General features: G+C 40.0%; 4 protein-coding genes across 8 annotated transcripts; 3 read left to right on the forward strand and 1 right to left on the reverse strand.

Moving 5' to 3' along the window:
- The first annotated feature begins 12,553 nt into the window (after positions 1–12,553).
- On the forward strand, positions 12,554–30,058 carry CCNC (cyclin C). The gene is made up of 12 exons (XM_085056277.1): positions 12,554–12,659; positions 13,573–13,679; positions 17,169–17,253; positions 17,499–17,568; positions 19,044–19,095; positions 21,637–21,692; positions 22,979–23,014; positions 24,430–24,521; positions 25,242–25,309; positions 25,590–25,669; positions 27,550–27,668; positions 28,315–30,058. The coding sequence occupies exons 1-12, from the start codon at positions 12,628–12,630 to the stop codon at positions 28,367–28,369; spliced, it is 852 nt and encodes a 283-aa protein (XP_084912403.1). The 5' UTR covers positions 12,554–12,627; the 3' UTR covers positions 28,370–30,058.
- Positions 30,059–32,022: 1,964 nt separating this feature from the next.
- Positions 32,023–36,691, reverse strand: TSTD1 (thiosulfate sulfurtransferase like domain containing 1). 3 transcript variants are annotated; one of them, XM_085056289.1, is made up of 5 exons: positions 34,118–35,005; positions 33,799–33,954; positions 33,413–33,572; positions 32,634–32,721; positions 32,023–32,435 (listed from the first exon to the last, which is right to left on the reverse strand). In XM_085056289.1, the coding sequence occupies exons 1-4, from the start codon at positions 34,428–34,430 to the stop codon at positions 32,640–32,642; spliced, it is 711 nt and encodes a 236-aa protein (XP_084912415.1). In that variant the 5' UTR covers positions 34,431–35,005; the 3' UTR covers positions 32,023–32,435; positions 32,634–32,639. The 3 variants fall into 3 exon arrangements, with proteins under 3 accessions (XP_084912415.1, XP_084912414.1, XP_084912416.1); XM_085056288.1 differs by lacking the exons at positions 32,634–32,721; positions 34,118–35,005 and adding an exon at positions 36,277–36,691; XM_085056290.1 differs by lacking the exon at positions 32,634–32,721 and having other exon boundaries at positions 34,118–34,336.
- Positions 36,419–86,179, forward strand: USP45 (ubiquitin specific peptidase 45). 3 transcript variants are annotated; one of them, XM_085056281.1, is made up of 19 exons: positions 38,365–39,438; positions 42,111–42,168; positions 44,784–44,893; positions 47,007–47,176; positions 48,665–48,768; positions 49,153–49,253; positions 57,842–57,990; positions 59,207–59,302; positions 61,403–61,533; positions 70,575–70,662; positions 74,215–74,296; positions 75,280–75,371; positions 77,355–77,411; positions 78,741–78,884; positions 80,138–80,804; positions 82,499–82,596; positions 82,976–83,062; positions 83,515–83,668; positions 85,011–86,179. In XM_085056281.1, the coding sequence occupies exons 3-19, from the start codon at positions 44,794–44,796 to the stop codon at positions 85,142–85,144; spliced, it is 2,454 nt and encodes an 817-aa protein (XP_084912407.1). In that variant the 5' UTR covers positions 38,365–39,438; positions 42,111–42,168; positions 44,784–44,793; the 3' UTR covers positions 85,145–86,179. The 3 variants fall into 3 exon arrangements, with proteins under 3 accessions (XP_084912406.1, XP_084912407.1, XP_084912408.1); XM_085056280.1 differs by lacking the exons at positions 38,365–39,438; positions 42,111–42,168 and adding an exon at positions 36,419–36,531; XM_085056282.1 differs by lacking the exons at positions 38,365–39,438; positions 42,111–42,168; positions 44,784–44,893 and adding an exon at positions 45,238–45,402.
- A 6,361-nt stretch (positions 86,180–92,540) lies between these two features.
- Positions 92,541–118,608, forward strand: PNISR (PNN interacting serine and arginine rich protein). Its single transcript, XM_085056279.1, has 12 exons — positions 92,541–92,676; positions 105,555–105,673; positions 106,892–107,077; positions 108,864–109,087; positions 110,767–110,953; positions 111,215–111,405; positions 111,994–112,131; positions 113,147–113,246; positions 113,947–114,000; positions 115,278–115,448; positions 116,922–118,023; positions 118,263–118,608. The coding sequence occupies exons 2-12, from the start codon at positions 105,586–105,588 to the stop codon at positions 118,291–118,293; spliced, it is 2,472 nt and encodes an 823-aa protein (XP_084912405.1). The 5' UTR covers positions 92,541–92,676; positions 105,555–105,585; the 3' UTR covers positions 118,294–118,608.
- The last annotated feature ends 2,481 nt before the right edge of the window (positions 118,609–121,089 follow it).

The raw sequence follows: 121,089 nt of genomic DNA on the forward strand, positions 1-121,089 counted from the left end.
GTTTGGTGAAGCTGAGCGGGGTGTCCCCTCCGTGCGGGAAATGCCCTGGCACTACCTGTAGGCTTGGCCGGGGCGGAGGGTAGGGTCCTGCCCCCGACACCTGATCACGCAGTTCACTTATGCGGGCAGCTTCCCACACCCCATGGGTCTGGCCGGGTGGCGATAGGATATGGGGAGTGTCCCGGGAGTGTACCGCGAATGTACCGGGCATGGTGCCCCATTTCCAGCGTTGAACAGGACTCGGTATGCGACATGCGAGGCTCCGTTGGCCTGGAAAGCAGCGCTATGACTCTTAGCAGCAGATACTGCTGAAGTCTCAGATCAAGGACTGAAGTCCGTTCTCTGGATTGAGTTTGCCCCAGCACACAGCCTCTGCTAAGTGGAAGATCTGGTTGAGAGGAGATTGACAGAGCCCTCTTCTCCCAGTGTGCCCGACGTTAGTATTTCTGCAAGACAAAGAGCGGCGGGCACAGTCGTGCGTGGCGCTGTGCTGGGGACGAGGCACAGCGGTCGCGCCAGGTGGTCACCGCTGAGCCTGGGAGAAGCCCCTAACATAATTTCGCAGCAAATGCTGCTGACTACGGGCCGGAGGAAAAGGCAAAAACCCAGCCCTTACATGCCTCCGCCCCGAGACGGCTGCGAAATTTAAATAAAAAAGGAAAGGGTATCCCCGAGCCAGTCGGCAGAGCTGTCCCACCTTTCGGAGGGGGGACGGGGCGGGTATGCCAGCATAGCCCGAGCCCGCCCGGGGCGCCCCGTGTTTGCCCCTCCCGAGCCAAACCTTGGTCCCTGCCTGAGGAGAAAAACGCCAGGGCCAGGGGGAGGCAACAGGCGCTCGGCCTCCGGCTGCCCGCTACTCTCAGGTGCCCGCGGAAGGGATGTCCAGGAGGCCCCACGGCCCGGGGGGTGCTCCTCCGGTCAGAGGCAAAGCTGTGCCCAGCTGCCTACAGCTACAGCTTCCGTAAGTGTCACAGGCACCTCAGAGGCAGCAGGGATGCGGGTTTGCCTGTGAGTCCGTACACACGCACCCGAGTATGTTTATGTGTAAACACACAGAGATTTATTTATAAATTGATATGCCGAAGTCACTGTGATCCTTTTTTTTCCCATGGTTTTCATGATAGAAGCGCAGGGATGAAGGCACTTCCTCTCCTTCCTGACCGTCCCTGAGAGACAGGGTTGTGATTGATTGAAAAGCATGTGGGAAAGCCAAAGGTTACCGAACGTATACGGGACCAATGCCTTAGGAAATATCTGCAAAAGTCTGCGTGGCGCCCAGTTGGTCCTGCTCTCCGGGGAGCAGCAGCGTGAGGAAACAGAGGGTACTTCCCTCCCTCGCCGTCCTCCAGCATCAAATATCCCCCGGAATGCAATTCATGGAGCTATATTCTGATCTGAGCTCTCTGAGTCGGGCTTTGTAAAGACAGCGGTTGTAACACTTAAATCAGTTTCACTCCACCTCCAGGCAGGCAAGCTAGCATTGACTTTTTATTTCAGCCTAGCCTTTAATTGTTTGGGGTTTTTAAATATACAGTGGGAGTACCCTTCTCTGAGCATTTCCACAGACTGTCTCTATCCGTTCTGACAGCTTGATAGATTCCAGCCAGACCCTGAATTTCTTCCAGGGATGAAATTGTGCAGCGACAGGGGAAGCCAAAGCACGCAGGCAGAGAGCCCATCCCGCAGAGCTGCCCTCCTCATCCTCAGAGGACTTTTCTGCCGTGCTCAGCTCGGCTCAAGGCGAAAAAACAATTATGCAGAGTGTAAATTTGTTGCATTTTCCTGACGAACTTACTGGGGGGGAGGGGGGTTCATCTCTTTTAAAATCAGCTTTGTGTTTACAGAAGAATTGCAGCTGTAAAACAGGGCACTTAATTTCTGTAAATCTTCTCCTCGAGGGGCAGAGTTATAGTACGGTAACAGCAACGACATAGCTGGAGCTTGTTTCGTAGGTGGATGCCAAAGACCTCGGGAGAAGCAAGTGCCATGAGTGGCGGGACAGGAGCGGGGAGCCGGGCGCGGCGGAGAAGAGGCGCCATGCCCGCTCCCGCGGCGGATGCCCTCGCCTCGGGAGCCGGGAGGTGCAAACGGTGGTGGTTTCGCCTGTTGGGCTCCCGCCGAATCCAGCGCTTGATCTGAGGAGAGGCAGGGGAAATAAATCATTGGCACGGAAGAGAGAAAGGGATGAAAAAATGGTAGCTGCTGGAAGGAAGATCTCTCAGTGCAGTGGCACCAGGGAGCAGGGCAGAGCTTGCTGGCTGGCTGGTAACAGTGTAAATGGAGAAAGAGATCGGTTTTGCCAGCGAGCAGGAGAAAGGGCTATAGGAGAACTGACTTCCTAATGAGCGCATATAATGTTGTTAAGGGTTTCAGCGTTTTATGCTGAAGATACGACTTTTCAAGATACGACTATCAGCAAGAAGAAAAAAATAGAACTTTAGCAAAAATGCAGCCATCGGAAACTGTTCATTACACTCTGGTAAACATTCCCTCATGGTAAAATTGTTGGTGGGGGCGAGAAGCAGAGCAAGAAAACGTATCTTCTAGTATGTGCAGCTCTCTAATTAATGAATTTGACAAACTGAAAGGTCTTTCTCTGGTCCCTGTGACTTGACTTTTTCCTTTTTTTCCTTTTTTTCCTTTCTTTCCTTTTTTTCCTTTTTTCCTTTTTTTCTTTTTCTTTCTTTCTTTCTTTCTTTCTTTCTTTCTTTCTTTCTTTCTTTCTTTCTTTTTTTTTTTAACCCGATAAAGAGATACGATACAAGAAAGTATTTGATTTACAGATGCTGAACAACGCAGGTTAAGCCCCCATTATCGAGGGCTTATCAAGTACATCACGAAGAGCAGCTTTTTTCTTCTGTTTATTTTGCCATTGTGTATTCCGACGCTGAAATATGCATCATTTTTGACAGATTTGGAGTTATAAGACCAAAGAAACTTGTAGGTGTCATCTGTCAAAAACAATTTTTCATTACAGCCTGCGGATGTAATGTTGTTCTTTCTATTCATTGTTCGTGCTATTAAAATAAAATCTAAATAAAATTATTCAGTATTTTTTGCCCAATAGCCTGTGGACCGCTGCCCTCAGCTTCCCCAGTGTCATCATCTTTCAGACTAAATATTCAAATATGCATTTACAAGAAGAAGACAGATTAACCTCCAAGTTTCTGTCTCACTCTGCATCTCTCCCACAGAAAAACAAGGGCACACTTCGGGCACACACATACAGAAGGGTTAGCTCTTCCACAGCTTAGAGGGAAAAATCTTATTTATCTTTGAATATTTTTATCACAGCTTGGTATTTGGCGTGGGGGTCTTTTTAATAAATTGATTTCCTTAAATTATTTGTGGAATGAACCCTTAAAATTGGACTTGAATCAAGCTTTGCTCAGCTCAAAATATCAGAGTCGAACTAACCCCTTCTTTTGTGACATTGTTTTTAAAGTTAAATTATGATGCCCAACGTATAGGTATTCTGCCTGAGAAAGGACTTGCCACTATTGTTTCTAAGCCCGTGTCCCAAGGTATTTGACAATTAAAAAACCCAAAAATCTACTGTGCACATTCAGTTATTGCTGAGAAATGTTTTTCAACAGCTCGTGTCAGCCAGAGCAGCCCCCCCCACCCCCGGACGGACTTTAGGGCTCACCCCCAGGTACAGAAACTGCCTTCGGATGAGTGTGGGATTGGACGTTCTGCAAATGCAAGCTCCCATAGTAGGAATATTTGACTTCCACTCATCCCTTTATGAGCCTTCCAGGCAGCCCCCAGGTACCGGGCTGCCAGCGCTACACCAAGCCGTCCGCACCCGCTGGCACTGCGGCTTGAGGGCTAAGGCTGCTGCCCTGCCCGACCCGTGGAAAATACCGCAACTCTGGACAGCTTTTAACTGAGAAAGGACAGTCCCTTCCCTTCTACAGTCTGGGCATCCCGTAACCGGTGTGCTGAGATTTTCCAGAACTTAACCTTGCAAAGAAAAAGAGATTTTTTTCGAATTTGGGGGAATCAGAAATACGCTTGGTCCCTGGGATGAGCTCCCAGGACGGGAAATATCTGGATTTTCATCACGGCCCACCTGAAGCTGTCACCTCGCCCCGTTGTGCCAGTGGTCAAAGCGAGCCCTGCTCTCCACGTCTCTCAGTTCCTATAAATATCAACCTTATCGGCGCTCCCCGAGGAGAAGCCGGCCCGGAGGTGGGGGATCTGCAGCACAGCCACGCATAGTGCGCTGAGAGACTGAGGGATGCTCTTGGGGGGCAGACTGCAGTATCCCTGTCCCGCGGCTCCCCCGGGCTGGCCCCCGACGCAGCTTGTGCTGGAATTCCTTTGAACCTGTGGTGAGAAGAGGATAATTTCTCAAACTTCCTTTAGGAGCCCAAAAAACCGGGTAGAAATGATGTGCATAAGATACATATGTGTATTTCTCATATCTGAAATGTGTCCGGGGCAATAGAGACATGGAATTATATAACAGGGCAGGGATGTATTTTCTCTCTTCGGCTATACAGTTTTTCCTTACTTATACAGATTCAGAAATCCCCTCTGAGTTTCTGGCTTGGAGAGAAATCCTTCGTTACCAGATAGAGCAAGGCAGCGAAGCCTGCCCTTGTAAAAACGTCTCTCAAGCGTGATCCAGCGAAGATGCAACTAATTAACTCGCTTCTCTGTTTTCCGCTCATTTCTCTCCTGTAATGTCAGAGGCTCGTTGGGAAAGGGGGGATTTCTCCTCGGGCCAGGCTCTGTGCTCACCAGGAGCTGCAACCCCCTCCTGCCTGCCGGGTTGCTTCAAGGTTACCCAATACCTTCGCGAAGTCGTGCAGAAAATCCAGCTCCCGAGGTCCCATGGGACCGAGCCAAGCAAGAAAATAAGTGTTCCTCATTTTATCTGTGTTAATAAAAGTGACACAACTGCTGCAATGGTGGAAGGCTCAGGCTGAAGGCAGAGGAGCTGCTTTCCGGGGGGAACACAGGTTTTTCAGTGAAAACTTGGAGGAATAGTGTGAAAGGAAGGAGAAGTCCTGCAGAAGTGGGGAAAGCCCCTGTGCAAGCCTGGGGTGGCAAAGGAGCATCCCTGGTGTTTTGCAGGGGGATGGGCTGCAAGCCACTTCCATTTTACACCAGCATCCTTTCTTCTGGAAAGACCAGGAGCTCAGTGTAAAAATCTACACCCTCGGAGCAGACTCACTTTCTCCTTCTATTCTCGACAAGCCATTCTCCGTCATTTATTACCACTCCTGGCTAAATGGCGAGCTCCCAGACACCTGAAGGTTGGCCCTTGTGATGCCCATCAAGTACACAAGTAGGATCTGGGGAACTACAGGCCTGTCAGCCTGGCCTCGGTGCTGGGGAAGGTTATGAAACAAATTATCTTGAGTGCCATCACATGGCATGTACAGGACAACCAAGGGATCAGGGCCAGTCAGGATGGGTTTAGGAAAGGCAGGACCTGCTTGACCAACCTGATCTCCTGCTATGACCAGGTGACCCATCTATTGGATGATGGAAAGGCTGTGGATGTTGTCTACCTGGACTTCAGTAAAGATTTCAATACTCTATCCCACAGCATTTTCCTGGAGAAGCTGGCAGCCTACAGTTTAAACAGGTGCACTCTTTGATGGATTGAAATCTGGCTAGTTGGCTGGGCCCAGAGAGTAGTGGTGAATGGTGCTGCATCCAGCGTGTGGCCAGTCATTAGTGGGGTTCCCCAAGGCTCAGTTTTGGGGCCAGTCCTGTTTAATATTTTTATCAGTGATTTGTACAAGGGGAACAAGTGTACCCTCAGTAAGTTTGTGGATGAGACTAAGCTGGGTGAGAGTGTTGATCTCCTGGAGAATAGGAAGACTCTGCAGAAAGATCTGGATAGGCTGGATTGATGGGTCAAGGCCAGCTCCATGGAGTTATATGAGGCAAAGTGCTGGGCCCTGTGCTTGGGTCACAACAATCCCAAGCAGAGCTACAGCCTGGAGGCACAGCGGCTGGAAAGCTGCCCAGTGAAAAAGGAACTGGGAGTCCTGGTCAACAGGTGGGTGAACATGAGCCAGCATGTGCCTAGGTGGCCAAGAAGGTCAATGGCATCCTGGCCTGTATCAGCAGTAGTGTGGCCAGCAGGACCAGGGCAATGATTGTCCCGCTGTACTCAGCACCGGTGTGGCCACGCCTCAAGTCCTTGTTCAGTTCTGGGCCCCCCATTAGAAGAAGGACATTGAGGTGTCAGAGTGTGCCCAGAGAAGGGCAACAGAGCTGGTGAAGGGTCTAGAGAGTAAATCATATGAGGTGAGGTTGATGTTCAGACTGGAGAAAAAGGAGGCTCAGGAGAGACCTTATTGATCTCTACAACTGCCTGAAAGGTGGTAGAAGCCAGGTGGGGGTTGGTCTCTTCTCCCAGGCAACTAATGACAGGATAAAGGAAAATGGCTTCAAGCTGTTCTAGGAGAGGTTCAGGTTGGATATCAACAAGAACTTTTTTCATTGAAAGGGTGATTAAGCATTGGAACAGACCACCCAGGGGAGTGGTGGAGTCATCATCCCTGGAATTGTTCAAGAAACAACTGGATGTGGCAGTTTGTGCTACGGTTTTGTTGACATGGTGGTGTTCGGTCAAAGGTTGGACTCAATGATCTTGGAGGTCTTTTCCAACCTTAATGATTCTATGATTCCATAAAAAGTTGGTAAGGGTGCAGAGAGGTACCCCAAGACACCCAGGGATGCAGGTAGGGTAGAGAGGTCTCCTGTCCTGGCTGGGCAGCAGCTGTGGTTAGCCTCCTGACTTCTCAAGAAGCCTTTCATTGCCCATAACTGCTTAATGTTTGTTTAACTGAATGTTTGGGAAGAGGTGAGAGAGAGAGACAAACTCTCCCTGTGAGCTGCAGGCTACCTAAGAGACCCTCAATCCACTATTCATGTCCCAGCAGAGGTCCCCAGTGGAGTGACCCTGGCAACTTGGTCTTCCTTGGAGGCAAAGCCCTCCCTGATAGGACACATGTCCCATGTGAATGGGTGTCTGGCCTGCAGGTTGATCTGTGTGGCTCCTATGGTTTGAAGGACAGCCTGAACACTCATCTCAGCCTGGGCAGGGTGTGCTGCTTGGGATCCAGACCCAGAGGCTGTGCCCTGCACAGAAAGCCTGAGCCATCAGAATGGAGGATGCATTTCAAGCTGACCAGAGGAGGGAAAAAAAAAATCAAACCAACATAACATTGATATGATACTCCATCCTGCATATGTTCCTGCTGCGTGTTTTACTGAGAGGAGGTGGGGTTAAATGCCAGAGTGTCTGTGACCCAGAAAGGAAAACCCTTGGAAATAACTGGCTACTGTGTGGGAATGCTGATGATTTAAGAAAATTATTTTAAGCAAAGGTCAGTAGGAGGTAGCTGAACCATCTATCCTCATTAAGAGGTTCTCACAACAAAGCTGACGGTTTTAATAACACCTCTGTTTCTTGTTTTTTATCTTCTTGTTGTAAACCAGACCATCATTATTTTAAAGTCTTTCCCTCATCTAATGAAATGATCCTGAATATGTTCTACATGGAATATTAAATGGTTGCTTCTGCAGGATTCTGCTTTGTGTGTGTGTGGTGGGAGGGGAAGTGTGTGTGATGGTGCTTCAAAAAAAAATTCTCCAATATAAATCCTTTGCCTCTGAAATTGTCATTCAAGAACAACAGGATCCCTATGTTCAGATACATGCATTACTGAGTGACTGAATTTTTATTTCATATGTATAAACATTATTTGTGGCTACTTCCTGCTGGTTTGACACAGGGTCACATCCAGAGTCACCACTCCTCCAATCCACCTCCTTTGTTGCAAAATATAGCCTAAAAGACCACCATTATTGGGAAAAATATCAGACAACTGTCACATTACCTAACTTAGTGAAATCATAACAAAGGCTTCCATTAGAAGTGACATAACATAAGCTGGAAGGGGTTTTCAATTCCACTTACACTTCTTTTCCCTGTTCCTTCCCTGAAATGTCTCACATTCTCAGCATGTTTTGTGGAAGCTTGATTAAAGTCAGGAAATCTGGTTTTATACCACTCATTCATTTCCCGAGGGGATATTAAATAGCAGAGGGCAAACAAGAATGCTTATTGTCAGATCTGTGAAAAGATACATACTGTTTTCAGTTATTAGATGAATATGTAAACACATGAAAAACCTGGGAGTATCAGTAAAGACTGTTTTTGTGTGCAACTAAGGGAAAGAGATAAAGAAAATATTGTATTTCCATTTGTGGAGGAGGACCCATGAACAAAAAACTGACCATGTATCATCCTATTTATCACGCTATTTATAAGATGTGGATTGGAAGAAGCATTTATTTTAGGGGAAAAAAATCTATCCAACTATCCTGTGTATATTTATATCTAGCAATGGACTATTAAGTATATTCAATATGCTTGTGACGGTTTCTATCAGGGGGGCAGAGGGGGAAGAGATCAGCAAGAGCTGACAGATAATTTCATCTCACAAATACGACAAAGTATAATTTTACCTGCAGGTTCTTGGCTGCAATTTTTTCATTCTATATCTGGATGTCCCTCAGAGCAGCAGCCAGGTCTGAGGCCGAGCAGGAGACATCAGCACACACAGTAAGCACTGAACATCTGTTTCATGGAATCTTCGTTTGCTTGTTTTGACACAAACACACAGAGAGGACAGGGTAAATAAAGGGATCCTCCACACAGCTCTTGGAAAAGAAAGGCTCAAAAGCAATGTCAAGGGGAAAAAGCTCTGCCCTGCCTGCCCCCGCCATGCCCTTGTCCAAGAAAGCATCTCCCAGCTGGGCCTCCAGGGAGATGGAGTCACAGTGGCATCCACACATGGCAATCAGCCCCCCTGCACTGTGGCTCCAAACCAGCCACAGGACTCCTGGCCTGGCAATGGGCATCCCCAGCATGCCCCAGTCTAGAGTAGCCTTTGCCTTTTTGCTCAAGGGATGCTGCAGGGTTGAGAAAGACCCCCCAAAGCACTGGGAGTCCCCTAGGTGCCATTCTGCAAGGAGGATCTCCAGCATGGCAGGATATCCCTTTGTAGGGCACCAGGATGGTGGCTGAGCAGGGCAATTTTTACCCCAAGGAGTCTGTTTCTCTCTGTTGTTGGGTCTGTGGAGCAGGGAGAGTTTCCTTCTCCATAGCTCTGATACCAGTGTGGTCTGCTGCCATGCTATGAAATGGGGTCATGCAATATGAGGTCTGTCCTGCTGGGAAAAAGTCTGGCAGTGGAGCTGTCAAGAATCTGTGGTGCCAAGTGCTCCCATTCCAGTAGTGTTAGACAGCCCCTGTGGTGCCAGATACAGGGCAAGCAGAGCTGTTTCCCATGCCCAGTGTGCAGTGGAGCAATGGTATTTATCATGGCTATGGTAAGTCTCCTGCCCAGTCCCTACTAATTATTTCCTACCGTGCTGCAGTGTAGAATCATTGAATCGTTTAGGTTGGAAAAGACCTTTGAGATCATGAAGTTAACCCAGCACACCAAGTCCACCACTAAACCATGTCCCCAGGTGCCACATGGATATTGACTCCACCACTTCCCTGGGAAGCCCATTCCAACACTTGACAACCAATTTGGTAAAGAAAGTTTTCTTAATATTCAATCTAAAACTCCCCTGCTACAACTTGAGGCCATTTCCTCTTGTCCTACCTCTTGTTTGTTGGGAGAAGAAGCTGACATCACCTGGCTACAACCTCCTTTCAGGGAAGCTGTAGAGAGTTATAAGGTTTCCCCTGAGCTTCCTTTTGTCCAGGCTAATCAACTCCTGCTCCCTCATCTGCTCCTCATAAGACTTGTGCTCTAGACTCTTCACCAGCTCCATTGTTCTTTTTGGACAAGTTGCAGCACCTCAGTGCCCCAGAACTGAACACAGCACTCAAGGTGCAGCCTCTCCCGTGCCAAGTACAGGGGGATGATCACTGCCCTGGTCCTGCTGGCCACACTATTGCTGATACAGGCCAGGATGCCATTGGCTCCTGTTCATCCAGCTGTTGATTGTGCAGAAGCCCAATTCACCATGAGGTAACAAAACACAAGAACTAAATCAGAGCAGCAAAAAGGCTGGGATCGGGTAGAGAAATATGGTGAAAAAAGAGAGATGCTCACTTGATGCGATAACCAGAAGCATGTTTGCTGCTATTTTGGTTGCTCTAGTATGTTCAGTGAGGCAATGACAGGCTTCTCTGTTATACAGCAACCCCTCTCTGCTGACTCCTTGGTGCTGTGATATACTGTGTGTGATGCAGTTGTGGGTGGCTGTGATCCAGCATTTGTTGGCAATCTGGTTCACCTCTTGGTAACATTGACACAGCAGAGTAAGTTCCTTCTCCTACACCCTGAAAAGTCTGGATGGCTTTTTGGAGAAAGGTGTCAGGTCAGAGAGCCTCCACAGACTCCCCACGAAACCCAGCCTCTGGTTTCCTCCTTGCACTGAAAAGGGAAAAGGGTATGCAATATATGTTTTTTCCTACCTCCCTTCCCCACATTCTTCTTATAAACACGGTCTCAAACCTAGAGTCTCTCTGGCATGTCAGAATGGTGTCTCATTGCACCAGCAAAGGCATTTAGAAACACCACTGTCTCCATCTGTCCTGGTTCTGGCCAGGACAGGGTTGTTTTTTGCTGTAGCCGGCATGGCCAGGACCTATAGCTTATTCTATCCCACCTCATGTCATTTTCTGGGGGAAAAGGCACTCTTGCAGGCCAGGATAGCATTGCAAAGGGAGCAGTTGTGCATTGCTGGGGGATTCCACAGGGTGAGCAGTAATTTTTCTTTCCTTGTATACTCTGTCATTAGTATTGTTGCTGTTATTATTCATTTTCTTATCTCATGGCTATTTCCAGTAAATTGTTCTTCTCTCAATCCACGACCTTTACCTTTTGTGCCTCCAATACTGCTCTCCAGCCACCCACAGGGATGGGACAAGGGGATGGGGAAATGTGTGAGTTGTGTGGGTCTGGAGTGGTTTCACTGTGAACATGACATTTGAGAATATAATTTCTAAACCATGACACCATTTTAACCTCTGCATCTTCCCTCTCTGTTTCATAGTTCCTAGTGAAACTCCAGTATCTTAGTTACAATGATCAGCAACAGATCATTGCAGAGTCCTGTGGGACTGTGTTTCAAGAACCTGGAGTTTCACCTTTATAACAGTCTTGGTTAATTAGCAAATTAGGAAACTGCTCTGGAAAGTTGAGGGAATAAAGTGCAAAGATTTAGATAGCAGCTTTAAAGCAAATGAACTTGGATGATAAATTGACTCACATAGAAACAAAAAGGTCCCTTTTCCGGCATCCATATTGGCACACCATACACCAGCTCTATGTGCCAAGGCCCTGAGAGCACATCCAGCCCTGGCTGTCCCTTCCCACCCCCATGGGCTCCCCTAACCCTGCCCAGAACCCCTTCTCAGGCCCCCCAGAGCTGTCAGGCACTGCTGCATGCTGCCAAATGGCATTAATGAACCCCTACCTCCAAAGTGGAGTGGGGTGTTAGTCAGCACATGGACCAGGAGTGCAGACACTTGACCTCCAACCACATCAGTCCCAGCAGCCTTGCCCAGGTCCCTTGGCCATGCACTCCCAGCCATACCAAATGCCAGGCAGGCTTGCTCAGCTGGGAGGTGACGACGAGTTCTTATTTTATGAATCTTGCTGCAAAACTCAGGCGTACTTGCCCTAGTGACATTGCTGCTTGAAGAAATGAATCCCTGTCCCTGCTCACCCCTCCAGGAGTGCTGCACCCCACAGCAGTGCAGGTACAGGCACCCTCAGCTCCTGCCTTGATTCAACCTGCCCATGGCCTGATACATCTCACATGATTGATATATCTTAGTGCACCGTATTGATACATCTCAGGTACCACTCAGAAGCTGAAAGCCAACACAGGATGGAAAGAAAGCTGGAAAGGATTTAGGCACATGTTCTGCCTGTTAATATTTTAAATCTATAATTGTTCCATAATTATTAAGAAAATATCTTTAGAGGCTCTCTGCAATGAGGAAGATTCCAGCATGGAGCAAGCTGAGCCGTGGAAACTGGTAACAGGTAAGTTAAAGGGAAATTTAGGTGCAGTGAACACAGCACAAGACAAGTAATCCCTGGATCTTCCTGGATACTTACAATCGGGACCTTGCTGGGAGAGGGCAGGTTTAGACTGGATAGAGGGAAGCAATCCATTCCATGTGAGGGTGGTGAGGCACTGAAACAAGCTGCCCAGAGAACCTGTGGCTGCCCCATCCCTGGCAGTGTTCAAGGCCCTGCTGTGTTGGACTAGGTGGACTAAGCAACCTGGTCTAGAGGCAGATGTTCCTGCGCATGGCGCGGGGTTGGACTGGGTGGTTTCGGAAAGCCCATCCCGGCCCATCCCGGCCCATCCCGGCCCGTGTCCCTGGCCAGGCAGCCAGCCGCGCTGCGGGGGCCGGCGGGGCGGGCGGAACCCGCGCGCGGGGGAACGGTTCGCAGTGCCGCGTGTTGCCGGCCGGCGCGGCGGCGGCCGCCTCCTCCTTCCTGCTGCCGGCGCGGGGGCGGCGGCGCTGTGGCGGCGGGGCCGGCGGCGCTGTGGCGGCGGGGCCGGGGCATCGCGGGCCCGGGCGCCTCCTCCCCGCTCCGCTCCGCTCCTTCCATGGCCGGCAACTTCTGGCAGAGCTCTCACTAGTGGGTGCCGCGGCCGCGGGGCGCGGGGCGCGGGTGCTGCGGGCCGCCGCGGCGCTCTGTCCATTCATTGCCGGGCCGGGCGGCGGGCACGGCGCTGAAGGGAGGCCCGGGGCGGCCGGGAGCGCCGGGCGGGCGGCGGGGCCTGCTCGCCGCGGGACCCCGGCGGGAGGCGGGCCGGGTGCGGGAGCAGCCCGGGCGGGCCTCGCTCAGCCGCCGCTCGGGAGGCGTTCGGGCGCTCCGGGAGAAGGGTCGCGCCCCGGTGTCGGTGGCCGTGCCACCCCGGGCTCCAGCGGCGCAGTGAGCGCGCTTGGGTCCCTGACGCGCTTGTCCCCAGCGGTGGGGCAGCCGGGGCTCACCTGGGTTGGACATTAGGAAGTGTGATTGGAAATGGAACGGACTGCCCAGGGAGTCACCGTCCCTGGAAGCGTTCAGGGAAGGACTGGACGTGGCACTCTGTGCCAGGGTCAGTTGACAGGGTTGTGTTCGGTCATGGGTTGGACTCGATGATCTCAGAGGTCTTTTCCAACCTAATGAATTCTGTGATTCTGCCCTAAAACATGCTGAGCACGTCAAGGTTTGAATGGTGCCTGTAATGTAATGACCGCAAGATAAACCTTGTTGGTGACTGTCAGGGTCTGAGATCTGTACAGCCAGCTCAGTTTGCTACTGGGAGAGGCTCATCTCAGTCCCTGGTAGTTTTTTGTTGTTTGGGTTTGGGATTTTTTGGGTTTGTTTTTCAGTTGTCTGACTTTTGAAAACCCTGAAGAACAGTTGCCTGAGAAGATAGATTGTGGCTTTGTTAAAGGCAGCGAGCCCTTTAGCCCCGAGCCTCAATCCATAGTGTGTGTTTGTACAGGAGACACTCAGTATAATGTTGATAAAAAGTTGCTGAAATTATTTTCCATTCCTTTAGCTTACAATGGATTTTGGATAAACAAGATCTATTGAAAGAACGCCAGAAAGACTTGAAATTTCTGACTGAAGAAGAATATTGGAAGCTACAGATATTTTTTACTAATGGTAAAAGTTCTTTTTATTTCTGCCATAAAATCCATTTGCCATGTCTAAGTGCAGGTTTGAATTTGCTTAGAGAATATAATGTTTTAATTGTGGTGTTACATATACTTTCACAGCCTGTTTTAACAAAGACTTGGAATATAAATAACATCATCATTTGTTAGTTATATTAACACAATTCCTGGAGAACTTGTGGGCTAATTAGCTGCTTATATAACATTTTAACCTGTGATAAGATAAAACAGTAAATTTTCTTATTTTCAAGAGGTTCTTACCAAAAACATAAAAGGAGGAAAAGCAAGCAGAAACTGCTAAGCTAGTGCATTAAAGGCTCAATATCAAGCATTAGTACTCAGCCTGGGCTTTTGGTGAGTTCTTAGGTTGGCGTAAGTACTTTAGGTGATCTGTGCTGTCTTGTTAAACGGCAGAGTTTGGAAACTTATTTTTGCTCATTTAGATTCTCTAAAACCTGCAACACGGCCTGTGTTTTGCCTTCTGACTGATTTCCCAGCACCAGGTGGCTCTCAAATTGTCCACAAATTTCTGAGAGCTGTTGGCAGGCAGCCTGTTCTATCAGAGAATTTGGGACTTGTATGTGAAGTTGTCTAAGATTTACTTAGGCCTTAACCATCCATTTGAGTGGCCACACCTGAGTATATCAGATTGCAAAGGCACTTAAATTTTCTCTATGCATTTGTTCAATATTTTAAAAAATCTCCTTAAGCAAAGGATATTGCTAACCAGTTACTTGTTTGCAAGCAGCTTTTAAAATATTTTTGCAGCAGTCCTTTAAAGTGCAGAATGCTTATTTTTTCAGCTATGTGGCCAGACTTGAGACAGAGAAGTGACTTTCCCAGGGCCACTGGAAGATATTATGTCAGTGCTGAAATTATATCTGTGAACGATACTTACCTCAGCTTCTCTCTCAGCTTAGTTATTTTTGTAAGAATTGCATGTGCTGTAAACACAATCACTGTGGATACATCTGTGTTCTTGCTTATAGGGCACCAGGAAATCAAGCTAGTAATGATTTACCTATTTGATCCATTCCTGAAATACCTTAAGGTTAAAACCAAGTGTCATAGGTTCATAATACAAAAACAGGCAAAAGGAGAGTTATGGATATTTCTAAAACTATTTTTATGCTAATGTTCATTAGTATTGATTTGAACTGTGAAATATGCTTTTTAAATGTTTCACTTTATTGTTTTTCTTGAGTAATCAAAGCCTCACAAGGTAAACAAGTTAGTTTGGTAGTTTTAGTTTCTGGTTCCCAGGGTCCTTTTCCTTGGTCTCCATGCCTCAGCTGAAGGTATGGTGAGTGACTGAGGCAGCTGGAAAACAGCTCTGCCAGCATCTCCCCTGTGCACATATGAACACAGCCTACCTTGGAGGAGACAGTGGTGCTGGGCTTTCTCCCCTTCTCTAGCAAAGAGGGCAGGACAGTCAGGGACTGCTCTGTGCTCAGGCAGAGCTCGCCGTGTTCAAGCCCTGGATGTATTGTATCACTGCCTGCCTCTGAACAGGGACCCTGCTTTGGGTCGCCCCTTGTGTCCCATCTGCCCTACCTGAGAGCAGATGAGTCTTGGCCACAGCATGTCACATTCAGTGTGTGTCAGCCCAGGAGATGGTTGTTCCCTAAAGCAATTAAAATCTGCATGGAGAGGGGCAATTTCCTGCTGCTTCCTCATTGGAAAACAAGTGCAGTAGATCACTAAGTGATTGTGTGGCTCCCTGCAGCTATGAAGAGAAGGAAAAAGATCATCTGCTAAAGTAGTTTGAAAAAGGAAGCTGATGTTGATTTCTCAGTTGGATCACCAAGTCTTAACTGTTTCTGGTTGGGAAGTGTATTAGTTGTTTTCCGTTTTTGGTTTTGGGCAGAAGCTGTAATACTTGTGTTAGAGGCTACTCAAAATACTCAGATTTAAAACAATCTTTATTAAAGAAACAGAAACACTGAAATCACTTACTTTGTAAACATACAGCAATAAGTAATCCTATAGTTTCTTTTCAAATATTAAAACAGTGATTGCAAGTATTGGACTTTTTCTCAGCATATACAAGCTTCCATTTCATTAAGTCTCTCTAGGCTCTTGTCCATTTTTTTTCCTAAACCACACTTTATTTTTCTCTGACAGCAGATGGCCTAACCATTCCTGAAAATCCCGTGGGAGTAGGAAACATATTTGGAGAATTCTGTTTAGCCTAATACTTGAATTTTTTTGATGCCCTAGTAGTAGGACAGCTTTTTAGCCCCATGGTCAAATTAAAAGGGAAAAATTCTTTCAAATCTCCCAAGATATGCTGATAAAATCTTTAATATTTGCACAGACATTGCACACTGGTTTAACACCCCTTTTGTAAATATTGCTTGTCCTACTGTCACTGTCAAATTAATCCAAATTTGGCATTCTTCTCCTTAGAAAAAGAATGGTATGACACAGACAGGGATTTAATATTGCTTTGGGCATTGCCAGTGGGTGACAAATGTGTACCCTGACTATTCCCAGGGAAAATGTGATAAGAGCATGGGGAAAAAATTCTACTTGAGTGTTTAAGTAGAGACTAAGAATTTAGTGATGACCAGTAACAGAATTGTTTGCTTTTCCCACCAGTGGTCACTGTCTTGGTCTTGCCGTACATATTTTAAATATGTACTTAAGTGTATTTGAAAATACTGGTTTTGACATTTCTCATGAGGGAGGAAAAAAAGAAGAGAGAATCTTCACACAGCCGAGCTGTGCTCAGAATAATGGCGGCGAAGAAGTATGGGAAAAATAACAAGTAACAACCTTATATTTCACTGTGCCATTCTTTATATCCAACCCCTGCTCTTAATCCCAGCTTGATGCATCTCATTTGCTTGGCACCTTTCCTTTGCCTGGGAGGCCAAACAAGAGCTACCTGCACAGATGACACCAGGGTTGTTTCTTGGCCAACTGGCAGAGGACCACCGTGATGGAGCAGCTGACTGCATCCTCTGGTCTCCCACCCCCTCTCCCTAGACTAAATATGTCATTTTTTTAACACCTGCTGCCTCTGCCAAATTTAATGACCGTGTTTGTGTTGGCAGCTTTACTTGTTTGAAAAAAAACCCATCCATTTTGTGTGGCACTGAAGAGCCGTAAATTTATATTTCCTGTGTCTGAACTTGTTTTGCTCTAAAATGGAATACCTGAGCTTTACCCTTCTGAGATTTGTGTTGTCATCTTCTTAAAGGTCATACTCACTTTGTACACGATAAAGTCAAGGTACCTTTCCCTTTTTGAAGGTGTCCCCAAGCTTCAGGAAGCAGCGGTTCTTCACCTGGAGGTCTGTAGGTTTTCAGCAGCGAGTTGTCTCACTAGAGCAACGTGTCTGAACTGAGGGAGAAGACTGTGGTGCTGCTCCTTACAATCCCCAGCACTAGCCATGTTTTGAGACCCTTTGCTATTTGGTGTCAAATTGTTTTAAAAACAACTCAACTCAAGCTTTTGTTCATTTTTTTTTAAGTTATCCAGGCTTTAGGTGAACATCTTAAATTAAGACAACAAGTTATTGCCACTGCTACAGTCTACTTCAAGAGATTCTATGCCAGGTAGGACTGTTTACTATGATGGTACAAGAATAAAACATTTGCTAGGCACATTTTGGTAGCCCTTTAAAAATGCAGTTCTGTATTAAAAACAGTGCCACTTTTGTTTTCTGGATGGTGTAAAGCTTTTATGCTTTAATAAAGTTAACTTAAGCTTTGCTTTTTCAAAAGGAAGTGTGGTGCTCTTAATAGATTAATCGTTCTACATGTATGAAACAACATATTATAATTCTGTTGTAACATTTCAGATATTCCCTAAAAAGTATAGATCCAGTATTAATGGCTCCTACGTGTGTGTTTTTGGCATCCAAAGTAGAGGTATGAAGTATTACAATTTTTTAATGTAAAATTATGTGATGTATGAGAGAAAGAAAACGTTTAGGACTTTTAAATTTTTTGTCTTTCTTCATGCTTTGGGGGTTGAAACCTTCTCTTTTTTGCATAGATTTCTGTAACATTTAAGAAAAGGAGACAGAGAAGGCCTTCAAATGTTATCTTTCACCATTTTGTCTGAATTACTAACCCTGAAGTGCCTCTGAAAATGGAAAAATATATTTTAAATGGCTGTTTCACTGTGACACAGCATCTGTATATTTACGTACACTATATCTTAAATTATGCAGTGTCTCCTTTGTGGTGTGTTTTTCCTTATTTATGAATACTCAAAATTTAAAACTTAATTGGAATTTTTTTCCTAAATATCTTGTTCTATTTCATATAGCAAGGGATACTCAGAGTTTACCACACTTTCATTACTTGAATTAAAAGTATGTTGTAGCTCATGGGCTGTGCTTGAGAAATTATCATGAGGAACTGACCCATCAGGGATAGTGGTGAGAGGGCTCCATGCCTACACCATTGGAACTCCACTTTGAATGTGGCCAAGAGTTAGCATCAGCTGGTGCTGCTTTTAGTCCTCTGTAATGCAGCAAGTTTTGCAGCTGTTTGAGAAGTGTCTGCCTAATGGAAAAAAGGCAAATTGGCCAACTTGTGATAGGTCAGCATGAAGGAATTTTGCAGAGAGAACTCAAATAATAAATGGATGGTAGAAACAGTCCTACTAAACCAGTGTTGACACGTGAAACTGTAGTCTGTACATGTACTGTGACACTTTGCAGTGTTTGGAAGACATGAAGGAAAAGAGAGAGAGTGTTGGAGGGTACTTTTTTATCAACCTGTTAAATAAGCCTTTAAGAAGGTACAGACGTAGAGTGTAGATACACAGAGTGTACATACATAGATGTACCTTAAATTAGAAGTCTGTGTAGCCTTCCTTACACTAAAGCTTCTGCAGCCTTAGAGGGCAGTGGTAGCACTATTAATTCAGCTATGGACTTCTCTGAAAGAACACTGTATACAGAACATTTTCAGGTTGCTGACTGTCTCGGCGTAGGAGCTAAGACTTCATGAAAATGTAATTTGAAAAGGTAGTTCATGACGGGATTCTAAAGACAGTTTTCTCTCTAAATGGGATAAGGAAAAAAAAATACCTTCTTGAAGCCCTCTTTCATATAAAGAGTGTTAGCCAGCTGAGCTTTTGTGCCTTTAGTACCTTTCATAAATCTTTACTATTCCTCGCAAACAACCAAGATACTAATCAATGAAATAGCTCTTTAGCTAAGAGAACCTGTTCACCTTAAGGGGAAAAAAAAAGGGGTGGGGGAAAAAACCCAAATACTACAATGCTGTATAAAGAAGCCCAGTTTAGTAAGAAGCCATAATTTTAATTTGATAACAGTGTGAATGTATGGTGTTTCAGGTGGTTCACCTCATTTACCATTCTTTTTCTTCAGGAATTTGGTGTTGTTTCAAATACAAGGTTGATTTCTGCTGCTACTTCTGTATGTAAGTATCAGTAATTTTTATTATACTCTAGTTAGGTATCTCTGTAGGGAGATCAGTTGGTTTCTTTGCTTGTTTTTAAAAGGTAGCTTTTTATCAAATCATGGAGGACTGTAAGAGCCAGCTAAAACTATTTGCAATAAATAGCTTCTGTTTCCAAATACAGAGACAGAACGGTTCTTTCTGTATTAGTTTTGGTTGATTATGGTTGGAAATTATGCCAGGCATAAGTGAAAACAATAAAGTAAAACTATGGAAATCTATAAATTACTTGGAGTAATAAATAGAATTCTGAACTACTCAAAGATAGAATTGGAAATTTATCTTTTTAATAAGAGGTATGACTTTATGGAAGTACCTGTTTTGAGAATTGTTGGTAGGCTATATACCTTCAATTTTTTAAAATCGTTTTCCTCCATCATAAAATTAGTCTTGGCACATGATATTAATTTCTAAGAATACATTTTGTAACCTATCTATGGTTCACATTGAATTCAATAAAATTACACTGTAGTTACTTAATTCTCTATCTTCCCACTTGCTTTGTATTTCCCAGTTCATGTAACTTACACCTCATCCATCAAAGTCTTAAAGTGATGTCTTCCTTAGCTAAATGCTTTATCTGACCCAGAAGGTCCAGCTGCTCTCAATAGCCAATTCCTGGCTGTGCTCTTGCAAATGTAGGTCAGCGCTTTCAAAATCCCTTGTAGCCATTGAGGGGACAGGTGACTGGCTGCATCTGTAGTCTCCACATTCAGAGAGTGTGTCAGTCCATGGGGCTGGCTGTGTGACAGTTCTGCCACCAGGAGCTGACACACATCTTCAGTGCCAGCATGACCAGGACCGGTAGTGGATTTAGCACTGAGAGTTGCTATTTTTACATCAGAAGCATCATTGTATGGAAGTTTTGATGCATCAGTGAGAAAATTAGATGGGTTTCAGTAAATATGCAGCAGCTGATTTTACTTGGACATCTAGTTCTTTGCTGTGCTGTTTCTCAAAATTCCAGTCTCAGGATCCTGTAGAAGATTTTCCCCACAGCTTTTCCTTCAGACCTAGAAGTCCTGTCAGCCCTGGTAAATACTGTGCATTTCATGGAAGTGGGGGCAAAATGCAACAGGCTTTCTCCAGGCATTCATTAATTTATTCTACCTGGTCTTTGCCAGAATTGTTTTAGTAGCACACAGTGGTTTTTGGGAGGTCTTAATAAAAAAGACAAAAAAAAGATGAGGCAAGACAAGCAAAAGCAAGCTAACAAAAGGGATGACTTATATTATAGTTGGTGGTTTAAGAGGTTTGCTTGCTTTTAGCTAGGTAAAAACGTTAAATTAGTAACACTTGCTTCCTTTGTAAGGAAGATAATCTCAGGCTGGTTTCCAACAACCTCTTCAAAAGGTTTTTGCTCTGTTTCCACATCTCACTAAAAGGACAGCTCCATATGGTGATTGTCTGCAGCTTGCTTTGTGGGAAAAATGCTTTGTCTCCCTATCTTCTTTCTCAAAGTGGTATTTTTTTTACCATGTACTTCTTCAGTTTGCATATGTTTTGAGAAACTCTTTTTATTAATTCTTCTCTTTGTTGAAATAATTAAAATTTCCAACCAGTAGCCCAGTCTTGGTGTCCTACAGCAAATTTTCTAGCGAAGTCCACCATAGGTTTAAATGGTGAAGTCTTTGGTCCGGAGGACTCATGCTTTCCCTTCTTTGACGTGAATGTCATACTGATTTTCTGGAAGTAGTATTGATAGTATAATTTAATAGTATACTGTCTGTCATTAATATAAGGATATTGTCCACTTCCAGGATGTTAAATGTTACCTGTTTTCCTTGGAGGACAAGGACTTGAAATAGATTTTTAAGTGTTTCACTTGTACAAATCTCAAATCCACATCTTCAAATGTTCTTGTTTTTCTTTGTTCAGCATTCTAACATGAAATCCCTCTGGTCTTACATACTAACATGCTTCTTACCAGTACACTAACTGTACTTGTTCTCCTTGTAAAATACACAAAGATTAATTAGATATCTCAGTTGGAGATCATCATTACATCATGGCCCTGCAAGAAGTCTGGCTGTGTTCCCTCACCCTGCCCTTGGGCTTGCTTTTCCAAGACTTTGATAGTTCATTTTAAATTTTGCACGTCGACGGATCAAACCTATGTCATAGGTGAAAATTCCATTTGGATTTAGTGTTGGAACTGAGATCCTGAACATCGGTAGCTGGATAGCTCTCCGAATGATAACTTGTGGGAAGTTAGGTGTCCCTGAACTAGTTGGTGGTTAACCAGAAAGTTTAAAAGTGTCCAAAGCAGTAGTCAAATGTCTGGCTGAGTACCTGTGCAAATCTGGGTTTCAGGTGTATTTCATCTTCAGGATCTTAAATCTTGTAACTTGTCTTTTCTCTTTGAAATACAGACCTTTTGTACTGAAAGCAGTTCTGCTGCCAGATTATTGAAGGGCTATATACAGATGAATTAATAGAAAGGGAAAGAAGTAAAAGTATTAATTACATATTTTTAAACATACTTTTTTCTGTTTACTGTAGTGAAAACTAGGTTTTCATATGCCTTTCCAAAGGAGTTTCCATATAGGATGAACCATGTAAGTATGCTATTTGAAATACAACTTAATCAAATAAATTAATAATTGTTAGCAGGAAATTCTGTCTTTTAAATTATAAAAAATAGAAATTTTCATACTCATATGTCAGAGTTGTTTATGATTAATTTTATATTGAGCAATGAGAACAATGAGAAAGCTGCTTTAAAAAAATTAAAAATCTTGCATAACCTCCTTTCCTTAAATTGTTGACAGGAAAGACAAGGGATGTCATAGGGTGACTGAAATGGTAGCTTTTCTATAGCATGATGATAAAACTGATTTAGGGTTTTTTGAATATTCTTGGTTACAAATACATTGCTGCAGGGGAAGTAAATGGCCTTTGCACCTGGAGTGCTTCCAAGCTTGCACACGTGAGCAGTCGGCTTACAGAAAGCAGTTTTATTTTTGCCTGTAAAAGTTAATGGCTCTTGAAAAACAGTTTTTATTTATTACTTAAAATTTAAATTTACCAGTAGTTTTCAAGGCATTTTCAGTCACAATACTAAGAAGTTTTGTAGTTTTTCTTGAAACCAATTTTGAGCTGTGCTGTAGAATTTTGAAAGTTAAACATCTAATTCGTTTCAGATTGACTGTAACAAATACTATTTTTTTTGTTGGTTTGCTTTTCACTCAATCTAGAAAGCCAGATAATACATCAGAATATAAAATACCTAAGACCTTACAATAAAAATGCACTGCTATTTTACAGATAAAGGCAAATGGAAATACATTTTGGAGTACTGCTTTCATATAGCCAAAGTAGTCCAGTCTTTTCCTTGATGTCGCTAATACATCACCTTCTCTATTGAGAGTGAGAGCTGATTTAATGGATGCAATTGGACAGAATATTTAATATAAAATTAAATCTGAAAATGCTTTGAAAGGCTATTTGGCATGTTAATGGCTTGATGAAGAAGCTCTAATTATACAAATGAATTTCTTTATTGCTGTGAAGCTTTTATGCACTGGGAACAATTTGCTGCTACCAAGTGCTGAAACAAATCAGACAAGTGCTGCCAATGAAGCAGTCTTTCATAGCAAATTTGATGCTAAATATTTAAATTCATTGTTATTTTGACTGGAGTTCAGTTATAATGGTGATAAAGCAATAGCCAATAACAGTTTTATTTTGGTTTGGTTTTATAGTTTCAGATAAAATGCATTTAGGACTGTTGGAAATAGTGTTGAGAATTCCTGTGCATTTGTATTGTTAAACTGTATGTCAGTTAATTCTTTCTGCTGCCTGAAACATGCTGCTTATTAACTGTGATTTTGCTTCTTTACAGATATTAGAATGTGAATTCTATCTCTTAGAATTAATGGTAGGTTGGGTTTTTTGGTGAAACTGCTTCTGGTTTTGGGAGAGAGGTAACTGTATCTGTCCTGTTGCAGAGACTGGGATGTCATTGTCCTTGTTTCCCTAGATGGAATGGACAATCATGACCATAAAGAGTTGTGTTCTTTCTATGCCCTCCTCTTCTTGCCTGGAAGAACCTGGGGCTACACATACATGTTCTAGCAGAAGGTGTGGGTACCATCCCATTCAGGCTAGTCTATAACAACCTAAAAATTCAAATAATCTTGTAGGAAGTGAGATATGAGGTTTGAATCCTGTGAGGAAGAAACCAAAGTCAGGCCTCCCATTTTCTGAGATGGTGCTGTAACTATTCGGCTGTTGGATGAAAGGAGCACAATATGACATTTTCTTCCAGACCCTTTTAAAGAAAGGAGCCATACCTGCTTTTTGTAAACATTGCTATCCCATTGCTGTGTTTGCTTGGGTAGCTGAAAGGGTGCAACCCAGGTTTCTTAGGGAGCTTGGGTAAAGTGGTGCCTGATTTCTGCATATGGCTTGGGCTTGGCTGGGTTAAGCACTGAACTCTAGTACTGGAGTAGTTCTGCTCAACTGCAGAGTAAAAGAGAGAGAAACCAGGAAGCAGCTTAGTGAGTTAGTCAGCAGATGAGAGAATATATTTTGGGAACTGAACACAGAGGAGGTCAGATCAAATTTTTTGTTTGTACCTACAATAACTTGTTTAATACAGTTTTTAGATTCCTGTTTAGATTTAGTCCTCGATACCTCTACTATACATGGCAGTAATTCTTGAGTTTTGTATACAGGAGTTTTTGCACAAGCAACTGCATTTACAAGAAGTTATGTTTTGGGGATTTACTTATTTTTCCACTATGCTATGCAATATATAGTGTGTGCAGTAACAGTGTTTCACTTAAGTAATTTCAGCACATGTAACTTAATGAGGCTTTTCCCTGTAGTATCCATACAGTTGGCTGCTTTCAGCAAGAGAATTATTCCTTCTTGTTTACCTGGACCCAAAATGGGGGGATTTGAGAGCAGTGGAGTTTTTCTTTTCTTTCTTTCCAAACCAGCGTCAGTTATTTTGGCATGCTTTCCATGTGTGGTATGTAGTAACAGACTGTTTTCTGGCAGCGTTTTGTATTTCCAAGTGGGAATTACGGGTTTGTAAGCAAATGAGGTTTCAGTGTGCTGCAGATGTGGCTCTCTGGGTCTCTTAGGGGAAGGACATTGACAGACTGGCAACTGTGCTATGTAATGGTATTCTAGAGAGAGCACTGCCCTCATTAGAGCAGGGATAGGTGTCAGAATGCTACTTAAAAAAATAATCAGTAATTGACTTGTAAACTAAATGTTTTAATATGAAATGACAACATGCTCTGCATTGTAATCCAACTTCTATCCCACTGACATTTTTCCTAGGACTGCTGTTTGATAGTATATCATCCTTATAGACCTTTGCTCCAATATGTGCAAGATATGGGCCAAGAAGACATGCTGCTACCTCTCGCATGGTAATGAAGACAATGGATATAGTTCCTCTTTCATCAGGAAAGCAAGTGTTTAACAGTTATGCTTCAAAGGTGGTTAAGCTTTTGCTGAACCAAGCAGGCTTAGCCATATTTGAATACAAGTGCTCTAGTTAACCTGTGCAGGTATATGTCCCTGACTTAGCTTGTTCTGTGTTTAACCCTGTAATGATTTTACTTTGCAGTGGTCTAATTTTTACTTTTTAGACTAGCTCTAGTAGCATAATTTTAGCATTACTGAATGGAGACAATGAGTAGAGGAAATCTCTTTTCTATCAGCATTGTCTTTCTGTTGTAACTTATCATGGGAGGTAGGAACAATATATAGGGTTTTTATATGTGTTAGCAGAATGCTGTAACTATTTCAAGTACAGAAAGAGAGTAGAAATTCTACTTTTATGTTGTTACTTATTTGTGAAAGAGATATTATTTTATGGTATACATCAACATCCGCTGCAGAAAGACATTTATGGTACTAAAAGAGTGTTAACAAATGGACTTCTGCTGTGACTGCAAGGGAAGAAAGGAAAGGCTTTAAGAGATTTTTACAAGGGAAAATATCTCTTTCCTTGATGTTCCACCCTGCAGCCTCACTGCTTTGACCATCTGGAAAACTGACAAAATATTTGTAAACTAACAGCAGTTTTTGAAGGAATATAGTCTAAAGGTGAATAGGAAGATACTTACAAGTTCTTTTTTGCACAGGAGGATAGTGAATGACACATATAGAACTGATCTTTGTCTGCTGTACCCTCCTTTCATGATAGCTCTAGGTAAGTAACAGGTAATGTCTCCTGTCATGTTTAACTGGCTATGTTCCGTGCACTGTCCCATCACAGGTATTCCTCAGAGTGCCCTCATAAGGTTCTTCAGGTTGTATTTCATACAGCACTGACACTGTAGCCTTGCAAATTAAAAAGTCTGAAAGAAAAGTCAGATAATTAATCCCAAGTTTGCTCCATTGAACTGTATAGGGTTTATAAAAAATGGAATGTTTCTAACTGTATTGGGAGTGTATCTTTGTTCAATATCCATGTCACCTGGTCTTTGCAGCTTGCCTACATGTGGCCTGTGTTGTCCAGCAGAAGGATGCAAGGCAATGGTTCGCTGAGCTGTCTGTTGATATGGAAAAGGTACTCTGTTTTTATTCCCACCATTTGTTACAGACTGACCAGAAATGTTAGTCATGGTTGTCTTACACATCTGTGAAACTGATTTGAACTTAATTCAGTGATCTTGTGAGACACGGTTGTAGTTAGGCAGATCTCTTTGGAAGGGAGACAGTGTCAGGTTATTTGGTTATCACCCTGCTCTGAAAGGCAAGACAAAACTGTTACATAACTGAAGAGCATTGCCAGTGTTACAATTTTCCAGACAGAAATACAAACCCAGTATCTTTTATGTTATTTGCCAGAAAAAGAATTCCCAGCATCTTTCCATCATACAAGATTGTCAGTACAAGTTTGACTTTTAAGTTCAAGTGATTTTCTGATTCACCTTTCAGTATCATGCCAACATACTATTCTCATTTTCTCCCATGTGTGTGCAGAGTGTAGCACAGTGCAGAACATTTTTGACACTTTTAGGATGTCTAGCACCGCAGCTTCAATCAGTGCTAAACAGGGAGACACCAAGATCATTCAGCTGGGTTCCCTGCTAATGCAAAGGCCATGTCAAATAATCCCCTTCATTAATTTATTAGGTTTCTGGGTACAGTTGTCCTTATACTGAAGATGTTCTTCATCTTCATTAGTTTCTTTTACTTTTTAGGTTGACTTCTTTAATGTGTGTTTAGTTCCAGCATGCAAATCAAAGTAGTACTCATATTCCTTATCACACTGTTTCACTTAGCACGTATTTTTTTCAGTCTTTTTTTGAAACTGAGAATCTGGAATTAAATAGCCTGTTATGGATGAGATGTATCATTTCCCTCTGTGCCCTTGGTATTGCCCTTTATCCCACTGATGTTATCATAGCATTGTGTTTGTATTCCAGGATTTGTCTTGAAATTTAAACACAATATGTATGCTATGCCTCATTGAGAGCTCTGAGAATTATGCTGTCATGCATTTAAAAGCAGGGTGATAATAAACTGGCAGCAGAGGAGAACCAACGTATATTTAATAGATAAAATTACCTTAAGCTTGATACTGAACATATTTGAATGTTTACATGTATTGATTCTTATGTCAGTGATACAGCCTAAGCTTGGCTTTTTCCACATGAACACCATGGACTTCTTCACCAACTATGACTTTTGTTTCAAGGACTTAATCAAAGTTCTTAATCAAAAAGAAGAAAGAAGTCTACTTTATTTATTTAGAGAATGATGAAACATATTATGAACGAAACATTCTCCAGCTTTTACGTAGAATATTGCACTAGAAATTTAATAGGAAATTAAGGTAGATAGGAAGTGTCCAAACTGGTATGGAATGCTTTTACTTCCAGTAGTGGAATATGAAGTGTCAACAATTCTCATTATATGTACATAAGACTATAAGAAGTATTGAAAAACTCCTTGGCTCTGTTTCTTGGAAGGAAAGAATTCAGATTAATGTTTGGTGGTTTTGAGCTTTTGTTTTCCCACATTGTGTCCCTAATACATATAGAACATTGATAATGATCAATTACTGTATTGATAATCCATGGTCATATAGCTGCAGTCATGCTGCCGGTGTCTGTCTTTTCCCAGGAGCTTAGTTATGTGACAGTAGTTGCAAATAAATAAATTTTAAAAAAGGTATTTCGATTGCAGGGGAAGAGAAACAGTAAATACAGTTGAAAGGGAAAGTATTCTGTTCAAGCTTCAGTTCACAATTAAATCAAAAAACTATCTAAATGCTTTGGTGCGACCAGGTTGAGTGTGAGAAAGCTCTGTTTATGGTATGAAAATTGTGTTGTTTAGTATCAGTTTGGGGCATGTTTAGTTAATTGCACACTTAAACTGGCTGTGACAAAGACAAAATCACTATCGTGCCTGACCTTAGGATCTCTTTTCTTTCTAACACAGATTTTAGAAATAATCAGGGTTATTCTGAAACTGTATGAGCAGTGGAAGAACTTTGATGAGAGGAAAGAGATGGCTACTATTCTTAGTAAAATGCCTAAACCAAAACCACCTCCAAACAGGTACTGTACTTCCATCCTGTATTACATCTTTCATATGCAAAAACTAGATTACTATCTTAAGAATGTGTAAATGTTTAATTCAAGGTATAGCGTATGTTTTTACAGTGCAGATATTTCTGATACAAAACCAGCCTGATTGTTCAGGAGCTAGTGAGAAGCATAACATTCATTGTCTTATGGAGAGTGTTAATGTGATTAGAATGTGATCAATACAGCTCAGCAAATGTAAGGAACCCCAGTGTGAGTGTCAGGCCAGATTCAATGGAACTGGGCCTGCTTGATGTCGTATTTAATTACTGTGATTAAATATCACTGTTGGGAATCTGCACATGCAAATTCCTGTGCACATGCTTATGTAATGTGAACTTTGCAATGTTGACTTCAGAAGTAGGCAGCTTCATGGGCATATATGGAAATTATTATTCACATAAATATGGTGAAGTTATTTATGCATACTGAGAATAACCTTTGCATTTTTTAATGAAACTGAGCAGAATATTTTGACCTGTTTGTGTATATGTTGAAGTATTTTCTTTCAAAAGGTTTTTATTACTTTCAGAATATTGTATTTTTTAATTAAAAAAAAGGATAAAAATGTAATATGATGCTTCTTACTTAAGAGACATGTTTTTGTTTTATTCAACAGTGAAGGAGAACAGGGTCCAAATGGTAGCCAGAACTCTAGTTATAGCCAATCTTAAGGCATTCCAAAGAATTTCTTTATGGACCACTTTGACTCAAGACATCCTGGGATCTTTCCTGTGTTCATGAAATGGACAGAAGGTTTTCATAACATCTTTGACAAAGAACTCGAAGAATAAATAGCTTGTTTGTGTCAAGCATTTTGAAAGCTTTTTCTCTAAAACTACATCATTTTCTCTGACGCTGGAGCAAATGTGCTAGGATTTTTCAGTGTAAGGAATCAAATTTTAAACCAAGCTGCAAAAGATTAACATTTTTCACTCAAAATAAATAGTTCATTATTGGTTTTATTTGCATTGAAGTTAACTATTTTTAGAGCGACAGTAACCCGAGGCCTAAGCGTAACTGTATTAATGACTTGTGTTGTCTTCGTTTTGTTTGTGACTGAAGGAAGGTAGTGCACTGTATGTTGAACCTATCCATTACCTTCAGTTTTATTGATTTTAAAAAAGTAAATACAGATTCTGCAACAAGTAACACACAGTCCTTCAGAAACAAATGTCTAGAAGAGCCTGTAAAGAATATTGTTACATTTTTAGTGAAAGCTGCAGGAAAAAAATCAGTTTTCTATTTTTGGATTTAAAAAAGCTGTATTCCTCAATATATCTACTTGGTGGTTTTTGCCATGATACATTGCAGCCCAGCTTACCAGAGAAGTGCAATATGTATAGTGATTCTGCAGTTTTCTGAAACATTTCAAGTGTTAGGAATTAAGAAAATCCAACATACTTTGGTTTTGCTTTTTTTCTTCAAATAAATGTACTGTATGGTACAATCGGAATATTTCACAATCGAGCACAAATCTGGATATAATTGCTATTTTTTATGGTGGATTTTTTTGTTGAAAATATATACACTGTTAGTCTGCCTTCACTGTTAGTGTGAATTTGTGTGGTTCATTAGAGAGTTTATTTAAGAGGATCAAGTGTTTGGTGAGCTTCATACTGGCTAATTTTAATTGGGATGTTAGGAGCAACTCTAGAATAACTGAAATGGGATTCCTTGGTTAACTTTGTGCTGGAGAAGATGAGATTCCTTCAAACAGAAGGCCATATCCTGCGTTCCTTACTCAGGCAGATATCCCACTAAAGACAGGAATTGGCCTAAATTGATTTATTGATTTTTTTTGGTTTTTTTTTTTTTAAGATAACTTTGTTTGCAATTAAGTTCTGTATGGTTTTATTTTGAATGATAATGCCAACTTGCCCAAGTATAGAAGTTGAATGATAAAGCTCAGTAACTTTTTTTTCCTGAAATAACACATTTCAGTGGTCTGAAATATTGGAGGGAGATTCTTGAAAACGTGTGCTCTGTGATGTGTCTTGGTTCAAAAAGCTGGTCCATTTAAAAAAACCCACCTGTTTTTGCAAATACCTGTCTTTGTAATTGGCTGGTCATTCAGTGAAATATAACTGAAGTGGTTTTGCATGTAGCCCATTAGGCTGCTAGCATTTATTTCTTTCAGGTTATTTCCATAAACCATTAGGTGAACCAGCCCCAAACACTTTGGTGAGATGGGAAATATACACATTTTGGTCTTTGCTACTTGGTTGCCATTTGATCCATACCTTTTATAGACACTTGATTGATGAAGTGGAATTTGGCTATTTTGCTTTCATTTTTTCAAGTCTAAAATGTGCTATTTGTAATGTGGACTTGGGGAGTAGAAATAAATCAAAGCAACTTGACCTCTGTTGTGTGGAGTTCTTAAACAGGAACTATTCTTCAGTAAGCATCAGTCTTCTCAGATATACCACAGTACCTGCCAAGAAAGTTCATGTTTTGGAGCTGGGAAATTAATGAATTCTGGCTAGAGTGAATAAATTTTTTCTTGTTGCTTGAGAGCCTTTGCAGACTTTACTTCACACGTAAATTACAATGGGACCTAAACCTTAGAGCTAAAATGTCAGGCATTTCTTGATGGTACCTAGAAATTTCTTAAGGCATTTCTCTGCTGGAAAGATGAGACTAATTTTACCAGCTGTGATTCCAGCAAAAAGAGTGAAAGGCAGTAAAGTGCAGTCAAACAAGCTGGATTCAGTGATGGCAGTTTTAAAAAGAAAGATGTAAATTTGAACAACAGGAAATGGAACATAGTGTGAATTCAACATTTTTGCTACCATGCAGACAGGAAAAACAAAAATCACCCTTCTTGTGCTTCACTTCAAATGAGAAGTGCATAAAAATGTGTATTATTGAAAGAGAGGTAGCTGAAAGTTTTCACATATGGCAACAGGTGACTAAGAAGTGCCAAAGCAAACACAAGCCATCTATGCTAAAAGAGTTAAGCAAAAATCCCAAAGGAAACAAACTGGATCAGACAAGTTATTTAACTCGAGCCCCATCATTTGAAAAGCACATTAGGAAGGATCATGTAATTTGACAAGATACAGTTTGTGAAACATCTTGCAAAAAAATAAAAAAGGAAAATAAAAAAGAGGTGTACTCCTTCGTTCAGAAAAGACAGCGGGGGGGGGGCGGGGGGTGAAGGGCGGGGTTGGTCTGGAAAAATCGTGGATGTTGTGAAGACTGACGAGGTGACAACTGCTCACTAACAGAAGCCAGAGCAGCTGATGAATACATGCAAGTTGGGAAGCAACAAAAGGAAAGATTTCTCACCACTGCTGTGTCTGCTGGGAGTTTGTTGAAAATTTACAAATACCCAAATATACTAAGACATGCAAAGCCTGAAAGAAGTATTGAAGCACTCTGAGTTGTAAATGAGAGTAATCTGGAGGTTATATCCCTAAGTACTAAGCCTCTTTTATGGTCTTCCTCAGATATTTATTACCAGTTGCTGCCAAACAGAAAATAATGGGCTAGATAGATCTTGGTGTGACACAGTATAACTTGTTTATTTTCTGTGGTTATGTAGTTTTAAGTGCTCCCAACAAACTTTAACGTAGCTACAAAAGGAAGTACTGGCTGCTCAGTGCAATACCAGAAATTTCATACCTTTTTCCAGACATCTTACACAGTCCTGAACTTCAGTGCTAGGACTTAAGCTTTCTAGAGGTCAAAGCAATTCGCCTGTGCAAGTTTCCCTGAGCTGCTGACAGCATTAAATAAATTAAAACAAACAAACCCAAACTTGAAGTTATGACTTTGCAAATTTTTAGGTGGGGATGGGTTGGTATGTTTTTTAAAGATAAGACATGAAAGCTACTGTACGTAAAAGAAGGAAAGGAGTTTAGTAACTAGCTTGGACACCTCCAATTTTCCAGCCTAAAACTATTACCTCTCTGTAACAGTAACTTCAACGACAGGCATGTTCTCACTTGATATGGAGTTGCTGAGAGAACAGAAGTTTTTAACTGAGTCTTACAGCATTCTGGGCTCAGAAGCAGATCTGCGTATAAAAGTGGATATACTTTTAAAATAAGGAATCATACAGCATTTTCAACAGTGAGTCTTCTAGAATCAGGATAGGTACCCTTTTGTATTTTCTGACCAGTAATGATGTTTTGGCCTTACAATCGCATATTACAAACCTGATAATTTGTACTCTACTTGTGCTCTTTGATGACACAGCTACTATTTAAAAATTTCATCTACATGTGAAATATAATAAATCTGTACTTAGGGCAGTCACCCCAATACCACTGGAATATTTGCAGTTTGACTATTCTAAACAAACTAGCTGACACAGGTATTTGAAAAATAATAATTTTATTTGTCCTATCATTATTAGTTTAAACAGTCATAAACTAAATCATACAAAAAAGTAAACATAATCCGTACTTAGGTTCTCTTCATATGCATTCACCAAAACCATAACCCAATGGAAAGGTTGAAAGGTTGAGCAAATTCAATGTCCTCTGTTCGTGTTGCAGTCTTTAGGTGTAATTTAAAGCAAGCAGTTGATATGCATGACTATTTGAAGGTGAATGTCCATTTACACAAGAAGCCAGTAGTGAGCTTTATTATGGAAGTGGAATGCATATGGCTTGCTAAAACATACAAACTATCCTGAAGTCTTGATGGGGTAAGGGTTGGGGCAGTCATTTCTTTTCTGGAGGTTCATGTTTTACCCAGTCGTCAAATCCACCAGCATACTGCTGCACTCTGAAAATATGCAAAGATACCTTTCTCAAGAAGAGTCCTTAATAGTGTCTCTTAAGAGGACACAGCAAAAAAACCCCCAAACCCAAAAGTTAAAAAAAATACCAAACAAACCAGCCAACAACTAAAACCTCACAAACAAAACCCTACAAAAAAGAAAGAGAAAACAGAGAAATTCTCTGCAACCATATACACTTGTACCTAGCTTCAATGAGCCAGATGGACATTCTCTAATACTGCCTGCTTCCATGCAGTGTGTTCTGTAACTCTTTTCTTCCAAGTGATAGTGCTGGAGTTCAAACATCAAGCAAGAAATAGCAGCTGCATCAATGAAGCAGTTGCCACTTCTTCTTTTTAAAAAGTGAGAACAGACTCATAGCAGTGCAAGATTACATGTTATTATGTCTAATGACTAGTGACTTCAGATGTCACCAAATAAACCGAGCACACTGATCTTCCTTGCAAACCTACATGCTCTATAAGACTGGCATAAACCTGCGCAAAACTAAGCTCTGGAAAACAAAAATCCACCATGCTAAACAACACTCCTTGATACCTGTTTTTCATGCTAATTGAATTGACTCCTTCAATTAGCATGAAAAACAGGTAATGGAGGATATTTTGCACTTTGAAACAAGAACATGATTCCATGCTTTTGACTAGAGTTAATTGAAATATTCCAGTTCATGGCTGCAGTTCAGTGAAAACATGAGCAAACAACCAATGTCTTTTATCTGCACTCTTCAAGACAGCAAGACACTTTCCAAAGATGGGTGTAACAGAGGGTGGTTACACTGTGCTGGAACACCCAATGGCATCTTTCAAGGTTCAGTGGAGATAAGAGAAGGTGTCTAAATCAAATACCCATTATTTTGTTCATATTCCACATGTAAATTTTTACCCTTGCCCACAATGTGAGTACGTGTTCTGCTTCATGGAGAGAAGCAGCATTAATCCCATCCTTACACATGAAGTCATACCTGCTGAAACCCAAGGATATGGCACAACCAAGTGCTAGTTTACTTCTTGTTCCTGCCACACAGGAAAAAACCACAGGGTCTGACTTGGATGGCATCTTTTGATTATACAGCTCCTTGAACTCCGTTGGGTCCATTTGTAAAGCTTCCATTAATTCACCCACTGGGAAATAAAGAAAACAAGGTATTGTTTATTCCCCACCCGCAGACAGGTTTACATTGCAAGACTTCTAAGTCCCCTGGAGGAACAAGTCAGCCTCCTTACATGCCAGCAGCTTTCTAGCACCGTTCCTCTTTGCTCAGTCACCACTTGACCGCAGCCTTGACCATTACAGCCAAGAGCAACGCGGAGCACCCGACGCCTGCATTTAGCGGCGTCCACAACTTACGCGGTATGTTGACAGACTCTGGGATTTTTCCAAACCTGTCGATCTCCCACCTCTCCCGCACGTCAATGTGGAGGACATTGGCCTTCTTCAAGTCTTTGAGCTGCTGGTAGGAGAGGTCCGACGCCGCGGCGGCGCAGAGGCTGCGGCAGGTGAGCCCTGGCGGGGAGGCACAGCCGGTCAGCCCGGCACAGGCACCGGCTCGGGGCGAGGCAGCGCCGCCAAACGCGGCCACGCGGGGCTGTCCCCGGGCGCCGGACAAGCTGTCCCCCGCCCGCTCCCGGAGAGCCCATCCGCCGCTCCGTCCCCGCTCCCCGCTCACCAGGCGCTGCCGCCCGGCTCCAGCCGCCGCCCGCTGCCCACAGGGCCCGGGTCATCCGCCACCAGCCGCCGAGCCCCATCCCTGCCCCCCCGGCGATGGCTGCCGCCCGCCCAGGCCCGGCCCGGCCCTGCAGCCCGCCCTCACAGGCGGGGAGGAGACACCGCCTTCTGCTCAGGGGCGGAGGCTCGGCGCCTTGCTCGCCGCCGGGCTGCCCACGCGTGGCACCTGCCGGCACCGGAGGCAGCCGGGTCACACACGCCGCCTTCGGTGTCGGTACACCCAGCAACTGCTGCCTTGCCTGGCCAGGGGACATTCTCCCAGCCAACCCAAACTGTTGAGACGCCTGGAAGTACCAAAGGCTGGGAGATTAAACAGAATTGAAAATTTTTGATGTCAAATCTAATTAAACTACCCCCCCTCCAAGCCTCTCAGAGTTATGCCGAGGAGAAAAGGTGATTTTAGCATTGGCCTGCACCACTTTCACAACTGCCACTGTCCCCTTACAGCCACAGATGTGGTCCAGGCGCTGATCTTTCTGAGATGATGCAAGGGAATGGCATGAAGCTGCATCACAGGAGGTGTAGGTTAGCTATTAGGAAAACCTTCACTCGGAGGTGGTCAGGCACTGAAACAGCCTCCTCAAGGAAGTGGTCATGGCACCAGACTCACCAGACTTCAAGAAGTGTTTGGACAAGACTCAGAGGCACATGGTATGATTCTTGTGGCTGTCCTGTGCAGGGCCAGGAGTTGGACTCGAACTTTGTATGTCCCTTCCAACTCAGTATATTCTATGATTCTATGATCCCTGGTTTCAGTTTTGAACGTTCCAGTTTTGAACCAAACCCCTAATTTTAGTTTTGAAAGCTGTTGGTCTTCCAGCCACATGGACTAATGGCCAACACATACATGAGTGGAGAAATGAGGATCCTTCTGCTCCCCACATTTTGAATCAGTATTCAATATTTACTGCATTCCTTTGTAGATACAGTACATCCTAGCAATTCTAGTCTTTAAAGCAGGCATGTTGTATCTTTTCATAACAGATTTGGGGATTTTGGGGAGTATGTTGTTGAATCTTTACTAATGAGAGTTTTCCTTCTCAAAATGAGAACAAAATATTTATTGGTACTGTAAAGTGTGACAAATTGAACTTGGCACATATAACTGGTTCACTAGCTGCCCTTCTGCCAGCCTGTCCATATGGCCTCCTTGACAGGCACTTGCAAATTGTCTGTCTGAAACAGTATATTTATATATGAATTGAGTTTTTATGCATTTTCAATTTTCCACAAGGTTTGGATAGAATATAGTACTTCTAGAAATGATCTTTTGAAGTATAATTTACTGTATATTTTATCTGTAGTAAAATAATGACAACAGTTAATCTCCACTTATTGCATGTATCACCATAAGGACAATAAAGTGTTCAACAGGAAGCACCAGAACACTTGTCATATGAAATGCATATTCACAGGAAGATGCATTTTTATGGTTTTAATTTGATCCTGGATCATACTATGTACAAAAAGAGAGAACACACTGGCTTGTTTGCTGAAATAGGAAGCATTCACTAGCCATCTTGTGAAAGACTGAGAGTTTGAGGTCAGAACAGATCAAGCTTGGCAAACTCCCGCAGCTTGGTGAAAGAGTGGGAAGCAGCACATTCAATTCTACTTTTGCTTTCATGGCTGCACTCACTCAACCCCTCTTCGGCAGCTTTCTTCATTTCACGTCTTGGGACTCTCTCCATGTCACCTTTTCTTCACTTGACTCTCCAGCTGTACACAGCTTCCCACACTCAAGCCCAGTGGCACCCAACCCACTTTCCACTAGCTCCTCCTTCGAGCGCTGGACACCCTTTGCTCTGCCTGTCCCTCGGCGGGGATATACACCTTTGATGCTGTTCTCCTTCCAGTCCCTCCCCTGGCGGCTGCCTCGAAAACCCACGCAGGGCTCAGATCCTGCTGCATGACCTCTGGGCACGACTGTCCACAGCCCTGCGCGCTGGCAAACCTCCTCTCAGCGCGCTCCCCACGGGCACAAACCCAGCGCAGCATCTCCAAGTCTTTCAGCAAAATTCAGACGTGAAGGTCACCCCGCCCTTTGCATCCCCTTTGCCCAGAGCTCCCCGGGTGCCCCACTGGCAGACCTGTCGCTACCTGTTGACTCTCGGCGGGCCCCGGTGCGCTCCCGGGCGGCTCCGCTTCCCCAGCGCCCTTCCCGGCCGGGAGACGCGTCGTGCCCTGGAACAGCACCAGCCCCGCTGCCCCTGGCGCGGCCGTCCCGGGTTCCGCGGGAGCCGCCCGGGCTGCGGCTGGGGCGGGGAGCGGCGCGGCGAGGCCGGGGGCGGAGCGGACCGGAGCGGAGCTTCCTCCGCCGCTTCCTGCCGCCGCCGTGCCCGCCGCCGCCGCTCCGTGAGTGCGGGGCGCGGGGAGTGGGGCGGTCGGCACAGCGCGGGGGGCTCCGGGGCCGGGTCGGGCCCGTCCTGCGCAGCCGGGAGGGGGTCGCGGAGCGTCGGCTGCGGCCGGAGGGTCGAGCCTGGCCGATCGGCCGCGCCATGGCGGCGGCCGGGCCCGCGGCCTGCGGAGCCGCGTCCCGGGGGGGGCCGGGCGGGCGCGGGGCGCGGGCCGGGGGCGGTCGGAGGGGGCTTTGCCCCGCCGTGGCCCCGCGCCCGCCGGGCCGCCCCTGCCCGGTGCCGGCGGCTCCCGCGGCAGCGCTGCCCGGCGCTTCTCCCGCCGGGCCGGTGGCCAAGCGCGGCTCCTGCTGGGTCGCCGGCACCGAGCTGCCGGTGGCGACCGCCCGCTGTCGGTCTGGAGCGGGTTAACCCTGCCGAGACGTGAGGACGGCAGCGCCGGGCCGCCTCCGTGACCCGCAGCGCGTCTGTCGGTGTGTTAAATCGAGCGCGGTCGGTAGCAGCGCCTGCGGCCGGGTTGAACACGCGCCGCGGTCACTGGGCGGAGGGCACGGGGCTGCGCTGCGCTCCCGGCTCCGCGCTGCGCGCCTGCCGCTGCCCTCGCTGCCTGTGCGGCCTGCAGCCGCCGCGGCCTCCGCTCCGGTGTTCACGGAGCGCTCCGTGCCCGGGGATTAGATGACAGCCCGGTGCCGGTCCTCTCGGTTCGTGTGAGACGTGGTATTCTAGGCCCAGAGCTGCAACTCTCCGCGTTTTGACTTATTATTGGGATTCTCTGATTTGATTCCTGGCTTTTTTTTTTTTTTTCATTCCTTCCTTCCTTTCGCTGTCATGCCCTTTACTTTAGGACTTTATGCTGCCCTTGCTATAGCTATGTTGCTACTTGCACTGTTAAACAGGGTATGCATGACAGCATATTAAACATAGGTGCAGTAGAATGAAGACATCAAGAGCATAGAAGCAGATGGCAATAGCTGCAGGTGTAGCACTGTATTCTAGTTGCATGCCATCTTTAACTACAAGTACTTCCCAATTCTATTAAATAATCCTCTCATACAAGCATGTAGAGCAGAGTTGTATTTAAAGGATCTTTCTGCTTTAGTTTTCTAGCTTTTTGAACAGAAGCATGTGCAAGATTGGAGCAGAATATGCCTGTGTGAAATTGTTCTGGTGTTTACTACATTAGTAAATATTTTGTCAGATATCTTCATGAAATATTGAAGAACAGGTGCTCTGTAGTTTTATTTCTGTGAGATTCACAGAACTGCAGCTAGTGTCTCAGGGGTTCTGCGCTGAGCATCAGTTGTAGATCGAGGACAAGTTGTTCCACCTCAGACATGTCATCAAAGCAAACTGGGGCAGTCTGTGTGGAGGAAGAAAATGGAATAAAATTTTTTGTTCTTGATGGCAAGACTTAGACTATCAAAGAGCTCAAGCTAGTAGTAATTTACTGTTTTATCTGTTCTACCCTCAATGATTAACCAACTCCCACAACACCCTTCCAGAGTAGATGGCAAGTTATATGCAGCCGTTGTCTTCCTTTATCTGCTCCAGCTCAGCCGTTTAGGCAGAGGTACAGCAGGAGTCTTAGCTTCAAGTATTGTTTTGTGTGGGTTTCAGCCTTCTGTCTCACACACATGCTGTGCAACCACAGTTCCTTTTTTATTTTTTTGAATTCACAGAATTAGCATTTCTCTAAAGTTCATCCTTTGCTCATATTGCCCTTTATTTTCTGTTACGACATCTTGGACTTGCTTTTCCCCCAGTTTTTGGCCACATGGTTGTCCTGGCAAGGTACTGTGAGTTCACTGGTTACTCTCCAGCTGTTTCAGTTCTTATGCCCTCAGATTTTGTGGTGATAGCACAGTAATGTTGGTGTTTGTATCATGGGAGTGCACAGTCTGTGATCTGACTGCCTTTTCACATACAAAGTTGTCACTTGCAAGCCAACATCATTAGTTATAAGCTCTTTTTATGGTACTTAGGTGTTTTGCTTTTCAAAGGATAAATTTTCTAGAAAGACATATGTTGGACCTGGAATGCATCTACCCAGATGCTTTTCCCTCTTGGTATGTTACAAAAAAACCCCAAACATTTAATGTGGGATAGAGAACATAAACAAAAGATGCAATTTGCTTTATGGGGCTGGATATTGACAGGTATATCTGAAATTTTCCATAAGACCTTTGCTATAAGATACTAGCTTATCAAAAATATGTCATCAAAATGCTCTTCTTTTTACCCACTCAATGCTTTAATATACTCTAGTCATAAAACCATTTACAGAGTCTTTTTATTCTTGTTTCTGGACATGTCTGGCTTCTGTTTATCCTTAGAGAAAATTTTTCTGTGGCAAATAATTTCAGAATGAAATCTAAGGGGGATTGTGCAGGATACAAACTTGAAAGTTGATAGAACGTGTTTAGCATGGGCAGCTGGATAAAGTGGATTAATGAAAGTGAGAGATGCTATGAGATTTTTACTGTCACTTGGAAAGTTGTATTTAACCAAAGCCACTGTCTTCACTCCTTGCTCAAAAAGTGCATCAGTGTCTGACCCTTTTAGGACTGTAATGTAACGTCAGGATTGGCGTTTGAGCTCCAGTGATGGTGTAGGATGTGTGATGTGCCTTTGGGCTAGGAAATGTTGGAAATGATGCTTTTAGAATTTCAGATGACATTTTCCAGGGGAAGAAGCTTTGCTGCCACTACCAGTCAGCAGTTCTGGTCCTTTTACTGCTCTCGCAGGCAGCAGGGGCTTGTTTTCTGCAAAGGTTTTGGTGGCTGTCAGAGCGCTGAGCCTCCTGGCCTGCTGATGGGTGACACTGCCCGGCTGCTGACCGTGATGGACGTGGTGCCTGTTTTGATTGGGTGACACTTGGTCTAGTGGCAAGCAAGCCAAAATGCCACAGGTAATGCTTGGAACAGATGTCCAAAATATATCAACTTGCAGCTTTCATCAAAACATGTAGCAGTTCTGTGGAGGATCTGGCATTACTGATCATGCTAGGCATTTCTTTCTGCTTTCAGTTATGTGGATGTCCATCAGGACCTTTCACAGATGTGTTTTGAAGCATTTTTGGACTTTATCTGCACATCTATACTGTTCTTTAACCCCTCTGGTACAAGGCTGCTGTTGACAGCTGGACAGTTCTGTTAAGTCACTCGAAAGTGCTAATTTTTCCCAGTATTCAGTGTGTGCTCTGCCCTTTCGGTGTGACACAGATTTTTTTCTTTGCATTAGCAACATAAAATGATACAATTTTGACTTGAAAGTTTGACAAGTGGTGAGACAGCTGAAATTTAGGATACTTCAGCTGAATTGAGGGATTGAGGTAAATGTATTTGCCCCAGCTACTTTGAATTCAGGTGCTCACTGACGAAATAATTAACAATACTGGTTTCACAGTTAATGGACAGTCCTACAGGGAGAGCATTACCCATATCCAAAATAGTACCTGGAGATTATCTGTAGATTCATTTGGCTACATTTCATAGGGTAATTATGCTTAGATAAGCTGGTGGGTTTTGCATAATTTTTGTCTTGTTTGCATTCTAGTAATGCAACTGTAATCCTCCTAGTTAATCAAGAATCAGAAAAATACTGTAATAGCTATTACACAAGTAAGAACAGAACTGTGGCACTTGTCTGAAAGAGCTCACACCCTAATTATAAGAGAAGGGGGAAAGTTGACCTAGGCAGATGGAAGCAGTGATATGGTATTAATCAGTGCAGCAGGTTATTTCTCTAACATACTGGTGGTCTGGTTTGTGTTTCTTATAAACATCTTATAAACGATAGTTTATCATTTATAAACATAAACACTGTGTTTCTTATAAACATTGTGAAGGTACTGCATGGGAAGACTCACTAATAAGGTGACACACTTCAGCATTTAGTAAGTGAACTGTAGACATTCTTGGAGGAGGGACTCAGCTTCCAAGTAAGACGTGCAAGATGGTAAGATGGGAAAAGGTTTTGGGAAGTGGAGATAGTTGAAGAAGCAAACTGTCTTCACTCTCTTATGTAAAGATGTTGTGAAGAGGAATGACCGGGTTGGTTGGTTTGGTTTGGTTTCCCAAGGAAAAGTGGTTTTTAGTTCATACTAGCCTTGTAACTTTTACTGGTCTCAGCTCTACTGCATTACTGTAAAATGTAAAATTTTTTAAAAATAGCATTTGCTTATTTTAGGAACTACATTAAACTCTTGTAAGTATCTAAATATATGCTTTATGAAGAGGGTAAATTTCTAAATATAGGAATATTAATGCTGTTAAATATAGACTATTTCAAGCATATCTTACATTTAAAATAGTCTAGGCATACCGTAGATTTAATTTAACAAATTCAGCACATTCATTTTTGGCACTCTGTCAAATCTGAAGCTTTTAAAATTAGATAGGCAGATCATTCTGCTGCTTTTGAAGTAGTTTGTTCTTTCTAGAATGGTGGAAATGAGCAGTTGAGTGAGGAGGTTTTGATCTTAATCAGCTTTTTGCAGGAAGACTGGAATAAGTAGTCTTTTAAGAAGTAAAAAGTCAACTGAGAATAGTTAGTGATGGTGATGATTACACTTCAAACTTTTTTATACTGAGCTCAAAGAATCTGAGCATGTTTGGCAAGGACTAGTTCTTAGTTTTGTATGAATTTTTTTTTAAAGGTAAAGCTTTAGGTTTTTCTAATCAAACTTTTTGTATTTTTTGATTTTTCCCAACGAAACTGCATAATTTCTACTTAAGATGTTTACTGTGTGCCAGGTAGAGGTGGGGGTAGAATTAACATTCCCTCTGAGCTCAGCTTTTTCTATTACAAAAATCATTGTCCTTTTATTTGTCAGGTTCATTAGTGAAATATCATGTACACCATGACTTGATTTTATGTGTACAAAATGAAAAACGTGACCATATTTGTTCTTCCATCACAAAAGGAAATTTCAAGCAAGGATTCATGGTGACTTTTTTCTGCATAGGGAAAGGCAAGTCTGTCCACTTTAGGATACTCCATAGCTGGTGGCTGTAGACACAAAATACTTATTGGACGTATTAAAACAATATGAGAATTGGTTGGAAAGAGGCAAATCATGGGAATATTACCATGGTTTTTAATCTTCAGTGTGTCAAGTTCATTTTGTCTAAATTATTCTTTTCTGTTTTGCTTGTTCTGAATGGCTCATACTTGTGACCAACAATAAGCTATAGAGCATCTCTTTTGTTTTTTTCTTAGCTGTATTTTATACATTCTTGAGTGTATGTTTGTTAAGGATTTTCATTCCAATAAAATCTCAAATTTTTTATTTCCTACAAACTGAAGTATTTCTGAGAAGTTATTTCTGAAGCACCTTCAGTTTCTTCCTTGTTTAGCTCAATTAAATATAATAATAAAACTCCTGGCATAAACATTTTGATTTTGAAATTATGTTGATCATGTTTTTGTTAAATGGGATCTTTAATTTGTAATGTTTTCTGTCCCTAAATGTACTGGGAAAGGGCAGGCAGTGCTCCATGTATACTGTGCTACTTGCATCATGTGGAATAGCTCACTGCTCTTACCCTTCCATCACACTTCTGTGCTTTTCAAAATCAGGCACAAACCCTGGCTGTCGAAGTCCTTGATATGCTCTGGTTTTTCCAAGAGCTCACAGGTCAGTAAACATTGTCTGATGGATGTCCATCTATGTGTGTGTCCATGAAAAGTAATTAACCTAATGGTCCGTGTTGTCTTTTCCTCCGCCTGCTCTCAGTGAAAGGAGACTGAAAAGTGTCTGGGCTGTGCAGTGTGAGTGCAGCTTCTTATGCCAGTGTTCATTTCTAATGCCATGTTGATTATGTTGGGCTTGAAGTGCCATGTTTTCAGTCATTGTGGGTATCAGCTGACACTGTTTTTTCCCTGTGTCCTGGGGGACCCTAGGATGTGGGTCCAGCAGTGGGCTTCTGTGCCCTCGTGCAGGCTGTATCACCTGTGCTGTGGGCCACAGGATTTCACTGGCGGTAAAGAGTTGCTTGTATTTCATCTGGTTGGGCCCACAATTATTTATTTGAGCTCTCTAAATGTAGTGATACAAACATGACTTTCATTGGGGTGAAGTCTGTAGTTTGGACAGTCTTACATAATCTGTCCAAAGAGATCAAAATTGTTATGCTGAAATGAACTCATAGATTGTTTATGTCAATGTTGAATCACCTAAATACAACCATGTTCCTTTAGGGAGGACATATTTGCTGTCTTTGCAATTGAGTCTTTACATAATTTAGTGTAAAATGTTGGGTTTTCTCAAGGCAGCTGTATTGGCCTTACTGTTTGATAAATGTCTCGATGAATCTTGTGCTCACTTAAGTGGCAGTGCGACAAGTGGTGATGGGTAGTTTCACATAAAACTTGGGTATATATGATAAGCTGTCAAGGCAGAAAGACACAGTTGAAGCTGTTTGAACCTCCTCATGTTCTAGGGATGCCAGGTTGCATGGCTGTTGATGGACATTAGGCATGCTAACATTTATTGAAAATATATAGTCAAGAGCTGGAATATTTAGGTCTTTCTTACTGTATACACAGGAATTGTGAACCTATGAAATGAGCAAAGCTGAATTCAGTGGCACTGTTCACTTGCATGTTTCAGTTCTATAACCATAAGTATAGGAAAATTTGAAATCTGTAATTTAAGAACATCATGGTATTTAATATAATAAAGGCTAATTTCTATGTAAATTAAGCCTTTTGCAAAAAAATGCTTTGTATTTTGAAGGGTTGAGGAAACATGAAGCCATTGATGCAAGGGAGCAGAGAGTAAAGATTTCTTTCATGCTCTACGAAAATTTGACTTGTCCAAAGCAAATCTCTAATGGGTAGGTTCATGCAGAAAACCTCCAGCACTAATAGTATGTGTCGCAGGTTCAGGGATATCTATCCTTGTCTGTGGGAACCTGGAACAGGAGCTCTGAGGTACAGATTGCCTGCTTTGCTTCAGGGAAGGCTGTTCAGATGCCAGTGGTGGTGCTCTAATATCAATATTGATGACTGTTCTGCTGATTGGCTTAATGGATATGTAAGGAGAGGGAATATTGAATTCAATGTACTGGTTGATTCCTGTGTCTCTCAGAGCTTCAGTAGTACAAGGGTCTAAATGCATATACAGAAAAGATTAAAAAACCTTGAGTAGACAAACTTGCTAAACTCTGCCAAACTTAACTAATTGATCTGTAGTAAGAATTTACCTTTTGCTATTGCCAAATGTAGCGCATTTTAGAGGTTTCCTATACCTAAATGCAGTAGCACAGTTGAAAATCTTTGGTCCTGGTGGCTCAGGTGACTTTTCTCTCCTGTTTCTGGTATACTACAAAATGTCATTTTATTTCTAAACGGAATGATTCACTTGTTTGCAGTGTATGAATATTTGACTATTTTACATTCATATACTTCTGTATGTGAAAACAAAAATCTGGTTTTATGAACCACTCTGTTAAAAGATAATCTGTAAATTAAGCCCCAGCAGCTGTTGTATGATGCACAGCTACACTCCTTCAGTGAATTCGCATTCAGATTTTGGTTAAGTGACTGGTGTGCTGAAATCTGAGGATTTTTTTTTAAAGCTTAGTGGCAAATATCTATGCTTGAATTCTGTTCCTCATAGGACTCCTTGATTAATGACACAAATTTCCTATGAGAGACTTCATCTTTATGGATTCTCCACTGTTTAATAGAGGGGTCAGCTTGCACTCCAATCTGTCATCCCTCATAGGATAGAACACTTTATTCAGATTTGGAAGACTTTTTAATTTTCTTAAAGTGTTTGAAATTGCTCCAAAACTTTTAGGGAATGTCCCAAGGGTAAATGATGACTGAAACCTTTCGTAAGGGATATATGTTAAGGAAGAGAAGCATTTATTTTGATGAAGTTTTTCAGGTATGTTATGGTTGTAGCTCTGTAATAATTTACTTTGCAATAACAAAAATAAAGAAAATCTTGATATCTCAAATATTTAACATCAGTGCCTATAAGTGTGTGTGTGTGTTCCATTTTCCTCCAGATACAACTCATAATGTCCTGTAGTATAACTGATCTTATGTTCCTAAGACTTCATTCCTGACACATTCATACTCCTTGTGACACAGTAGCTGACATTAGACCAGGCCTAAAACTGTGTTCCTGAGGTTCAAATGTGTGATTTGATCTTGTGCTTTTAGAGTTCAAATTCACTTCATTCGATGAAACATTTCACTAGCAATAACAATAAAGCAACTTCTGTTCGTCTTTCCTAGTAAGCAACAGATGCGGGTGAAAGATCCGTCAAGAGCAAACCCTGAGAAGCCAAAGAGAAGCAAAAGGCCTAACAGGCCACAGGATGAGGATTCTTCAGATGATATTTCAGGTAAGTGGATTAGGTGATGTTTGTCCTGAGGTTGAGGGCTAATAACTTGCATGTTGACTGATGAAAACCACAAATCATTGGTACCATGAAATACTTTCCTTGCTTGAATTTATAACAGAAATATCCCCAGTCAAGTGTTTATGACATGATCAGTTGTTACACTACGTGACTGCCCTGAAGGACTGGAGAGTTGGTTGATGTTTGATGACAGCCTCTTCAAAGCAGAATGGTCCTTTCATCTCCATAGAAGGTCAAGCATTTATGGCAGGAGGCTGCTTGGCTGAACAGGGAGTTTCCATGAGCGCAGAGGAAAGAAGGGCAGAGAGGGCGGAGGCAGGTTTGGGCTGCACTTGCAGAGGTTTGGAGTGTGCAGGATTAGGGATTTGGTAAAGCAACTTCAGTTCGAGTTGGATCTAATGAGGGATGTGGAAAGTAAGATGAGCCTGTATGAATACAGTGACAGTAAGATGAGCCTGCATGGATACAATGACAGTAAAATGAAGACTAAGGTGAGTGCAAACCTGCTGTGTAAGGTAGCAGGGATCCTAGGGACACAGGATGTGGGAAAAGGCTGAGGAACTCAATTCTACCTTTGCTTTTGTCTTCACGTGTAAGCTCTGCACCCAATCCTCCCTGGCTCCTCAGCTTAATGGCAGATTCTGGGATATAAATATTGTCCAGAGTAGAAGATTGAGAACTGTTAAACAAGCTGGATGTGCATTAGTCCATGGGGTCAGATGGGATGCATCTGAAGGTGCTGAGACCGCTGGTTGATGTCATTCTGAGGCTATGCTCTGCCATCTCTTCATGGCAACAAATTGAAGAGAGCAGCTGATACGCAGGAGGATAGATTTGCCATTCTGAGTGACTTAGGCTGGCTGGAGAAATGGGCTGGCACAACCTTCTCAGAGTTCAACAAAAGCAAGTGGAGAGTTTAGCACCTGGCAATAACCACATGCAATTACAGGGTGGGAATTAATGGCTTGAAAGCAGCTTTGCAGAAAAGGTCCTGAGGGTTCTAATGCACACACTGAATAAAACCAAGCTGTGCTGTTTGTGCCTACTGTAGGAAGGACTGCATTAATGGGAGTGCAGGGAGGGCAGGTGATGCTTGCCATCTTTTCAGCCCTTGTGGGACTTCATTTGGAGTACTGTGTCCAGTTGTGGGCACCCTCTTACAAGACTGACTCGTCAGAATGAGTCAGTGGTTCACCCCCTCCATGTTTTTAAGGAGATGGAGAACATGATGTGGGAAGTGGGGCTGAAGGGAATATTTTTGTTTAGCCAAAGGAGTGAAAGTATGATTTTTTTCATTGACTGCCTGATGGTAGTTACAGAGAAGGCAGGAGCAGATTGCTCTAGGAGGTCCACAGTGAGAGGACCAAAGGCAGCAGACAAAAGGTAGGGCATGGGAAATTTGACTAGATATGAGGAAATTTATTTTATTTTCACTCTGAGGGTGGTCAGACAGAAACCTGATTTTCCAGTGAGTTGGTGAAACCTCAGTCCTTGAAGATATTCAGCACGCAGCTGAACAAAGCCATGAGCAAACAGACATAAATTAGTATTTTACACTGCTTTAAATAAGGGCTTGGACAAGATGGCCTTCAGAGGTTACTTCAAACCTAGTTTATTCTGTGATATAGTGGAATTTGTGCAAAAAAATATGACAGAGAAGAATGGTTGATATTCATGTCCAGAATGAGCAGTTAAAGTATTTGAAAATCTTTCTTTATGGGTTGAAAAGAGGTCAACGGCCTGTGTTGTTAAGTGCAAAAATAGATTTATGTATTATTTTACTGTCAAAAACCAGGGAAATTAGTTTTGTACAAAAGTAATCCTTGTACTTTTGTACAAAGTAGTTTATCTGGTTTTAAGAGGTGGCATTTATTGACTTGAAAAGAATTTCCATTACAGAAAGAGTCAAAGAGATTCCTTCATGAAATTCAGTATGTGGGGAGCAGCTGGCTGATCTTTCCTACTTTAATTCTTTGCTGCTTTTTTATTCCTTATGCTGAATTCATTCAAGATTATGCTCTTTCAGTGTACATGTGCTCCTTGTCATAGCTATTATTTTTAATGGGTAAAAGTGAGTGTGCGTTATTTCCTGTAGGCTTAACCTGCCAGCACGTGAGCCAAGCAGTGGATGTGCATCATGTGAAGAGAGCAGTGGCTCAGAGCGTGTGGTCAATATGTGCAGAATGTCTGAAGGAGAGGCGGATGAGCGATGGTGAGCCTGTGGCACCTTCAGACATCTGGCTGTGTCTCAAATGTGGCTCTCAGGTAAGCATGTGTGCTCAGTTTACAGACCTTCTCTGTTTCGCATCTCATTAGCTCCGGTGGAGCGGTGTGACAAAAGTGCTTAGTTGTGAGAGTCCATGCTTCAGCTTCCTCAGCAAGTGGGCTGTGACCTTATGCTCTCATTTTTGGCAGTGTTCAGGGTTAGCTTTACGTGTCGTGGTGCAGTTTGGCATCACGATTAGTCAGTGATGGTCCTGCCTTTTCTCTGTTCTTACCTGCATGCTCTTGCCACTTACAGAGAACTGTCTCCGGGAACTGTGTGGCTGCAAAATGCATCCATTCAGCTGGCTCCTCTGACAGAAGTTCCCACCAATAGGAATGAATAAAAAGCCAAACGTGTATATTGCTGAATGAGCTTATACTGTGGACACTCAACTGCTAGATTTGGTTGACACCAGGGAGAAAGGACTGTGCTGGAATGAGAATGCTGCTTCTGTGGCAGCTAGCCATTAGATTGGATCAGTTACAATGTCAGATCATGGCCTCAGAGTTTAAAATGGCAGGGGCTGACCCCAAGGGCTTGCACAGGTTTCTGCCTTGGGAGTGAAGTAAAGCCTGATGCAGCAAAATTCAGTTTATGGGTAATGTCAGGCTTGGTTCAGCCAATAGTTGCCTGAACAAAGCATTTCAGAATTTTATTGGACTTCCAGTAGGTTTTACTATGGTAAGGACAGGAGCCAGCTCCTACCAGTGTAATATGAACAGCTTTGATTTTGCAAAGAAACATGCTGTTCACAGGGTTCAGAAGATAGTTAACTAGATCTGAGGAGGACTCATAAATCTTGTTTGAAACATTGTAGTTAAGGAGGGCTTTTAAAAGGAGTTAATTCTGTGTGCTTCTTCATGCTGTTAACAGCTTCTAAAACTCATGCCTCATTCAGAGACCAGTCCTGAATATAAGTCCCACTCTGTTCATATTTAAACAATAGCAAGTGCTTTCTCTTGAAATTGCTGTACATATATGGTGTGTTCAGAGTAGCTTTGTAGTACAAAGCATTTTATGTACTGTTCTCATTTGCTGTCTGGATTGCATTTGACATTCTTCATTAGTGAGGGTTACCTATGCTGTCCTTTTCCTTGATATTCTGTGGACCAAATATGCTACGTAGTAGTTTCATTCACAATTACTAGAGAATTCTTGCTTTTGTGAATAGCATAGTTATAATTTTTTGTCTGTTGATATTTATTCAATACTTATCCAAAAGTTAGGAATTATTTCTATTCAGTTAAAACAAACTTAATAAATCTCTATATTTTTAACTGATTTTTCTGAGTAGAAAAGATGAGCATGCTAAATCCGCTCAGTCGTTAAGAATGCTAAATGAGTAGGGCAGAATAGCTTCTTGTCTAATTTTGAAAAGTGAAGTTTTTGTAGTTTTGTAGTATTTGTCGTTAGAAAAGACTAATAAATATAGTTTTTTCCTTCTTCCCTTTTTCTTGCCCTTACTGGGTTGATGTTTCCATTTTTAGGGTTGTAGTAAGAATTCGGAAGGCCAGCATTCTCTGAAACACTTCCAAACTGCACGCACAGAACCTCATTGCATCGTTATCAACCTCAGCACATGGATCATATGGTAAGAATCAGTATGCAGGTGTTTGTGTGTACTTGTATATAAGGACTTCACATAACCTAAAGCAGTGTCTTCTCATGATAAAGAATGATTCTGACAGATGAAATGAATACTTTCTATAGAGGAAAGGCAGGCTTTCTGGAGACAAAATGTGTTTGCCCTTTGCATTCTTTGAAATTATTTAAATATGTAGGGATCACAGTGAATTGGGACTGATCTGTAGAAGAGCATATACAAGATGAAGGAATTCAATTCTGTCCCATTTTTAGTGTGAAGAATTAAAACTGAGAGCTTAAGTAATTTGTGTAAGGTTGTTTGGGAGGTTTGCTAGAGCTGGGATGTGATGCAGATAGCCCTGAATTCCAGTTTGTTTCTTCTTTTGTTTAGGTGTTATGAATGTGATGAAGAGCTGTCAACACATTGCAACAAAAAGGTTCTGGCTCAGATAGTTGACTTCCTTCAAAAACATGGTGCCAGGGCTGAACCAAGTAAGTTTGCACAAATAATCTTATCTGGAGACACACGTAATGTACTGTCTCTAAAAATAAGCATTTCAGATTTTGAGTCATATTAAAAATACAATTGAAAAATTACGTACAATGTGACCATAATGTAATTTATAATTGCAAAGCTACTTGGAGATGTAATGCTTGTCAAAACATAATGTAATTTTTTTTCTACAGTATGATTACATTTTAAAAATCCTTTGGACACTATAGGACAGTTTTTCCAGATTTTGTCTTTAACAAAGAAAGTTTACCATAGAGGAGTTGTTATCTTAAATAAGATAAGGCCATATAAATTAGTGCATAAAAATACATTAAAATGTACACTATACATTCACATATAAATGAATATGAATTATCTTGGTATGGATGAATTACAGCTTAAATTTTTCTGATTTAAATTTCTTCTCCACGGTTTACTAGATTTGTTTAAGTGGATTTTCTAGTACTCTGTTCTTGGATGTAATGTCCATTTCTGCTCTGTGGTTTTAATTGATAGAGTGCTCGCTCATTTCTATTAAAAGAAGATAGTATTAAATTATTTTCATGTATTAGGAGTGCAATATACCTTCTCAATATATGTGATAGTCCATAGAACTTTGTCTGTGTGGCCCTCAGCTGTCTACTCTTGCTGATGTCGATGTTATTCATCCCTGCTGTACCACACTTGGCTGCATTTCTGGCTTGTGACTTAGAGAGTGCGTTTAATTCCAGATTTGCTTCTCAAAAACCATCTTGAGTAAACTTCTAAAATAATTGGTTGCATCTTTTAGCAGAGATAATCAACTGGTTAGAAGTAAGAAAGGAGAAGGGTTGTCTTACTCATTTACACTAAGTATTCTTCTAGCTGCATGTGCATAAATCCTACTGGTTTTAACAGGTCTTACATAGTTTTTGAGGGGTAAAAATAAAGGGATACTTAGAAATACAATATTTTAATCTAATAACAGGTTGTATGTTAAATTATTCAATTTTAATAAATTGATAAATTGCTACCTTTTTCATCTTTTTTCTTGGAGCAGTGAAAATGCAGCATGTGATTTCACTTTTATTCACAGCTTTAGTTTCTAATTTATGTGTAATAAATGGGTTTTGCAGCTTCCTTGCAGATGAAAATGCTGTGGTGTTTTTTTTTCAGTTAATATAATGAAAACAATTTATTCTATTATTGTACTGTTGGATGAGACTTTCTGAGTGATACAACTCCGTGCATCATGGTTTAGATTCTTAATTAGTGAAACTTCAAAGCATTTAAAGCTTTCAGAGTATGAAGTTTGGAAGTTTTCTGTGAAATGTCTGAAATGAAGCAACTAAAATTCTAAACTAACTCAGGAAAAGTAAGTGTATTTATAGCAGAGCAGGGCAGCACATGTTTCTGCTATATATGCATTTGTGTTTAATTTTGGTACTCTGTTTTGAAAACGCATATATTTCATGTGTTTGCTGATATAACTGGAAACTTTGCTGTAACTGGAACCAAAATGGTAATTTTTTTTGGTTTTTTGTTTAGGGCTTAGACACAGCCTTGCAGGGTGCCTGTCTTGGCAGCCAGAGATCTGAGCATGCCAGGGTTGCTCCTGCAGGGCAGTCGCGGCTCCTGCTCCATGCTGGGAAAGGGTTGAGGCTCAAGTGCAGGCTTGGATTTGTGCATGAAGTGTGTGTGTGTACTTGCAGTGCTGTTTTAAAGGTGGAAGTCTGTGACCCTCTCCACTCTGTGTTGAGCAGTTTGGGTTGTGTTCTTGAAAGCTCTGGGAATATTGGCCGAAAGGTGATTTGCTGGGTTTTCCTAAGTGGCAAGGAAAAGATGGAAAAGCTCTTTGCTGGGGACAGTCTGTTGCTTTGGGCCAGGCTCCTCTCTGGAAGAGGCTGGAAAACAGCTGTGTATTTGTAAGTGATTGGTGTGCATGACAGGGAACTCCCGACAAGAATTGGCACTCCTGGTTCAGTCTGATCAATGATAGACTCGATACTTCCCTTACAGAAACCTATCTAAGGTTTTTTCTTTTCTTTAAATTAGACTACATTTAGGCATTCTTAAAAAAGAAAATCTGAAATTGAAAGGTACTTCATGCTGTGGTCCAGAACACAAAGGACATGATGTATAACTGTGAAAATTAACTCTAATTTTGTTTTGGTTTAATTTTTTTTAGTGTAGCATTTTATTTCATGTTCTACTGATATTTTCAGTGTAACTGTCATTCTCTGAATTATTAGTTGGTGTAGATTTTTACAATTTGTTTTATAGCCCTTAAAAACATAAGCTAATAAAAAAAGGAAAAATAATTTGTGAGAAACAAATAATGTAAAACTGACAATTAATTCAATTCATATTTCTCACTTAAAAATCAATCTTGTGTTTTTTTCCTCCCCCATCACTTTTCCATTTCTTTCTAAAATAGTAGTCAAAGAGAAGGCAGTTCTCATAGCAGAATGTGGCACTGTAACAACAATTCATCTTAGGTCTGGATTTCTTTCTGTTGTAACAACTGGTTGGCATGGTGCATCATTAAAATTCAAATAGCATTGTGTAGAAATTTCTGTAGAAATGCAGAATGAACATGGATATAAGTAACAAATGAGGGCTGCTAGGATTTTTTTTTTCAGTTCTCAAAAGTGCAGGATTCATTTAAAGATAAAATAATCGGCTGAAACATGTGAGGGAGGGTTATATAGATTTCCTAATTAATGCATCTTGGAAAATAAACAAAAGGAAAATGCTTGTCATTTGGTACTAATGTGGTGGAATAGTGTGGCAGCAGGATCCCTGCTTTTCACTCAGCCTCTCATAAAGATTCAACTTCACTTCAGCTGTAAAAATGTGCAAATTACATTACTACTACATGACTGACTTTTGTAATTACATTAAGCGATTGAGATAAATCCCAGTGCTGGGTTCCCAAAAGAATGCTTGCAGCTGTGTGATTTTCACATCTGATCCTATGGTTTGTTGTACCCAGCAATGCCTGCTCTTTTCTTTTTTCCCCCCCCTTTTTTTTAGAGGAGTCTGTTTGGTTAAGAGGTCATGTTGGGCACAAGCTGGAAGAAAAAAGCAAGATTGCTTTCTAGGGTGTACCACCCAGAAATTTGTTTTGTGGAGGAGGTTAGCAGGCCATGATGATTTCCACAGAAAGGCAGGTGCAGTATTGTCCGTGTGGCACACTTGTGAGCTTCACATGGACATAATGCACATGTAGTACACAGGAACCATGCTGAGACATTGCAATCTGTGTGTCTGCTCATTTACTGGAGAAAACAAATTGTTTTGCAGACTTAAAAGTGAATCCTATGTGTATTTGCCTTTACAAAAGCCAAATTATACGTCAGTGGAAACATAAGATTGCATACTTTTTATAGAGCAGTTAATTAAATTGGTTTGTGTGGCAACAGAATGGGAAGCTAGAAGATATATTCTCAAATTTCATAGTTAAATTTATTGTTGAGAGGGGCAAGCAGAGGAATGAGGTTTTGCCAGTAAGTTCAGCTACCTGGATTTGCCAGTAAGTGAAAGTTAGAAACTTGATTTTTGTTTTGATGGATATAACTTACGTATAAAAATATAATTTTACAGTACAAGTGAGAGTTGTTGACTTGTGTGGAAAAACAGATAGTGTGATAAATAACTTCTCAGATTTGCATTCCACTGTGGATATTAGCAGCTGAAAAAGGATCATATTGAAAAAAATGGTATTCTTTCTTAAGTGATTTTTACTACATATAGTTTGGAGTCATAGAAGACCATTCTATCTACTTAAAATGAACTAGCAAAATAAAACAGAATATCTTGGTTCTCCAAATCTGAAATACACTTTCGCAAAAAGTCATTTCTGTTACTGTTCATAAATTTTCTTTCAAATTTGCTTACTTCTTACTAAGTTCCTTGCAAAGGAATGAAAACTGAATCATTGAGAAAAAAATTTTTAGGCATTCTGTCATTTTTATCCATGGATTCTTTCCTTTCCTGTTCATGTACTTTTTTACTTGTGAGGTGTAACACAAGTCATCTGAGCATAGAGGATCAAATGCAGTCCTTGAATAGGTTGCTCTTTCACACTGTGCAGATGTCCTTTCTAGTTTATAACACTCTGGCAAAACTGAGAGAAATAAAATTGCAGTTTATAATCTTTCATTTGGTAGAGTTGTAACATTGCAAGAGAAATTGGGCTTTTAAAATGTGAAGCTAGTGACCATTTCAGAAGAAAATCATGCTGTTTTCCTAAGGGTTAGATTCTTATCATTGTACAGTGTTGAAAAAAAATCTAAATTTTTTAGATAAAAAAAGAGTGCCAGACAATTTAGTAGCATTTCATAGTACACCGTGATGAGAACTTGGTAAAAGAAAGGCAGTCTATTAACCTTGCTTTTACTGTGAAGACCTTCAGCTGAAGTACCAGAGTTGTATTCAATAGAAAAGGCTTGACCTTGGAATAAAAGTGCATATTCCTGGAACCCTCATTTTTAATTAAAAAAAGTTGCATTGAAAAGATGAGCAAAAGTGCTAACTCCCCTGGCTGAAAGAAAAATTTGATGTCATTTATCTACTTGCATGCATACCATCTGCACCCCCAGACACAGCTCAGTTTCAGCAAAGGCAGTACAGAAGTCCATGTGAGCTGCAAATGTTTGAAATACTGGCAAAACAAATTGATTGGAAACTCACAATAAGTTAGTTTTTTTGCAGGTGGATTTGTCAGCACCATGTGTGTTTGTACACCTGGTCCAGTAAGGGGCTCTGCTTTGTGGGATCAGTCATTTTCTACATTGGTGTTGGGTTTAGGAATCTCCGTCCCTACCCATGAGGCTGCTGCTGAGCATCTGTGGGACAAAACAGTGTTCCCTGCCTCTGGAGGGCTTATGAGAAAGGGCCACAGGTGAGCCAAGCAGGCACAAGAAAAACTGAGGCAAAGAGCAGCAAGAAAAGGGTGCTTTGCAGGCAAGAGCTGTAGCAGAGGAGCAGCCTGTGCTGTCCTCCTTCCCAGGGCTCTGGTGGGAAGGGATGTTTCTAGCATGGGGGAGAGCAGGGTTGCAGCAGTGCAGAACCTACAACACAGGGTGATACCGGGAAGCTTTGCCATGCGTGAAGGCTGTGTCTGTACAAAAGCAGCTGAGAGCTGGAAGTGAATGTCATGGTGGGCAGGCACTGACCTGGTGCCTGCAGAGAGGTAGTTAGCAGGGTGGGATAGTCTGGATGGAGAGCTGGGCAGTGAGTCTTGGCAAAGTGCTCAAGCTGGGCATCTCTGCAGCCAGATACACTTTGTCAAATGAAAAGAAGGTTCTGGTGGTAAAGGCACAACTTAGGTGAGAGTTTTCCTTGTATGGCTGGATTAAAAAGGCCACCTCTGCAGCAAAACAGCAGAAAGAGTCTGACAGAGAGGCATGGTCTGAATGTGTGAGTCCCAGGCATAGTGGGATGCTCTGTCCCTGCTGTGGACAGACAGGCCTGCCTAGGGCTGAGGTGCACGCTACCTGAGAAAGGCAGAGAGCTTAAGGGTCACCATGGCAGCTCTCTAAAAGATGTAATAGTCAACTAAGGACAGAAAGCAGTCTATGAATTTAATTACTTCTGTGCTTTTCACCCACCTTGTTCTCATTAATGTTAACAAGGTCCTTTATAGCAAATACTACTGCATGTGGATGGATGGCTTAGACTACTTCTTTTCTCCTGTTTGGCCAGGAGCTGAAGGTCTTTGTGGGCAGCAGCAGATGACAGCCATTTTGATGGAATCCTTCTGCTGGGATCCTTGTGTCTATACTGGCTTAAAAATCACTTTACATACCCAAAAGCATGCCTGTTAAATTACAAGATTGCAGGACTGAGTCGGCAGGGGTCCATGAAACAGTTGTTCAGTGCAAATTCACTTTAAAAAATTACCTGTTAGTCTTTTGATTAATAGCATGCTTGTAGCCTTGGGTTAATCTTGCAGAAGGACCCTCCAGCCCCAGTCTGTAGAAGTATTAACTATCACAGTCATTACCAGCATGTTCTATTAAGACTGACCAACTCTTCACATGTCAAGTAAACATTCAGCTTCAGGCCTGTCTGTCATTTATCACTGAGCTGGGGACACTGAGCAGAGCTAAATTAAAAACTCCTGTCCCTCCACTGGCTCTGTATACGTTCTTAAATATATCTGTGTGTTATAAGCAAGGCAGCAGATAATGTTTGTAATGGCAAAACAGCACTTTTCTGTCAGGACTTTTTCACAGATTAAACAACCATAGTAAAATATTTTGTGGATTGTGTTTTTAAAATGATTAAAAAATCAAGAGGCAGTAATTAAAACCTTCTGAATGAAATGAGGTTCCTAACTTTCCTGGAAAAAATCCAGGCATTTTTCTGATTTCCTACTACTTCTCCTTATCCCAGTACTAATTACCCAGCTTTGTGGCAATCAGATGTCTGGTTCTCATTTATTGTGTTTTATAATTGCGTATTCATCCAGCTCTTAGCACAAAGCTGGATGCTTCGGCTTTGTTTTCCCTCCCTTAAATAATTTATATGTAAGGTTCAGCAAATGGAACCTTGCTACTTGTGTGAAGCTGCCATTTAACCATGAAGTGAAATGCTTTTATTGAGTTTGCCCTGCAGATATGGTCCGCTGTGGCAGTGCTGTCCATATTTGGTGGCTGTGCAAGGAGAGCCAGGTGGTGCTGCAAAGCATAGCACAGTGAAGCGTGGACAGATCTAGGTTTGACATTTGTCATCCTGTACTGCTAAAGGGAAGAGAAAAATCTGCTTTTCCATATGCTTATGCTTTAATTTTTGCCTGCAGTTTTGTCCAGATGGCCTTGTGAACATTGTTTACTTTAAGATGCTGTCCCAGATGTTTTTGAATGCCGATGGATAAATGCAACAACTGTGGTATACTAATACACAAATTATTTCCACAATTTTGCCTTTTTTTTCCTCTTTCACCCCCCCCCTCTTTTTAACAATTTCTTTTCCCCAGCACTATTCTGGATGCCCCACTTCTCTGAGGGGAAAACATTTCCAGTTATAATAATAAACTTCTGAGAGTGAGCAGTGCCTTGGAGTTGCAGATACTTGGAGCTCCCATTCCTGTGCTGGGGTTGTTCTGGAGCTCTGTGGCTGGACAAGCCTCAGCCACTGTAGCATGCCCCTTGTAAGAATGCCAATTAAAAGGTGTTGCTTCATGTAGTCAATAAAACAGTGGCTGTTTCAGGGTATCAGACAACAATATTTGTTGTTTGTTACATTCAAAAACACTTTGTCTGCTTTTTCAAGGAGAACTCGGTCTTTTACTTTGCCCTTATACTGTCCTAATTTTTCACCTGAGTGGAAAGGAGAGTAATTTAAAGCTGTGTAAGCACTGTTAACAAGAACATTTTTAAAATGGTTTTAAACAGCAAAGCACCTCTAACTCTGTTTTAAAAAACTCTGATACCATTTGGAAGAACAGTTGCACCTCAATGGCACTGTAGGGTGCAGGCAGACTGCGTCAGAAGCTTGTTGCCAGATACAATAGATATTTTAATGACTTCTTTTTTATTTAATTATATTTTTTTCATTTTCTAAGCAAGAAGGTATTTAGGAGTGTACATAAAAGAACCTTTTGGAATGAGAATTTCATTAGCGTAAATAGGTCTGTTAGTTATTTCTCAAGAACACTTTAATGAGACTCCAATGTGAAACTCATTAGAACAAATACATGAATTCATATGTCAAGACAGAGATTGTAGCATCACAGTTCTTGGCATCTATTAAGTCCATAACTCGTTTACATTGACGTGCATTGTTAATCAATAGTTAAGACACTGCAGATGTCAGTAATGTTCACATTTAGTCCTGCAACCATGACAATATGAAAGTTGCTAGTAGAATTCAAGGCTAAATATTGTTGTCTCAAGTCTTTCATTACCTCTAGGCTACAAGTTAATGACTGTCTAACTTTACTGCCCCTCATCTATTTAAATAATAAGGGAAACAGGGAATTATGTGGATGTTATAGCATAATTTTATCAATTTTTTTTACTTGAAATTAAAACACTAGCATTGTATGTATGTGGATTGCATTAGCAATTCCTCAGGCTGTGACAAGGGAGGTGGGTTGAGGAGCAAATGTAGGGATAATGAGTGCAGTTGGGCTGTTGACAAGGCAGTTGGAATGGAACACTATAGTTCATGAAGACTTACAACATTCAGTGGTAACTTTTGGCTACCTCCATTCAAATGCACAAAAAAGCAGCCTTTGGGTGGTGTTTCTGATGTGTCTAATGAACATATATCTCAGCTGCCTATTGTTAATGAAGTAACTCATTGTACTTTATTTATTGCTTGTGTAATTGTAGAAGTTTCAGTCTTATAGGACAGCATGATTATTGTGGAAGGTTTTGTTGGATATATGTAGTTGTTGAGGGCATTGCTTTACGCACCAGGACTTTATCTAATGATTTTTTTTGTTTGTTTTTTTAAGATTATGTACAGCAGCAGGTACAAGCAGATACAAGGTATCTTTCCACCTATGTTAAAATTAATAAACATAATCATGGAAACACTGAATTGATTAAACAATGCAATTATGTGGTCATGTTAATCTATAATTTAATTATAGGTTCATCAAAAATCATACGTCTTCGTGAAGAAAACAGTGAAACAAGTGAAATACTGAAAGGCAAAAGCTCTGGTAATGGAACCTCATCAGTTCCAGTTAAAGGAATAAATAATTTAGGAAATACCTGTTTTTTTAACGCTGTCATGCAGGTAAGATGGAAAGATCATACCATTTTCTCTTAATAGATTTAAGAAGTACTAAATCAGCATAATCTATGGGCTTCTGAAAAGGTTCTGAGTGTTACAAGTCTTCATTCTGCTTTTTGAAAGTCCTTTTCAAATTCTTTTTACTCCTTGCTATCCAAGGAGTGTTTCCTGGTATAATAAAAAAGAATTCCTGGATCAGTAGCATTTTGCACAGTAATTAGACAAGTGAGAATGCCAAGTGTTTTACACACTGCATATGTGTGTGGGTTGTACTCTAGCATATGGTTTTATTTGAAGTTCAGCATTATCAGTCATGACTAATGCAAGGTATTTACCATACTGGTGATGTGAATAGTGGTACTTTTTGCATAATGTAAATGTTTGCACTCTGCATTGGGATGATTTTAAACCCCTACAATGGATGCAGTTATAGAAGTACTTTTATTGATTATGGTTTTTCTTTCTAGAATAAGAGGAATAAGCTATACTAACATACGTCTATTGATGTTTAGTGTACAACTAATCCAACATCCTCAAAAAAAGTACCAGCCTTAGTGGGTTTTATATTGCACCATCCTGTTGATTGTCAGCTGAGCAGAGACATCTCTATGTTAGAAGTGAACAAATGAAAGAAAACTGCTACAAAGGTGTTCTGCACCGGCACACTTTACCTTGTGCTTATGATGTCGATTACAAAACTCATCAAACAGACAGTAAAACTGCAAATTGTTATCTGTCTGTATTTAGAGCATCATAGAAACCTATCTGCAGGTCATCTGCAGTCAGAGTTGACCAAAAATAAAGAAACAAAGCTGAGATATGTTGAGTTGATTAATTTTATAAATTCAGAGAGGTAATACTTTTCAGTGTGCCAAAGCCTTTGTGTTTCATGGGGCATGATGAGAGGGACTGCAGAGTTTCAAAGAGGCAAATGGTTTTTGATTATAACACCCTCATAATAAAAAAAAAATATGAATCTTGTTCAACAAAAATAACAAAATTATTCCTAGTGAACTATTTTGAAATTACAGAAATAGATAAAATTATGAAAACAGTCAGATCAGTGATTTTTTTAGTGCTCTTTCTAGTGGTCTGATCTAAACCTCAGTTGTATGTAATGAAATATATCTGGTTTTGTCTACCCCTGAATCTAGAATATGTAACTAAAGAAACTGTGTAATTGAATGATCAGCATGTTTCTTGTGATTTTTTTTTTAAGAACTTGGCACAGACCCATGTACTAAATGAACTGATGTATGAGATAAAGGAGAAAGGAACAAAGTTAAAAATCTGTCATACTTCAGACTCTCAATTGGTAAGTATGCACTGAGAAATACAAGTTTGGGAAATGTGGGAAGAAGCTGGAGGACAGAAAATGACATCTCCATTAAAGGCACACTGTTACTCTCCCATTTCTTTTGCATTTTAATTTTTTAACTGGTTTGTGTTACCTGTGAACTGACTTATTTTACAAAAACCATTACACAGCTCTGGAAGAGAAGGAATTACTTGCTTTCACATTTTGTGATATTGAAGTATCAAATAATGCCTGACCTTAGGAAGGAGCAGCTGGTTTATTTTTACTTGCCATTTAATTTCTTCAGTATGAGTATATGATACAGGAAATAGTCTATTTGGCTCTAGAAAGTGTTCATGAAATAGTTTATTCCAGTCCATCCCAGCCCTTCATTGATAAGACCTGTAAAGTTTATTAGGTGCTTCACAGGCTGGGGCATTAAAATGAGAGAAGTGAGATTTCAGTGAGGAATAAATTTCTTGTCCTCAAGCTCATTACAGGCATATGGGAAAGTGACTCCTGTGCCTAATATCCAAAGAATATTCTGCTGTTCTGGTCATGTCAGAGACTTGTGGTTTCATTTTATGTTGTTGGCAATAAAGATAATATTCCTTTCCCTCTGCTAGCTGAAGCAAACAGTTTACAGAGGATTTTTTCTTCATTTATTCTTTTTTTCTCCTGCTGTTTGCTGTGAGCTTTCTGGTGGCAGTGAGGGTAGAGGAGTGGTATTTCAGATACCTCTGAAATTATGAAGATTTCACTGTGTTGCTGTAGGTGATGCTTATAGCTTCTCCAGGCGAGAACAGTGTGAAATTCACTGCATTGCTGTCTTTATTTCCTCCAGTGGCAGTTCTGAGCTGCAACATGTTTCACTAAGTTCTCCTGAGCCACAACAGAGGTCTGGAGCTTGTTTTTGCCTGGAGGCTTAGAAAGCCAGTGGGATGTTGCCTTATGCTTGATGTGTAACTTGCACAGCCATAAGGTTGAAAGACTTATTCTTTGTTTCATGACAGTGCTTATGATGTAAATAAAATCTTTGGAGCAAAGACTGTATTTTCTGGTCTTTGTATGCCAATGCAGAATTAGAGGGCTGCAGTAGTCTAATTAATAGTAATGTAGAAACTTGCAGCTTCCTGCTTGATAAGGGCCCCTTTTCCTACCTTTTGATAGTGTATATAAAGCAAATACTTTATATTTGTGTGTATCCATAGCGCTTCATTTCGTGTGGATCTGCTTTCTGGATGAGGCACCTTCTCCAGTTGTTTATTATCGGGCACTTGTAATCTGTTTTTCTGAGAATCAAGCCAGCTAATAGGGAGCACTGTGGGCACATATGAACCTTGGAGCATGCTGGGGAGAACTGGTGGTCAGTGGCCATTGACACACGTTGTGTGTAAGCAGTGCTGCACTGTCTTCTGCTTTAAGACTGGCTTGAGTGGCTGCTGGATGGATCCTTCCAGATCCAGAACCTACTGGCTGGGGTGAATGTCATACCAAGAGGTGCTGTGCAGGATGCACCCTGTGTCTCCCAGTGCCATGGGGCACGTGTGGGATCTGCCATCAGCTCTTGCTGTGAGCCACTGCTGGTACCTTCACAGCCCCTGGTTCATGGAGGAACAGAGTGTGTTTCTGTGGCTGTCGGATGTGTGGAAATTTCAGTGTGTGGCTCACAGGTCAGAGAAGCTGGGCACCCCATTCCTAAGGCTGAGTAACATAGAGCCACTGATTACAATCTTATGTTGGCCTATGGAGGTCATCACCTGGGTTGCCTTTCCAGTTCCATTTGAGTGCATCTGGGGATAAGAATAAAGCAGGTAATACAAAGATTGTCTGCTTCCGTGAGAACCAGACTGGCTCACTGACGAGCATGTTTACAAATTGATTACCACCAATGTGCTCAAAAAGAATTGTTTGGGTTTGTGACTATTGCTCCTTAAATAATAAGCTTGCTGTTCAACTATTTCAATCTAGTAGGTGACATCAACATTAAAAAAAACCACCTCAAAACACTCTTAAGACTGAAAGTTACATTGGTGTTTATCATGTATGTAGTAACTTGTAACAAGTCTTGTGTTATTGACTTTGAAATCTGATGCGCAATTTACCTTTGTTTTGAAGGATCCTTTGGTGGTAAACCTTTCCAGCCCAGGACCTTTGACTTCAGCAATGTTCTTGTTCCTTCACAGCATGAGGGAAGCTGGAAAAGGTCCTCTTTCTCCCAAAGTACTGTTCAGCCAGCTTTGTCAAAAGTATGTATTGTCAGTATCTTTTACTTATTTTTTAAATTTTAGTTTCCAGTGATGTGTTTCTAAGTATGCAGTGTCTGTTATCCTTTCTAAAGAAGCTATTAGATTTTTACCAGGCAGTCCAGAAAACAGCTTTGTCATGTTTTAAAGTTGCAGGACTCCTAGTTGCATGCCAGCGTTGTACCTGCTCTTCCTGTAATGTATGGCTCAATTCATAACCTTCAAACTGAGTGTGAGGGGGCAAAAGAGGGCATGGTAAAACTGAAGAAAATAGGACTATCTTCCAGGTTTTGTTGTTTATTAGCATAAATCTCTGCAAATACTGCAAAGTGTATGTAGTTAATTTGTAAAAAAAAAAGATTTTAAAGGGGGAGCTGTCGCTGTTGAGCCGCTAGCAGAGAAAAGAACCCAGTTCTCAGTGGCAAGAAGGAAAGACTTTATTGTTTTGATTTCATCATATATATAGAGTTTTCAAAAGTGACCCAGATTGGTCAGTCAGAAGCCTCCCCCTAGGCCAGACTGGCCAGGCCTGCACCGTCCAAATCTTGGGACACTGTTTTTAATAACATCCAAACTTTATCTGTATTTATAAAACACAAAAGGAATTCTCATGGGAAAGACCTGTGCTAGCCACAGGGAGCCTCTGCTATGATGTCTAACCTTGGCATCAATTCAAAATTAAAAAGGGTCTAACAAGTGAGGACTTGAAGCAGTACTGAAATGGCATATGGCTCCAGATTGCAAAGAGCTTACAAGCCCTAAAGAAACTCCTGTTTCTTGGTGTGGAAAATGTTTACAGTGGTGCTTTGTAGGTACTTTCAGTTATGATGCAAACAATCTTGCTTTTTAAAACACCTGTAGAAGACCTACTTAAAAGCTAGTACAAATATTTGAATATTGACTTACAACTAACAATCTGTAGAAGGAGAGTAACTGGAGGATGGTGTATATGAATCTCATATTTAAAAAAGAATAATACTGTGTGGTAATTTATTTGCTACAGTATTATTGCATGGAACTTTAAGCATTCTGCAGCAAGAGAGTTAGGAGAAAGCTGCAGCCTCCTACCATGGTGTTTCAGGACAACCTTACTGAGCAAGAATGGATTTAAAATACAGTATAAGGAAACAAAAACTTTTAGACTAGAGCAGGGAAAATTTAGTTCTGTAAAGAAATAAGTCATTACCTTTTCTTTATGCTCAAAATTCAACTAAAGAAACAGAATATTTTCATTGTATTTGTCTTTCTTTTGATTCTTTTGAACTGTAAAAGGAAATATGCATAAAGTGAGCTTACAGCATTTTTGAGTCAAACAGTAGTGTTCTTTGCTTAGCATTATCTACCTGGAAAGGAAATGTATAGGGAATAAAACTATATTGTTTTCTCACTCCTCCTCCTTGTGTTTCGATGCTGTCTCAAATGTGGTTTGATTATAAGAATTAAATTTGGCTGAGAAATACAAGGGAAATGATTAAATAACAATAGTAGCTTTTTCTCAGGAAGTATAAAGGATCAAAGGGAAGAGATGATGTAAAACATGTTTTGAAGCCCACCTTAGCAAATTCATTGTGAAATAATCACAATGCAGTGCACTTCAGATGGCATGGCATTTTAAGAAGTGACAGGTGTTTTGTATCTGCTTTTTGTGTGTTTGTGTAGTCATCAAGCAATGTCAGTACTAAATCTCAGCTATCTAGTTGTTCTGCCATTGTCTGTTGGTCATTAAGATGAGCGTACACTTTAACTAACAGCTAAAGTTGAAGCATTTTAATGTGGTCAGCAGACTTCTGCTGTTTAGATGTGTATCTGCCAGCTCCTACCATCTCTTGCCTTCATCCCTACTTCTTACTTTTGTTATCCTTGCAGAACACAACTTAGATACAAATGCTTTAGTAGCACTACTATCAATAACAAAAGAGTCAGCCACATCCTGTTAGTGAGAAGTTAGGTGTTCAGGGGCAGTAAGGGGCTGGACAGGTATGACAGAAGGTTTTGGTCTTTTGATTGTTTTCTAATTGTTGGTGACATAAGAAGGAAATGGGGAGTTTCAGACAATTCAGCAGTGTGCAGTGATTAAAGTAGGAGAATGGGAAATCTTCATCTTTGCAAACTGAATGCATTTACTGTTTATTAGCTTTGACAGTATGAATGCAGTGTTCTGTGATGCCATTTTTACAAAGCCTTTGTCTTTATTTTTTTTAAAGTTGGCTTTCTATTCTTCATCAAAGTTGAAATGCAAGAGAAAGCAGGGCAAGACTGCAGGAGTTTCAGCTAGGAAGAAGTCTGTGTTACTGTAGCATTCTCTGTAAGACTCCTCGAATGCTGCCAGGGGGTCATGTTAATAAAGTAATCCTAGGGGCAGGCATGACTTGAGGTGTTCACATTGCATTAGCATGAACTCTTTATTCAACAAGCAAAGTTCAAACAGCAAGTTTCCTAAAGAGATGACAGGATGAATGTGTAGCAGGAAGAACTACACTGAAACAAAATGTTTGTGTTTCAGAGAGTTACATCAGAGAAAGACAAGTCAGTTAACTACTGGGGAGAAGGGCATGGGGGAGACCTTCTAATAGTAATGTTTTGGGTTTATATAGATTACATAAAAGTTTGCTGACTAGAGTTTGCAACCTCTTTTTCTTTTTTTTTTTTTAAGATTCATTCTTTCCCCATTGCAGATCTTGCTGTCTCAGTGCAAGTGTACAGTGTACAGTATATCACCATACCTTTCTTCAGTAAAGAATTTATGAAGGAGAGTTCACAGGTAGTATAGGATGGAAAAGAGAGCAGACACTGATTGCCTTGTTCAGCTTCAGCTCTGGCATGTCCCTGAACGGGATCCAGAAACCTGCAAGTAGATACATGTTCAATCTCAAAAGCAGTAAGAGAACTGGAACACAATCATTTTCAACTGCAAACTGCTTCTTTAAGAGTCTGAGGAGATCATGGTGTAAAGTTCATCATCTTGTGTATGAAAGGGCATTTGTGGTGCTCTTTTTTTTAAAATTAAATAACAAAAGAAAAAAAATGGTACTGTTTATTTTATCCAGTGGTGGGGTAGCCAGGTTGGAGAAGGGGAGAAGAAGAAAAGAAATGGATGAGTCTTTCTATAGCAACTGTTTAGCGTCTGGTACTAATTCATCCACTGTTAATTTTGTTAGTGTTGCAGCTGTCAGATGTTTTGTGAGGACAGATTGTGAGCATAGCTACAGGGCCCTTCTGTTGGTTTTCCACTATGCTGAATATCAGGACTGCAGACTTCTGACTTATCTGGAGACTTAGTGACTAATGCAACAGTGATGTATTAAGAGGACATAAATTTTATATCCTTTATTTGTTATGATTGAATAATTTTATTGATGGGAAAAAGCTTAGTTTTGTGTGGCAGGTAAATGTTGCAGCATGTAAGTGATGAGTCCAGAAAGGAGTTACAGAATTTGGCTGCTTCAAACCTCCATCAAATGATTATTTATAGAGGTATTTTATTGCTATATTACCATGGAGGAAAAAATACATCCCTAACGAAGATTTTATTGGTGTTCACAAAGTCGACATAGGTCTTCCTTCTCCAAAGACTATTAATCCTTTCTTCTCATGTGCAGAAAGTAAGACTGAAGGCAGAGGTGGGACTGGCAGAATGGAGGTCATGTGTAGTTAGGAGTGTTGATATTAACAGAACTGTAATTTTGGAGGGGAAAACAATTCCACCTTTATCACTTCTGAGAGGAAATGCTAAGGAAAACGAAGGTAATGTTATACAAGATATAAGACATAAAGGAAACGGGAGTTTTCTCATTAATTAAGGAGTTTTTTGAGCCTTTTCTTTTGAAATAATATTGCTGTAGGAAAAATATCTCTTTGGAAAAGATTTTTTTCTTGCTTATCTTTCCCATTTGACTTCTACCAGTTAAGTAGAATAGCAGAACACACAGTTTATGTTTCCCTGACCAGTTGTGATTAATTACTTTGTATCTCCACCATGCCTCCATGTGCCTTGCTGGTGGTGCAGTAGCATGTTCAGGAGCTCTGACTGAGGAGATGACAGCTTCTCTGTGCAGCAGCAGTTGAGAGATTGCATGTCTTTTTTTTCATCATACTTTGTCAGAGTTTTCATAGTTTTAGGAACAAGTTAGCAGAAGCTGGATGGATGAAGTCTATGAGTGCAAAGTAGACAAATTGCATGTAAATGTGTTTTGGCAGGAATCGTCTGCACATATTCCTGAGCTTCATGCTCACTTCTACTCGGGAGGAAAACGAGTAGCATTTTGGAGAACACAAGTATTTGCAATGTGTGTGGTATTGGTGAGCTATGTAAGCAAACTTTATTGATAAAATTAAGAAGAAACCAAATAATTGTATTAGGTACATTGGAGGTGTATTCTCTGTTTGGGTTAACCAGAATTTAGAAAATCAGAAAGCTTTATGTCAATAGGGACTTGAATATTGGGAGTTTAGGCAGGAGAGAACAGGAAAAGAAGACATGACAGCAAGAGAAGACAATGAGTGACAGAAGACAAATTAGCTGTGCTTCTTTAACTGCCCTTGTAAGAGTTCAAGGAGCTGTCTGTGAAACTGAAAGGCAACAGATTTGGAGCCAGGGGGAAATAAAAGTAGATTTAAACATTTTATAGGGCTAACCTGTGGAACTTCCTGTCACAGAGGGTTGTTGTGAATCTTAGCAGGACTGGTGCAAGAAAGTGGAGGCATCTCATTTTCCCTTCTGGGGGAAGGTGAGACAAAAAAGATCAAATAAATTGGCCAGCACATCTAGAGGAGAGCCAAGTGCTGTTTATCCATGCCCTTGAGATAGTACAGTTGTGCCTGGTGTTATCTGTTACTTACATGTGGGGACAAGCCCATGTTTGGTTGGGCTCCTACCAAGCACCTCCTACCAAGCAGAACTCTGTAGAGTATGTACTGCATTCTTAAAGGATTCCTGTGCATATTGCCCTACTGGAAAAAATCAAATTGTATGTTCTGTTTTTTGTTTCCAAGCGCTTATAGTTATTTCTAAAGTTTTCCAAGGTATAAGGCTAATTTCTGCACAAAGATAGTAATTCTTGAAAAGATGATTTTGGAGAAAATTTTTATTAGAGACAGTAAAAGTGTGTCAGCTTTGTGCAGGATGATTGAATGACTTTAATTGTATCTGGGTTCTGCTTTTAAAGCATAACTTAATTTCCCCCAAATGAATACAATATAGTCATTAAAACATTAGGGTTTTTTTTCTTTGAAATGCTATGTTACTATGTAGTTTTTGTTATTACAGCATTCTAGGAAGTAGATCATCATGAAAAGTATTTCTTTAAAGGACAGTCAAGCAGTTATAACTGGTCTCCAGATGAGCAGTGAGAGGCTAGATAAGTAGCATGCATGTAGATGTCACAGTTGTCCTTCACCACTTATGGCCATTAGCAGGAGTTCAACCTGTTCTGTCATTATCCTGCTGACACTGTACAACAGGTTGTATAGCATTGGCACTGGCTTCCATATGTCAGCACATCTGTGAGCGGTCAACTCAACCAACCATCTCCAAGTCCCCCACTTTTGCCAAGGATATTGCTTGAAGCATATTTTCAAGGAGACGAGAGCACACATTTTTTAGTTGTCAGATTTCTGTGTATCAGCATGGATTAGTTCCTTTTTCTTCTCTAATACTGGTTTTTAAGTGTAGGAAGTTTCCAGCAAATGCATTGTGAGGTGTGAAATTCTCTCCCTCCTTTTTATTGTTATTTTTTGGTTTCCTCTTGTGATTTCCCCCCCAAAACAAATGCACTAATCTTAAATGTTTTTCCACAAAACATGAGATATTTAGAATTATATGCAACATTACATAGTATGCTATGTACATGAATGACAGATTAACTGTATCTTAAGCAGTGTTAATAATGACATAATTTGTCAGTCCAAGTAAATGACTCAACCTTAAGTGGAATCTTTACAAGTCACTTTCCTTGCCACTTCATTTTTAAAGTAGTAGCTGTTACATTCCCATCATCCTTGTTTCCATTAAAATTCAGGCATATAGATTTAGTACAGGCCCAGAGAAGCCTAAATAATCTTGTACTTGTAAATGCATTATGTTTTAATAAAATGAAAAAACCCAAAACAAACCAAAATTAAAAGCTTCCATGGCTGAGTTAATTTCCTCCCCTCCTAATTTAAGCTAATAAAACTGTGTGAAACATGCAGGTAAATTACTCTACTTTGGAATACAAATTAGTAAAATGATTAGTAAAATGATTTTAATCTGAAATTATTATTGTATACTCATCAGTAAGAGGTTACACTGCAAACCATAAGTAGTAACAAAAGGTATACGTGGAGCTTTTTCCTGATTTGCATTGAATATTTAGTTCTGTGAGGTGTCTCTGCAGTGAAAAAAACCCTTCTGTAACAATGATGGAGTTTTTGCTTGTACCTTTGTCAAGTAATTATTACTTTTTCCTCCTTTTTACTGTAGTGTCTTTTACAGAGGTCCTCCTTTTGTGGCCAAAAATAATAAAATCCTTATTAATACCAGGATTCAGAATGTGTATATATGGAAAGTTTTCTTGCTGTTAATTTTTTTCTTGCTCTTAATTTTCTTGCTATTTTGGAGCTATTAGTATGCCTACACTGCAGAAGATGGGCTGAATATACTCATTGATTCTCACTGCCTGAGGAAAAGAAGAAATTTCTCATAAATTAAAATGATAATACTATGGCTAACTAACCATATTTCTCAGAATTGAACTGATTTTGGCATCTGGGTTTAAAAAAAAAGTTTTTTTAGATTCCTGGAGCCTCAGTGAGAGAAAACTGTTTTAATTAATTGGAAAGTGAAACTGCATGCATGCAAACATATGCATGTAGCAACATGTGCTATTTAATTTTTTATGTATATTGAGTGTTTTATTGGAGCCAAAATAAAGGTTCAGTGCTTTTCAGAAAGTATTTGTGATTTATAATAAAATCTATTAGAAATAAAATGTGGTTTTAATAGAAGAAAAGATTGCATTTTAGACATATTAAATAAAATGTTTAATTTTTAATATTATTTCAGTTTTTCAAATTTGAAATTAATTTTTGAGGTTGACTTGCTCATGAAAAAAAAAATCACTTTCAAAAGAATGCTTAAAAAAGTCACCCTCTGTACTGATTCCAGATCTTATAGTAAGCCTCACTAACTAGGGATATAAGCCTCTAACTAGGGATATTGTCAACTTTATGTCAAAAACTGGATATGAAGTGCAAATGTGAAAGTACCCTTTTTGTAAATGTGAACGTGTTGTTTTGCATATGCAGGTCCAGATTTGTTCCACTTAATTTTAGGCATTGACCTTAGATATCTGCCATGTCACCTTCAATCCTTCTCCACTTACACCCCAAAGTGCCTCCAGTGAGCAGCTCAAAACTGAGACTCCTGTATCACTATCCTGCCTGTAGCCCATGTCTGCTGTGCCCTAACCTGGCATCTTGACACCTTGCCCAGCTTTTCATTTTACTGTTGTAGGCATGTTGCACATGGTTGTGTTTTCTGATCACCTTTCATTTCTCCTGTCCATGAGCACAAACTTCCAAGGCAAATCTGTGCAGCCTTAGGGTATGAGTCAGATGGAAGCCTCACCGTCAAGAACCCTAGAACAGCTGAAGAGCTTTGCTGGGCAAGCGAGATCATTGTGCCAGGGGAAATACCAATATGTATTTGCAGCTCTGTGTACTGGTTAGCCACAGAATGCAATCCACAGCTCAAAGTGAAAATGGGATCAACATGTGTTTAATAAAATTGAGTAGCTGAGTGAGTGGTTAGCTTATCTGGCTGCTCTGCCAGTTTGATAAAATTCCTGTTTGAGCTCTGCTAATGCAGTTGTCCCTGTGCTAGGTTTTGGGAGGAGTGCCCATGGTTAGGCCTTCATGTGCTCACTTCAGTCTGCAGCAAGAGTCACAGTTGCCATTTGGTGGCATTGTTGGAAATTCAGAAACCCACCCATTGCAATCCTTAGTAACTTGCTCTAGAGGACCCTGCTTGGGCAGGGAGGTTGGGTTAGGTGACCTCCAGTGGTCCCTTCCAACTCCCTGTGGAATCTCATTTTAGATTAAGTAGTTCAAGACTGTAATTGAAGATCTGAAGAGTAACCTGCCTGGAAAGACAGGTATAGTTTGACCAGTCAGTTAATGTGAATAGAGATGTGTTAATAGTGAATATTTACAGTCTCATTTGGGGTTGCAAGAAGCTGAAGATTCAAATAGTTTGTTAGAAGCCTTCTAGCTGTAGTTATCTTCTTAAGGAGAACACCTTAAGGATCTATCCATGTACTCATAAGTTTAGTTTTTCTAATTTCTATGTAATCTATACCTGAAAAATACTATCTTTTGAATATATTTAGGTGCTGTGAATAATAATAAAAGAACTCAACAGTTCTTGAATAGCAGTGATTGATACTACTGAATGGCTATCTCAGAACAGATGCAACATTACCCCTGTGCAGTTGCCTAAAAGATCACCAGTGTAAATGGAAGCATAGTCAGAAATGGATATTTTTCTTCTTTTGGCTTCTGAGGGTCATATGGATGCTGCTGGTGATTTAAAAGGACTGTTTATGCACATCTGAGATTTCTCCTCGATTGAGAAAAGGGTGAGATAGTAAAGGTTAAGCACTTAAGGTAAGTGAGATGCCTTAAGGGTGAGATAGTAAAGGATAAGGATAGTAAAGAGGTTAAGCACTTGGAAAATCTTTCTCTCTCTTCCATGACATTGGGAATGTCTGGTGGTACAGAAGTACTGGTGTAGTCTGTCAGGAAAGAGCTGCTAGCATGGATGAGACTCTACTGGCAAATCTGTATTTTAGTCAAGCCACACTCCAATATAGTCAAACTGCAACCCAGGTTAAAGTGCAGCCTTGTTGGTGAAATTGCCTGCCACACAGGGAGCTTCCTAAAGCCCCAGGAGGTCCAGCAGGGATTGTACCTGTTTGTAGCCTGGCATCCAACAAGTGTCTGATGTTGACATTGTCTTGTAAGAACCTCCTAAGATAATTTTAAATTCTTTACTGTTTCTTTCATAGGGCTCCTCGATTCAAAGGGTTCCAGCAGCAGGACAGCCAGGAGCTTCTGCACTATCTGTTGGATGCAATCAGGATTGAGGAGACAAAAGTAATGTCTTTGTGTGTCTTTTTAAAGTGAACTACTAGTCATTGCTTCAATGTCCTTCGTGTTCCCATTGTTTTAAAGATGTACTTAATGAAGTAAGAGTGTCTATTTTTATTATCTTGAGAAAAAATAATTTTTTTGAAAGATATTTAATTATGTTCACGTTGATTTGTTAAAATAGTTGATAGAAAGTTTCAGTAAGTAGTAGAAGTAGTATGTTAAGTAGAATATGATAACTTCAGGAATTTGAGTTGTTGGCTGTTAAAAAAAGGAAAAGGAGGGGGAAAAAGGATATCTGAGATGTCAAAAAAGTAAAGGTAGGACCTCTGCATTAGCTGACAAAGTGAATTTTTAAAGGTTTGGGACAAAAATTAGCAGTTCCTAGCTGTGGACCTACCCACAATTTTAACTGAAAATTGTCATTGAGAATTGTGGAGGAAAAAAAAGTCTTTTGAAGTTTCTTGTATCTCTTGAAAAGTGTGAGAAACTACTTGTTTTATCAGTAAGGTGCTGCTTTTCATTGCTTAAAATCCACATCCAAGTATATGAACTGTAGAAGCAGCTTATTATATTGAAAATGTGCATGTGTGAGTTTTTTTGTTTCTTTTCCTTCATTATCTGTGTTTCCTGCATTGTTCATGCACGATAGGGTGTGTTTGGTTGCTGTTTTGACTATATCAGATTTAATCTGTCTGACTTAGTCTTGGACCCTTCTTTTCAGATGATACTTCGTGGTAAATAGCCTTTTCTCAGACTCATCTAAAGGAAGGCTTTAAATCTTGTACTGACTAGAGTACTTCCTCTTCCCTTTCTTCTAGTAACCTGACGACTGTCATGAGCCTGAGCTGAATTATCTCACAGATAAGATGTAAAGCTGTGTCTGAACCCAGTTCCTGGCACGAAAGTAGAGCTGAACAAATCCTCATGCTGCCAGAATACTAATATTTCTTGGTCTTTTCAGTAGCATTCTTGATTAAAACCAGAACTGAACTGCAAGGAGAAACAGTTAAACCTTGACACTGTCACACTTAGAAAATGATGTCTTGAACAGGGCACATGACAGAAGCAGCTGACTTCAGTTAGAAAACAGTTGTCATGTTTTTGCAGCAGTGTACATTTCACAAAATGTAAACTTTTTTATTTTTTCATTTTCATGTAATCAAAGGTGAAAACTGTATTTTCTTGACAAAGGAGGATCCACAGAAAGCAGGATTATTACAACTAAGCTTCTTCTCGGTGCTTGTGCTTTCCCCTCAATTCAGTCTCCTGTCTGAGAGAGAGGAGCTTCACCAGTGGATGTGCCATCATTGCAATACCCTGCATTAGTATTTGCCTTTTGAATCATTTATTATTAGAGAGCAGTGACAGCTACAGTAGCTACCTCAAAAGAGTGAGGGAAGATGGTGAGAATTTATGGTGACTTTCTGGGCAGTATTTCTGCCACCTCATCACCAGGCAGAGGGGTGGGTGCCACCCTACCCTGCAATTACACCCCACTGCTGCCCTAATGGTGCATGACTGCAAACTCATCTTTTTCACCTTGGGGTGCTCTGCCACCAACAGTACTAGTAAAAGCTCTTTCCGCCTCCCTCTCTCTATATTTTTTAAAATTATCCCATGTTTCAGGTCTGTAGATGGCAGACAAACAGCAAACACAAGGCCTGTGCTGGCTGGACACAGGCAGGAGCTTCCCCACCACGTGGGCTCTAGCTGGGCACTTGCCTGCAGCAGCCTTTGCCACCAGAACTCATAGGAGGGGTTTCAGCCACTAAACTTCCTCTTCATGCTGCTTTTAAACTTTCTTCTTGGAAGAGGGAACAGCCCTGCTGAAAGATGGCTGGCTGCTTTGCCATCCACTCATGAGACAGCTGAAAATGGCCATCTCCCCTTCCCTATCCCTAATAGGATTAGTCGTTTTTAAGCCCAAAGTTTCAATGAAAAATATATATAATATATAACATGGCACTAGTTATAGGAGCTAATAAAAAAGTCATGTTATACTTTTGCCTCTTCTGTGTGGTTTTGTGTTTGTACCTAACGCCACCGCTGAACTTTTGCATATTCCTGTGGAGAAAAGTTAGAATGTGTTTGTACACAAGTGGATTTTTAAGCTAAAAGCTTGGCCATACAACAATAAAGATGACTTAGCGTCTGCCATTTCCAGCAATGTGGGCTGGAGATGGTTTCACACCAGGGCCTGAAGTGGCTGAACCCTGCTGCTAATTGATTAATGTCTGCTGCCATTGTCCACAGCACCCTGCCCATTCAAAGACTATGTCTTTCTTTGACCTAAATAAATGGTTCAACGCGCTAATCCCAACAAAAGGGTTGCTTATGGCCCTAAACCCATTTATGGTGCTCAACTTCATGAATTACCTATTGATTAATCCTTTTAGTATATTGTTGGCTTTAAGATGAACAAAGCTGAGCTCAGGGCAGCGGGAGTTAATTCACAAGCCAGGTCACATACTCATAAGGTCGGAGTATGACTTGGTCTGATGGGTGTCTGAACTGGAAACCAAACCTCTGACGCTGTCTGTCATCCTCACACTTCTGTGATATGTGGCTTGGAAGTGTGCTTTGCTGCCTGGAAACTAGAGCCATTTATTAATCTTCCTGTTAGGACACAGGGTTTGAGTTGCTTGCAGAAGGTTTCGTATCACCATTTTTCTCTTAAAATGGTCCTTTGCTCTAAGTGTGACTTCAGTATTTAATTGTAAATGTCATTTGCACACCAACAAGGGAGACTCGTACATGTCATTAGAGTTTGTGGACCAGGGAGGCAGGACATTTGCCAGGAAAAGGGGAAGCACAGGTCATGCATGCTAGACTCAGGGGACCTGATTCATGCTCCTGCTTCTCTCTCTGCAGCATATCAGAGGTTGGGCTTTTCTACCAGCCCATGCAGTTCTGCAGCCAGGAATACAACATCTCTTCACCTCCAGGCAGCTGAGAAATAATGGGAAGCTGCCCCTCCTGTCTGGAGGGGCAGCTACAGCTCATTAATGAATTTTCTTCTTTCTGATGCTTCTTTCAAAACTGTAGCTTTAGGATTTTTTAAAATAAATGTTGATAACATTTACGTGGATTCATAAAAAGTTTTCTTTCTAAGGTTTTCTAACATACTTCTGGAATTTGCAGTGTTAGAAAATAAACAGAAGTGATAAAAATACTGCCCAAACGCAGTCACTGAAGTCTGGCTACTAAAACACCTTTAGCTAGCTGCCTTACAAGTATTTTGTAGTCAATCAGTATTAGTCCATTTGCAGTGGAAGAAATGGATAGTATTAATTCACTGAAAATCTCATATTTCTTGGTAACCTGTAAAGTGCCCTGTGATGGTGCTCTTTAAAGGGAAGGAAATTCTTGGATGATTATCTACTAAAGTTAAGCTCATGTAGTTTTGACATTGTTAGTGAGTAGCAACAGTAGTTTCAATATTGAATACAGTATTAAATTTTCCTTATTTCATGGAAATAAGATAAAGTCTAATAATATATTACTAGTTTTTAGAAGGTTTACACTTAAAACACTTGGTTTTATTTTTATTTCTAGCGTATACAAACTGGTATCTTAAAAGCATTTAATAACCCAACTACTAAGACAGCAGATGAAGAAACTAGAAGAAAAGTCAAAGGTATGCAACTCTTTATTGAAAACTTCTAAAACTGCACTAGTCTTTGAATAGCATTTTCTTCAGAGCTGCCTATTGCTAACAGGAGAGGCGAAGTGCTGTAATTGCCAGACTTTATTCGGTGTTACTCTAGTGCCGCCTAGTGTGCACCTGAAGTATAGAGCGCTTAGTATGCGCTGACTTGCATCTTTGTATGCAGGAGAAAGGCTGCCCGATGATAATAATGCGTCTTTTAATAACAGGTAGAATTTAATTTTGTTTTCTAAAATAGCCTGCCCCATATTTGTTACATAGTCATAATTACTTATACTCAGAGAGGCCACTTTCCATAAATGAAACTGATTCCTGTCAGCTGACTAGTGCTGTGAGCACCCTAAATACAATTACAAAGTCAAGGTAGGCAGCTATTTCTAAAGAAGGCTTTTTTTTTTTTCAAAAGAAGAAGTTTTATTTTTTTGTGTGTGTTTGTTTATTCAATAGTTTTAATTTGGGAGATTTTGTTTTAATTAAGTCCTAATGATTAAGATGTTTTGTAAGTCATCTTTCCCAAATCTGCAAAAGTTAAGACATAAAGATGTATTAGAAGAGGATTTTGTTATATTTTTTAGAGATTTATAGTTGCAAAAACCATTTCGAAAGGGTGATAACCTGTCTGCTTACCCCAGTGTCTATATCAAGGCAATGCAATATTGTGTATTCAAAAGAAAACTGAGATTTTATTTAAAAAGCTTCTTCTAAAGAGATACAATATTACTATTCTGTTACAGAAGATGGGGAAGGGAAGGATAAAATATTTTTATCACTACAATATTTTTAAATGTTGAGATACAGTATACAATGTGTTAGTTATTGTGTTGTGTTCAAAACATTTTGAATATGTTTAAAATTATGCTTTCATAATATATCTTGGAAAGAATTTTATTGTACTTATAGTGTGGCATTGGATGTGTTACTTTTCACATTTAAAAAAGGCAATGTTTTTTCAGCATATGGAAGAGAGGGTGTGAAGATGAACTTCATAGATAGGATCTTTGTTGGTGAATTGACTAGCACTGTCATGTGTGAGGAATGTGAAAATGTAGGTATTCTGGAATTTGGTTTGATGTGGAATCGATCACATACTGGTTTGATTACGTTGTCTTGAAAGTATAAAATTGTGTTGCCAATTTTATACTTGTTTGTTTGTTTGTAAAAACAAGACTTTCTTGAAAGTTTCTCATTTGAAATTATTTATTCCTTCTTTAAAGCATTATCCTCCCAAACCTAAGAACAGGGATCCTTTGAATTCAAAAAGGATTCAAGTACTGGGCCTGATTTTACCATCTGACTTAAGGCTGGAGGTTCCAAATTCTATAATCATATGTGTTACACACTAGTATTATTTGACATTTTTGAAACATTTACCTATCTTAAAACATAAATCCTCCTGCCTGCTCTTCTGGGATACACCTGCAAATTGGAAATTACTTACTTTGAATTAGAATGAGTGGGAAAATGCTAAAATTACTTCTTTCTCTTTGAAGTACTTTTTATAATTAATATAATAACCCTAATGAACAGTGTATTCCTTTCATAATTAATATTACTGACATTCCATCATAAATGCTTTCCATGATCCTTATAATTTTCTTTTAAGTTTGAAAGAGAAAATTCTTATTTGCATGACTTTTCTAATTGAATGTTACATTTGTGTTTGGTTTAAAACATTATATTTCATATTATAGAGATTAAGTAAATTAACCTATCTGAAAAATTAAGCACAGTCCTGCAGTGCCAGGTAAATTTCCCTGTGTGTGATGTGCAGATTTCTCTTCAATGTGCTACTGATACCAATGAAGAACTTTTACTATATAAAAAACAAAAGTTGTATGTATTTTGCATGTCTCATCTATTTTTGGTGGATTCTTATATTCTGCCTACACAGGACTTGGGAATATACTAGCTGTAGCCCTTTGAGGAAGAGTTTAGCATTCATTTTCCTTTGCCTGCACTGGCAAGATATTTTTGATACATGTTTGTCCATGCAAATCGACACTTTAGAGGAACCCTTGTTTGAACATCACTCACTAGGCAGTCACCAGAGCTGCACTGCTTTTGTTCTCATTTATTGCCATACTGGAACCTAGATGTTCCCAAGTCCCTCACACCACAGGTAAAATAAGCTTGCAGTCCATACCAAATGTCACAGGTGAAAGAAGGGGTCACAAATACAAGAGAAGGGACACGGTCACAGCAATGGATGGCATGACTGTGACTTAAATGTACAACATGATTTTTACTTCTTTTTTTAAAGTTTTGTTTTTCACAGTCTTTCCAGATGTAAGATGAGTCAGTTTTGGAAGGAATTTGAGAACAGCAAGGGAGAGAGCTTAAGGAACTTAGTAATAAAGGCAGATGGAAAGTGCTGAAAGAGATTGTCTTTAGGTATGCTTTGCAACACATTTCCAGCTTATACATGGCAAAATGAAACCTGAGTGCAAAAAAAGAGGTTGTTTTTTTTCAATCCCCTTTTCTCCTGTAATTGGATTTATTTCACCAATTACTATATGGTGTGAAAAAATCTAACAAAGCTTTTGACTGCAACCAGTAAGACTGACTTAATCTTACCTGAGAGCATGAGGTTAGAACCTGTCACTTAACTGTCATTAACCAGTCCAGTGTAACAGCTCAAACACCTGTGCAGAAGTGTGCAGAATCAGGAAACTCTAAAAGGTAGCTTTCTATAAAATGGTACCACAGAGTCCCACGTGACTTGAAAATCCGTCTGGAGCTCAGAAAAAGTTAGCACCACGCTGCTTCAAGTCAGTTCATGCCCAGATGAACAGCCTCACCCTTTATCTCTGTATGCTGAAATTCTGTGTGGTGTTAGAAAGAAAATTAGAGCTAACTTAATACATTTTTAATAACTTAGTGGGAAGTTCTTCATTGTAGTTTCATACATCTTGTAAGTAATTAGCTTTTTGTATAGTTTTTGATAATAAATTGATTAAATAAAGGGAGCTATGTACTAAACCAATATACTGTTCTTTGCATTTAAGTGCATTTTCTCTTTTTCTTCAAGATTTCAACAGTAAAAGAACCTTTCATTGATCTTTCACTTCCTATAATAGAGGAGAGGGTAAGCAACAGAATATGTAATAAGTAACTATTGGTTCCAGTGGATTGTCTTTAATACTCTTATGAAAATATTTATGCATATACACATAGTTCTGATTTCAAGCCTAAAAATACATCCTTGTCCATAAATACATGTACTGTTAACCATCTGTTCATTATATGATTTTCTTTCTAGATATATATAGAGGCATACAATGTCATAAGTGTGTATTCTCTTTAAATTAGTCCAAACTTGGATCAAATGCCCATAGTAACTTACAGAATATATAGGTCTGAGATTACTTTAATTTAATAGTATATACCTATATAAATTGAATGATTATAAGCCTTTTTTTCTGGAGGTCCAGAGAGTCAGATTCTAGCCTATTGGTTTGCATCTAGAGAACCTGAGTCTCTTGGGATGATGTTTACCTACAGGATGAAACTGTAAAAATGGATATTTTAATATATTTATGCTGGTGTTCTCAGCATTTCATGGATTGCCTTCATTAGCTGCAGAGGAACTTTGTTCCTTTGAAGGCATAAACTCTTTTTTAAGGACTTGGGGTTTTCACTTGAGATTAGTGGGGGTGCGTTGGGAGTGGTTCTTCCTCCATCTTGCACATATCCATCTGTATTTAAGGGAGAGTAATTAATGTAATATTTATTTCTGTATAAAATGTATTCTTCTCCAAACACCAGTTTTGCTCATAACAAATTCTTTGTCTTCACTGGTGCATTGAGTGCAGACACCTGCGGGAGTTAAGGCTTTAAGAGCATTTTGAGTATCTGGGCCCTCGTGCTTCCTGGCTCCCATGTGTACCAAGGGAACTTTGTGCTTCTGTTTGAGAGTGATTTCTGTGGGTGTTTAGCAGTCACTGCACTTACTTGAGGATGGGCATTACTTTATAGTCATCACTTTCCTTTACAGTCGAGATGTACTGCTGCCAGTAACATGTGACAGGGGGTGTGGCAGCTCTGTTGTCACAGGCTGCGCCAGGCATTAACTAACAGACCTGTGTCCCTTCTAAATAATATCATACAGCTAAGCATGTGCTTATACAGTAATAGAATAAATTATTTTGTATTGTATTACATTCAGAAATTTTGTATAATTCCTATTCCTTGTGGCTTTCACTTGAACCTTCAGAGACGTTGACAGTGAGTTTATAATTTAAAAAAATTAGAAAGTAGTCATATCACAATTCAGGGGGCCATTTAAGTGGTTTTATGTAGGTCACTGTTTTCAAAAATAAAGGAAAAAAATCCACCCACATTCATCTTTTTGTAGGTTGCAAAGGAATACAAAATTGACTTGTTGCCTTTCCTAATTTCCTGTCTAATTTCTTAGGTTGCAAAACCTGTGCCCTTGGGAAGAACAGGTAAAAGTAAAAGTGTACAGGAGGCAGATCTTGGTCAGTATAATTGTTCTTCTATCAGTACACTGAATAATCAACCCAAAATTGTCAAGAAACACACTTTAACAAAAGATAAGGTAAGAACTTAAATACTGACACTAACCAGTCACCCTGAGTTACCTCTGAAGTTTCTAGGGTGACTGGGAATTTCTAGGGAATTTTGACACATGTAAGTGGGGCTTCTTAGTGCACACATAGCTGACATAGACTTGTTTTAAAATATTTAGGTCATCATTAGAAGCATGAGAAATGATAGTCACAGGTAACCATTTAGCTTTCAGTTACAGGATTTCATTTGTAAGGAAAAAAATCTGCAGGCTAGTTTCAATTCATGTTGCTTTTGGGACTATTGCAAGGGTCTGTGCTCTGTTGAGTACCATAAAAGCTCTCCTGAATCACATCCTAACACATTAAACACATGTGAAGAAAAAATAGAACATATAAAACAACCATGTAAAACAATGATAGGAGAAGAGAATGAGACAGAAGTACAAAAAGGACATGAGGTAGAAACAAAGGAAAGGATGGAAAGAAGTAGTGCAGAAATTGATTGTTACAGAAGAAAAGGCCAAAAACTCAAACTGTTGAGGAGAAAGATTCCCATTGGTACCACTGGAATTTTGATAGAATTCAAATAAAGGAAATAAAAAATGGGAAGGAAAGTTGCTTGTTTCTTTTGGAAAGTAGCCAAACAAAAGAAGGCAAGAAAAGAATCATGAACATTCACAAATCACCTAAAATTACGGCAGCTTGGTGGTTTTGTTATTTTAAATCTATGGGAGTAGCTTTCTGTGGAAGCAATCTTTTTTCTCCTCCTTGCAATCTTGATATTGAAAAAGTCGACTTCAGGTAATTTTCAAATCAGCAAGCATCCTCCTAGGGATGTCTTATTTAATTCTATGGCATATGCCTGCAAGGTGAGTTGAATTTTTTCTGGAGCTGCTCATCAGCTAAGGTCTCTCATGGAAGGCCAGGGGAGTAGCTTGAACTTGAGAACCTTTTAGAAGTTTAAATTAGATTAAGTGAATACCACTTCAAATGTGCAATCCACAGCTGTCACAAAGTAAAAGTAATTAGTTGTGGGAAATATTGATCTCACAGTAGGTATAATGCTCTTAGCTGACTAGGATGGGGGTTTCTAATCCTAAATTAGTTTAAAAATATCTTAAGGAAATCAGCTATCTTAAACATTAGAGATGGAGAATATAAAACAATATAAACCCCCAGTAAATTGCTTTGAAATTCTCATGTTTCAAAATGTATGCTAGCTAACAAATCTGCTTTCTGTTTCTCCCCTCCATTACTGAATTAATAATGCCATAATTTACAGAATCAGTTGAACCATGAGAGACGGCTTGCCAGAAAAGCTTCTTCAAAGGAAGAAGAAAGAAGTCCTGTTATCATGCAGGAAAAAGCCAAAAAGCTTGAGCTGGAAGGTAGCTCTGGCGTCCTGTACTCTAAAGACACCACTGCTGAGGCAGCTGTCAATGGCAGCCAGACAGAGGGCAGCGAGAAGGAAGCCAGCCGCTCCGAAAGCAGCTTTGATGCAGACAGTGAAGCCTCAGAAAGTGAAAGTGCTTCTAAGCAAACCACTCTGAGCCCACCCAGCAGTGTGTCTGGTGTGCATGTCAACCACACAAACCCTAAAATGCCACACAAGCCAAGCGACAGCAACGAAGAGATGATTTCCAGTTCCATATCCAAGCTTAGCTTCTGTGATCCTATAAATGAAGATAAAAAATCAAGCTCTGGAGATCCAGCATTAGGTGTATCAAATAATTCCACGTTCTCAGTAGGCAAATCCTCACTATCCCAAAACCCTCAAAATGCTTTCCAGACACTTTCCCAAAGCTACATAACTAGCTCAAAGGAATGTTCTGTTCAGTCCTGCCTTTACCAGTTCACCTCTGTAGAGCTTTTAATGGGGAACAACAAGCTTTTATGTGAGAGCTGCACAGAAAGGAAACAGAAATATCAGAAGAAAACCAACTCTACAGGTAAAGTGTTTGCACCTCTGGACAATTTCCAGCATTGCCTCCCAAAGCCTGTGCTCTGACTGCTGTTCCATTGCTCCAGCATGGGCTTCCCCACTGTGGCTAAATAAAAAATGTCTCCCCAAGCAGAACTTGCTTGTAACAACTTAAAACTTCATCAGGCAATGGCAACAAGACCAATTTTTATATTAGAACATAACCATAGATGTAACATAGAATTTGGTTTGCATCTTTATTCTATCCAAGATAAGGAATTTAAAGATGACCATAAACTGAGTACGTGCATTGCCCAATACTAATCTTTGCTGCTGTTTCTGTTCCATACAATCCTCAAAGCTTTGAAATAAATGCTGAAATATTTAGCCCCAGTAGCTTACGTACTCAGGGAAGTAATGTAATTACATATAGAAAAGGGGCAAAAAAATAGAGTTGTAATGAAGAGAGGAAAAAAGTTCCAGAGATTTGTAAGAATGGAGATGAGAAAGAAGCACCTTGTGAAAATGTTTTCCTTGATGCTTGTATAGCCCAAGCAGACCATTAGAGTTCACGGAATAAGAAAAACAACTGCATGAAAAATAAACAATTTAAAAGGACTGGAGAATTGTGGGGGTTTTATGTATAGAAATCCAGAAGAATATAAAAGTTAAGCTCTTCTGATTATTTGTAAATAAAATATAAAGAGAGGTCTTATAATAGCAAATAAATTGCCTGTTTGCTGTTCATTTATAGATATCTGGAGAGATACAAGTTAAGCACAAGTAAATTCAGAAAAATTAATCTGAACATAGTATTTTATAATAATTCCTTTAATCATCATTGAACTGTGCTTTATAAATATTACCTTGGTCCCATGGGCACCATGAAAAATGGAAAAGGACAATCAATTCACAGCTAATCTATTTAGTTTTTCCTTCTAAAACAAAAGATGTAAGAGGTCACCCGATTAAACATTAAATGCTCCATTATACCTTAAATTAAATACTTTATTTTGAACATATGTAAAACCATTAAATTAATTAATTTTTTCAACAAAAATAAATGCTAGTGGCATGTTTTCTTTTACTGTGGAGCTTTCACTGTGCTACTTTTGGTAAGAGCCCTGTATATTAAGAGCCCTGTGCCTTCTGCACCATAGGGGGTTTGGAATTCACATGCTCCAATCCTGTATGCTCAAGCGAGCAGGTTATGAGGCTTCCTGAAGTAGACAGCCCTCATCAGACCTTTCTCTTAAATAAGTATGAAGTATGTGGTCATTCAGAAAGAACTGAAGAATGGAAAACTAAACTCTTAGTAATTAGGACATTAGCATAGATAAAGAGACTTGTGCCTTCCAGTTTTTATCCAGGGATCATCCATTTATTTTAGGTTTTAACAGGAAAGTTGGGTGCTATAGTAACAGACAATACAGGTATCTCAGTGTGCAAGCTGACCTAGATAGTGTACAGGCTTCCAGTCTCTGATCTGATTTGTACAACACTGGCTAAAGTAATGCTCAGATTTCACAGATTATGTTTATTAATAACTAGAAAAAAGAGAAAATATTTTCCTGTTACTCCACAAAATTTCCCTTATATTTCATATCACAAATACAAAAACATCGCAGCATAGATCTATTCTGTTAGATGTTTAAAAAGTACTTTAAAAATTCCATGTGACTGCCTTCTCTTTACAAATTATTTTGATACTCACAAATACAGAAAAGAAAATGGAAGGTGTCTACACAAACGCTCGGAAACAGCTGCTGATTTCTTCAGTTCCTGCTATTCTTATTCTCCACCTAAAAAGGTTCCACCAGGTAAGAGGCCAAACCCCTCTTGTATATTCCTCTGCCCCAAGAGTGAACAAGCAATTCTTCAAGTGTCATTGTGGATACCAATACTGCCTTTTTAGATGGAAACCTGATAGAAGCACTGTTTGAAACATGCTGTGATTATCCTAATACCTTCAGAGTGCATTTAGCCATTCCAGTTTATCCAGGAAAACCCCTTATGTGTCCATCACACTTATGTGTAGCAGGCACTGAATTGAAAACATAACAATGAATGTTTAAATTAGTTAAAATCTTACTGTTGGATTTGGTTCATTTTAATAGCATAGTGCACCTTAGCTTTAAAAAGCTTCCTACTAAAAATATTTATTTTACAGTCTTTCTTTTCTTTTCCTTTCTTTTGAAGGCTGGTTTGAGTCTACGGAAAGTAAACAGGCATGTGGATTTCCCACTGATTTTAGACTTAGCGCCATTTTGTGCTGCATCTTGCAAGGTACCATTTAAAATCTTTATTTTTACTGTACTTCAACAGTTGTTGTCCTGACCACAAATTAAATTGGATTGATGGTGATGATAATGATGATTATTTCTTCCTTTTTAAATGAAATTATAAAGTGAATTTTTCAAATAGCATCCTGAAATCAGAACTGTAACAATGTGCAATTCCATTCATATCAAGAATATCACACGTTAGCTAGTATTAGCTAAGCTGTGATTCCCTGGTGATATTGGTGTATCTAACAGCATTAAGGACAAGTATTACTTTTTCTATGGTAACTAAATTAGTAAGACTACTGAGTACTTGTAGTAGGTGTATTTTACTGTTGGAAATGGTGTAGATGTCTATTTGCCTCTTGAAGTAATACTGCTGATAGCTAATTAAGACACTTGTAAAATGCATTGTGAAATAATTCACCTTTGTTTTCTGTGTTTCTGGGACTGCAGAATGTCATGGATGGTGCAAGAGTGCTATACAGTCTTTATGGAATAGTGGAGCACAGTGGGTCAATGAGAGGTGGTCATTATGCGGCGTATGTGAAAGTCAGGACATCCTCCAAGAAATTGCTAGAGCATATTTCTACCACTAAAACTGTTCTGGGTATGTACAAAAAGAGCTTATTTTTCTTGACTGTAAGCCAAAAGCAAGTGTCTACAGGGATTTATAGCAAATAATTTTTTAGCTCAGAATAATCTGTGATTTTTAGACAAATTGCAGAACCCCCATCCGAGGGAAGTGCTCCAGGCCAGTTTGGATGGAGCTCTGAGCAACCTGAGCTAGTGGAAGGTGTCCCTGCCCTTGGCAGAGCTGTTAGAACTAGATGATCTTTCAAGTCCCTTCCAACCCAAACCAACCTATGATTCTATTAATTATTCTTTTTTGTTGTTGTTGCACACAATGCATATCTTACTTCTGCTATTAGTCCTATATAGAGCTGAATGAGTAATGGGATTTTGATTCAGATATTAAACAGATAATTGAGGGTAAACTCTCCTCTCTTTCGTAGTCAAAATAATGTATCCAGATGAATAGTTGTACCTGGTAAAATTTAATTATTTGGCATATTTGGTATTTGAAAGTGGTTTAATACAACAGTCAAATCAATGACATGAAATGCAATTAAATTTCCTGAATATTTGAGCATTTTATGCATTTTAGGATTGGGAATTTTTTAATGCTAAAAAATCTGGAATACTCTGGTTTAACGTAAGTGAACAGTAAGAATCTTTTTCATGGAGGATACGTGGTTTGGTGTGGGGTTTCTGTTGGCATTTTGAGAACAACATTCTAATTCTTATTCATACTTGATGGATATGCAGAATGAAATAAGATTCCAGGATAGAACCTGTTAGTGAAGGATTTGTGGCAGCAATAATATGTTAAGCTGTCAAAGTTAGGTAAATATATTTACTATTTCCCTTCTTGGGGGAAAGTGAGAACTAAGCCTTTCTATCCTATGTGGTATACTTCGCATTTGAAGCTCATTTGCCAGAAAGACAATATTCTTCACTGTTCATGAAACCAAAGTTCCCTTCAGTCTTATGCTTGTCTTGCAATGATTATTAGAACAGATTTTTTGTGTTCCTTATTTCACACTGGTCAGTTTTTGAAATATGATTTTTTTTTCAGTGTCAGAACTGGTTTTATTCTAGTATAACTTACTGTTGGAACTCAGCAAGCTGTACTTGAAATGTCTTAGGCTTTCAGAAAAAAATACGAAAAAAAGCCATGGCAGCATGCAGTTCTGAGCATTGTCTTCTACCAGTTTCTCTTATGGTGCTCTTTGACATTTCAAATTTCAAACCATGAATAGTGGATTGAATCTAAGTAATGAATTACTGTTGTGGGCTAAAAGCTTCTCTTGCTTTTTGAAATATGCACTGTATTTGTTTGATGATGACGTGAAAGACAAGAAAAAACTTCTTTTGCTTCTGCATTTCAGGTTTAAAAGAAGCCATGGGAGCATCAGGAGGACAGTGGGTATATGTTAGTGATGCCCACGTTCAGATGGTTCCAGAATCAAGAGTACTAAATGCACAAGCATATCTACTTTTTTATGAGAGATTATTACTATAATTCTTAGCAGTTTAATTTCAAAGATGGTAGAAGTTATTTAGTTTGTCTTATTTAAAGCTGCAGTGGTAAGAGTACCTGTAAATATTGTGCCTTTATCTTGTAGAGAATTTATCATATTTTGACTCTGAAGTTCAGTCACGCTATTATAAATATCTGAATGATTCTCTTGAAGTATGCACTTTGCCAAACATTTAAAATTCCTGGGTTCATTAAAATGCAGTACCGTTAGAATGTAAGATGATGTCCTATCTTACTGAGGTCTAGGGAAAGTTTGTTTTTGATTATAATAAAGATAAGCTTTCGCCCATAGTTCTAGAACAGTTGAGAATAGAAATACTGATAGCGCTAAGTGCCTGGATTTGCTGGTGTACAGTAACAGTACAAAGTGTTCAACTTCTTTTGATCCAGTCCAGACCCTTCCCATCACTGGGCTGAATGTCAGCTGTTAAGATTTCTGCAAACAAGAACCTGTCAAATTGTGTCACTTCTGTGTTTAGTAATTGGAAAGCAGAGTTTTTCCAAAATGGAGTAACAGCAGCTGTCTCTGGGTGATGCTTCAGTGCACTTTCCTGATAAGAGCTGGGAGTAGATTGGGAAAACATGGCTTCTGAATCATGACAGTGAATCCTCAGATACCCAGAACCCTTTCAGCTGTCTCCAACTGGCATTGGTATAGCAACGTATTCCTGTTTCAATCTAAATATGTACTTGGTGTGCATAAGTATATCCTCTGAGATATATATACACACCATAAATCCATCAATAGATATTGTCATTTTACCTACTAGGAAAGAGAATTGCAAATAATTTCTGTATTTAGTAATTTTTCAACTTCACAATTATGACAATGTACAGCATATAAGCTTGTGTATGTACAGAGTTTAGGCATAATTCAGTAAATTCTGTTACTTTTGGTTCCAAACATGAACTTGTTTATCTGTTCCTGAATACTTTTCTCACAGGAGTAATAAACTATAAATTATTTTTGCACTGTGTGTGTGAATTGGACAGTAAATGATGATTTTTGCCCTCTGATACATGTCTGGACTTCCTTTTGTCAGCAGTGGGGGACAGCAGGTGTCCTAGTTGCAGAACTGCTTTCTGTACACTGTTTGACTGCCCTGTTTTGAGGTGTTACTTCCTTTGGCAATATCCCATTTCCATTCCAGAGAGTAACACATACATTTAAGGTCAAGACCTGCTGACTACTTTGAAGTTATGTGCTAATTAATTTATTTAATATGCAGTTACTTAAATACAAATTACTTCTCTAACAGTTCAATCCTGTACAACTTGCTCTTTGGTAGAGAAAAAAAAAAGTTAATTTATGATTACTGTTTTCATTTATGGTAATTTTTTTAAATGAAAAAACATGCTGTCCCTATTACTGTCTCTACCGCATGTTGTCATACCCACCTGCCTGACTCTCCTGTTCTCTGTTTCAGAGCTTCATCCCACCTGCATTCCCTCTTTTGCATAAGAAAATGGCACAACCTGCTAGAATTGCATTTGCTCAAACTGCTGAGGTATATCTTACAGGTACATTACTTGCACATTCTTGTGCAGGCACCAAGGATTGTTAGGCCATACAATTGATTGTCATAATGGAGTGAGCCCTTGGTTGCACAGGATTTTATTTTCCAAAGGAAGCTCCTCTGTTTAGATCAAAATCAGGCTATGTGTTTTGGCTAAAACAGTATTTTTTTCCTTCTACAAATTAAAATTATTTCAGTCTAGCCAGAAGTAATAAAACTCAGAGAAACCAAGCAGCCAGCTTTAGCCATCTGTATTCCAGCTAACAAAATCTTAACCTGAGTCTACACTAAGTAAGAAGGAAAGATAATCTTTAGACAAGAGTTGGTTAAAATACCTTAATTCTCTTTTAGCTTCTTATCTTCCCAAACCATTCATCCACCTACACACACCTTTGTGTATATCTGATCGAAACTCAGAATTAGTTCCAGGCAACAGTCATAGCACATAGCAACTAAGTGTCACTTGAGTGACACAATCTTGCTAGGAGAACACAGATGGACTGGATCCCCAACCTTACAGCTGACAGGGTAGCTGAGGCCTGATGGTTCTTCCTTTTGCTGATTTCTGTAAAACTACTGACTTTAGGTACCTGTATTAATTTTCTACATTTTAGTCTAGAACTACCTCCCTAGACTGCGGAACTAGGAGAGAAACAGAACAAGGTTCTTAACCTGTTACTTCTTATTTTTAATGCTGTTTTCAGGAAATACCTGAGGACTTTGCTTCTTTTTAACCAGAGTTTGCAAACTGTTTGAACTACTGAAATTTTCCCTAGTGGACATAACAGACTAGGACACCATAAAAGGTGCTGGCAGGATTATTTTCTCATTAACAGCCAGGGACCATTTACTTGTATTAAGGTATTTTATAGAACATGGAGAGAAAGTGCCATGAAAAAGAGCTAATGCCTTTACCTGAGACCGCCGTCACTTGCTCCTGGATGAAGTGTTCTGAGTTGAAATAAAAAGCTGTGTTAGCAGGAACTTTAGTAAGCCCAAAGTCAGAAACAAGTATGAAAATACCACAGAAGGAAGCATTCCCTAAAAATGAAGGCAGTAAATGAAGTTATGCCTTCAAAATGAAAAAACTGAAGACTTAAACAAGATGTCACACACAATTTTAGATTCAAGTCACAGTGTCCATTAAGACACGTTTTTGGGGTTTTTTAAGGTGGGGTTTTTTTTTGTGTAAAGTTTGGCTCTGAAGAAACTACATAAATGTGTATACTGAAGACTTGTTACAGTTCCTTATCAGGAACTGGAAAAGAAGCTCAGAGCATTGTGGGAAAACAAGGGTGTACATATGTGCTAGAATGTTAAATATGATTCCAGAGTCTAGGAACCTGCAGTTTCCTGCAACTGCCAGACGTGTGCACACTATTGAAAGGCTATGTGTTTTCAGAATTTAAGTGAAGGGCTTGAAAGTTTAAGACTCTCCTTAAAATATCTTATGTTACCAACTACAAATCTTTTCAGGTGTACAGCATCTATTCTTTACAGAGCTTCACCATGCTTTCATGGTCCTCCACCCTGAGAAAGTGCAGTAGTCTGCATCTGTGTGGAATAGCTTAGAAATGGCTTTCTTTTCATCCCACCCTTCTCACAAGGGCACCACTGCTTTCTTCATCTGTTCTTTGTGGGTTTTGGGTCTCCATAAGCTTCTGTGTCAATGTCTTTGCTTTCATTGATCCTTAAGCATAACATAGTGGCTCCCAATCCCATCACTTGTTCTGTGGACTTGCAAAACTCTTGCAGGAAGGGCTACTGTAGTTGTAGTCTGGCCTGTCTCCATCACCACACTGGCTCTGCCTACAGGCTGCAATACTGACCCCTGAGAAAAGCTGTGACTCCTGAGCAGCTCTCTGCTGACCAGTCACAAGACAGTGTCTGTAAAACCATTGCAAAAGATTCAAATTAAATAGTTCCTCACTCATCAGTAAGTAAAGCACATCTATGGGAAGAACCTGATTTACATATATGGACAACTGGAACCCCCTACAAAAGTTTCCCCAGACCAGAGGCAATAACAAAGACCACTGCATCAGCTAAGAAGTTAGTATAGATTATAAGAAAGAGCTTTGTTATCTTTGGATTTATATATAATTTATGCCAAAAGTGGCAAAAAGTGATGGGGAGATTTATTATACTAACCAGCCTACAGTATGTGTACAGCCAACATGTTTGCATTAGTCTGTTCTCCTAAGAGACAGCTACAGAGGTGAAGGAAAAACAAACCCTGAACTTCACCACCCAAAATGTACCCACTGTAATCGCCTTTGTTTAGAACATGAAATCCATGCAGTCTGCCAAACCTTCCTCCCCTTTCCCATCTGCACCCTCTGTGTGTATCAATGAAGTGCTCTTGCTTATGGATTTCAAGTGGTAGCAGGTGAGAGTGGTTTATAAATTCATTAAAAGGCTGAAATGTCTTAACTTCACCATTTGCTTCTCTGTCGGCTTCTTTTTTGTACTAACACAAACTGAATCATAAAGGGACATGAAATTAATGCATCTATGTTCTCAACCCATTATAACAATCTTACTTGAACATATTGGTAACAAACTAAGGAGTAATTTCTTGAGTAGAAACTCTAAGATGAATTAAAATGGGAACAAATTAGATCGGAACAAAGAGAGCATTTAAATTCAGCTCTTCTGTTAGCAAACATTAACAAATACAGTTTTCATTAAAAAATGGTAGCACACCTCAGAAAACAGCTTTACAGCAGCCCTGATTAAACAAAGATTTGATATTCTTTAGTTTTCAATATCTGGACCCTCTATTGCTTTACCCTGTACACATTTATGCATTTGGACAAAGATTTATATATCTACATGAAAGAAAACCTACTAATTTTCAGCAGAACCATTTCAGTCTAATTATTTTAGAACAGACTATTGTTGCTTCTGTATCTTAGGCTGTCATTTTGCCAGCCTAAGGTTTGTTCTAGCTGTTGTACCTCTCCTGTTGGTGTATAAACAAATTGCAGAAATGATGGAAAAGTGATTATTCAAAATTATAAATAATCTATTTTTTGTAAATGAGAGTATAAAATATATTTTTAGAAGGATGTCTGTTAGTGCAAGTCAAAACACTTTTCTTGCACAACATTATATAAGAAGTCTAAGTGAATTTATATGTTATAATAAAATGATTGCAACGCATTGCAACCACTTCAAAACTACTTGGTGTACATTCCACTTAATAGAAAGTTATAAATACTTCTGTAGTCATTGATAGCAATACAAAAACTAACTTTTAAATGTCAAGAATGTTTCTTTCATCTGTTGCAACTTCCAGTATCTTTCTAGTACAAAATGCAAAGGTGCAGTACTGCTTTTAAAAGAAAACAGAAGAGCATTTATTTTGAGTGGATTTATGATAAGGCTTCTTGACAATTACCTCATTGCTTTGATAGTTTAGGGTTTTTTCTTTGCTTTTGTGCTGTGTAACTTGGGAATCATTGTAGTGTACTGTAACAAAACCATCATGTCAATGCCCACCATTCCCTAAATACTTCTTGTATTTAGCTGTTCCACAAAGCTGAGTTCTGATTCTACTGTCATTTACGCATGGAGATAATCCCTGATATGTTCATGTGTGCCTGCATTTACACAGAAGACAATCCAAGTAATTAAAAATGTTGTTGCTAAGTCAAAAATACTTGTGAGCAATAAATCAAGCATGTTAAAATTTTCATCTAGTTTTCATTCATTTCCTCTTTTCATCTGTTTGAACTAATAGTCTGACTCTGCAGATACTTAAATAAAAAACAGTATTTTTAGAATTAGACTACAGTGCTGATACATGGTACATTTCATTTGTAGATTTCTAATTCCAATATTACTAAGTAAAAAGGGTCTTACATACAGACTGTATTTAAAAAACAAACACAAGTCTGATTAGTTTTCGAGTCTATCCTCGGTGCTTTAACAAGTTTCTGAGAGTATAGCTGCATTTCTCATCTAGTCATTTTGTCTTTTCATCTGCTATATATTAGAAAAATGTGTAAATAAAACATCCAGCCATTTGAAAAACGGTGTTTTTCAAATACAAGCTGTGTGTCGTACAACCAAGTTCACATATTTTTGCTCTTGTCTTATCTCACATCATCACTGCCTATGGAGATGAGTCCATATCCTTGACGACTTAACACTTGAGATACACTGCTTGTTTCTGCTGCCTTATTCTGTGTGGCAAAGGGCATAGATAAACTTCGTTGCCTTTACAAGTGATGCCTTAATAATTTCTAGGTTTTTACTCCTTGTGAATCTGTAATTTGGTGTAGTTCTGTGCTTCTTATAAAGTGCTAAAAACCACTGTTTCCAGCTCCTTTAGCCAAAACAAATCCCTCTGAATAGAGATCCAAGGGCACATTCATTGCCCTAGGGCCCGAAAATATGTAAACAACTGTGACTTGGGGGGGGAGTGGGCCTGGGTTGGTTAACATCACTGCCTAAGGGAGTGATTGGTGAATTAGGGGCCAATATGTTAATATGACAGAACTTACAAAAGGTGAAGGGCTCATGACCCAGTGTCCATTTTGGGTGCAGTCTCACAAGGTGGACTTTGCTTGCCCCAATGTACCTTGAAGGCCTGGAATAAATCTGTCTGCCATTTTATACTCCTAGTTTTGTCTTGGCCTCTGTTTCTTGGCCTTTGTAACCTCCCTCTGGCTGAGTTCTGTAATTCTGTGATAAGACCAAGACGGAGAGGGGGACTGCCTCACATGCCCAGTGTCAGTAATAAGCTGGAAGTTTGTCCATCCATGAGCATCACTCCAGAGTTCCAGCTGGGAGTCAGCTGACACTGGACAGACATAAAACTTCCACAACACTTCTGTCCAGGGCAAGCATTCTCAATCCTGCCATTCCAAGTGACACAGAAAGGGAAAAATCTAGAACACTTCAGATAACACTAATGTGTAGCCTAAGTGGCAGTGACAAATCTTACACTGAAATAATTATAAAAGCTTCTCAAAGATCTTTAGAAAATGGAAGGCTTCAAAGGTTAACTTACTCTGTTGCTCCGTGTGGGTATGAATGTCACTTTACGCAATCATCAGAGAGACTGTGGATGTTTTGAGGCATTTCCATCGGTGATGCTGAAGGAAGGGAAGGCAGTGATCACAGCGCTAAGCAATGTGCCAGCTAATGGAAACCTCTGCTCCACACAAAGGAATGCAATTACTCAGTCCCTGCCTACAGAACCATTACCACTGTCCACACAAGAAGAGCTGTTTACCACGGGTGATTTTGGTTTTTCTTCATACACTAAAATAGAAGGAAAAATTCAAGGCAGAACTCAGAAAAGTTAATTTGGATATTCAGAATAAACTACTTGGAGAATTACCCTGCTTCACAAACACTCCTGAGAGCTATACACCGGCCTGACTTTGAACGCTGACACCCTGCAGGTGTGCAACACAGGAGTTACTGTGTATTTCAGTGTAGGGCATTGCCCAGAGCCTGCCCACTGACACACTTAGCTACCAGCTTTATAAACTTCTTCATGGCGACTCTGTACTGGAAACACGGATCGCACTCTCTGGCTGGCAGTTACCTGTGGAGCCACGGAGATAAGGAGCGGGCATCCTCGCAGTGTCGCAGGCGGCGAGGCGGATCCCGCTGGATTCCCAGCGCTCCCGGGCAGGGCAGCAGCACGTCCCGCCTCGCCTCGCCTCCCGCCGCGGCTGCCGTGGAGAGCCGCCAGCGGCAGCAGCCCGCCGCCTGCCCGCAATAAAGATGGCGGCGGCGCCGTGCTGCCGCTCCCCGCCGGGGGACGGGATAAGGGAAGCACCGCCCGGCCGCCCTCAGCAAAGATGGCGGCGGCAGGCGCCCCGTGTGCCAGGCGAGGGTCAGCACCGTGACGCCTTTCACTTCCGGGGGAGCGCCAGCGGGCGCCATATTGTCTTGTCCGTGAAGACGAGGAGCGATAGCGGGGGCAGCGCGGCCGCGGAGCGGCGGCACCGGCGGCGGCGGGAGGCGGGGGAGCGCGTAAGTAGCGGGGCGGGCTGCGCTCGCCAGCGCTCCCGGGGGGCCGGCGGGTGTCGCTGATCCGGTCTTCCCCTTCGCTCCGAGCCGAGCCGGGAGGGCGCCGCGCTGCGCGGCGGCGGCAGCAGCAGCCGCTCGCCGGCCGTGAGGAACCGGCGGCGCCGCCAGCGGAGACCGGCGGCCGGGACGAGAAGGGAAGAGCCGAGAGCCGCTCGCCCTCCCCCGCCGCTCGTCCAGGGGGGTGAAGGCGGCGCGCCGCGCATGCGCGGCGAGGGCGCGGGGGGGCTGGCGGACCCCCGGGACCCCCCGGTCTGCGCCGCCCCCCCCCGCGGGGGTCCCGGTGGGGACGGGCCCGGGGCCGGCACTGCGCATGTCCCGGGGCCGCCCCGCGCCGCCGCCGCCGTGGCGGGGCCGGGAGAGGCCGGTGCCGAGCGCGCGGCCTGGCGGGGACGCGATTGTGGGATGCTGGGAGCGCGCAGCCGGGCCGGCCGTGCCCGGGGAGCCGCGGGCTGCTGGGGAAGCAGCGCCCGTGGGTGCGCGGGGGAGAGTGCCTGCTTGATCTAGCCGGTAACCTAGTTAGGGACGCAACATGTGCGCTGGGATTTGGTAGTTGGCTGTGTCAGCAGCCTGGATCCTGCGGATAAATGTATTTGTGGGATGTTTGTGCTGTTTCATGGGCTTCGTGGCCGTTCCTATGAGTTCATTCCACTGGAGGGCTCCAGAGAACTAAAATTCACACAGCAGCATTTGGAAGATACCTGCACCAGCAGCTTGGCAAACGCAGGGTGTTTTTAAATGGATTCTCTAACAGATGATGGCTTTGAAAGCCTTTTTGCTTTCGGCACTCATCCCTGCAAGCTCTCTGTACGTCTTTAGACAATCCCACAAAATTGTTGAAGTGAACTTTAATGGGATGTGCTAGCTTTACTGTTAAAGATGGGGCTACAGAAGTAGTCAGAGGCTGGATCCTCTCTCCTATAAAGACGGGCAAAGAGAGTTGGGATTGTTCAGCCTGGAGAATAGAAGGCCCCAGGGAGACCTTACTGCAGCCTTTGAGCACCTAAAGGGGGCCTGTAAGAAAGATGGGGAAAGACTTGTTACCAAGGCTCTGGACATGGGACAACAGTTTTAAACTGAAATACAGACTTAGACTGGACATGAGGAAGAAATTTCGTGTGATAAGGGTGGTGAAACAGTGGAGTAGGTTTTCAAGAGAAGCTGCACGTGCCCATGATTGGAAATGTCCAAGATCAGGTTAGACAGAGCTTTCAGCAACATTATTTCTTGCAAGATGTTGGACTAGATGGCCTTTGAAGGTTCTTTCCAACCCAAACCCTTGGATGATTCCATGATGTGCTCCTCTAGCTGAAATTTACTAAGTTTCTGTAACAAATTACTATGCCGGGTATTCAGCCACCTTGGTGGTTGTTCATTTTTTCTTTTACAGTTCCACCTGTAAATGTTTTCAAGCAAACAGTCTTTATTTGAAAGTGTGGGGTACGGGGAGCCAGGATTGCCCTAAAGGTTTTGTTTTAAGGCAGGGTCAGCCACCTTTCAAAGAGGGGAATGGTGGTCTTCAAAGCATAAGCCTTGTCTACCAGCAGACAGTATTCTAACATCATCTTCCAAAGACAGGGTTACAAATACCAGTCCATCCAGCCAATCACCTGTACTGTTGGTAGGAGTGAGAAACCTCTTCTTGAAGTCAAGCTGCACTAACGATGTTGCCTCTCATGGGGGTGTCAGATGCTGCAGCTCCCCTAACTGTAGAACAGAGGGGGAACTGAAAGTCTTGGCTTTGGCAAGGGATGAGTCACTAGGATTACTGACAGATAAGCTCCTGGTTTTTAATTTTTTTGATGCAGCAGCAAACTTTGCAGCATCTCTGCTGTTATGCCTCTACAAGACTTCCTGTACTGTCTTTGTCCCATACGGCGTACAAACTCCAGCTCTGATAAGAGTGCTTTCTCTCGTTTGGGCTCAGAGGTGTTGTAGGGCTTAAGAGTCCACAAATTTAGCACAGTTCCAAAATTTTTTAGTGGTTAACTCACCTTATAAGCTGTAGTGGTAGAGTGGAGTCATAATCATGTTTGATTTTTAGTTAAGTGCAGGATTATGCAAAGATACTCTGGAGAGTGTCCAGTCTCAGTTATTTTCATGACTGAGGTATGTGGTGCTTCTAAGTCTGCTTTTGGTAACAAATAGTATTGTGGGTAGGTGTTATTAAAATGTTCTTACTTTCATCACTAGCTGATCCCTTATTTAATGATAACTGTATTTATCATTGAGGGTAACATCTGCTCATAACCAGTGAGGAGTAGTTGTTTATTTAGTTACTGGACCAAGTAATTTTTTGTGCAGAGCATGTTCATTGCAGAGGAAGTTGCAAATGGACCATTCACTTTGAAAGAAAAATAATGCTGTGTTACAGTGCTGATTGAAAATCCTGCATCAGTACTTCCAGTGGAATGATACATAAAAAAAATAATCGGATTGGAATTGTTTTTTTCTTCCCAAACCCAGTAGAGTTTTGACTTAAACTGCCTAAGTTATGATGATGTTTCTGTGGTAGTAAATGTTCTAGCTGTGATTTTGGTACTTCATGATAATTGAATAATATGTTTGTCCTTATGTCTTAGAAATACCAAAAAAAAAAAAAGTAAATGATACCTGGCTGCCAATATCTGGTCCTTTTTCTCTTTTGAAAAAGAGTTGCATTCAGCTCAGTGGGTATGTGGATTTAAGTTTGAAATGACAGACCTTGGAAGGTATACTGCTTGAGTGACTCCCTGAAGATGATTTCATAGTAATTTTTATTTTTTAATTTGACCTTTGTTCACACTGCTTCATCTTGTTAGCGCTGTAAATATTAGTCAGATGTACTGATGTGTGAACTGGGTTCTGGAAAACTTCATGGAACTGATGCCTAACAGGCTTACCTAAAACAAAGGCTAGACAAAGTTCAGAGAATAAAAACCAGATAAATTTATTGAAGGCCTTCAAGGTGGATTTAGGGCAGACAGAGCCTACTCCAGAGGCTACACCCAAAATGGACACAGAGTCATGAGTTTTTAATACTTTATAAATTATGTCCATTAACATCAAGCCTTAATCCTCCAATTACACCTTCAGGTGATGATGTCAATTACTCCAAATTTGCTCCCCCCAATTCACTGTTGTTTACATGTTTTGGGGCTCTGAGGCAACTAAGTGTCGTTGGATCTCAGGCTTTAGAGGAATTGTTTTGTCTAAAAAATGCTGGCAACAGAAATTTTAGCACTCTATATGGAGTCCAGAGCCACACACTAAAACTACAGATACACGAAAAATATAAGAAGCTAAAAGTCCTAAGGGCATCAGATACTGAGCAAGCTGTTTTCACCAGTTCTTTTTCTGCTTCTGTATTTGGGATTATGGTTATGTGTTTGAAAAACCTCTATTCTTCAATCTGAGAAAGAACAGTTCTGATGTTAAAAAAATGCAGTGGAGCAAAGTTGACTTCCAGCATTTTAGTGATACACAACTATAAGTGAGCTGGAAGATTTTACATGTTTTTTGAGTTGACATCTTGCTAACAGATCTCAGCAGGCACATAGGCTCTCTGGCTCTCAAGAGAAGAAAAGATGCATAGTATCTGGGCATTAAATACCTGCAACAACTTAGGGCGGTGCCCTAGATGATGTACAAAAGTCTTTGGCCAAGTGAAAGTGTAATGAGTAAAGAGTAGCAAGCAAGACAGTTACTTTAATTTTTTCTGACTTATTGCAGACTTTAGTCACTCCATAAATATTTAACTTTCTAATCAGTAGCTGAATGTAGTATTGTAGTAAATATTAATTCTCTCAAATACAGTGGAAGCTGCTATGTTTTTGTCTGAGCTATGGTATGCATGTTCTGGCTTTGAGTAAATGTGTCTGCAGCCCCTCTGTAGTAGCTTGTAGGGTTTGTTTGTATGTGGGCATATAGGATACAGTACTTTTCCACACTCCCAGATCTTTTCAATTGCAGAAATGTTCTGATTTACCTGGGTCTCCTATGCCAGGACCACCAGCTGATGATAATTCTTGTGACAACCTTTCTGCATTAAATTTTTCTTCTTGGTAGGGGGGCTCCTTTGGGTATGCAAAGCTATTTTTCATTTGCAGCTCACTCTTCACTTGCTTCTCTTAAGTATGAATTCTTACAGAGAAGTATCCTTTATTCCAGTGACACAGTCATGGAAGAAATGCTTCGTTTACATTTCCTTCCATTTTGGAGTACTTGGAAATAGATGTCTTTGGAGTTTGTACAATGTGTGTCCATTACTGACTTTGGAATTCAGCTTGGTTGGATATTGATAATACCATGGATGAGCTGCTCTCTGTAATTCCTTGGGAAAACTATGTGAACTATTGGTGCTGTGTCCCTGGAGTATTTATCCACTAGTCCTTCCAACCTCATCAGTGATGTCTTTGCTCGCACAGCCCTGTTGAAGCAATAGTGTTGTGGGAGGAAAAGGAGGGGAGAAACAGCTCTCCAGCAGCACTGTTCAGTTTAAACTCTTGGAGGTATTGGCCTAATTCCTGTCTTTCCACTAACTGCTTTGATCCTGGTGTGGTGAATGTAAGATTAGATTTGTCCTGCTTGCAACTGAACAGTTCCACAAAATTCATCATGGAAACTCGTCATAAGCTTTCAGTCACTGTGCTAAAATTTCACATAATCAATGTCAGCTACCTTGAATGAAAGTTAAAAAACCTTGAAATTACAATAAGGCACCCATATGAAAGATTGGGAGATCAGGCTATTGATTTCAAGAAGCTCTGTTCCTGAAACATCTCCATTTTCCTTTAGGTTCCCCTTCACAGCCTAAGCCTATATGCGATAGAGAAACTCTGCCCACAGAGTATTTGATGCTTTTGAGATCCTTCTCAGTGTGATGTGAATGACTTCTGTAGCCCAGGTTCTACAAAGAACATCAGAGACTGATGTGCTTTTGCTGCTTGTGCTGTCTTAAGTTCACACCAAAAGATTACCTAATGACACTGACTGTTTAAGATTAATTTGTTTCAAAACCAGTAATTGCAGTTAGTTACAAACCAGGACTTGTGGTCTTGCTTCTTGGGGTCTCTCCCTTCAGCTGTGTAGGCTTAAATATAGTCAAAAAGTCATGGCTGCACTGTCAGGTTATCTTAGGGCATGTGGAACATCTGCCTGGCTTTTTTTTGATTGGTTTTGTTTTTTATGTAGATATCTGACCTGTGAATGGAGTATGAAAGAGTATGAAAAAGAGTGTGTTGTCTTTAAACCCTGGGGTACAAAGACTAGCTGTGTAGGGATTCCCAAATTTTCATGATGGCCTGCTATTTGAGCTTCTTTGTTTATTTAGATAATGGATACTTCTTTGCTAAATGCTATGCCTGTTTGGAATGCCTGCAAGACAAGGTCTTTAGTCACCAGAAAAAATTCTGCAGCTACGTGTTAGAATTCAATTTGCAAGCAAAACTTGTCAGGCCATCTTGTGTCACATATTGACCTGCTCTTCAGGAATGATGAGTAGCATGATCAGAAAGGTGATCCAACAGCCTCCCCTCAGACTCTTGATTATTGGCTGTGGGTTCTGTAGGTTCCAGAATCATTAGTCTCCCTGTCCTACAGGGTTGAATAAACCAGTCTGCCAGATTGTGCTCTGATGATGAGGTCAAATGATGTTGATGTCTGATGTAGGAGTTCCTAACCTTGATCTGGTCAGCTCATGACATAGCAGAAGGCTTGTGCCACTCTCTTTTTAGGGACAGCTTGACTCCCAGGCTCTCTCCTGGTTTCTTGGAGTTGAGATAGTCTAGCTTCTAATAAATATTTAATTTCATCTTCCAAAGAGTACTTGTTTCTCATTGGTAAGATATTTCACTTTCATGAAGTTCCTGACAAGCTATTCAGAATCTCTCTATCTGCTGCAGAAACTGTTGAGCTGTAAGGTGTTCTGCATAGTTAGGATGTGGAGTAACATTCATAATGGGAAGAAGCAGATTATCACAGTGATGTGAGTTACTTAGAAGGAGCAAGAAAGGGTGTGCAAGATGCACTCATCTGCCCAGCTTGGTATGGTTAGTAATCTTCCTGATGCTCTTCTGGACCTGAGCTAATTTCCTATGTCTCTGTGCTTGTCTTGGACTACCTGCATGAATTGGAGCAATTCAGTTTATCCATTAGCTGTATTAAATTTTATTTAGGGACAGATTTTGCTTATCTTTCCAGGGGAAATGTCTGGATTTTTTTTTTTTCCAGTTCTGCTGCAGCCAATGTCATGAGGCATTTAAGTAAGTTAGTGTCTCCAGGATGACAAGCAGGCTTTGTGTTTTGACATTCCCAGGACTGAGCCTTGCTCCCTGAGACTGCTGCTCTCCATTGTTGAGAGGTCAGAGCACAGTTACCTCTGCACAAGTGCTGTTGAACTGATTGCAGATTTAATGAGTTTGCGGTGTGAAACTGCTGAGGTTGGGTTGTCCAAGGAATCTGAGTGAGCCTGTTAATCACTCAAGTTCTGTTGATAGCCTTGTGTGAAAAATGGCTCCATCTTTGACAACAGTGGGCAGTGAGCTTCAGGGGCCTTCACTAAGCACTGTGCCACTGGCAAATTCTCAGGAAACCATGCTCTTCTTGACAGGGTGCATTCCTGTTGGTGTGGAAATATGTAATTTACTTCAAGATAACTGTTTTGTGGGAAGTGGTCGGGGGAGTCTTCCAGAGTTAAAGATGAGCTCATGAATTTTAACTCAAAACTCTTTTTACTGGTAAGTACCTTCTGATTGCGTGCCTTTTAGTGTGTGGTGTGTCTGAACACATCATACAGCTGTATTGGAAAATACCTTATTATGCAAACAAATAGGTTGAAGGAGATGCCTTTTTTTCCTAAAAGAACAGGCTAACAGGTATAATTTGTAGTTGAGATGCATGTCATGATCAAGGAGAGGAGTGGAAAGGTCCCCTTTAAAATATCTGTTCTTTCTCTGTCTTTACCCAAAGAAAAGTTAGTTTAAATACTGCAGCATTTAAATGTTTCTGAGTGCTATTGGCTCTCAGAGGTTGCTGAAGATCAAGGTAAGTCCTATCTATGTTGCTGTCTCAGCTTTTATCATCAGCAGGGGAGCCCTCACCAGCAATCCTTTCAAGGATGGCACATTTTCATACCAGTAATTTGCATTAATAAAACTTCAGCAAATCCTGGTCCAGCCTTTGAACAGAAATTTAATTTAAAAAGAAAAGAACCCTACATGCGAATTACTTATTTCAGGACATGTTTGCTCTTAACAACTCCAGCAAAATTTTGAGATATCATGTGAACTTTTCATAATCTGTGATGTCTGTGTAACTGAAATGAAATGCAGGTTGATGGGGTGTTTTGCTCATGTGATTGTGCTTCTGTATAAAACAAAAATAATCCTGAATTGGCTTCTGTTTCTTCCTTGGTAAACAGATTTTTAATAGATTCAGGTTCCTGTTCTCTGATCTGACATCAGGGAACAGCTCTTGAAGCACCAATAAATGTTCTTTTGTTTATCTGTGTGTGTGCTAGAGAGGGAAAGGGAAAAAGGCTACGTCTAATTGAATTGGAGGGTAGAACAGCTAAGTAAAAGAACCTTAACCCATCATCATAAAGGAGGGTAGTATATATATTTTTCATTGCATGTAGGTGCATATAAAATGGATCCATTCTTTGAACCTGTTTGCTTTTCAAGCCTGTTGTATGCACTAGTGATGTCAGAACCAGTGTGTCTTAATGACTGCTCAGTTAAGGTACCCCTCTGTTAGTGAGTGTTTTACTAATGTTTGAATTGAGCAAATTTTAGCCAGTGGTCATCTCCCTCCCCCCAACTTCAGTAGAAAATAAAGCTTGTTTCACTGCCATTTGGATTCTCTGCTGTGTGTTCAGCCTTCTGTCACTGGTGGGAAGTAGAGCTGTCCATTGTACTGGGCGAAGCCTGTTCTTTCAGGTGATGCTGATTTGGGAACTTTGTAAGAAATAAAAACATGTTTATAATTCATGTGGCAGCATCCTAAGTTAGCTTTGTCAGTGCAGCTTTTAATTAGGTGGGGGATAACTTCGAGTCTCTTCTGCATTATTAATTATGACTTGTGTCTCAGGAAAATAATGGTTATTTCTAGTCACATACATTAGTACAAGAGGTTCCGTCTGTTTCAAGCGTTTGTTACTGGTTTGGTGGGTGAGAGGCATTGTTTGTCGGTTTTGGGTTTGTTTCCTCCTCCCCATCTCTGTACTGGAGGTGAATCCCTTGAAGTAATTTTAAAATTACTGAGAACAGGCTACATTTCCTCTGCTGTGTTTTCTGAGTTCTTTTTGAAGTAGTATATGCCCTTTCCAGTTTATGGCACTGGGGTTCAAAAGCCTTGTTTTGGTAACTCTCACTTCTGGTTTGTTCATTATTGTATGATTTAACTTGGCCTGTATTTATTTTTGATATCTTTAAAATGTCATCACTAGGAAGGAAACTGTCGGTGATGCGTGACCTCAACAATACTGAGATTCTGTTGCAAATCTTGCATACTCAGTAAAGTTTCATGAGCAGAATACAAAGTTGCATTGCCTTTACGTAAAAAAGGGTAACATCAAATAGTGTAAGTGCTTGTTTTAGTTACTGTTAGAACATGAGAACTGAAAACGAAGAGCTAAAACTAAGGGGGGGGTTTGACTCTGAAGATTAAAAGCAAATGTAATCATTAGACACTGCAGTGCTTAGCAAAACAATTTTTGAAGGTGATGAACCATCTTTAAATGCCTGTAGCCTCCCTATAGTAAATGAAAAAAAAAATCTATCAAGTACCTTTTTCATGTTTACCTTATGCCAGGTGGTGAAAAATTGGAGAAAATGCAGGAAAATAAGTGGAGATCTAGAAAGCAGGGGAGTTTGTTTCCCAGAGAATTATATTCCAGGTCACCATATAGACCGAGGCCTTAGAACTAATCTCTTTTATTCAATGGCTCTGAGCCACATGTTTAATCTTCAATACTAAAACACATAATTTAGTCTTCAATAGTAAAAATTTTGAATATATGTGATCTCCTCTTTTAGCCTGTGTATGTTAAGGTTAGTTTTATAAACATTTTAAGGTGCAAATTTTATTGCTTCCATATCCAGTTCCTGTTTCTGTTAAATATTTCTCAATAAGGAAGATGAGTTGAAATAAAAAATAGTTTTAGACAGTTTTCACATCATATTTGGAAAACGGCTTTTGCATGTACAGTTGCATTAAAAAGTGATGCCATTGCTTAAGTGTTTGTGTAGTACATATTTCTGATTAGTAAAAAAATGTTTTTACACTGAATTCGGTAATAAACCTGTGTACTTGAAAGCCAGCATGTTTTATAGTTGCCAACCTATGAAAATCAACATTTCTTCAGGAAAACAGTAAAAATACAAATAGAATACAGAATTTAAAGCTTTCAAATGATGTTCACAAACTAAAATTAGCTGTTTCAAATGGCATTGAGTTTTAAATCAGTCTGCTCTGAATGGCATAAGTTGAATTAATCAAATATTGAAATTCTTCAGGATTTTACACTGTTGTTGCTGTCTTGTCATACTGTTGTGCATCAAAATAGAAACTAACTCCATGCCTTGACCTTTTGCTTTGCACTTCCCCACCTGATTTCTCTCCCCAAAATAGCAGTAATAAGGTGAAATAATCTCTTTAGGGCAAGTTGAAGACTGGGCCATATTATGTTGCAGAGCAGTGGAGAAGTAGCTGTGTATGCTAACAGCTAAAACCCAGCTGTGCTTTTTATTCTGGCCCTGCAGCCAGCTGGCACTGAGTGAAAGCCTCTGACCTTCCAAACCAGAATGGACTTGTCTTAATTGCCTCTTGAGTCCCAGGTCCATGCTGACACCTGAAACGTGCTTGGAAGCAGCCCACAGCTGGCCTGGCTCAGAGCTGTTCTCTAAAGGGGAGATGGTGGGGTCCTTCAGCACCCCTTCCCTTAGGAGTGTGGACTTGGCCTTGGTGTCCTGGGGCATAATAACTTGCTGACAGGGCAGCCAGGAGATGAATGAATGCTGCTCCTGCCTGCTCTGTGCCTTGGTCACCATGTCAGATGCCAGTTGATACAGCGGCAACGTGATTTGTGTTTTCTACAAGATTTATTTGAATACCTTGTAAAATAATTAGGCAGTTGTTGTCTTGAGGGCAGATTATACTGAGATGTGGAGGCATTTGTTACCTTAGACCTTGTTAATGATCTAAACAAGTGCTCCAGTTTGTCCATAGTCAGGATCAAGGCATGAGAGTTAAAAAAAAAAAAAAGGTGTCCAATTGAGAAATAGGTACATAATTGTGTTAGCTGGAACACGTTTAAAAAAATCTAGAATACTAAGATTTTAGGACAGAGATAGAGCCAGTCCAGTAAAAATAAATCTCTTCTAATCCTATCACGTAAAAGCTGTGTGTAGGAGGTTCCAGTTTTGTTGAATTTGTAGAAGTGCTCTTAATATTGTTACACTTTTGTAAGAGAAATTTATATTTAACTGTGTAAGTTTTTTTTTGCATTCAGTTACATGTAAACCTGTCTTCTAAATCATTAGTGAAAAAATTGAACCTTTTGCTGAGCTTATTTTAGTGTAATTCCACAAACTTGTTGCAACGTACTACGTATTGAGATAGAAAAGTGCCATCAGAATTAGTGAAATCCATGTTTATCATTGCTAGTGGGATGTAACAGCTAGAAACAAAGGGAGCAGCACCATGAGGCTGTGCAGTGCAGTGGTAGTCTTGAACCCCAATTTGTAAAGCTGTAAGATGTTATTTTGACAATTGAAAGAATTTTTATTCTGGATGGAAAAATGAACTGAGGGAAAGAAGAAGCAGTTACTTACCTTTTTTTTACTTTAGGGTGAAAATAGTATTAGCTGTTACTTCCTCATACCTAGTGTATGAAATATGTGTGTATGAATACCCAGAGTGCTAGTCTAAGAGGTCAGCTAGAATGTTGCATTAAGTGCGTTAGTAGCCACCCTTACACCCAACTGGTGTTAAAAAGTTAATTTCCTAGGTACAGAGGAAAATGTGAAAGCAAAAAAGAGACAAAAGAAAGGGCAGGGTCTTCACTTATTAAAGGTCTGAATATCATAAAAATATTAGTGAAATGAGAAAAACCCTCTGTATTTAGTTTGGCAAGAAAAGGTAGTAAAAATAATGAAGTATTAGGTAGGTTTTGCCCAATACTCCCTCTGTTGCCAGAGTTGATCTGCTCTTGTTTGAAGCCCCTCCAAAAGGCATTTGCACTGAATATTTCAGAGCCACACGTGTAATTTTTGTACATTGTTGAAAGTAAGTAGTCTCAAAACAAAGGTGATCTACAGTTTTTCAGATAGAAGATGTAATTTGAGAGAAGTATGCAAAATACAAGCAAAATCTCTGCATGCCCCCGATGCTGTGTGCAGCTCTTTGTGTGGTGCACTTTTGTAGAGTGGTGCTCTCTTCCTATGCAGTCATGCAGTTCCTTGTGTGAGCGTGGAGTACAAGATGCTGCTGCAAGCAGGTTCCACTCCAGTTGCTTCATCCATCTGCCGAGAGCAGGCTCTGTCTCTGGGTGTGTGTGTCCTGCTCCCCCGAGCTGCTGGGGTTGTTCCTGGCTGGCCACCCAAGTGGCACTGGCTGCTTTGAACTGGTTTGCTCTAAAGCAGAGAGGCTCTATTCATCTATTCTGTATTGCACTTGGCTGTGAGCCACGACTGGGTCCTGTATGCTGCTCCTGTGACCTCAGGGAATGAGTTTTTCTCTAAAGTTTGGAGTGTTTGAAACAACTTACATACTTGATGTTTTAATAGTGTGAACTCAAGGATTATATGTTAAATTTCATGAGGATATATTAATTGAGTGGAAAGCCTGTGGAGAAGTTCTTAACAGATTGGTTAGGACAGAGGTAGTCGCGGTCAGTGCATTCTTACCCATACTGCATTTTGGGAACAGTTTCTGGAGTGAAGTGTTCCCAGAACCGTGCCTGCCTAGTCTTTGCCTTCAGAGAAACTGTTTGGAGCAATGTTGGGTGGCTGCTCTCAGGTCCTCCATGTGTAGCAGGTTAGGTGTGTGCCAGAGGTACCAATGACTGTAATGAAGTGATGTGCCAATACAGGCACACCTGCCTGGACTGCTGTGCCTCAATAGATTCATGCAGAGCTGGCCCTGGAGCTTCACTCTAAGCAGGCCAAAGAGCTCTGCTGCCTGCCATCTGGACCTAGGGCTGCTGCTGCCTGCTCAGTGAGCATATACAGCATGGCAAAAATTGTTCCTCATGATTTTAAGGGACAATGTGGTAATTGTGTGGTCATATTTATTTTTCTTTCTCAGATTTAAAGGAATAAGTTATTTAGAAATTAAAATTAGTCTGTACAATGCATAAAATGCATGTGGGCACTGTCTTGTACATGTGCAGTTCTCCTGTGCAATCACTAACGATGTGTTTTACCATTTGGTGACTTTTGTCTTGCTTAACAGCCTTGCATGACACTTGTATAGAGAAATACATATCTTTTACCTAGGAAGCAGGCAAAGATATCAAGTCATGCCTTTTATATTTTGACTTGCTTTAAATTGCATTTATTGCCAGATGAGTTCTTGTCTTACAAACTTGTCATATCTCTCCTTGAATGTCATTTTGTAGTTAATTTCTTTGTGAAAATACAGAGAAAGCATACTAGACTCCTGAAGTCTTACAGTAATATTTTCAGATATTACTCTAAAGGATGAACCATTTCCTCCAGCTTAAAATATTAAGCCAGCATTGCTTCAGCTTGCTTTGCAAGGCTTAACTATATCTGCAGTTATGTAAGTTTCAGTTATGTGATATTTCATGGGCATCTATTTAAATATACAACTATTATTTTTAGTTGAAATATAGACTGTATAAAGACTTAAAAGATGTGGGATCAAGGTGGACAACCTTGGCAGCAATGGCCTTTGAACCAACAGCAGTGGATGCAGTCATTTCAGCACCAGCAAGATCCAAGTAAGTATATAGAAAGCTTTGTGGATTAATTCTTTTAATGTGTTGTTATTTGAATTTTTGTTGCAGAGTACGACTCATAGTTGCCTTTTGTAGCTGCTCTTAAGATAATACATTTATGATGCTTTTCTGAACTAGAAAAAATAGAAAACATACATTGACTCTAAATATTTTCACACAGTTAATATATAATATGCAAAATATAGGCAAGAAACCTGACTTATTGTAGACAAATTATCAACATTTTACCAGTTATACAGATCAACATTTAGACCTCATTTACTTTTACCGAATATATATCCCTGTCGGTTCTTTAGCTAAGCTGAATCCTTTGAGAGAATCTGCTTTTTTATTCAGTACCTGTGTGGCATAAGTACTAATGCAGATATATATACAGAAAAAACCTCACTGGAAGACTAATATGATGCTTGATTTAGGTTACAAAAGCAGTGATAATCATCATCTCTTGTTTGGATTTTTTTTTCCCCACCAAAACCACCAAAAGCTTTAAGCAGCAGAATCTAATATAACTTAAATTGAGAATGAGGTGACAATTCAAAATATCAAAGAAATAGAGAAGTGGATAGTGAAAGTGCAGATGTGTCTTTCATACAAAAGCAAAGTGATCAGGCACATTGGTTTTACTGTCACTTTAATTTCTTTTAAATTCACTGGAGAGTTTTCCTGACTTGATAATAAGCAGAAGACATACTAGTGCTCTTATCTGAGTGTGCAGTTTATTTATTTACTGGTTGGAATGGCAGTAAAGAAAAAAATGGGAGAGAGCTGTAACATAGCATATAGCAATGGTTACACAAAGACTGTACATTGAAAAATCATTTTCTAGTGATGTATCTTTCTTACTCCCAAATCTTAATGAATTTATAATTTAAGGATATGCATATTTATTTCTGATGTCAAACTTAGCTCACGTATGAAAAAAGTGCGTTACTACCACCCATAGTGGCAAGACGAACGTAAAATAGTCTGCCTTATGACATTTTGAACATATGCAAAGAAACTACTTCAGCATGTCTGTACACTGACATTTGTTTTGTTTCTTTTACTGTACACTCTGAATAAGTTTTAATGGTGCTCACAGTACTTGCTGAAGGTAAATGTTGCCCATTTATCTTGAGCAATAAGACATGTAATAGAGAAACAGTGTTAAACTTCAGACGTGTGAGTTCTAGCCTTTTTAACTTCCTCTGTTTATTTTAGGCCAAATTGACTGGGCTGCATTAGCTCAAGCATGGATTGCTCAGCGAGAAGCCTCAGGGCAACAGAATGTAGCGGAACAACAAGGAATGATGCCAAACGGACAGGATATTTCAGGAATAGAGTCCGGTCCAAACAACCATAATAATTTTCAGGGGGATCCTAATTTCAACAGAATGTGGCAGCCAGGTTTGTTTCCTTTCCTGTTCATTCCTTTTATTCATGTTTCCTCATTTTATTCTTGTCTGACATTTTTGGGTGTGAACATGCCCTGTCCCCCAGGCTTCAAAATGCAAAATTACCAGTTGACTCTTTAATCACAGCTGGTACTGTTCAGAGAGCAACTCACAGAGCAACTGTTGCCTCTCCTGTAGTGTAATACCTGCTTCTGGCATGATCTTGACATGTAAAATGAGTTGACAGTAAAACTGATAGATACTGGATTTAGGTGTCTTAAAATATTAGAAAAGGGAGCAAAATTCTGTGTGAAAAATATGCTTTTATTATGTTTCATATACTTAGGATTTACCTTTTTGAACTTAGGTATCTGATTGTCAACATTTTTCAATTATTGTGAGTTAAAGTTGGTTGGAAGCTTCTGTTAGTAGTATTTTCAGTTCTTTCTAACTTCCTCAAAACTTCAGTTTTGTCCAAAAATTAATTTTCTTTTTAAAACTTCATAAGATACCACTGGCAATAAGAATGGGATAAAAATGGGTTATCTTCTGCTAAGAAAACTGGGTTATGACACCATACTATAATGCAATTTGAAGTGTATAAACAAGGTAGTTGGTAAGCCTATATGCATGTCTTCAGTTATTTTGGTGAAAACAGCAGTTCAGGCTTGATTCTGTTAATGGTTGCAAGAATAGCACTCCCAGTTTTCACTGTCATTATTCAAATTTATTGAAATGCAACATTTAATGTAAGTAGGCTTAATATGTTGTTGGCAGCTCTTATATGTGCATAATTAAAGGGAGGCAGCCATCGGGTTTCCCTTACCTGCACAGGGCTACAAGTTATTGTAGGCACATATAGGAATTTTTAACTCTTCTATGTGGCAGAGTGTATTCTAGCTGTATTTCTGTACAGTAAGTAGAAGTTTTCCCAGAAATAGAAAAGCTATGATAACACTTTTTAGTTGCTACAGTAATGGATCCAGTTATGATCCATTGGGAAGGACAGCAGATGGGAAAGACAGTAAAAACTAGAAAAAATGAGCTAAAGGACTGGATGGAAGGTAGGAATTAGCCTGAGAGGCCAGATACTAATTCTGCCACTGGTGAGAGTTACAAGGCAGCTCTGTCATGGTCTGTAAGTATTTGTATAGTGCACATAAATTGTCTTCCTAAGGAATCAGTCCAAAAATTATGGCCACATGAGCGATTAATTCATCCCTTAGACCCTTTTCACTCTGTTAGCCAATTGTAACGGATGTTTGAGGGCTTATGGCTACAGTTATGCTAGGACCTCTGCTAGATATTGGACAATCCAAGGAATCATCCATTATCAAGACATAAGCCTTTGGAACACAGGTTTTGGTGGTTGTGCTGCTTACAAAACAATTTGCTTTCCATAATAGGTATTTCAAGTCTATTATGCAAAATGATGAAATAGTTCCTTGCTTTCAAAGTTGGAGTAGAGAAGTAGGGAGCAGTGTTTTAACAGTTTAAACAATTTTTAAGTCCTGTGGTGAACTCGCTGTCACTAGAAATTTATTATAACAAATCTACAGCTTGTTCAATTCTTTCCCCCCCACTGCATGTTTTAGTTCAGCTACAGCTATTTGTATTTCCTTCGTTTAGTTGAAGAAATTGAGACAATATCATACAGTCTGTAGATAGATGATTCTTGATTACTTTATCATCTGTGATGCTTTGAGGAACCTTGTGACAAATACAAGAACACTGAGTGATTGGGGACTCGTATAAATTATACTAACTTGGTATTGATTTATATTCTAAATCCTAAACAGAATGGGGAATGCCTCACCAGCCCCCTCACCCACCTCCAGATCAGCAGTGGATGACTCCAACCCCAGGTCAAATGGAAATTGTTCCTCCATCTGAAGACAGCAACAGTCAGGACAGTGGGGAATTTACTCCTGACAACAGGCATATGTTTAACCAGAACAATCACAACTTTGGGGGACCTCCTGATAACTTTGCAATGGGGCCAGTGAACCAGTTTGACTATCAGGTGAAACATATTTGTTGCTTTAATATTGTAGACGCGCAGAGTCCCTTCCATGGATGTGTTCCTCTAATATCATCTAGCGGCGACTTTCATTCTTCAGTTCTACAAACATCTACAGAATCTGTTATCTGCTAAGATACATTTTTACCAAACACTTTACAGAAGAGACTTTAGAGTTTTCAGTTCTGTTCAGAGGCCAAAGGGTTTTATTTTTCTATAGTAGAATGAGAAATGGCTGTTGTCTGCAATATTAAAATGAATCACTGTGTTCCAGTATATAAATTAACATTATGCAGCTTTGTGTTTAAAAAAAAAAAAAAAAAGAGGAGGACGAGGAAAAAGAATAAAGTTCAGAAAGGTATGCTTAAATACTCTAGATAATGTAACACAGGAGACAGTCCTGTATTTGCAGGGAGATAGACTGGATGATCCATTGATCTTTTCCATATCTATCTACTGTGATTCTTTGAATAAACAAGTATTTCTAAAAAAAAAATCCATATCCACTTTTTTCTTCATTCTGGCATATAAGTTGTATAGCATAATAAACATGTAGGTGGTTTTATCACTAATAATAGTAGGGTGCATCATACAGATCTTTAAACACGAAGAAGTTGTCTATCTTCCCTCTATTTTCAGTATTTTTCTTTCAAAACTGATATAAATTACAAACTGTACCTGTTTAAAAACCGATCTCCTGTTCATAAACAAGCACAAGGGAAGATGGGCAGAAATGGATTTTTTGTCTTCTAGGCTATTTTTTGGCTTCTAGGTTTTTTTTCTCTTACAATTATCTTGTTCAACAGTATTGTTAAGTAGTGAATCAATAATTTTCCAATACATTATTTTATTGTAATTTTCTTTGTTTACTGTCATGGGACAAACTGTTTAAATTATCTTCTCTAAATACTACAGAAAACTTGTTTTGCAGTGAATGAAAGAGAGATGCTTAACCTGAAATTGTAGTGGAGAGTGCTTCAGCCTTAGTGACTTAAATACTTAGTAGAATATTTGATGCTATACCCTTTTTTCCTAAGCACTCTCTTCTTAAATTGTTTCATTTGGCACTTCTGGGCAAGAAATATTAAAACAAAAAACTCTTCATGTATGCCTCAAGACTTACAACTTTTGGATTATATACAGCTTGCCCAGAACCCAGGGTCTGTACTAAAATGGCATATTTATGCATTTAAAGTTTTAATCAGCCATATTAATGGATATGTGAAGGATTACTGGAAAGTGCACAGTGCAAAATTCTTATGTAATAAAAGGCTGAACTTTAAATTTTTGTTCTCATGCTGTAGTTAAAAGACTGCTAACATAGGTAGACTTTTAAATCTTAGGTTTGTACACTCCTAATTTAACTGCATGCTCTGATGCTAAGCTGGCACGGATCTGGTGGAGATAGATGGTGATTATAGGGCTTAATTTTTAGCACAATGAGAAAGGAGATTGCTTGAGTCCCTTTCAGGTTTGTTAAGTATCCCTGCTTAAATCTAAGTTTAGTGATTAAATATTTAAAGGAAACTAGTTTCTTGGGGACCACAGTAAAAGAGATTGAGAAATCTCAGTAGCCTAGAAATCATGGATTCCTACTTGCATGGATTTTTGTAGACCGACTTGCTCACATGCTGCATTTAGTGTTACCATGTGAAGAAAAATAAACTGCATTACTCTTTCAGCATGGGGCTGCTTTTGGTCCACCTCAAGGTGGATTTCATCCACCTTATTGGCAGCCAGGACCACCAGGGCCACCAGGTCCTCCAGCACCTCCTGCACCTACTCAAAATCGAAGGGAAAGACCCTCGTTCAGAGATCGACAGCGTTCACCTATTGCGATGCCTGTGAAGCAGGAGCCTCCACAGATTGGTACATGTTAACCACTCCTTAATGAAAAAATGTAAAAGCTGTGTTTTATAAAGAATTGCAGAATTTGAAGACTTCTTTCTTTTTAATAGAAAGTAAAAGAGCAGGGAAAGAAAAAGCCATTGTAAATGGTTTTTTCCCCCACAATCAGATGTGCTTTGATGGGGTGGGGGGGTTTCCTTCTTTGTTTTGGGGGATTTTTTTGTTCCTTTATTGGGGGAAAGGTTTTTTCATCCTGCAAAACTCTAAACCTTGCTTATGTAGATGCTGTGAAGCGTAGAACTCTGCCTGCCTGGATTCGGGAGGGCCTGGAAAAGATGGAAAGAGAAAAACAGAAAAAATTGGAAAAGGAGAGAATGGAGCAGCAACGTTCACAGATGTCTAAAAAAGAGAAAAAGGAAAGTGAGGAGGCTGAAGAAGGGGATGGCCCACGGTTACCTCAGAAAAGTAAATTTGTAAGTAGAAGGGTTTGTTTTTTGCTCAGGTTTGTATTTCTTGAAAAGTATCAACTTTTTAGTCTCTTCAAAGAGAGGCTGTGTTCCTGGTTACCTCATTGGTTTTGTTGCCCTAAGTAAGGTCAAGCTGCTGTTGTGTCAATAATTGATGTTTTGAAGTTTTTAATGGCTAAGAGGTAGAAGCATATAATTTGATAATTTTGTAAACAAACAAGGATAAAAATGTGGGTTTTTTTTTTTGAACATACAAAGCCTTTGAAAAGTCAGAATTCTAAATCAGCAGCTGAAAAAATTCAGATACATGCATTTGCTAAACTGAGCCAATTTAGGAAACCTTCTATTGCTTTCACTTTAGCAGTTATCTCGTTTATAGTTCAAAGTACGTGTCTGGCAGGGAACTGACAACTGAGTATTTTCTTAGCTTGTGTGGGTAGATGAACCTGCATATTTTTTAAGAAGGGAGAAACTAAATAGTTCTATGATAACTGAAATACTGATTTCAGTACAAAATAAATTGACTATTGCAAATAGAAACTAAGGAGTTTGATATTTGAGTTTTTCCTGAAATGTGTGATGCTGTTCTTATAGGACAGTGATGAGGAAGATGAAGATGCTGAAAACACAGAAGCTGTAAGTGTTGGGAAAATCAGCAGGAGTCCATCCCCAGCTCCTCAAGAGGAGCAAAGTGAACCAGAAATGACAGAAGAAGAAAAGGAGTATCAAATGGTATTAATAATGTACTTCTCACTAAGTATTTCTGTTTAATTGCTCATATTTTTTGGGCATATCAAAGTAAAAAACTTTTTCTATGCCTGATACTGTCAACAGAGGTACAGTATGCATTGTACAGTAAAGCAGGGTTATATTTGCATGTCTCTTGAAAATGCTGTCTTTCTCATAGAAACAAGGATATAGGTTATATAACTTGTATTCAGCACAGCAGTGAAAGAATGCGATGACTGTGATCTTGACATTGATCTTTATTAATTCTATCGTTTTGCTTCACTTACCAAATTTCTGAAAACTTCCACTGATTAAGTGCACCCATCTTAAATCTGTGCTTCAACCTCAGTTCCTGTGAAAGGTAATTTAAGAAATGTATTCTTGCAAGGAAGTGCCAGAAGCCTAAATCCTAGATTCCCAACAGTTTCACTGTGTCTGCGCAACCTTCATACTTTGAAATCACTGTTGAATGCAAATTGTACAACTGAATCCTTGTTAATTAAGGAATATATTTTTGTATAGCATGTGGCCAGACATAAGCAACTTGGAGAACGAGCTACCACCATTTCAATTTTTGTAGTAAACCTGTAATAATAAAATGTTATATAAGTAACCTGTGAGGATATTTACAGGCAGCGTACCAGTGAGAAATGTGTTCTTTATTTTTTGAAAGAATAATTGGAATCAGTCTATGTACATTTCTGACTTACATATTCATTTGTTGTATCATCTTAGATGTTAGGATCGGTGCCCTGGATAGCTGTGTGCAATACATGCAGATACAGTTCACAGTCAAAATACAAACTTGGAAGCTGTGAAATCAGGTCACATTTAAACAGTTTCAATCTTTGGGTTTTTAGTCATGTCTCTTGAAAGAAGTAATTAAATAAAATGTGCAGGAGACTTCTTTTAAAGACTTTCACAATCTTTAAAATAAGTGAAGCTGCAAGGATATAATTTGAATGCAGCATTTATTCAAGATGTTTTGACCTTTAACTGTATATGCAATTTTCTTCAGATGATACTGACAAAAATGCTGCTGACAGAGATTCTCTTAGATGTCACAAATGAAGAAATCTATTATGTGGCCAAAGATGTTCACCGTAAAGCAACTAAAGGTATGCCAGGTTTTGGGGGTTTTTTTCTTTTTAGTATTTTCTGCGAAAATTCTGTATTTGCATGTCTCTAGAACATTTAACCTCCATAGTTCTCCCTCAAGAACAATTCCAGTATAATGCATCCAACTTGGTAGAGTTCAAATCCAGTAATCATGTACTGTCGTCCTGTGCAGTGTATTGTGAGTTACTTGAGTTATTCCATTTTTTTCATACAATTCATTTCTGTTAAAATGGTACTTGTGTCAATGGCTCTTGAGTTGTAGCTATTTCTTACTATCATCTTTATCTCAAAGCTGTTCAGAAGTGAAAAGAGATGAACTTTGAATCCTCAATTAGTAATTAATTTGCTTTCACTGTTAAACCTGTATTGTACTTACAGAACAGATTATTTTAACATAACAGTTAATCTAAGTATGTAGCTACTGAATTTGAATATTATGTGCAGATGCTGTAACTTGGAAAGTGATTTATGAGTATATATTTGGTTTTTTCTCTTCACTGTTAATTTGCAGTTAAATTCTAAATCTTCATGGTCAGAAAATCTAGAAGTGGTTTTAAATGGATGATGCGTTTTTAATGTTTCTTCTCTCCCTCCAAAGAACAGCAATAGTAGTAGATTTAACAATACCATAGACTCATGACTATGAAATCGTGGCTATTTGTGTTAACATGTTGTTCCTGTTGTTGATGTGATACAAAGCTCCTGCAAAACAGCTGGCACAGTCCAGTGCACTGGCTTCCCTCACTGGACTCGGTAAGTATGTTCCTTATTTTTGAGAGGGCTTAAAGGGGGAGTTTCTTTTGCCTTGCATTTCTAGAAACTGCATTTTGAAACTAGATTTTAATTGCCTGGGAGTATGGGTCACTTTCTGATAACTTTGTGATTATCAGCACCTTTGTTTGTTCCACAGGTGATCCTACTGATATGTAAGTGGGATAGTTGCTGGAGTAAAGGACTAGGCAGTGTGATTTAATATATGAGAATCTTGCCCTAATTTTAAAAATGCGCAAAAATTTTAAATAAATGTACTTCTCAAAGTATGATAGTTTCAGAAGCACACTGCAGTCTTCAAAGAGAGGAACACTATTTCATACTTTTCTTCTATTTTGGTCCATCCAAACCCGAGGGGAAAGTTGATAGAAGAGTAATGTGCAAGTCTATAAATAAAAATATTACAATCTTTGTAATTAGTATTCTATTGAAAAGCAACGTAAGCACAAATGCTCCTGTATTGTATACTACCAGAAACAACACAGGAAAGAGAGATTGAAATTCCAGCTTGAGACACAACTGCAAGAGATTTTTCCCAACATAATTTCTATCATCTAAAGTGTACTACAGCAGTGTCAGTGATCAGTTGTATGTTCATTACATGGAATACTGATGAATTAAATTGAATGTTATCATGACAAGTATTCATGTTTCAAAACTGACTCAGTAAAGGACATCAGACTGAAAGAAATCCATGTCAGATGTTTAAATTGACTTTATCCTTATTTGTCCAGTAGTTACTAATACCTCTGGGGGAGAAGAAAGTCTGTTTCTATTCCATCTCCATACCTTTCAAAGTGCAGTGTTTTCTAAATCATATGGAAAAATTGATAATGGCCTTCAGAATTTCTGTAGCCTTGGACTACGGAGGCAGCTGAAGTCATTTCAGAGATATCTGCTGGGAAAGATCCCAGGCGTTTTCTGTCCAGTTGTTGATACAGAGGCAGGCACTCTCACAATCTCCACAGGGAGTTTTTCTGCCTTTCCATACAATGGAAAAAAGTACCATGGTCACAGTGGTTGCTTGCTGAAAATAGACAAGCTGTTCCAGAAGGAGTAGAACCAGACAGTGAGCATCAATGCAGATATGGGGGCCTTGAACACACTGGCAAACAACACTGGCACTTACCAGAATAAAGTGACTTCTTCAGAGACGAGGAAGTGAAGGAAGGGCAATGTTACTCTCCTCTTTGCCTCACAGAAGTATTAAGAACAAAGCTTAATCTTTCCTCGTGATAGACTGGACTTTATGCACGCAGGTGGACTGGGTGGTTATGGATCAGGAGACAGTGAAGATGAGAGGAGTGACAGAGGCTCTGAATCATCTGATACTGATGATGAGGAATTACGACACAGAATAAGGCAAAAACAGGAAGCGTTTTGGAGAAAAGAGAGAGAACAGCAACTACTACTAGAAAAACAGCTAGAAGGTAAATAATGTAAATCATATCAATAATGTCTTCTTACTGTGCTGCTGTATATGGACTTTACTACTTAGTATATGTAAATAATGGCAAAGAAACGTTTTAAACCAAAAAATACAAAGCTAAATTAATAATGTTATTTTTTAATTAAAACAATACGAAAACCAAAACCCAAAACCTGTGATTTACTTCTGCTTCTCTGTATGAGGTAAGGTTTGTCCTTTTGTACCAATAACATAGGTCAGAAGGGTAGCACAGTCACCTCTCAGTGGTGAAGAGCTGTCTAGAGATGGATGCAATGTTAAGAAGTCCCAAACCAAGTTCATAGGCTGGAGGAGAAAGTGCTGTTACAATAGAACTTAAAATTGATGGTTTCCTCCTTTAACTTTTTATTTAAAGGCCTGAAAATAAGACATATGAAGCCTTTAATAAAAGGCTGGATTAGCTTAACTTTTGGTTTTCTTAATATTCTTGTCTCTCTTCAAGTATTTCAAGATGTATGCATAAAAGGATAGCCATATTCCTAGTGCAGGAAGCCAGATGTCAGCATGGAGACATCTCCATGGGACTGTTTGCAGAAATACAAATATAGAGTGTAAAGCAGCTGATTGTATACATCCAAAATACTGAGAATGCTAATGCGGAGTCTCATTTGCAGCAGCATTTTGGAAAGGCAGAAGATTTCTAATGGACAATACAGCATCTACACTGACTTCTGCCTGTATTGCCTAATAACTCAGGGACCAGCAAGAATTGTTTTCTGTTTTAAATCTGGTCATCAGCTGCCATTTGGATGGAGTTTTATTCTGCAAATTAACTCTAGAAATGATAGCCCACATCAAAAGGCCATTTTAAGGCTAAAAATGTTACATGTCAGTTATTTTTTTCTGGGTTCAATTTAAAATGGAGAGATAAAGTTGGCCAGTGATGCAAAGGATCCTAGGTTGAATGGAAATTTTTATTTTGGATACCTCTGGAAAATGCTCTGAGGGTCTCACTTTGTGAGAAATACAACTTCTTCAGACCAGACAGTAATCCTCAAACTGAGATGAATGCGGCTGGAAGAAAGGCAGAAAGGAAGCATCAGTACTTCTAGAGGAGTGTTGTAGGAAGGAGAAGAGGAGAATCAGGTGTGCAGAAAGGTTGCAAAAGGAAAAAGTCTTGTGTGTAGATGAATTTGGGAGTTCTGGTGTTCCAGGTTATTTGTTTGAGAACTTCATCTTAAACCACTGAAACATGAAATAGCATCAAGAACTGCTAAAAATGTGTGGGCTCTACACTTTTTCTAAGCTGACAGTACCATTTTTCTAGAATTACAAGGAAAAAAAGTGGTTTGGTAAGTAGTTGGTATGGTGGCAGTGTTTTAAGTATTAAGAAAGGTGCTTGGAAATCTTGTTTTGTCAAAGTAATGGTGTGGAAATTACTGACATTCTGCTCCAAATTAATTGCATTTTTTCATCTGTGTACTTCTTTTTTCAGAAGAAAAGCTACAAAATGAAAAAGTTTCAAAAGAGATGAATGAATTTATCAACAAAGAACAAAATAGTAATTTAGCATCACAGGAGACAAAAGAAATTGAAGCAGATACGGTTCACGAAAAGAAAAGATCTCCAAATGCAGTTGCACCTGACACAGAACTCAAGAAAGAGGGTAAAGAAAGGACAGGAAGGAGTGGGTCAAGAAGTTCTAGCAGTGGTAGCAGCAGCAGCAATAGCAGGAGCAGCAGCAGTAGCAGCACAGTATCCAGCTCATCCTATAGCACTAGCTCAGGTAGTAGTCGCAGCTCTTCGCGTTCTTCCTCTCCCAAAAGGAAGAAGAGACACAGTCGCAGTAGGACACCATCGCATAAGGTTAGGCGCAGTAGAAGCAGGAGTTACTCCCACAGAAACAGGAGAGAGAGGAGTAGGAGCAGGGAGAAAATAAGAGAAAGGAGAAGATCTAGTAGAAATCACAGTGCTGAAAGAGGAGAGAGGCGGAGAAATCGGAGTCCTTCGAGAGAGAGAAGCTGGGATAGACGTAGAAGCGGCAGCCGCTCAAGAGACCGGCGAGCCAACCGTGCGAGCCGCAGCAGGAGCAGGGACAGACGTAAAGCCGAAGACCAGCGTAGAAGCCCTACTGGAAATAGGCACAAACATAAAAGTGAGGGTAAAGATCAAGAAAGGAAGAAGGAACAGGGTGGAGGTGTAGATAAAGACAGAAAAAAGAACAGAGAAAGGGACAGAGATCAGGAAAAAAGAAAAGATAAGCCCAAAAAAGAGGAAAAAGAAAGTAAGGCTGGCAATCACGATGACAGTAGATTAAAGAGAAAAAGAGACAGTGAAAGAACTTTCTCTCGCAGTGATTCAATATGTGTGAAAATAATAAGACAGGATTCCAGACAAGAAAGCAAAAAAATTACTACCAAAGATAGCAAAAAACGATCAGGCTCCGAATCTAGTGTGAGGAGTAGTTCTGAATCACCAGGAAGCAGTAAAGAAAAGAAGGCTAAGAAATCGAAGCATATTCGGTCATGCTCCATGGAGAAATCTCAAAGGTCTGGTAAGAAGGCAAGCCGCAAACACAAGTCTAAGTCACGATCAAGGTAGTATACTTTTTAAGTATTTTGTCTGACTTTTAAAAAGTTTTTTATATTCGTCTTCATGTGTACGGCATATGAACTTTTAAAATAAAGTATGGTATTTATTAAACTTTTTGTCTTAGGCAAAAGTAACTTTGGAAAATCTTTTAAAACTATTAATTACTAAGCCTAAAGTGTGTGTGGGTTTGGGGGTCTTTTATTTTTTCCAATTAACTTTTTCCCCCTTTTCCTTTATTTTTCAGATCAGCAACTCCTCTTCGTCGTAAACGCTGAGGAATTTATTGCACCAGTGCTATGATGTTTAAAAATTCCATGAGTTATAAAAGGCTTGTCTCATTATAGAGGCACATTGTGGCTATGTAGGTGAAACCAGAATCCTTTTTTTATCTGTAAATAGGTGTATTTTTTCCAAATGCTGCTCAGAATTAAATACCTAATAGGATTTCTTTGTATTACATTTTTTCAAGAACGGTAGTGCTTATTAAGACTATAAAACAGGCCATTCTCTTTCAGCTGTAATGTTCTTAAAATTACTATTGAATGTACTGTGATGTCAATAAAGCTCTTTAGTTCATTTTTTGTTTAAAATTCTTGCACCTGAATTTTGTGTTAAATGGTAGAAGGTACTTAAAGAAAAAGGAAAAAGGCAGCTTTTTTGGTATAAGAAATTTTTTAAGTACTTGAAAAAGATTTAACGTGAAACACTTGTCAGAATATATGTAATCCATGGACATGATGAGATTACTTTATTGGGGGTGTGGAAGAACAGAGAAAAGATATCTTGTTTTTCTTTATATATGTGTAATAGATTTTTAAATAACTTTTTTTTTTTTTTTTTTAATCTAGCAAGTACTATATGCTGTGTGTGTAAAATATGGGTCACTGTAATACAAGCTATACTTAAACAGACTGAACCCCATTAGGAATATGTGGGACTAACTGATCTCATGTGGCAGTGTTAAACTCTGGAACTATATTCCTCACCCAGTTTTCAGAGAGATCTTTGGATGTTCAGGTATATTACACACGTCTCAGAATTTTAGATGTTTTCATGGAATACGTTTATAAATGTCACTCAAAAGTACACATTGGAAAACTAAAAATCAGTTAACTTTACATTTTGGCACATGCATTAAATGTGTAGTGAATATTAAAGCTGTTTTTTTTTCTTAGTGTTACAAGAATTGTGACTCCTGTAAAGCTAATACATTGACGTATTAGCAATCTCCCTAAGTTTTGATTTTAATACTACCATAAACTGAAAGAAGTCACTGATTACCTACTTAAGGAAATTTACTATTGCTGTTACAAACAAGAGTGTGAAATAATATAGTTTAAAAAAGAAAACAACATCCAGCTCTAGGCCAGTGACTGTTACAGAAGAACATGAATTCGGGGAGAGATCTGTGCCTAAAAGGGCTGGTATGACACCAATTTTGAAAAAGGTAAAGGGCTTAACATCAAAATAAGTTCTCTTTGATTGGCTGCATCTTTTAAGAAAAAATTATACTAGTACAGGCAACTTGCAAAGCATGTCTTCAGAACAGGTCAATCCATTTAACTAAATCAGAATTCAGCTATGCAGCTTTTTTCCACTGTAATTTTTTCATAAATAAGATGCAGAAATAAACTGCTTCAGTGCAAAGAAACGCATTTTAACTATGTGTTTAATAAGTGAGGTAATGGCTAGTGAATACATGCATGTTTATCAAAACATGGTTACAGAAAAATAATAAGTTATAATTTATAACACCCCCCTCAATTATATCTTTTCACATAGAGTGAGCAGTCATATTTATTAGCAAAATAAGGCATAAATTTACAACACACGACTTTTACTTGCATTGGTAGGGATATAAATAGTGATGTATTAATCCAATCTCACTGCACTCTTGGCTCTGGCTAAGAGTGAGGAATTTTTGAAAAGTAGGTAGCATAACAGTTCAGATGTCCTAGAAGGATGTCTTGTGAGAGACAGAAACCAGAAATAAGCTTAAGAAAAGCTGTTGAGGAATACAGTTTCCAGGATGCATTGAATTTGATTTTCAGTTCAGATTTTATATTCTCTGTCTAATAATAAAAAAGATTGTGTATGAAAAGCTTTATATACTCTGCCAACAACTGGAATTCTGTCACTTCCTGTAAATATGAAAATTATTTTTTGACACAAATGCACTTATATGGGTAGTGACTGTATGCCAATAAAAAGAGCATACAATCTCTGTATTTAACTGTTTCAGAAATCTTACTAAAACTGCCTCCTCACCACTCAGTAATCAAATACGTCTGTACTCTTGTCAGCATCACATACATTAGACTTCTTTGGGCTTTGGAAACTCCCTTAGGAAGGTCTTAAACCAGAAAAGGCTAAAATAACAACTGCTCTTTCAATTCCATACATCTGAAGTGATCCTAAAATGTACAAATACATACAAAAATGGAAATGTATCATTTTAAAATGAACTTTGCAAGCACATTTCAGTGTACCACAGGAAGGCAATACATAGGATTTTGAATGTCATGCAGCAACATGACATTTGGAGGCATTTCCCTTGAAAACTTTTCTAATAAATAAGGGATGGTGTGGAATCAACAATGATTTCCATGCACATTGTTCTGAAGATGAATACAACTCAGCCAATGTCAGTATGTGCCCCAAGGTTTCCACTACTCCATGGAAGAGCAAGAATTAGATGTGGCATAGATAGGCCAAAAAAGAGTAGTTGGGTAAAATAGTCTGAGTTTCAAGATTGAGGAATTGCACGTTTTGAAATATGGCACAATAACAAAAACTGTTCTGTCTTTGAGGCTCTGTCTCATGGAATAACTACTTCTAGTCTGAAACAAGCTTATCCTGTCAGGTAGAATACTTGCCAGTGTGCATGTATTTAATTGCTTGTAACTGATTTTAAAATCATAAATACAAAAGCAATGGTATCACAAGGTTTGGCTCTGTCGCTCAGATTTTGTGTTTGCTTTGCTAAATGAATGACAATAAATTAAGTTGAATAATATGCAGATGCCTGCTTTGAAGGAAAGCTTAGTTTTGTCTCTTAAGGAGACTATCCT

Source organism: Lichenostomus cassidix, chromosome 3, assembly GCF_008360975.1.
Source record: "Lichenostomus cassidix isolate B80296 chromosome 3, HeHo_3.0, whole genome shotgun sequence".
Taxonomy (NCBI): Eukaryota; Metazoa; Chordata; class Aves; order Passeriformes; family Meliphagidae; genus Lichenostomus; species Lichenostomus cassidix.

What these genes read in the sequence shown, in the direction of transcription:
- USP45 (XM_085056280.1), top strand. Translation starts at nt 44,794, where the DNA reads ATGCGGGTGAAAGATCCGTCAAGAGCAAACCCTGAGAAGCCAAAGAGA. An exon ending in AACTAGAAGAAAAGTCAAAG is followed by an intron (nt 74,297 to 75,279) that starts GTATGCAACTCT and finishes ATGTTTTTTCAG; the next exon opens with CATATGGAAGAGAGGGTGTG. An exon ending in TTCCTATAATAGAGGAGAGG is followed by an intron (nt 77,412 to 78,740) that starts GTAAGCAACAGA and finishes CTAATTTCTTAG; the next exon opens with GTTGCAAAACCTGTGCCCTT.
- CCNC (XM_085056277.1), top strand. Translation starts at nt 12,628, where the DNA reads ATGGCCGGCAACTTCTGGCAGAGCTCTCACTA. An exon ending in TTCTGGCAGAGCTCTCACTA is followed by an intron (nt 12,660 to 13,572) that starts GTGGGTGCCGCG and finishes CCATTCCTTTAG; the next exon opens with CTTACAATGGATTTTGGATA. An exon ending in TTCAAGAGATTCTATGCCAG is followed by an intron (nt 17,254 to 17,498) that starts GTAGGACTGTTT and finishes GTAACATTTCAG; the next exon opens with ATATTCCCTAAAAAGTATAG.
- PNISR (XM_085056279.1), top strand. Translation starts at nt 105,586, where the DNA reads ATGTGGGATCAAGGTGGACAACCTTGGCAGCAATGGCCTTTGAACCAA. An exon ending in ACTAGAAAAACAGCTAGAAG is followed by an intron (nt 115,449 to 116,921) that starts GTAAATAATGTA and finishes TTCTTTTTTCAG; the next exon opens with AAGAAAAGCTACAAAATGAA. An exon ending in AAGTCTAAGTCACGATCAAG is followed by an intron (nt 118,024 to 118,262) that starts GTAGTATACTTT and finishes TTTATTTTTCAG; the next exon opens with ATCAGCAACTCCTCTTCGTC.
- TSTD1 (XM_085056288.1), bottom strand. Translation starts at nt 36,676, where the DNA reads ATGGCGCGGCCGATCGGCCAGGCTCGACCCTCCGGCCGCAGCCGACGC. An exon ending in AGAGTCTGTCAACATACCGC is followed by an intron (nt 33,573 to 33,798) that starts GTAAGTTGTGGA and finishes TTTATTTCCCAG; the next exon opens with TGGGTGAATTAATGGAAGCT. An exon ending in ATATCCTTGGGTTTCAGCAG is followed by an intron (nt 32,436 to 33,412) that starts GTATGACTTCAT and finishes GCATATTTTCAG; the next exon opens with AGTGCAGCAGTATGCTGGTG.